The 144,179-nt window shown below is 35.3% G+C and overlaps 4 protein-coding genes and 1 long non-coding RNA gene across 6 annotated transcripts in view; 3 read left to right on the plus strand and 2 right to left on the minus strand.

Annotated features, from left to right (window-relative positions):
* LOC114403422 (uricase-2 isozyme 2) overlaps positions 1-1,841 on the plus strand; it is a 4,939-nt gene extending 3,098 nt beyond the window's left edge. For both annotated transcript variants that reach the window (XM_028366385.1, XM_028366386.1), the window contains 4 exons: positions 177-268; positions 501-674; positions 833-923; positions 1,489-1,841. In XM_028366385.1, coding sequence (XP_028222186.1) covers positions 177-268; positions 501-674; positions 833-923; positions 1,489-1,572 — 441 coding nt within the window. In that variant the 3' untranslated portion in view covers positions 1,573-1,841. The remainder of the gene's footprint in view (positions 1-176; positions 269-500; positions 675-832; positions 924-1,488) is intronic.
* Positions 1,842-5,850: 4,009 nt separating this feature from the next.
* LOC114402994 (probable L-type lectin-domain containing receptor kinase S.5) lies at positions 5,851-8,348 on the plus strand. The gene is made up of 2 exons (XM_028365705.1): positions 5,851-6,598; positions 7,055-8,348. Exons 1-2 carry the CDS (start codon positions 5,926-5,928, stop codon positions 7,891-7,893), a joined length of 1,512 nt encoding a protein of 503 aa, XP_028221506.1. The 5' UTR covers positions 5,851-5,925; the 3' UTR covers positions 7,894-8,348.
* Positions 8,349-12,936: 4,588 nt separating this feature from the next.
* On the plus strand, positions 12,937-63,014 carry LOC114403212 (exocyst complex component EXO70A1-like). Its single transcript, XM_028366022.1, has 12 exons — positions 12,937-13,320; positions 13,993-14,088; positions 15,107-15,312; positions 29,752-30,012; positions 31,769-31,907; positions 31,983-32,195; positions 36,928-37,133; positions 42,833-43,024; positions 43,115-43,214; positions 60,961-61,073; positions 61,160-61,306; positions 62,269-63,014. Exons 1-12 carry the CDS (start codon positions 13,159-13,161, stop codon positions 62,384-62,386), a joined length of 1,953 nt encoding a protein of 650 aa, XP_028221823.1. The 5' UTR covers positions 12,937-13,158; the 3' UTR covers positions 62,387-63,014.
* Positions 63,015-94,869: 31,855 nt separating this feature from the next.
* On the minus strand, positions 94,870-98,304 carry LOC114402515 (protein SMAX1-LIKE 3-like). Its single transcript, XM_028365119.1, has 3 exons — positions 96,688-98,304; positions 96,352-96,583; positions 94,870-96,242 (listed from the first exon to the last, which is right to left on the minus strand). Exons 1-3 carry the CDS (start codon positions 97,884-97,886, stop codon positions 95,103-95,105), a joined length of 2,571 nt encoding a protein of 856 aa, XP_028220920.1. The 5' UTR covers positions 97,887-98,304; the 3' UTR covers positions 94,870-95,102.
* Positions 98,305-142,109: 43,805 nt separating this feature from the next.
* Positions 142,110-144,179, minus strand: part of LOC114401710 — a 4,115-nt gene continuing 2,045 nt past the window's right edge. The window contains exons 2-4 of the long non-coding RNA XR_003664337.1: positions 143,587-143,736; positions 142,825-142,989; positions 142,110-142,282 (exon numbers count right to left, since the gene is read on the minus strand). This is a non-coding gene — a long non-coding RNA (uncharacterized LOC114401710). The remainder of the gene's footprint in view (positions 142,283-142,824; positions 142,990-143,586; positions 143,737-144,179) is intronic.

A 144,179-nucleotide genomic window follows, 5' to 3' on the forward strand; every position in this document is an offset into this window, starting at 1 on the left:
AACTTGTCCAGATGGTAGACAAAATAAAACTGTTTGGGTTATGGAACTTGTAAAATTTGCATGAGCATATAGATTCATACACAGCATTTATTAGAGAGCTGGTTTTCTGCATACTTAGAAATTACAAGTTGATGTTCAAGTTTATTTATTTATTTATTTTTGTGACATGGGAGCAGTCCGGTTTTGTGAATTTCATAAGAGACAAGTACACAGCACTTCCTGATACCCGTGAAAGGATGCTGGCAACAGAAGTAACCGCACTGTGGAGGTAACTTCTGTCCCCATATAATTTAAAATGGTCCCTTAATCTTATGGAAGCCAGTCCTGTTGGCATAATTATGGTCAATTTCATTACAATTTCTAGAAAATTTTCTTGTCATTTATTAATTGTAAAATGAAAGAGTTCATATAGCATCATGGAGGTAAGGAATTCAAGACTGAAAAGTTTTCTCATTGATCATTACACCGGTATTCTTTAACCTGGATGTGGTTGTTTGTAGGTATTCGTATGAATCACAGTATAGCCTCCCTCAGAAGCCACTTTACTTTACAGAAAAGTATCAGGAAGTGAAAAAAGTTCTGGCTGACACTTTTTTTGGCCCACCAAATGGGGGAGTCTATAGCCCATCTGTTCAAAACACACTCTACCTGATGGCAAAGGCCACACTGAACAGGTTTCTCACTGTCTAACTCACTGCATGTGTACAAATCTATCTACCTCTCTATTGTCTCTGCATTTCACAGCCACTTTTAGTTTTCCCCCTAAATAACCACAAGTTTAATGCATGTGTGATAATCATAGAGGGAGTGACTATTGATTTTTATGCTTCAGATTTCCTGACATAGCTTATGTCAGTCTAAAGATGCCAAATCTTCATTTCTTACCTGTCAATATCTCAAACAAGGATGGTCCTATTGTGAAGGTATTGATTCTTTTTCCTGAAAATCTTGCAGAAGTTAGTGGACCCCATTATGAAGTCTTAATTGATGTTCATTGTTCACCATTTGACTGTCCTTAGAGCATTTCCAATAATGAACACAATTAGAGATTTTAACTCCTTTTTAATGGGTCTTACCATGTTACATCAGTTTTAAGTAAGATTATAGCAACTTTTTATGCCAATTATGAAATTGTTTAAGAACTTAAATTAGGACTAATAATTTATTCCATATTTTTATATTTCTTTAAAATGGGTTGTAGAGGTTACCTCAATTATTTTTTAATGGTTTACAATCGGTTCTCATATAAGAATAGTTCTTACAAGTAGCATCCACATCATCTTCTTCCAATGTTGAACCTAGTTAAAAGCAGATTCTTAACTTTAAGAACCCACCTAAGAGCTACCATTGGAGATGCAATTATGTTGAAACTTGAAAGTATAAGTTGTTCAAACGATTATCACATCAATCACCTAATGTGTTCTAAATTTTAGAGTTTACCTTTTCTTCAATATCTTACAGCTGTTAATGATACTGATGCTTATGCAGTTTGAGGATGATGTGTACTTGCCAACGGATGAGCCTCATGGGTCAATTCAAGCTAGCTTGAGCCGCCTTTGGTCAAAGCTGTAGAAACTGCAGAAGCTATGGTGCTCATCCCTTCTGTGGTGGATTGCCAGTGCAGCCTAAAATACCGAACCTGGCCTTAGAGATAGTGCTTTCCATTAATGTGTCTTGTAATTCTGGTTTTTGTCATCGTTGTATTTGTTTCGTGGAGAACTATTATGCATGAATAACTTCCAGGAGGGATATTCTGCAAGTTACACCAATGTTAAGTTTTTGATGCCCTAAATTCCAATAAATTCCAATAAATTCCTAGTGTCCTTATTATGGAAACTGAATTATGTCTTACTATGACGTTGATGCAATGCTTTTTTATGGTCATACTCATACATTATAGTCAAGATTTATAAACCCAGAGTTGTCACCAAACTGGTAAAGACGTGGTTTATGGTTTAATAACCAGTGATCATAATTTGATATATATTTTTAACGCCACTCTTTTTCTAGCACTTTTTGTAATTGATAGAAATTTATTTAAAATCATTAATTTTTGGGTCACTTTTAAATCAGGGAGAAAAGTCTTTAAATGAAGAGTGAAATCTATCAAAATTAATGATTTAATAAATTTTTACTAATAGTAAAGAGTGTTAGAGAAAATGTTGTCAACTTTTCTCTAAATTTATTTAAAATCATTAATTTTTGTGAGTGTCACTTTTAAATCACAGAGAAAAGTCCTTAAATGAAAAGTGAAAATTTTTATTAATAGTAAAGAGTGTTAGAAAAAATGTTGTCAACATTTCTCTTATTTTGAAATTTATATAATATACGAAGTAATAAATTTAATTATGTTTCATGTCCTATATTTAAGAATAAGATAAAGAAAATAATGATAGAAAGGTCCAATAATAACACAAGAAAGAAGGTGACCATTATATTGCATAATTTTTTAGAGTTTTATATTGAATAATGAATGAAATATCTAATCTTATATAAAACCTAAATTGAATCATCCCGTTTATTGTTTAGAGGTACACCTTATGTGTGGATTTGACTAGAAATATTTTGTTTGAATTAAATTGTTTTTATAAAATTTTATTCACATGAGTTTATTATGAACATAACTGTTTTTGATAAAGTTAGTTGATGAACTAGCTTGCAATTTATAAGCAGATAAAATTGACCACCTTGAAAGTTTATAGATTAACTTTTGAATTAAAATATTTGATATTGTTAGAGTAGCTGATGTTGATAAATGTAAAATGATATAAGAGAATATATTAATACAACTTTTATATGCATTCTGTTTTTGTTTTGTAAATAAAAAATATTTTTAGGTAATTATAGTTTCAGTTCTTTTTATGAATTTTAAACTATTTAACTTTTTTAAATATAAAATATTTTATTAAAAAATTCAAAATAGTAAAAAAGTGTATTGAAAAAAATTAGAGAGGGCAATATAAAAATTGTTACTTGTTTTATTAATTTTGTAGCTCATTTTTTCTCTCAATAATATACTTTGGTTTCTTTTCTCTAATTTATATTTTTTTTCTCTCTATTTTCTAACATATCTTTGTTTTCCCCTTGATTTCCATAGGTAAAACAACATGTAATAATTAATAACTAAGAATGAGAGAAGCCTAAGTGATTCAAAGAGTTTGTTAGTTTGAATTGTTCTTTGTACAATTAATATGAAAAAGAACGAAGCATAAATTAATAAGAGTTAATGAGAGAGATTAGAAATTAATAATAATTAGTTAAAATTGTAAAAATAATCAAAAGTTAAGAATATCATAAATAATTTGACAACGCATGAAATTGAAGTTTGAAAAGAAATTACTAGTGGTCTGTTTCCGATGAATAATGCAAGATTAAGAATTTAATATAGAATGATAAGTATATGGAAGGGCATTATATAATACAAAAAGACAATAATTAAAATATTGGAATTGACTCGTAATTTTGTTGATTTAACAAAATAGTATACTAATGGAAGAGGTGGGGTGTCAACTCTCGAACTTGTATTTCAATATAATGTATTCCAATAAATAGATAAATACACTTTAATTTGAATAGTAAGTCTTATTTGAAATAATATGATGTACTAAAAAAAGAGTGATAAAAAAATAGTAAGTGTTAATAAGGAAAATTAAATTATTATATAATGCTGGATGATCTAGTTTCGACTCATTTTTATGTTATATGTTATTAATTCTTTTAAATTAAAATCTGTGATTGTGGTACACAAAGATTGATTAGAATCAAGAGACCATAAAATAAAGTCACCATGTATTTTCTCGTTAATGGAAGTGGAAGTGTATTGATGTAAGATTACTCTTGTTTATTTCCCCCTTAAAATCGCGTTTTCTTCCTTCAACGTGATTCTAAAGTCACCCATAGTACATAAATAGTACAGAAAAGTAGCTAATCGGACCTCTTGTTTGGTGCTATTGTTTGGGTTGAAAAACAATTAAGGGTCAAATTTTAAACATCGAAAAAGACAAAACAGGTGTAAATTCCCAAGTAATATTATGCTCCTTGTCCTTTCTCATATTTGCATGAACCATTGTCCCATATGAGACCCCTCTTGACCAACCTAACAAATAAAATTAACAAGAAGCATAAATTTTGTCCACAAGTCAACTTGTGTGTCAAGTAAAACTCAGAGTGCTACTCTGGCATTGCCCATATTTATCTACATGCACAAGTCAACAATGTTTTCCCTTCTTAGCAACAACACAACACAACATTCAAATCGCAAAAAAACTTAACACCCCACAATATATTTATATATCTCTAGCTACATGCACACCAAACATGGACTAAGTAAAAAACTCTTCTAATTAAGTTCAAGGTCTTTAACATTTCACAATACAACAACCATGTTCGTCATCATTCTTTTGTTGCTCTCTAACTTGCTGATCCAAACTCAAAGTGGCGCAAGCACTGTGGTAATTGACCCCAACACTTTCTCCTTTGTTACTTTCACTCCTGAGAGTTGCACCAATGGTGAGTTGCTTTGCATGGGTTCAGCCACTGCTGGAAATGGGTACTTGAGTCTCACTCCAGAGCCACAACAAAGTGGCAATTCGAGTTCGTTATTGTCTAACACAACAAACAATGTTGGAAGGGTTTTATACCCTCTTCCTGTGAATGTTTGGCCAGCAATTATCTCCACCACATTCACTGTTAGGATCACTCCTTTTTCAGAAAATTCAACCGGCTCTGGGGATGGAATGGCACTAGTGTTTGCACAAGATAACAGGCCCTCACCAAATGCTAGCTATGGCTCATATCTTGGAATGTTTGATCAGTCTACACAAGGTAAACATACTATATTGATTTATTGTATGAAATACGTTGTTTCAAAGTTTTCTGTTTCTGGCCACATATCACCCTATGTATATTGGATAAGTCAGAAAAAGAAAAAATTATCAGAATCTTAATGGGTGATGCAAGTAACACCCATTTGATGTGGCCACACATCATACCACTCAGAATAGGAGAGGAGTTCCATAGAAAACACTCATATTGATTAGAATTGATAAAGATCATGAATATGTTACAATGATATTCTATTTATAGGGAAGTAACTAACTGATTAACCAACCCACTAACTAACTAACAACTTCTAAGAAAAGATGATTAACTAATATCTGTAACAAATATAAACCCACTTTTAGGTTGGTATTTAAATCCTCTAAAATAAGGGACACGATTTAAAAGAATTTTTTACTGGTTTTGTCTAAAAAAATAGAAGAGTTGGAAAAGAAGTTGATGGTATATCGGCATGCATGTTTTTATTGTTTTATTATATAAAAAGGAAACGAGGTAAAAATTGTGCAAGCTTTTGGGTTTTTTTCATGGTGTGTAACACTATTTGTGGATTTTGAATGTGAGTTGTATAAATATTGCAACTGCACACATATGCTCATATGATCAAACAAGTAAGAGCATCCCGAAACCAACTAAAAGCATAGCGTAAGCTTTTTTTGTCTTTTTCCAAATCCAAAATTTCAACTAGAAATTAACTAGTGATTACTCATGACCAAAAATAAGATTTGTTTTAATATTTTGCATTGGTTTCAATTCGTTTAATACTTCAGCAAGATGCATACTATCCCTATGATTCTGTGAATGATACTTAGGTTGTCATGTGACCCTTTAGTGCATGTTTATTTTATTGTTGCAAAGACTTTTGGGGCAAAATGAGATTTGCAAAAGCATCCGGACCCTTCCTCTTGCAAAACTGAGTTTGTGGACCATTAGATTTTCCTTGGGATTCTTGCACCGCATTTTAAATAGAAATCCAAACATATCCTTATTTCATTAATTTTGCTGGAAAGAAAACAAAACATTTTAGTCTAAAGTCTAAACTGAAAATGATGTTGTGTAGGAGGGGGTTTTCAACAAATAGCTGTGGAGATGGACACTTTCATGAATGAATTTGATCTAGATGGAAACCACATTGGGATAGTCACAACAAGCATCACAAATCCACTTGCATCTGAGAGTCTCAATAGCTCTGGCATTGACCTCAAAAGTGGAAGAGACATTGAGGTCAAAATTGACTATGATGGATGGAGTAAAATGATTTTTGTCTCTGTGGGATACTCTGAAAGCCAATTGAAGAGTGTCCTTAACCATTCAATTAACCTACCAGACATAGTTCCAAGCTCCATTTATGTAGGTTTCACAGCCTCCACAGGCAACACTTTTCCCGAAAGCCACCAAGTCCTCAATTGGGTATTCACATCAGTGCCACTGCCTATTCTTTCAGCTGAACACACTAAAGTTGGCACCATCAAGACCATATTGGTAGTTGTCGCGGTATGCTTATTTCCTTTCATTTGGATAGCTGCTTCTTTGAGGAGAAGATATACGAGGGCTAAAAAGAAAGGGGATATAGAAAGCCTATCAAAGAAGGCTGCAGATATCGCCGAGGTGTTCACTTACAAGCAACTATCAAGGGCTACATGCAACTTCAGCCAGGAAAATCTTTTGGGAAGAGGTGCATTTGGTAGTGTTTATAAAGGTATCATATTAGACTCTGGAAAAACTGTAGCAGTAAAGAAGATTTCAGCAACTTCTAAGCAAGGTATGTTTTGGTAAATACCATACCTCAATAAAGGATACTAATAACTGCAAGAGATAATGTGTCATTATTTAACATAGGCAAGTATGAGTAAGAAGTCCCAAATTGACTAGGAATTGGCTAGTTGAGCAACATACAATTGAGAAGGACCTACAAACCTAATGTCTATAGTCCTTAAGATTTTAGGTTGAAAGTGGTGTCTAGTTCACTTGTGTGGCTGGCTCGTGGTTCATTGATAGGCATCTCCCTTTGAATGGAACATACAAAGGGAACAAGTGACTTGAATCCATTTTGGCATTGTAGTCAAATACTATATGCATGGATATTGATTCCATGATTTTGAACCTACTTAAAGTAGTTGCACCTTATTTGTTACACCTTCCATAATCTCCCTATGATTTTGGTTTTCTTCTATTCTTGACCATTTTTTTTTCCTTGTTTCTTTGGTTGTGTACACAGGTGAAAGAGAATTCTTAGCTGAAATATGTACCATAGGGCGTCTTAGGCACAAAAACTTAGTGAAGCTCCAGGGGTGGTGCAGTGAAGGCAATAATCTTCTCTTGGTTTATGACTACATGCAAAATGGAAGCCTTGATCACTTTATAGGCAAGGGCAGTCTGAACTGGCAAACCAGGCACAAGATATTGACAGGATTGGCATCAGCACTACTTTACCTTCATGAAGAGTGTGGAAACCCTTTTGTTCACAGAGATGTTAAGCCTAACAATGTCATGCTGGACTCTAATCACGATGCTCATTTGGGAGATTTTGGGTTAGCAAGATTACTCAAAAATGAAGGTTCAGTGACTACAAATCTAAATGGAACTCTAGGATATTTGGCTCCTGAACTAAGCTTTACAGGGAGAGCTACACCTGAATCAGATGTGTATAGCTTTGGCATGGTAGTTCTTGAGGTCACATGCGGGAAAAGGTTAAACTGGCTTAAGCAAGGGAACAGTTTTGTAGATTCTGTGTGGAATTTGCATTCTCAAAATGCATTGCTGGAGTGCGTTGACCAAAGACTAGAGAACAAATTTGATGAGGAAGAAGCTAAAAGGGCATTGATGGTTGGATTGGCATGTATGCATCCTGATTCCTTGTTCAGGCCAAGGATGAGAAAAGTGGTGAACATTTTTCAGAACCCAAATGAACCTTTAATGGAATTACCAGGAGTGAGGCCAACTGGAGTTTATGTATCAGTTTCTTCTAGTACATCAGCCTCCAACTCTAGCTCTAGAGGTGAGTTACAGATCCAATCATCCACAAAATCATCAGATGGAAAATTCAATTATGTGTGAAGTATGATCAGCAGTAACATCATTTGCAACTGCATGCCAGAGGTCATTGTCTATGATTATTTACCAGCAAGGTTTTTGGAATCTTTGCAACCGTAGTTGCGGCTGCATTTGTCCACAATTGTCCAGATTATCAAAGATCACGATGAAACCACAACCTTGACTGTTACTGCAATTCACCACCAATTAGTGAATTGGGGAAGATAATTATCTTTTTTATTTTCTAAATTCAATTTCAATACATTGACTATTCTATTAAAGACAAAACAAGATTCTTTGGAAAGAGTTATAAGTAGGAACATTATTTTCATAGGAACAAATTTGGATTGTTTATAATCTGTATTTGCTGTGCCATTGACATCCATGTCTATGTATGAGGCGTCTTGAGTTTGAGTTTTTACTTGATGTATAAAGTTGATACAGTTTTGACTTAATTACTTTTAGAGCTCAAAATTTCACTAAAATCTAATGTTATCCCATTTCATTCTGATTCAATTTTATTTACATCCTAGCTTTTCTCTTCCTATATGCTTATATGATTTTATACATTGCGCTCGGGTAACACAAGATAAAGGAGTTGCAGTACAAAGTAAGTCAGAATTTAGATACATATGGTGTGTCAATTTTCTCTTGCAACATTATGCTTTGAATAAACCTATAAAGCTATAAATGGTGACGCTCACGCAGAGACGTGTCCTCAAGTTACAACCTTGTCTGTAACTTGTAAACAAGAAATAAGAAAATAGCAAAATGATAAATTAACAAAGGAAATAGAAGATCAAGGTAATGATAAAACATCAAATCAAATAAATGTAGAAGCATGTTTGGTACTTGACACTGAACGAAGCCATAAATTGTCATTGCTTGCTTTGTGGGTCAGGGTTGTATCTTCGTATTTTACTTGGATGAAGCATTTTGGTGACATTGAACAAGGCTATAAATCGTCATTCCTTGCTTTGTGAGTCAGAGACTCAGGGTAGTGTTTTCATATATTACTTCGATGAGCATTTTGCAGGTGTTATTTTGAAGAAATAATAGCTTATTTTTGTCAGTTAATTTTAGAATTCTTTTTGGAAATTAAGTGATCTATGTCTCTAAATTCAAGCATTACCAAATACTAATAAACTAGTACTAAATGTGTCAAATATGTATAAAGTAATTTGTGTCAATGCTTACCTTCAAGCCTTAATAAGATGCTGGTCCCATGGTAAGAAGCCTATTCATAGCATAGAAAGTTTGGTCAGTGTATAGATATCAAATCTTTTAATCAATGACTTCTACCACATGAAGCAGTTTCAGAATTGTAATAATGAAGTTAACTCCTCAACAGCCGCCAGTGTGATAAATAATTCTTTCAAAGATGCTTCCGGTTTGATAGATTAGGAATCACCAGCTTAAAATGATACATTTAGGTTGCCTATTGATCAGTTCTAGTTCTTCATAACAAGAAAATTATGCAGCATATTAAACCTTAACATACACTAGTTTGTAACTTAGGCATTAGGGTAACACTTCTCTCTAGTGTATCGGTTCCAATTTTTTTATGTTTAATTAGAACATGACAAAAAAAGTAGTCATTTAAATAATACAAAGTACAAATTATGGCAACAAATGACTGATACGAAGCAAGTTATGTGACAGCTGATACTACTTCCCACAAATTAAACCACTAGTTTCAAAAGATAACTGGCCTTGCAGCCAAAACTGACATAACCGACTTACCTAAATTAACAACTAGGGAGAATTTTTTACCTTGAAAGCATGGTATCCCTGTAATTGAAAAAGTCACGAGATTAATCTATGAAGGAAGTAGAGCACCAGATAAGGGTGCCGTGCAACTCCTCTTTTCACAATTGCTATAAAACTTTTTTAAAAATCTTAATTAAATACTATAAAACTTTTTTTTATATAAAAATAGAATTATTTTAAAATCCTAACTGAATACACCCTTAATATTTGAAATTTTGGTCTAAAACTGATTAAAAAATAAAATATTTTACAAAGATAGGATATAATGTACATGCATTATACTTTATAAAATATATAGAAATACAAATTTTAATTGTTCCTCGTATAATATTATTATTAAATTGTATGTGATCAGACGGTAAAATAATTGTAACTTTTATACAATTTAAACTAACATTCAGCTTTCGAATCAATAGGTGCAAGGTTGTTTCAATCTAATGAGTGTGATTTAATTTAAGTTTTGAGTAAACAATGATTTATAAAAAAAATGTCTTAATAGAAAGATTTTCTGCTGTAAAAAAGAATAGAAAGATTTTCTTATTATCAGGATGCATTAACTAATTCGATTGAAGTTATATGATTAGTTTGATAGTTAAAAGAAGAATGAGAAAAAAAAGAGGCAGTGGATTTGAGAATGAGAGAGGAAGAAGATGCGACTCAAATCTTTCCACAAACATTCTAATAAAACTAATTAATACATAAATATTTATTAATAATCTTTTTTAAGCAATGATCGATTAGAAAGATAAATTATTAGGGTTTTATAGAGGAATTTACAAATATTGTTTTAAAATATTCTCTCTGTTGGTAAGTTGAATTTTTTTTTCATAATTATGTTATGTATCACCATAATCTTTTTTCCGACAATTATGTCATCTTAATCTATATTTATATAAAACTACCCGGTTTGACATGAAAATTAGATATCTTATAATTTATTAGATTAAAGTAATACTTTATTTGATTAAAATTATAAAATTTATTATATTTAAAAATCATGAATGGAAGAGAATAGAAGGAAAAATATTTGGTCTCAACTTCTTACTTTTAATTTTTATTATTGAAATTATCAAATTTTAAAACATTATATTATAAAGAAATCTATTAATGGAGGACTAGTTTTTTTTTATTCCTTTGTAATTATTTAAATATTTAACTTCAAATAAATAATAATTTTTAAAAATATTTACTAGTTTTACACATAAAATTGAAGTTAATTTTTTAAATTATAATAATCTTAATTGTTGTTGTAATAACAACAAACACATAATTAGTATAATTAATTTTACACCATTTTACACAAGCTATCCTTAATTGTAATTATAATAACAACAAATACAATTAATTTTATATAATTTTACCCTAACTAACTTTAAAATATGCATGCATATATACATGAGAAGACCCAAGAGAGGGGGGTTAAAGTCCCTACCCACCCCCTCTAGATTCATCCCTAAAATGGACGTCAATGATCAGTTTGGGATAATATTTTTTTTATTTATAAGAATTAAAAATTAATATTAAGATGTTTATAACAACTCATACACTTTATTTAACAAATTGAGCTACACTCTTTGGTTACGAGATAATATATTAAAGTGTTCAAAGCTAGTAGATGAGATTGTATTGTACTCTGGAGAATATTAACTCTAGTGTGTGTAATGAGTCAAGATCGATGTTCCTTTATAAAATCAAACCAATAGCCACTTTGAGATCATTATTAGTTAGACAAGTAGGATTTAATTCATGTCTTTGCCTCTGTTAGCGGTGATGGTTAACTACTAAGTTATCACAATTGTTAACATTTTTTTTCTTTTAGTTCATATAATTTAAAATATTTTGTCTTAGTAATATTTTTTTAATTTTTTTTCATCACTGTTAAGTGTCAATTGACATGTTTAATAAATAGTCATATAGTCATGACATTCATTTCAAATGATGTCACACGACACTAGGTGGTGATGACCAACATGATAATTTTTTTTTACAATTATAGATACCAAAATTAGAACTTTTAAAGGTTTAATTATCAATTTGGTACCTAAATTATTTTAAATGATTCAATTTAGTCCCTAAATATTTAAAAGGTTCAATTTGGCTTCCAAAATTTTAAAATATTGAATTTGGTTCTCAAATTTTTAAAAATGAATCAATTTGATTTCCAAATTATTTTAAATGTTTTAATTTGATTCTCAAGTTATTAAAATTTTGGGGACCAAATTGAACTATTAAAAATAATTTGGAGACTAAATTAATTATTAAGCCTCTTTTTTGTTATGTTGGACAAGACATTTAAACTAATTTTTAATTTTTTTTACTAGTTGAAAAACTTGCTTGACTATTGGATAAATGATTTTTTTAGTAGTTTCTAACGTTTTTTGAAATGTTACTTGAAGTAGTATTTTAGAAAACTTAACTTCTAATTTTAAGTTTTTTTTTTTTTATATTTTCTTCCATTTTTATCATCAATATATTTATCAATTTTTCTAATTATTCTTTTTAAATAAATCATTATTTATTATTTTTTTGTCATTTTACATTTTTTAATTACTTCAACAATTAGTTTTACCGAACACTTATAATTTAACAAATTAGTTTTTCAGCTATTAGCTTTTTAACTTATCGATAACTTTTTAGCTATTTTTGTTGAACATAACCTTAAACTATAGAAATTAAAAAAAATCTTGTAACTACATAATGAAAAGAGTAATTAAATTATTATGGTTTAAATATATTTTTACTTCTTATAAAATTATTTTATTGTTTTTAATGTTTGTAAATTATTCTTTTTTTAATTTTTAGTCCTTAAAACACATTAATTAATATTTTGAATAGTAAAAAATGATATCCAAAGTGTTATAAAAAATAAAATAAATGTAATTTAAAAGAACTAAAAATAAAAAACAATTTTACAATAATGAAAAGAAAAAAACTATTAAGCCAACCAATATTATTATTTGGTGTACCAAATAATTAATTACTTGTGTCCCAAATGTGATTCACTCTTCACATGTGTACTTATATTGACATCAATGGACACTTTATACATAAAGAGAAAATATCCCAAAATGTTTGGGTTTGTGACAGTTATGAGAGAGTTATTATAGGAATTGGTTCTTATCACAATTTTTAACAATATATATATATATATATATATATATATATATATATATATATATATATATATATATATATAAGAATTGTGCAATTAAACCAGGATAAAATATCACGTGGCATGACTAGGAAATTTAATTTATCCTAGATGGTAAATTAAAAGAAAATTCAAAAGAAGACTATAGAAGAGTACTACAAACCGACAAGCGGGGAAGGAAGCAGAAGCCATGAAAACGCTACCGAAAGTCCAAAACAGACAAAGTGCGCAAACCTGGTGACAGCACTCTTTAGAGGTGACGTGTTTGTTAGCAATTGCCACTGTGTTGTTTCGTTCGTGTTCATAGCAATAAGCTAAGCACAGCAAAGAAACCAAATCAAATCAAAAGAATAATCAGAAGAAAGAAGATGGGAATGGCGGTGGCGAGTGACGATTTGCTGAGCAAGAAAGCTGCGGCGATGAGAGCGTCTCTGGAGAGAAGCCAAGCCATCACAGACGACGTCGTCTCGATTCTCGGCTCCTTCGATCACCGCCTCTCCGCCCTCGAAGCCGCCATGCGCCCCACCCAGGTCGCTCTCTCGACTCAAAATCGGTTCTTTTGAATTGGGTCTTTGCTATTTTTTTGGAAAAACTGTGATTTTGACTGCTATGTCAAGATTTTTATACTCTTCGTGACTGCAATTGTTGCTGTATCAAAGATCGCGACGAAATTGCGACTGCAGTCATGAACAGAGACCTTATTTGTACTGCAATTTGTGGCTGCATTTGTCTGCAATTTCTTGCAATATCAAAATTGCGATAAATTGTGATTACAGTCACAAACAAAGACCTTTTTGGGGGTCTCTGCTACTGCAACTGTGGCCGCATTTGTCTGCCACTTCTTGAAATATCAAAGATTGTCATTAAAACCGCGACTGCAGCCACAAATAAAACCTTACTTGTGGTTTTGCGACCGCAATTGTGGCCACATTTGTCAGCAATTTCCTATCGTATCAAAGATCGCAACAAAATCGTTACTGCGGCCACAAACAAAGTCCTCACTTGTGGTTTTGCCACCTCAATTGTGGGCACATTTGTCTGCAATTTCCCACAGTATCAAGGATTGTGGACTTTATTTCTTGCTTAGCTTTTAAGGGACCTCTGGGTTTTTCTTTTGCTTCTTTTTCAAGGTACTCACATGTGGTGGTTGCTGAATGTGTGGTGTTTTTTTTTTTCTTTTTCTTTTGGGTTTGGTTTTGCAGATCAGAACACATTCTATTCGGAAAGCCCATGAGAATATTGATAGGACTTTGAAGTCTGCAGAGGCCATATTGGCTCACTTTGATCAATATTATCAGGTTCGTTCTTGTGGTGGTTACCATTGTTCACTGTATGAAGTTTTGTATCACTTCATGATCTTCATCACTCTAAACTGATTTTTTGTTTTTTGGAAAATTGTTCCATCCTTTGATATGGGTATAAGGCTTTAGAATTTGCTTTTATGGGCCTATATTTTGTCATGGTCATCTTCATAATGCTAATGTTTTGTTAATGAAATGCAAGTGTTTGAGAATGAAATCTGGCACTGGCATCTGTATCATGCAAGTTTCTGGAAAATATTGAAAATCCCAAGAGAAGTTAGATGAAGAGGAAGAATAAAACGGATGAACAAGGGTTCTCAATGGCCTAACACAACCCTCCTCTTTCATTTGAACTTGGGTCTGGTTATGTCAAGATTTGCTAAAAAGCATGACAGACAATTTCTGCAAATAAATATGATTATATTAAATACAGTGATACAATTTCTGATCCTGATTTTATATTACATGATACAGTGAACCTAGACAGTAATTCCAATTGTAGGTTAATAGACATTTTCGGCTTTGGTTGAAAGAAAAATTTCCAAACCCATTTTTGTTTTCTAAGTCCATCTATCTAAGATTTTATGGGGAAATGCCCTGTCCCAGATAGAGCCTGTTTTAATGCTTCGTAACAATCATAAATTAGGTGGAAAATGTCTTGAACGAAAACGAAACCATACTGATGTTAAGAAATGTTGTAGTGTTTGTTTTATTTACATTTTTTTATTATTTTGCATCTTGCTGATCATATTCTTGTTTACTTCTTTATATCATTATTTCATTATTCTTTTAGCCCTTTTTGATGTGTAAAGTACTGCCCTAGCCGTTAGGTACTATGAAATCTGTTTTTGCTTTATCTTTCTTCTGCTTTTTCTTTACCAACTTAAGGAATTTTCCTTTGATTGCCATATATGTGGTGCAGATATATCTTAAACTTATGATTTGTTTCATTGCATATATACATATATACATATGTATGTATATATGGTGGTGTTAACAATGATCTAATATACAGGCAGAAGCAAAAATAGTTAAAGGACCACATGAAGATGTGAAGAACTATCTTGAAGCAATTGATCAGCTGAGAAGAAACATTAGATTTTTTGGTAATAAGAAGGGTTTTAAGAATGATGATGATGTTGTCATCCGTGCCAACAATTTGATAAGCGAAGCTATTTCTAAGCTAGAAGATGAATTTAAGCGGCTATTATCATCTTACAGGTATGTATTCAATGTTGTTGATTTTTGACATGTTCAACCAAAACTTCAATTTCTTGCATGAACTTAATCACTATTGTTTCTCTCAGGTAAATGTCATTTCATTAGATAAATCAATCTTTAATGCAAAAATGAAGCAGCGTCCTGGTAACGGTCAGGTCCTTTAACTTCTAGCTGCTAACATATAACACACTTCTCTCATCATTATGTATTTATATATAATATGAATTTGCTTTTGAACCAAACCCAGTATCATCGTATGTTCCATATCTAGTAGGAGAAGACTATTGTTTTTGTTCTCATAGTAATCAATCGCACGTGATAGTGCTGCAATCGCGGGGTAGTGGAACGGCTCTTTGTTGCTCCTAAGACATTCGTCACGGAGCGCCTAGCTCTAGCGGCCGCCACAGCGCCATTAGCGGGGCAAATCATGGATAATCGCAGTGATTTATGGGTTTTGTAGCCGCTACTCTGTTTGCGTTGTCGACAGACAAGGCTCAACAACCTTCACTATCTCTGGCGACGTCTTCTTCAGCCTCCGTCTTGCCGTCGCTGACCTTTCACACATCTATTGTGTTGTCTTCCTCTTCCATAGGGGCGGTGCATGCTAATAGTGAAGTTTATGGGTTGGGTCTGGTTTCATTTCAGGGTGTTCTTTCTTATGTTGTTTTTCCTCTCTTGTTTGTTTTGATTTTTTTGGCCTCAAAATGAGTCCCAATACCTTTCTTTTTCTTATGTAAAACATAACATACAACTAAATAATAATAATAATAATAATAAATGTAATAGTATAATATATAATATAATGGACTAAAGAATAATAATGATAATAATAATATAATTTTTAAAAATATAAAAAAACTTGAAGCATAATATAATCAACTAAATAATAATAAATTAAATAAAGCATGATATGTTATATAATAAATTAATAAAAATATTAATAACAAAATTTCTAAATAACATAATAATAAGAAATATAAATAATAACTAAAAAAATACAAAATACTATTAAAATTACATATATTGTTACATATTTCAAACTATATACATGTAAAAAACTAGAAAAACAATATATATATATATATATATATATATATTTTTTTTTTTTTGCTTAGAAAAAATAGATATTATATTAATTGAGTACTAGAGGTACAAGCTTTACAAAGTTTACAGTTTGAGGCCACAGACAAATGGTTCCATATCAGACTTATGTAGTCATGACAAGAACCGAAAGCCTATAGATCGACATCCTTGTTTTCTGCATCTATGTACTGTACAATCACCATCTAACAGACTATCGCTGATCTAAGATTACTCGACCATTGGTTGTAGCTTGTCCCGAAGTCCCTCTCTAAACTTCGAAGCCACGACCAAAGTAGAAAGGATGTGTCGTCCATGATTTTGTTGGCATCAAATGTGTCGTTGGAGAAGAGTATCTTATTCCGTTGCTGCCAAATAGACCATGTGAGAGCCAGCCACCACCACCTCCATCTGTTGCCCCTTACTCCCTGAGCCACTCCAAAAATGTGTTCGAGAAAATGCTGTTTTGGGTTTTGCGGGAAAGGACCCATACTGTTCACCCAAGACAACGATTCCCACCAAACTCGACTGATTTTGCTACAATGAAAAAACAAGTGTCCTGTGTCCTCCTCCATGCTACTGCAAAAAAGACATCTTCTATCATTTATCTTCACTTGTTGTCTATGAAGGTTTCTTCTTGTGGGAAGTCTGTCTCTAAGTAATCTCCATGTGAAGATTAATATTTTATTTGGTACCTTTAACCTCCACAATTCTTCAAAAGCTATATCTTCTGTCCCCTCTGATAAAACCCCCCTCATGACATTGTATGCACTTTTTGTTGAGAACTGGCCACTGGGATCTGTCATCCACACCCAATCATCTGACCTTTGTGACTGAATTAGCTTGCTTTCCAAGTCTTTTAGGAATGAGACAGCCATTTCTATGTCATTATCAAACAGCGGTCTCCTCCAAGTGAACTCCCATTCCCACCCTGTATCCTTATGGACCCCCATCTGCTGAATGGTTTGGTTTTGTTGACAAGAGATGAGGTATAACCTAGGGTATTTTGCTACTAATGCTCCGTGACCTCCGATCCAGTTATCCTCCCAAAACTTAATTCTGTCACCACATCCAACCCTCCAGACTGTGCTCCTCTGTAGTGCTTCACCATTTTCCGGATGATGGGATACCATCTTTAAATCCCTCCACCATATGGATTCACTGTTAATTCTAGGTGCCTCATTTAGACCCCTCCAACCTCCGTATTTGGACTCCAATACCTTGGCCCACAGTTGTCCTTGATGCTGGAATAAGTGCCACTTCCATTTTGCTAGTAATGCAAGATTGAAAGTGTTTACATCCTTGATCTCGAGCCCCCCCTTATCCTTTGGAAGGCACACTGTGTCCATTTGACCCAGGCTATCTTGTTGTGATCTGCAACTCCTCCCCATAGGAATTTTCTCTGTACGCATACTAGCTTGTCCACCACCTTCTTGGAAACCCTGAAAAAAGAAAAGAAATATATAGGTATGGATGTTAGAACCGACTGTATGAGAGTCACTCTCCTCCCAAAAGACAGGTGTTTTTGCTTCCATCTCTCTAATTTTCTCTCACACTTATTGATTAGAGGATCCCACATCTGACACCTTCTTGGATTTGCTCCAATAGGTATGCCTAGGTAGATAAAAGGAATGACCAACAAGCTACAATTGAGATAATTTGCTGCTTCAATTTTCCACTACTCAGACATGCCGAATGCACCAAAACTGCTTTTTACAAAGTTAATTTTGAGTCCCGATACAAGTTCAAAGGTCCTCAAAATTGCTTTGATTGCTTTTACATTTCTCATGGATGCCTCCCCAAAGAATATTGTATCATCTGCATACTGGAGGATGCTGATATCGACATTGTTTGACCCTACTAGGAATTCCCTGTAAAGGTTTTTCCCAATAGCTTCTCTTACCAGCCCATTTAAAGCTTCAGTCACAATGTTAAATAGAAGCGGTGCTAATGGATCCCCTTGCCTTAGGCCTCTCTGTGGTATGAACTCATGCGAGGGGCTACCATTCACCAATATTGAGATAGAAGCAGATTTTAAGCATCCCTCCATCCATCGAATCCACTTAGAGCAGAAACCCATCCTCCTTATCATGTAAAGCAGAAAATCCCATGATACTGAGTCATACGCCTTCTCATAATCAACTTTAAAAACAATGCATGACTTATGCCCTCTCCTAGCTTCCTCAACCACCTCATTTGCAATTACCGTGCTGCGTAGCATATGCTTTCCTTCTATGAATGCGGACTGCCTTTCATCTATGATGAGAGGCATGACCTTCAATTGGTTGACCAGTAGCTTTGCCACAATCTTGTATACGCACCCTATCAGTGAGATGGGCCTGTAATCATTCAAAAGCTGTGGCTCCTGTACTTTGGGGAGAAGGGCTATAAATGAACTGCCTTTCATCTATGATGAGAGGCATGACCTTCAATTGGTTGACCAGTAGCTTTGCCACAATCTTGTATACGCACCCTATCAGTGAGATGGGTCTGTAATCATTCAAAAGCTATGGCTCCTGTACTTTGGGGAGAAGGGCTATAAATGAAGCGTTGCAGCCCCTAGGAAATTTTCCGTTAACATAGAATTCATCTAAAAACCTAAGGACATCGGGTTTAATTAGATGCAAGAATTTCTTGATGAATTTGAAATTTAGTCCATCTGGTCCTGGACTTTTCTCACTCCCGCATTCCCACACAGCACTTGTCACCTCGCCTTCCTTGAAACGCTCCAATAGCTTATCATTATGATGTCTTTCTATGGTTCGGAAGAATATACCATCCAGCCATGGTCTGTCTTGATCAGGTTCTTGAAAACGTTGCATAAAGAAAGATCTTACTGCCTCTTTGACTTTTGTTGGCTCTTCAATCCAAGATCCATCAATCATTACTCCTTTCAAACAATTATTTCTACGGCTGGCATTTATCAACAAATGAAAATATCTTGAGTTGCAGTCACCCTCTCTGATCCATCTAGATTTCGCCTTCTGTCTTAGAATAGACTCATGTGATTGAGCCGCTATCCACAGTTCTTCCTGGAGCTGTTTCCTGATCATCATCTCTTGAGGGGTTAAGTTTCTGTCACTTGTGTCGTTCTCTAGCTTGTTTAGCTTCTCCTCAATTTTCTTGTATTTTTTAAACGTGTCATCGAAATGTTCTCTATTCCAGGCCTTCAAACTTTGCTTCAATCTTTTAATTTTTTCTTTAAGCACTAACCCTCCCCAGCCACTTTGCTGATTAGAGCTCCATGACTCTTGGACAATTTTCTTGAATGAATTGTCCGAGAGCCAACAATCGAGGATCCTGAACGGTTTGGGACCCCAATCAACATATTTGGATGTAAGCATAATTGGACAGTGATAAGAGAAGTTTCTATCCAATGTGTGTTGGGTGCTTCCAGGCCATTTGGCAAGCCATTCTGGAGATACCAAGAATCTATCCAACTTGCTCCTAACAGTTCCGTTTGGTCTGAACCAGGTGAATTTTCTTCCCAACCATGACACTTCCTCTATCTACAACTCTTCAATCCATTCATTGAACTCAATAATGTTGCTTTCCCCCATCCCCCTCTGGCAAACACCAAGTCTTTCAGATGAATTTCTGATGTTGTTAAAATCGCCCAAGATGCACCATAGTCCCCCTTGGCTTTGGTTTTTCAGCTGTTTGACATTATCCCATAGAACTCTTTTATTCTGGATATCACACGGTGAATAAATGCTAATGATATGTATCTGTTCAATCTCCTGATGCCACTTTCCTACCAACATTATGAACCTAGGCCCACTGACTTTCCTTTCTAGTTTGAAAGATTTTTCACTCCAAATGCATAAAATTCCACCTGCTGAATTTATTGAAGGTTGTGCCTCCCAACTGACTTCGGAATCCCCCCACAATGCTTGACACATAGATTTGTCTATAACCTCCTTTTTCGTCTCTTGCATATTCCTTGATGTAGATTGAGAACTCATGAGGGCGAGAGAGAGAAACAGGGGGAGAGAGAGAAACAGGGTGAGAGAGAGATACACAGAGAGAGAGAGAAACACGGTGGAGAGAGAGAGAGTGAGAGAAACAGATAGTTGTGTCAAGTTGAGAGAGGACAGAAATCGTTCTAGAGAGAAGGAGCTAGAAACTAAGTACGGAAGAGTAGACGTAAGACGGAATCCAGAACAACTTGACTCGGCAAATGACGACACTCACGGTGGAGTATGGCATGAAGTAAGGAGCAAGCGAAAATGGAGACCGGTAGAAAGCAGGGATAGAGTGCACACGAACAGCTTCAAACGTCAGGACAGAACGGGGACATGGCGAAACAAATTCGATGTCACGACTTTCTATTTTTCTAGATTCCCTGCTGGAATCAAGGAGGAAGACCTCTGGAAGATTTTTCAGAAGTGGGGTAAAGTTTGGGAAGTCTTTATTCCCAAGTATAAGAACAAGGAAGGCCACAGGTTCAGATTCGTTAGATTTAAAGACGTACAAGATGAACGGAGACTGGAGCTACAGCTTGATGCCAACATATACATCGGAAGCATGAAACTTTTTGTTAATAGGCCAAGATATGACAGGGGGAGGGTGAGTCGGAATAACAAGAGTGTCACTTACTCACAGAGGGGGGAGGTAGAGGGGAAGGAGACGAAGCCTTTATATTCCGAGGATAGGAAGAGATCCTATGCGGAGGTTGTTAGAGAGGAGATGGAGGTTGTAGGAGGTCTTTACCGTAACGGAGAATCATCTAAAGGCAAGGCAAGGCCTAAGCAGAGGACGGTGGTTTTGAGCTCCCATAAGGAGACCAACGAATGGCTCCAGAAAGCTTGGGTTGGAAGGCTAAAAAACAGAGGTATGTTCGAGAGGCTGGAAGAAGAGCTTCAATGGATTTTAGATGGAGAGGTGAATCCATGCTACTGGGTCGACGACTGGATATTCCTTCCCTACCTGGATGATTCCAAGGCGGAAAGACTCATTCACGAGGAGAAGATATCGGGGTCCTCTCCAGTCACCGAGCTTCAGAAATGGAGCCCGGATATTAGACCAGATCACAGGCTGGCATGGGTCCTGATATAGGGTCTTCCGCCGACGGTGTGGGCGCCGGAAATCATGCAGAAGGTGATGGAAGATTTTGGGGAGATGGTAGAGGTGGACGGGTTTGTGGAGGATCGTAAGAGGATGGATATCGCTCGCATCCTTATTCGTACGAATAAAAGACCGCGTCTTCAGGAGGTGGTGCTGGCCACCATTGACGGCGTCGCCTACCACCTGGACGTCATTGAAGAGATGCCTGGTTTATGCGCGCTGAGGAAACATCACTGGAGCGAAGCAGATTTCCCGTCGTCCCCTTTCTCGACACCACCAAACACTCCGATATTGGCAGACGACAGCCCCCCAGCTACTCCAGACAGTGGTTCCGACTACCGTGAGGGTGAGTCGTCCAGACAATGGGGCAAACACCGGATGCTTTCCGGTAGCTCTGACCAATGGATAAAACCCAAAGGTCAGAACCACCCTGTTCGGTCCGTCATCGTCAACGCTGATGTGGACCAATCACACGAGTATCGTCATCAGAGAAGAGCAGAAGAAGGCCTTGGAGCAGTGCACGAACCCAGTAACGTTCATTTTACCCAACAAGGCAAAGATTTAAATGCCTTTGTTGAAAGTAAAAAGAAGAATAGCATGCAAAAGGAAAAAAGGAAAGCCAGAGTCAAACAAGATGGTTTAGACCAGCACAGAGACCTTTCTGTGATAACCAATGGAAACAGATCTACTTGCAAAGAAACGGGAAAGTTGGAGGCTTTTATGTCTGAGGCTATGTCCTCCTGCATCAGAGAAGAAAACGTAAAGGAGGCACCTTTAGTTAACACATACAACGAGCTTTTAGAATCCAACGAGCCTGAAGATGTTTTGGGCCCCAAGGTTATGGGCCCATCTGAATCTGTCACAAAGGTATATGTTAGAAGAAAAGTGGTGCTGGCTAGTAGGGGACAGGCCCAATATCCTAAGAGTCCAACTGTGAACTCAGCAACGGGCTTACAACCTGTTGGCATACCTTCTGATCAAGAAGACGAAGTGGAGAGGCAATATGCCCTATTAAAAGACCTGGGAGTGACCCATGGGGGTGATGTTTCGAAGGTCCAGCAGTTTATGAAGGACATGGACACCAGAGATAACACAATGGCAGTCGAGATGGGCATTAAAAACCAGCAGTTATGATCATCCTTTCTTATAATTCAAGAGGTTTGGGGAGGGGAATCAAATGGGCAGCCATTAGAAGGACCATTATAAAGAATAAAGTGGACATAGCTTGCTTTCAAGAAACCAAAAAAGAAAGCTTTGATAAAGGGACTTGTCAGGCAATTTGGGGGGACTCATCATCGTCTTGGGAGTATGTTCCCTCTATTCAGGCCTCAGGGGGACTGCTCTGTCTTTGGAACAATTCTGTTTTCGAGGTGGATACTAGAGTAAAAGGCAGTAATTATTTATTGCTGGAAGGGAGGTGTGTGGATATTAATCAAAGGATGGTTGTGGTAAACATTTATGCCCCTTGTGATCTTGCTGGGAAGAGGCTCCTGTGGGATGATTTGAAACAGCTGAGGGCATCTAAACCTCCTGGTATTTGGTGCTTCATGGGGGATTTCAATAGTATTAGAAACCAAGATGAGAGATTCAGCTTATCCCAAAGTCGTGCTGATCCCTTGAGTATTTCAGAATTCAACACTTGGATAGCTGAAATGGAATTGCAGGAAATTAAGTGTGTTGGCAGTACTTATACCTGGATAAGACCAAATGCAAGGGTCAAGAGCAGACTTGACCGTTTTTTGGTATCAGATCAGTGGCTACTTTCTTGGCCTGATAGCTCTCATTATACCCTCCCAAGGGATTTCTCCGATCATTGCCCTATAATCTTGCAAACTAAGAAAGTGGACTGGGGTCCTAAGCCGTTTCGGGTAGCAGACTGGTGGCTCCATCAAAAAGGGTATCAAAGATTGGTTAGAGAGGCTTGGAGAGCTGATCAACAACCTGGATGGGGGGGAATTCTGCTTAAGAACAAACTGAGAATGCTAAAATTGTCAATCAAACAGTGGAGTAAGGAGTATGGTAATATCAGCTCTAAGGAGATTCACAGAATTCAGCAAAAGTTAAACGATGTAGAAGATATAGCATCTACCAGACCTCTGTCAGAGGAAGAGATCAAGGTTAGGCATTCCCTCCAACAGCAGCTGTGGGAAGTTTCCACTGCTTATGAATCTCTATTGCGGCAAAAATCTAGATCAAGATGGCTTCAAGAGGGGGACAACAACACAGCATATTTCCATAAGGTTATAAATTCCAGGAGAAACTATAATTCTATTCAAGGAATTCTCATATAAGGAAGGTGGGTTCAGCAACCAGAAGAAGTGAAAGCTGAAGCTGTGAAATTTTTCCTGATGAGATTTTCTGAACAAAACTGCTCTAGGCCAGCCCTTGATGGAGTACAATTTCCATCTCCTTCTCATAGTCAGAGACAGGAATTAATTCTTCCTTTCAAAGATGAGGAATTAAAGGAAGCTGTGTGGAGTTGTGGTGGAGAAAAATGCCCTGGGCCCGACGGTTTTAATTTTAATTTTATTAAACACTTCTGGGGAGTGCTGAAACCCGAGTTTAGAAGATTTGTGGATGAGTTTCATGTCCATGGATGCTTCCCTAGAGGCAGCAATGCCTCTTTCCTAGCTTTAATCCCCAAAATAAACCACCCACAGTCCTTCAATGACTATAGACCAATCTCTTTGATTGGATGCATGTACAAGGTGATTGCTAAGCTACTAGCAAACAGGTTGAGGAATGTCATACCTGCCTTAATTGATGAAAGACAAACAGCTTTCATTAAAGATAGGCATATACTTCATGGCATCTTGGTTCTTAATGAGGTGATTGAGGAAGCTGTTAGGAGTAAAAAGCCAGCCATGATCTTCAAGGTGGACTTTGAAAAGGCTTATGACACAGTTTCATGGTCTTTCTTGGATTATATGCTACATAGAATGGGTTTTTGTCTCAAATGGAGAAAATGGATCTCAGCTTGTCTCCACTCAGCAACCATATCTGTTTTGGTTAATGGCAGCCCTACAAAGGAGTTTTGTCCATCTAGAGGGCTGAGACAAGGGGATCCTCTAGCCCCTCTACTCTTTAATATAGTTGGGGAAGGCATTACTGGCCTTATGAGGGAAGCAGTTCGGAAACAGCTGTACAAAAGCTACAGGGTGGGGAAGCAAAAAGAACCCACAAACATTCTGCAGTATGCAGATGACACTGTTTTTGTGGGTGAAGCTAATTGGGATAATGTTGTGGTATTGAAGGCTTTGCTGAGAGGTTTCGAAATGGTATCAGGCTTGAAGATTAATTATGCCAAGAGCCAGGTTGGAGTTCTAGGGGGAGATGTTAATTGGATCAATGCAGCAGCACAAACCTTGAATTGCAGACAATTAGAAACCCCTTTCAGCTACTTGGGTATTCCTATAGGGGTTAAATCATCAAGCAGTATAGTATGGGAGCCTTTAATTAAAAAATGTGAGGCTAAGCTGTCTAAATGGGCCCAGAAAAACATATCCATGGGAGGGAAGATCACTCTAATCAAATCAGTTCTTAATGCTCTGCCTATATACCTCCTGTCATTCTTCAAGATCCCTCAAAAGGTAATAAACAGATTGGTGAATTTGCAGAGGAATTTTCTGTGGGGAGGAGACCAAGATAATAAAAAAATTCCTTGGGTGAAATGGGACATCGTCTGTCTTCCCAAGTCTGAGGGGGGCCTAGGGATAAAAGACATAGCAAAATTTAATACAGCTTTGTTGGGCAAATGGATTTGGGCCTTAGCTTCTGATCATCAACAGCTTTGGGTTAGGATTATCAACTCTAAGTATGGAGGTTGGGAGGCCTTGTAGTCTGCTCGGGTCCAAGGAAGACATTCTGGTTGGTGGAGGGATCTAAGAAAGTTGTATCATCATGATGGGCAGAGCATTTTTCAGCATTGCATGAGATGGAAGGTGGGTTGTGGGGATAAAGTTTATTTCTGGAAAGACAAGTGGATAGGGGAGGATTATACTCTCCAACAGAAATACAATCAGCTGTTTCTCATCAATGAACAGCAAGCTGATCTCATTTCTATGATGGGGACTTTTGACCAAGACAGGTGGAGTTGGAATTTCAAGTGGCGGAGGAATCTGTTTGATTATGAGAGTGTTCAAGCTGTGAATTTTATGGAGGAGGTCAATTCCATGTACATTCAGAGATATGTTAAAGATGCCATATTATGGAAAGCTGACCCTAGTGGGGTGTATACCACTAAGTCTGCTTATAAATTACTGATAACTCCTTCTACACCAGCCTTGGATAGGAGAACATCACAGTTACTTTGGAATATGAAAATTCCTCCAAAAGATGCAGTTTTCACTTGGAAGCTTTTAAGAGACAGACTCCCCACTAGAGCTAATCTCTCAAGGAGAGGGGTGAACATTCAGGATACTGCTTGTCCTTTATGTGGTGATGAGCAAGAGGAGGTGGGGCATCTATTTTTCAATTGCAAGAAGATAGTAGGGCTTTGGTGGGAGTCCATGAGCTGGATTCAGGCTATGGGACCTCTCTCAGTTTCTCCAGTGGACCATTTTCTTCAGTTTTGTGATGGTTTTGGAGCAGAGAAAAATCATAGTACTTGCTGTGGATGGTGGGTTGCGTTGACAAGTACTATATGGAAGCATAGGAACTTCCTCATTTTTCAGGACAAACCTTTCGAGCCGCAGAAGGTCATGGAAGATGCTATGTTCTCAATTTGGTCTTGGTTAAAGGCTAGACAAAAAGGCTACAACATCAGTTTTAACCATTGGTCTTCCAACATCTCGAACTCCTTTGGTTAAACCTGTATGGGATAACCTTTTTAGTTGGGTTAGCTTGGGCTTTTTGGAGGGCAGCACCACTGGTGCCTTGTATTTCCTATATCCAGTACCACTTGTACTGTTCTTGCATATATTAATATATATCTATTTTTGCCTTCCAAAAAAAAAAAAACATGTCTATATGCTGTTTTTTGACCATTCTTCTAATTGCTGGCCATTTGACCCCCCTCCCTAGCCCTCTGACATTGTATGTGATAATGTTCATTGTAAACTCCTCTTGCTTCCCAATCTCTGCGCCTCATTTTCATCCCTTTCCTCCATTTCCATTATTTTGCTTACATAATTCCTTGGCATTGACCTGCAAGTGAGCCCCATTGCCTTTGCCATTTCCCATAATGCTGCTGCTTCTTGCTTGTAATTGTTGTCAATTTCTGCGTCCAACTGGTCCTTTTGTGCTGCCCTTTTTTCTGTGATGGAAATTATTTCTTCTTGGGCAGGTCCGTATTTGCCATTTTGTTCGTGCTGATGATGGGGTGAGGTTGAATTGATAAGCTGTGTATCAGTATTTGTAACTGTAATTGGGCCATCTGCACACCCCACCTGCAGTTTCTTCTTTTGAAAATATCTTTTTCGTGAGTAAACCTGGAATTTACTTGTTTGTGGGCTAGAAGGCTGTTGTTTATATGAAACATGGGGTGTGTGGATAGAAAGGCCCACGCCACCTTCAAATGCATCTTCACACTCACGTGACTGCTTCGTTTTGAATATCTCTTCCCCCACGTCATCAAGCTTCTCCTTTTCAGACTTTCCTTTTCGCTCCCACTTTCCTCCCTCGCCTCATGGGTTGATTTCTCGATGCCTTGCATGGCTCCCTTTGTGTGAAACTGAGCTTCTCTTTCTTCCTAAACAGTACAGAGGTCCACAAGATGGGTTGTGATATTACCCATCAATCTACTACCGCTGGCCCGACACATGTTAGTAGCCGTTGGGCTTATTATACCCCGTGCAATGCTTTTCTCCTTTAGCTTGCTGTAGGCCCATTGTCCAGTGGGTAATATCTCGTTTTCGAGCAACCCTGTTCCCGACGATGCTTCTATTGGTTCAAACGCCGCCACCTCAGCTTTGGGTACCGCCGCCACGTCGACATCGGGCACGGTCGCCGTTTCTCGCCGACTACTTACCGACCTGCTCGCTGTTGTTTCTTCGAACGTTGCCCCGTCGACGTCGGGTAAGAATGCCGTCGTGTTCCGACGATGTAACGGTGATGCTGTTGTTGTCTCCTTGTTTCCAATCCCCGCCGTGAACTTAGACCCATCATCCCTATCCATCCTGAATGTGCTTTTTACGCTCGGTGTTCCACCGTCACTATCTTCTGTTTCGATCTCCTCCGATTACTCATGCATACTCCGACGCCGACATTGACATCTTTTTGGGTTGCTGCCACCTTCTTCCACTATGTGCACACTGTACGTCTCCCCTTGAATGTGTACGTTAATTGTGTGCTGTATGAATGGCCTCCGCGGTGTTTTAAGAAGGACCCGTGCCCTATCCAGCCTTCGTACCAGCTCGACGTCGTCGTCCACGTCCACCATGTCCCTAATGACAACCACTATCTTGCTTATTTGTTTGGTGTCCCAGGCCAGCAGTGGTATACCCCAGCAAGTGACCCATGTCAGTCTGTACCCCGTGTGTATCTTCGGGCTCCATTTTTCCAGGGAATGGAATGGGGTGGCCCCTCCTTCTTCTTCCTCCATCATCTGCTTTACTCTTTCGTCGGTGAGGCCTATTAACAAGACCATATCATCCCCCACATACTTCGGCGATATGTCATCCTCAAAGTCCCAATACAGGTCGTTTTCTACTCTGTCAAAAATGGCCAGATTTTTTAATCTCCCTACCCAAGCCTCCTTAGCCCAATTGCTCCCTGTTTCCGTTACGTCGAGATACACCGATGACCATGATCCTTCATATCTGCGATTTGCATTGCCTGCTGGTCTGCTTGCCCCAGTTCCTTTATTATTCTCTGCCACGACCTTTGCATACGTCCCTTGATTCACACTTGGGTGTACATGCCTTGGCCGAGTTGCCTCCTCTTCTTTTTGCTCAACATGTTCCACTCGTTTTGCCTGCAGGTTTGTCCTCTGAAACCTGTTTCTCCTGAATTTTGGGGTGTTGACGTACATCTTTAGGCCACCATAGACGATGTTATCTAGCTTCCTTTCTAGATTATACACATCCTCTACCCCTTTAAATCTGGCGAACCCATACCTCGTGCCATTCCTGTTCCTGTTCTTGGAGACGAAAATCTCCCTTACATCACCAAACTTCTTGAAATGGTGCCATAAATCTTTCTCAGTAGCATCCTCTGGAAAACGAGTGAAGTAGAACAATGCAATATCTTTCCGACCCCTCCAATTATCTCGATTGTAGCTCTGTCGTTGTCCACTCCTATCTCCAGCATGATTCCGATAAGGATCCTCCCTCACTCTCTCTTTGTTTTCTCTCTCCTAGACCTCACTCTCACCCACCCACTCTCCTCTCTACTCGTTTTCTCTTGCTCTGGTTCAAATAGTCAAGCCTGTATACTTTCTATATATATATATATATACTAAACAAGAAAATCAGAATAGTGGTCATCCGCTACCACTATCCCGCTATAGCATTTTCTGGAAGTGGCCGCTCGGTGCCGCTATCCGCCGTTAACTACTATGGTTGTTGTATAATATGAATGGGGATAGGTCTTATAAATAGTACTACCTCTGGTTCTATGTATAAGAACCAATTACCTAATTCATCAAGACCAATAAAAGTGGTTAGATTAGTTAATTTATCATAAATTTCATTCCAAGACTACCCATTACATTAATGATTTAGGAGGTGGTTGTTTTTTCAAAAGATAATTTTTCAACCAATGAGTATATCTTCTTTTGTTGATAGCTCAATAAATGAACCCACTTTCATGGGAAAATGAGTGTAATCATTAATAAACCTCACAATTAATTAGGGGTAAAAAGAAAATTTAGCAATAAATTAGTTCTCTGTTTCTTATTATTAGGACCAAGAAAGTGTTGTCTTTTGTTTCTTATATAGGACTGGAGGTATTTTTAATAATATTTGAAATGTAAATATTATAAGAAATAAGAAATATGAAATGAATTCAATCCATTTTGAAGTTTAATTTGATTTTGCCTCTTGTATCATCCATCTGGTTGCTATCCTTAAAAGGGTTTGGTATTTTTGTTGTAGTAGGTCTTATGCTTTATAAATTTCAAAGGTTTATTGATTGTCCGTGATGCTCGTTGGTAACAGCTCGATGGTGTCCTTGATGATATTAGTCATAGAAGTATCTTCAAATTATATAGGAAATGGTTTACCTGTCATAGAAGCATAATGGTATTCTTGAGGAACCTTTGGTCTTCTGCATGACTAAATGGTTTAATTTTTTTTTTGGGTGAAAATTATATTTATGTTATTTTGCAACACCTCTTGATCTGTGTGATTACAGCAAACCTGTGGAACCTGAGTGCCTCTTTGGTTCTCTTCCAAACTCAATGCGACCTTCAGCAGCATCACCAGGTCGTGATGGTGATCCTAATGGAAAGAATCATTCTTCTGATTTCCATTCTGAGTTACATAAAAATAATGCTGATGCTGTTCAATACACACTTCCTGTTCTTATACCACCAAGAATTTTGCCGCTGCTCAATAATTTAACCCAGCAAATGGTTCAAGCTGGTCACCAACAACAGTTGCTCAAAGCATACAGGTAAAGCTCCTTCTCTTGACTGTTTTATTTTAAAAGGAAAAGGAAATTTCCTTGCTGTGGTCCTCTATAGATGCATATTGCATAAGTAGTCTGAACTGAAAAGTATATTTTCTTTTGAAGCTTTTTATCATGTTCAATCCTGTTAGAAGTTTAGAAAATGATTAAGGAGATTTTTTTCTATGATGTCTTGGCCTTAAGTAACTTGTGATTGATTGACAACTCAATTCTATAATATAGATATAGCAGTGGGCTAGAGGCAGTACATGTTTCAATGTGCATTCTTTTTGGCAATTTCTGGTAGGGAAGGTTTATATTCCTTTCCAGTATGATTGGTGCTTCTTTGTCAGTTTTATATCTTTCTGTGTGGTTTGGTGAGGTTGCTTGTTCTTTTGGGTGATCTACAGCTGGTTGGGTTGTGGTATTGCGACATGGAGCAGGGGAAGCTATAATCTGTTCTGTTGTGGTGCAGCTTAAAAAGAGTTGCAGGTGGTTGGTGTTATACCAATGTGTTTCAACTTAAAGGAGGCTGTGGATGTTATCAAGTCCAACATTAGATCTCTGTCTTCTTTGATTGATGGGTTATGTTATTTGTTTCTGTTTTTCCTATTATGTTTTGGGTTTTGTATGCGTTACAAAAGTTAGGAGGTTTTTGGATTTTGTTTTTTTTGTTCTGTTAGGATAAGGATAAGAGTTGTCTTTCCTTTTATTGTTCCAGTTTCCCTTGATGATCTGAGGAGTCGAGTTGAGATGTTTGTGGAGACATCTGCTTTCCTCCCTTTGTATTTATAATTGTAATTTCCTGCTGAGAATAATAAATGAATAAACTTTGTTCTTATCCATTATTTCTTAAGCAAGTGCTTTGGGAACTTATCCAAACCGTGGTAAAATTGACTGCAACAGGAGCCAATTGTGGCCTGGTATCTTTTGGAGATACTGTGGACAGCATTTCTACCAATACTCAGCAGCTGGCCTGGCATTGATATCCTGTTTTCTACAAGATCTAATTCCACTCAGTTTAGTATTCATAACGTGAATTGTAAACTAAAATTTATCTAGACTGGGCACAAACTGTGAAGCTTATAAATTATAATTATAATAGGGTAAAAAGGCAAGCTTGGACTCCTTAAAGGAACAAAAAAGAAAAGAAAAGAAAAAAGAGGAAAATTATGCAGATTTGCAACATGGTCTAGAAAATTCCATTGCTTGGTTGATTAATTCTATGGAACCAGCAATAGGTAAGCCATTTCTATTCTTTCTGACAGCTAAGTGTAGTACTGTCAGAGACCAACTCTGACTTGGAAAAAAAAAATCACTTTAGACTTGAGTATAATTCTCAGAAAATTGTCTTCTGCAGAAAAAAGTTGTAAGAATCTGTCTTTTGATACTTCCTTACTGGTGTTTCATTCAGAGTGCAGCTATTGGTAACATTCTTACTGCATTTCTGGGTTGTTTGTGTACCAATCAAAGAAGAGTTATACATAGATTGTTAATATCCTCCATTACTTTGTCAATATTTATACTTCTATTTGATGGACAAGTAGTTGTATATAATGTGTTCACAAAATTATACTTGTTCCCCTGTATATTGCATAACGATATCTGTGTAATTTTTTGTGTATGTCCACATGCTTAAGACAATTACCATCATCTATGAATTGTATGCCTCCTATTACCTGTTTGAAGCATATTAAATGTTATCATTGTAACTAATATTACTATTTATATAATTATGATTATCATCATTATTATTGTTCAGAGATACCCGTTCTAAAGTATTGGAAGAAAGCCTGCAAAAGCTTGGAGTTGAAAAACTAAGCAAAGATGACGTTCAAAAGCTACAATGGGAGGTTTTGGAAGCCAAAATTGGAAACTGGATTCATTTCATGCGTATTGCTGTAAGACCACTGTCAAATTTGTTCACATATTTTATCTTTATATTTTCATTTAAATATGCAATTGTACTTGAACAGGTCAAATTGTTGTTTGCTGCGGAATGGAAAGTTTGTGATCAGATATTTGAAGGATTTGACTCACTTGGTGATCAGTGTTTCGCTGAAGTAACTGCAAACAGTATTTTCATGCTACTTAGTTTTGGAGAAGCAATTGCTAAAAGCAAGAGATCACCTGAAAAGTTATTTGTACTTTTGGACATGTACGAAATATTGCAAGAGATACATTCAGAGGTATTAACTTTTAACATCCAAATTCATGAATCTCTCTGCTACTTTCTGTAATTCTGTCCACTGTGAAGATTTCATAAATCTTAATTGGGTTATATATATATATATATATATATATATATATATATATATATATATATATATATATATATATATATTCAATAGCCAAAGTATGATTCTCTTTAACCTTAGTATTTTTATCACAATTGATCTAAGGCAACAAATGAATTTCATAAGCATCCAGCATCATTTGCAGCTAGTTGTAGCTTTAAGCATTTGATGTCCAGCTATCAATATCATTACTGATACATTCAGATAACATCTGATACATTCTCATTAGCATTCCATGCTCAGTTATCAATAGCATTACTGACACATTCTCTTATCTTTTTTTTTCTTTACAAATTTAGTTTTGTATACTGTTGTATGAAGTTATATAAAATCCAAACACCAAGGCAACAACAGACATTAGTTCTAAATTTCATGTTACAGGGGAAGTGATTTGTTGCAAATATCAACTTGACAAATGTTGAGAGGTGAAAACTAACAAATTTGTGGTCAGAGGTCACAAGTCACAACACTTCTCCCAAAATATTCAAAGTAGCAGTTTTCCCTCTCTATAACATACTAGTCTAAACGGTTATCCAAAAAACACACGTAACACATCTATCAGAGATGTCAAGTTAGCATAAGAGTTGAGAAAGATGCAATGTTGTTAATGGCGGAAAGTCAAAATTCCGCCATAAAAATATGGCGGATGGCGTAGCGGAAAATGGCGGATGTCATGGCGGACAAAAAAAAAAAAACATATATATAAACTCATTGAAATTGAAAAAAACAAAGGATTGCATTCAAATAAACTAAAAAAGTTTCATGAGTTCATACAATAATCAAGTACCAACACCACATAAACTCATTAAAGAGTTCAAAATAAGAAAATGATAAAAACATAATGCAAAGTGCGAAGTGAGGCTCTAATCATCTTCTCCAATCCCAACATAATCATCTTCGTTGTTATCATATGGTAATGGAGCATCTCCCTCTCCCTCTTCCCCATCAGACGCCTCAAAATTGACCATGATTTCTTCTTCTTCAGATTCAACATCAATATTTTCCTCAACATCTAGATCCTCATCATTTTCTTGGACTGCTTTTTGCTTTCTTGATGAAGATCCAACAACCATTGCCTGTTTTTTAGAAGTTTGGGCAGCAGCAACACTTGTTTTTTGCTTTTTCCGCCTAGTATACATCCTACACTCTCCAACCCCCGAAGCCTGATACACAGTTGCCCAATTTAGAGCATCATCATCTTCAAATACCAAATCATTTCCAGCATCATTATCATCATCTTGATCCATCTCTCCCACGAGCCATTCATTGCATACATCAATATCATTAAGAGAAATTGGATCAATTTCATCTCTTGCATTATATCTTGGCTTCAATTGTTGGTTGTATTTGACAAACACCAAATCATGCAACCTCTTGTGCTCAAGCCTATTTCTTTTTTTGGAATGAATCTACAACATAACAAATAAATGTTGATTTCAATCTCAAATATACTCCAAATAAAACTTGATCATCAAAATTAAATAAAATTAAAAAGTATAGTTAGAGTTTTGTCACAATTACTTGCTCAAACACACTCCAATTTCTTTCACATCCTGAAGCACTGCAAGTTAAACTCAAAATCTTAATAGCTAGCTTCTGCAAATTTGGAGTTTGTGACCCAAACATTCGCCACCAATATGCTGCAATACCAATTACCAACCAAGAGCATAACTTAGAATTCTGAATTATAACACTAATACATAAAAAAAATAGTATGATAAAAGTTTCTTACTAGGAGAATGGGTTTTCCTTTGAGCCATTGCAAAGTCGGAACCAAAGTGGTCAGCACCAATCTTGTAAAGATGCAACTCGGTTAGAATTTTCTGTTGCACATCAAATTGTGGAATCAACTTCTTAATGCACTTAAACAAACCATTGGTGACCTCAAAATCAAACTCCAAGTCAGTGTTGTCATAAAAGAACTCTGGATTTAAGAAGTGGGCAGCTGCTTGCAATGGCCTATGAAGCTGACAATTCCATCTTTTATCAATGATTGCAAACACATCTTTGTACTTGCTTTCATTGTTGTTGAAAGACTTGATGATTGTTTCTTTTGCCTTGTCCATTGCTTCATAAATATAGCCCATGGCTGGTTTCCTTTCACCATCCACAAGACGAAGCACTTTCACAAGTGGAGCCATGACTTTAAGAGTGTAAACCACACTATTCCAAAAAGAAGGCATGAGCACTACCTTTGCAGCTTCTTTTCCCTTAGGCTCCTTAGATAGCTTGTTCAAGGTCCATTCATCAGAAGTAAACATCTTTCTAATATTGGCTTTCTCTTTGTGAAGTCTTTCCAAGGTTAGATAAGAAGTGGCAAATCTAGTAATAGCATGTCTCACCAATTCCCTCTTGTTTGTAAAATTTCTCAACAAACTTAAGGTACTAGAATGGGCATAGATAAACCCAACTAGATTCATTGCCCTTCTAATTGTCTTCCTTATCAAGGGAAGCTTCCCAATATCTTCAAGCATCAAATCAATACAATGAGCTGCACAAGGAGTCCAATAAATATGTTTCCTTTTCTCCTCCAACAACTTACCCGCTAAAACATAGTTGCTCCCATTATCAGTTACAACTTGAACAACATTCTCTTCTCCAACTTCCTCCACAATGGCATCAAGCAACTCAAAAAGCTTTTCACCTGTCTTTACAAAATCAGAGCCATCAATAGACTTCAAAAACATGGTACCAGCTTGAGAGTTAATCAAAAAATTAATGATGCATCTTTGTTTCCGATCAGTCCATGCATCGGACATAATAGTACAACCATACTTGACCCATTGCTCCCTATGGCCTTTCATCAAATTTTCAGTATATTCAACTTCCTTCTTCAAGAGTGGAACTCTGATGTCATGATAGCTAGGAATGGGCAAATGTGGCCCATATTGACCAATGGCTGCAACCATGTTCTCAAAGTTTTTCAATTTAATGAGGTTGAATGACAAACCTGCTTGGTACCAAAAGCGAGCAATATGTTGATGCACCTTCAATACTTCATTCTTATCCATTGACTCTCTTATGTTCATTTGCCTCAGCATCTCCATTTTTCTCCGATTGATTGCATTTTCTGGATTCTTACAAAATTTGTCCATTGGTCCTTTTTTAGTCCCACACTTTGTCTTTGCACTTGCAGCAGCATTACAAGAGTCCGCAAACTCATCTTCTTCACTTCCATCACATCCAATCGGTTCACCAAATTCAAAATCTCTTATATTTGCCATATTACCACTGCCAGAAGTACTGTAAGTGGTCCCGCTTTTTTTTGTAGCCATATATTCCTTCAACTCTTCAACTATATTTGGGGGAGTTTTCTTGCAAGCTGCAACGTTGCCCGACTTCCCAATCAGGTGTTGTTTGGCTCGGGTTATTCCTCCCTTAGTGATTTTTCCACAGAAATTACAAACAATGGTGTTTGTATCTCCTTCCACTAGTGAATGGCAATATTTCCAGCCTGGGTCTGCCTTATTTTTCCTCGTTGCACTTGCAGTAGCAGCATCGGATGATGGTTCAGCCATTTAAAAGAGGACTGAACAGAAAAAAAAAAATTGTGGTGTCAAATACGAAAAAAAAGGGACTGTTAACAGTAAAAAGGGGTGTCAAATAGCAAAAGGAAAAAAAAAGCTGTAGACAGAAAAATGGGGTGTCAAACAGCAAAAAGCCCAAAACAAATTTTTTTTAAAAAAAAGATCAAGGCTGACCCGTGTTCGTCTTCTTCGCGAGACAGAAAGAAGGGGTGTCTCGGGAGGCTGTGTTGTCGGGGCTCGCGCGAAGTTGGCCTTCGTCTTCGTGTAAGGGGTGTCGCGGGCGGCGGCGGCTGGCTGCGCGGACTGCAGGTGTCGCCTGCCGTGGCGGCGGCTGGGTGCGGCGGGGTGAGGGAGGGACGCAGAGGTGCGGCAGGGACGCAGGGGCTGTTCTGAATCACAGCTGCGTGGGTCGCTTTTAATTGAATGAATAACCGGGTAGGGTTGGGTCGGCCCAACTCCTACCGCGGACAAAAACCAAGCAAAATCCCACCATTTCCGCCACCCCGCCATAACCGCCATGGCTATGGCGGCCGCCATCCCAAACCCGCCACGCCACCGCTATTCGGTGGCGTTTTTTCGCAAATCCGCCATGGCGCCGCCATGGCCGCCATTTAACAACACTGGAAAGATGTCCCTAGAAAGTTCAGTATCAGGAGTCAGAGGCTGATAATAGGAACCAGGATCCATATTTTTCAAAATTGATCAGCATTGGACAATGATCTGAAACATAAGAACAGAGGCTGTAGCAGATACAGTTTCACCAAGGAAAGCCATGATGAACTGGTTGCCCTGCATCATATAAAATTTATACTCATATGCCTGTCTCTAATTTAATCAATCAAAGCCTATACTTTTCTCCTCGTTAAAGTGGGTCTCTTACTAGTTTTTACTCCCAACAATTTTTCAGTCAACCTGTGATAGAATTTCACATTAGCCATGGCAGTAATGATGTCACAAGTCCAAGATGTCTGATATATTGTGTTCAAGTCATGCATTATAGGTTTTTGTGGCTGTTTTGCATTTGGTTAATTAGAAAATAGGAGGCATATTTCAATGGTTGTAACTTATTATCAACTTTTGCTCTGGTTAATTTGCAGATTGAAATACTCTTTAAAGGCAGAGCTTGCACTAAAATAAGAGAAGCTGTAATGGGTTTGGCAATACAGCTTGCACAAACAGCCCAGGAGACCTTTGGAGATTTTGAAGAAGCAGTTGAGAAAGATGCTACAAAGACTGCAGTAACTGATGGAACTGTCCATCCTTTGACAAGCTATGTGATTAACTATGTGAAGTTTTTATTTGAGTAAGTTCATATGTGCTGTATTCTGCTTCAAATTCTCAACCACACCCATGAAGTTATCTCTAGCATTGTATATTGTTTTCATTGGTGAAAAAGCTGCATCTTTATTCATCTAGGATGTGTAGAATTTTAGGTTTTCTCATTTTTCTATGGGTACAGTTTCTTTGTTTAATTTCTTCTGCCAATTATCTTCACTTGTTTGTATTTATTTGTTTAGAAGCTATGCTAAAAATTAGTTACGTACTTGCGGGAGTTGGTTCATGAGTCCTAAAACTCTTGCCAGGAAACTAATATTACTTGGCTAGAGCAAAACAGAAATTTGGAGGTATAAAAAGTTGATGTGTTTTGGTAGTTTGTCCAGGTTTGGATAACATTTAGCTTGCATGTGCAAGAAAGATGATTCCTAGAATGTCTATTGTTAATAATTTATATGTATGGTCTCCCACAAAGAATAAGCAGGGAGCTGCAGAATATTGCATCAGATTTCCCAATGCCAATAAGATCAATTGTGACTGTAAAAGGGTGCTGTGCTGTAGCTTGCCTCTACTTTTACAAATTTGTTGTCTTCAACTTTGTCAGATCTTTACAAAATCATCCTGTCGATTATTCTATTGTACTAATTTGAAAATTCCAACTCTTGTTAACTGACTTTTATTTTCCATTCTATTGATGTTTCATTGAAAAAATTGGGAAGTCCCATGCATTAATTCTAAATTAAGTGAAGTTACTTATTGTAGATGATTGCGAAAATTAGGCAGAATCATGTGATTCTGATTGTACGACTATAATTAGGATTTGCTATTATTTCCTTTCTTAGTTACAACAGTTATAGGGATTTTGGTTCCTGATTTTTAGCTCTAAATTAGTGTACAAAATCAGTCTTGTAACCCTATTTATACACACCATTGCACCTTTTTCAAACAATAGAAAAATACAGTTCATTTTTCTATATGGTATCAGAGCTCGATCTGATACTTCCCTGAATCCAGTGCCGGGCCTACCATGGAATGGGAGAAAACAGAAAACGCAACCAAAGGGGAGACTAACATGCTGCTAACCTGCTCTCCTGCTCACCTGAAGGGATTGCTCTCCCTATCACAGGCCACAAACTGAATGGGCAAAACTTCATCCAATGGGAGAGGTCAGTTTGCATCTTCCTCCAAGGAAAAGGAAAGGAAAGGTATATCTCGGGTGACCCCAAACAACCAGAAAAGGGGATCCCAACCTTCAAAAATGGCAACTGGAAAACAGTTTGGTGATGTCGTGCCTTCTCAATACCATGACAAATGAAAGTGGGGAGAACTTCATGTATTATGACACCACATAGGAGATATGGGATGCAGTGAAGGAGACATACTCAAATATTGACAACACTTCTGCCATTTTTGAGATCAAGAGCCTGCTCCATGACATGCGCCAGGGAGAAAAATCAGTCACTGAATTTTTCATCACCTTGAGTAGATACTGGCAGCAATTGGATACCTACGAAGAAATAGAATGGAAGTGTCCAGATGACAAGAAGAAATACAGAGAGCTGGTGGAAAAGGACAGAATCTACAAATTTCTGTTGGGGCTTAATAGGGACCTTGATGAAGTACGTAGAAGAAAATTTATGCTAGGGAACATTGCGCCAGCCCCATACATTTAAAACACGACATTGGCAGCAAGAGGGAATCAGATACGTCCACCATAGAAGAAGAACCGCCCCTGGTGTGATCATTGCAGGAAACTAGGCCACACCAAGGAAACTTGCTGGGACATCCATGGTAAACCACCAGATGCAAAGTCATTCTGGAATAAGGAAACCAGAGGCAACACAGCTTATAACACTTCTCAAGAAGGAGAGGTAAGTTCTGATCCAAGTCCCTTTAGCAGGGAACAAATGGAAGCCCTGCAGAAACTTCTCCAACAAACCTTGTTGAGCAGAGGGAAACCTACTAGTACAGCAAAAATAACCCAGAAAGGTACTTTTTCACATGCTTTAAACACCTCCAAAGGGAAAAGGAAATCCTGGATTGTAGACTCTGGAGCTTCAGATCACATGACTGGGGACATAACTGTTTTGGACAACTATTCTCCATGTCATGATCACTCTACAGTTCGGATAGCAGATGGTACACTCTCTAAAGTTGTTGGTAAAGGTTCAGTTGTGATTTCAGAAGATATCACTCTAAATTCAGTACTTTATGTACCCAAACTTGACTGCAACTTGCTGTCCATCAGCAAATTGACAAATGATTTGAACTGTGTCACTAAATTTTCCCCTAATGTGTGTGTTTTTCAGATTTTGGGGTTGGGGAAGACAATTGGCAGTGCTGAAGTATGTAATGAGCTCTATCTCCTTCAGGTTAAAATTCCAATAAGAAACCCAAAGCTAATTCATGTGTAGTGATCCCTTTAAAAAGCGAAGTGTTGGTAATGTTGTGGCACTATAGATTAGGCCATCCAAATTTTATGTATTTGAAAATAATGTTCCCATCATTATTCAATAAAAGACTAAGAAATTTTCATTGTGAAACTTGTCAATTATCCAAGCATACCAGGAGCACTTACCCCCCACAACCTTACAAACCTTCCCAACCATTCTCGCTAATCCACAGTGATGTATGGGGACCATCCATCAAGAGCCAACAATATTACCGGCTCTAGATGGTTTGTGACGTTCATCGATGACCACACAAGAGTCACATGGGTGTTTCTTATGAAGGAAAAGTCAGAAGTAGGATGAATATTTGAAATTTTTCATACAATGGTGCAAACACAATTCCAGACCAACATTAAGGTGTTGAGAACAGATAATGGTCGTGAATACTATAATTTCATGTTGAATTCCTACCTACAGAAAAATGGAATTGTGCATCAGAGTTCATGTGTAGACATTCCAGAACAGAATGGAGTGACGGAGAGGAAAAATAGACACCTACTGGAAGTGGCGAGATCACTGATGTTGGCCACAAATGTACCAAAACAATTTTGAGGAGAAGCTGTATTGTCCGCAACCTATCTCATAACAGAATGCCTTCTAGTGTCCTTAATTTCAGCTCCCCTCACACAGTCCTTCAGACCACTTACCCAACCAGCAAAATCCTCACCTCAATTCCCTTGAAAGTGTTTGGCTGTTCAGCTTTTGTTCACAACCTAGACCCACACCGTAGTAAACTTGATCCCAAGTCCATCAAAAGCATATTCCTAGGATACTCACCTCACCAAAAGGGGTATAAGTGCTACTCTCCCACAACCAGAAAATTCTATCATACAATGGATGTTACATTTTTCGAGCATCAGCCTTACTATCCCAAAGTTGGCATTCAGGGGGAGAAGATGCCAGTTTTGACTGACATGACAGAATTCCAACTTTTAGACTCAAAAAAGGGTGAGATCATTTTTGGAGATGGCAGAAACTGCTCCTACAGAACCGGATATTGAAGAAACTATATCAGCAGTACCAACAGAAACTGCTTCTGCGGAATCAGAAGAAACTCAACCAAGGAGTCAAGACCAAAACTGGAGGGTTAACGTTAGAAAAAGGAGAAACCAGAAGGCGGTAGAGCCAATCACAGTTCCAATGCAAAGCCATAAATCTGACCAGGCTCCTGAAAATGAAATCCCTACAGGTAACTTTGTTCCCATCTTTGAATCCGTTCATACTAATACAAGTAACTTGGATATGCCTATTGCCTTGAGAAAAGGGATGAGAACCTGCACTCAACACCCCATTGAAAAATATGTCCTATGGAAAATTATCACCGGGATACAAGGCTTTTGTAGCATTGCTTGATAGCACTCACGTCCCAAGAAACATTCAGGAAGCTTTCCAACATCCTGAATGGACTGCAGTAGTGAATGAAGAGCTTCAAGCATTGGCAAAGAATAACACCTGGGAGATCACTACTCTTCCTAAAGGAAAGAGACCAGTTGGATGCAAGTGGATATTTACTATTAAGTACAATGCTGATGGTAGTATAAACTGGTAGAAAGCCAGGTTAGTGGCAAAAAGGATTCACCAAATTATATGGGGTGGACTATGAAGAAACCTTTGCACCAGTAGCTAAACTCAACTCAGTTCGAGTTATTTTGTCCTTGGCAGCAAACCTAGATTGGCCCTTGCACCAGCTGGATATCAAAAATGCCTTCCTGAACGACGAGTTGGAAGAGGAAGTGTACATTAAGATTACTCTAGGTTGTGAAGCAGTCAGCACCTCAAATAAGGTATGCAAACTCCGAAAGTCATTGTATGGTCTTAAGCAATCTTCGAGAGCTTGGTTTGAGAGGCTGACCTGAGTTGTCAAGAAAGAGGGGTTCACCCAATGTCAGTCAGATCACACAATATTTGTTAAACACTCATTATAAGGGAAGGTAACACTATTTATCGTTTATGTGGATGACATTGTAATCACGGGAGACGACCATAACCCTATCAATCACTTGAAGAGTTTTCTGACTAGAGAATTCAAGGTAAAAAATTTGGGGCAGCTTAAGTACTTAATAGGGATGGAAGTGGCTCGAACAAAGCATGAGATCTATATGTCTCAAAGGAAGTACACCCTAGATCTACTTCAAGAAACAGGGATGCTTGGGTGCAAGGCAGCCAACACCCCTATGGAACCAGCCAACCAGAATAGCTCCAAAGATGATAGTCCTCCAGCTGATAAAATCAGGTACCAAAATCTGGTTGGAAAATTAATCTACTTGACACATACTAGGCCGAACATTGGTTTTGCAGTAAGTATGGCAATTCGCCATATGTCAAATCCCACAGATGTTCATGAGAAAATTGTGAGGAGAATCCTACAATACCTCAAAGGTACCCCAGGCAGAGGTCTCTACTTCAAGAAAAACTCAGACAAGGGCATTGAAGTATATGCAGACTCGGATTGGGCAGGTTGTGCATCTGACAGGAAATCAACTACTGGTTATTGAACCTTTGTGTGGAGGAACTTGGTAACTTGGAGGAGCAAGAAGCAGTCCTTGGTAGCCAGGAGTAGGGCAGAAGCCGAACTAAGAGCCATGGCACATGACATTTGTGAAGGAATTTGGCTGAAAAGGATGTTGGAAGAAATCAGGATTCCCACCAACTCAACAATGAAGATACTCTGACAACAGAGCTGCCATAAGCATGGCCAAAAATCCAGTTCACCATGATCAAACAAAACATGTAGAGATTGATGCTTCATTAAGGAAAAAACTGACCAAGACATTATAGCTGTTACCCATGTTCCATCATGTAACCAAACAGCAGACATCCTAACTAAAGCTCTTCCAAGACGCTCATATGAGGACATCAGAACCAATCTGGGAATGATAGATATCTATCACCCAGATTGAGGGGGAGTGTAGATGATTGCGGAAATTAGACAGAATCATGCGATTCTGATTGTACAACTATAATTAGGATTTGCTATTATTTCCTTTCTTAGTTACAACAATTATAGGGATTTTGGTTCCTGATTTTTAGCTCTAAATTAGTGTACAGAATCAGTCTTGTAACCTTATTTATACACACCATTGTACCTTTTTTCAAACAATAGGAAAATACAGTTTGTTTTTCTATACTTATCAACCATTCAATTTCTCTCACTTTATGCTAGGATAATGCTTAAACCTTTTATACTTTCTCCTTTGTTCGTGTTTGTAAATTGTGCCTCTATTTATTTGAGATCTCGACATATTTAACCATACCAGAATTCAATAAATATTTGCAGCTATCGATCTACCTTACACCAACTTTTCCAAGGAATTGAAGGTGATTCTTCACAGCTAGCATCTGTGACAATGCGGATATTGCAAGCTCTCCAAACCAATTTAGATGGGAAATCAAAGCACTATAGAGACCCTGCTTTGACACATCTATTTCTCATGAACAATATTCATTATATTGTCAGATCGGTTCGGAGGTATTTCATACACATTTTGTGGTTTTAATTTCACTGAAACGTGAAGTTTCAGTTCAAATATATTTTTCTCCTAATCCTCTTCTATTTTAGGTCTGAAGCGAAGGACTTGTTGGGGGACGATTGGATACAACGACATAGGAAGATTGTGCAACAGCATGCCAATCAATACAAAAGAAATGCTTGGGCAAAGGTGGTTTTCCTATTGATTTATATGACTACTATATGGCTTGCAGCTTTCTTGGATGTTATTGAAGAGACTAGAGGTTGTGAAATGCTTGAGTGCTTAACCCACTCAACTGATCTATATTTATATAGACTTAGGGAGTAAATACAATGTGAAATTTACAAGAATATTAATGAAGTTCTATTACCTATGTACATGCATGTGAATTTTTAGATACATGAATATGTGATTAACTAGGTACATTAATAACTATTCTTTGTTGGAACAAGTATCCATACAATGTGTGTAATTCCAACACTTGGAACAAGTACGTATACATTGTGTGGAACAACTATCCATACAATGTGTGTAATTCCAACACTCCCCCTCAAGCTGGAGCATATAAGTCAAATGCTCCAAGCTTGGAACAAATATTTTGAATTCTTGGTCCCCTTAGAGATTTTGTAAAGATTTTTTTTTATTAGCAAAGATAATATATTATAAATATGAAATGGAGTTCCAGAGGTACTAGAGTACATCAATCTGAGTACCATACAAATGGTTCCAGAATCAGACAAACCTAGTCTGAGAGGGAACCATTCTATGGATACTAGTAAAATTTACATTTAGTAGTAAAAACGTTCTATCCTCTACTGATACAAAACCCTGTCTAATGCTACTAGACCAATGGTTAAAGTGGATAGTGAAAACTTTCTCAAAGTGCCTGAGCCACGTCCATAGAGTGAATATTGCATCTTCAAACAATGTTAGTGTTGAAAGTTGCATTAGAAAACACTATGCTGTTCCTAAGCTTCCAAGTGGACCATGTTAAGGCCAGCCACCAGCATTGCCACCTCTTCATCCTAACACCATCAGCCTGAACATCTATGTGTTGGAGGAAGTGTTGTTTCGGGGTGAGGGGGACAGCACCTTTTAAATTCAGCCATGACGAAGTTTCCCACCAAATAGGTTGGATTTTGTTGCAATGAAGAAATAAGTGGGCTGAATCCTCCTCATTAGTTCTGCAAAAAGGGCATAAGATTTCTGTGAGCTGCACTTGTCTTCGCTGTAAATTCTTTCTTGTGGGCAACCTATCATTAATTAACCTCCAAGCAAAAACTGTTATTCTACTTGGAACCTTTATACTCCACAATTTGTCAAAACAATCCTCCCGGCTTCCACCTGCAGATTCCTCCGTTAGCATGTTGTAGGCATTGTGTGCTGAATATTGGCCTGTTGGGTCTCCCATCCACTCCCACCTATCAGATCCTTGTTGCTGAATGATCTTATGTTGGACCTCATTTAGGAAGCTAACAGCCCTGTCAACTTCATTGTCAAACAATGGCCTTCTCCATGTGAAATTCCACTCCCATCCATTGTCGTTGTGGCTTCCCACCTGTTGTATAACCTGGTGCTGCTGTTAGGAAATCAAATACAATCTAGGAAATTTTTCCTACCCACATATCCACCTATCCTCCCAGAATTTGATTTTATCTCCGCTGCCTACCTTCCACTTCAATCTATTTTTAATAAGCTGTCCCTGTTGTGTATGATTGAGGGCCCTTTTTAAATCTCTCCACCATATTGATTGAGGTCCTGCTCTATCTGCTTCAAACAAACCTCGCCATCCTCCATATTTGAATTCCACTATTCTAGCCCATAATTCTCCGTTGTGTTGCATGAGATTCCACCCCCATTTTCCAAGCAATGCAAGGTTGAAGTTATTGACGTCCTTAATGCCCAAACCGCCCTTTTCCTTTGGTAGACATACTGATTCCCACCTGATCCATGCAATCTTGTTTTGGTCGGGTCCGCCTCCCCATAGAAATCTACGCTGCAATCTCACTAGCTTACCCAACACTGATTTAGGTACCCTGAAAAAAGAGAAGAAATTAATAGGTATTGATGTTAGCATTGACTGTATTAGTGTCACTCTCCCCCCAAAAGACAAATGTCTTTGTTTCCATTTCCATAGTTTTCTCTCGCACTTGGTAATGATAGGGTCCCACATCTGAGTTCTTCTAGGATTCGCTCCAATAGGAACACCTAGGTAGGTGAAAGGAAAAGACATCAAGCTACAGTTGAGGTAATTGGCTGCCTCAGTCTTCCATTGATCCGACACACCAAACGACCCGAAACTACTTTTGGCAAAATTAATTTTGAGGCCTGACACAAGCTCGAAAGTCCTCAAAATTGCCTTGATTGCTTTGACATTTTGCATAGTAGCCTCACCAAAGAAAATTGTGTCGTTTGCGTATTGGAGGAGACTAACCTCCACTTGATTCACGCCCACTGAGAATCCCCTGTATAGACCCTTTCGAATGGCTTGTGACATCAGACCACTTAGGGCTTCAGCAATGATGTTAAAGAGGAGCGGTGCTAAGGGATCCCCTTGCCTAAGTCCACATTAAGGGAGGAACTCCTAGGTTGGACTACCGTTTACAAGGACCGAGACAGATGTGGATTTTAGACACCCCTCTATCCAAAGTATCCATCTGGTACAAAAACTCATACGCTTAAGCATATATAGCAGGAAATCCCAAGACACCGAATCATACGCCTTCTTGTAATCAACCTTGAACACAATACATGGCTTATTTTTCCTTTTGGCTTCATCAACCACATGATTTGTGGTTACCACACTGTGCAGCATATGTCTTTCCTCTATAAATACTGATTGACTTTCATCAATGAGGTTATGCAAAACCTTTTTCAGTCTGTTAGCAAGAATCTTAGCCATTATTTTATACATGCAACCAATCAGTGAAATGGGTCTATAATCTTTCAACATGAGTGGGTCCACCACTTTGGGAATGAGAGCAATGAAGGATGCATTGGAACCCTTTGGGAAGATTCCATTTACAAAAAAATCATCCAGAAAGCAGAGGAAATCAGGTTGAAAGACGTGCCAAAATTGCTTAATAAATTTGAAATTCAATCCATTTGGGCCTGGACTTTTTTCACTCCCGCAACTTCAAACTGCCCTTTTCACCTCATCTTCCTAAAATCGACCCACTAGCATATCATTTTGGTGGTTGTGTACAGTCTTGAAGGTAATCCCATCCAATCTAGGTCTTGCAAAGTCAGGTTCTTGAAAACGCTTCAAGAAAAACGCCCTAACTGCCTCTTTAACTATTGTCGGCTCCTCAGTCCACGGCCCATTAATCATCATTCCCTTCAGACAATTTTTCCTGCGGCTTGAATTAATCAACAAGTGGAAGTATCTGGAATTACAATCACCCTCTCTAATCCACCTGGATCTCACTTTTTGTCTCAGTAAGGATTCATGTGATTGAGCTGCCACCCATAACTCTTCCTGAAGCTTTTTTCTAGACACTACTTCTTGAGGCTCTAGAGGTCTGTCAATGGTGTCCTCTTCCAATTTGTTTAAGTCTTCCTCTATCTTCTTATACTTCTTGAGCGTGTCACCAAAATGATCTCGGTTCCAGTTCTTGATGTCAGCTTTGAGTCTTTTAATTTTCTCCTTTAGTATAAATCCTCCCCAACCACTTTGCCGATTGGAAGACCAGCTTTGATGAACGGTCTCCCTGAAGGATGAATCTGTGAGCCAGCAATCAAGGATCCTAAAAGGTTTAGGTCCCCAATCGACGCATTTGGATCTAAGTAATAGAGGGCAATGATTAGAAAAATTCCTGTCTAGTGTGTATTGGGCAGTCCCCAACCATTTAGAAAACCATTCAGGGGATAACAAGAATCTATCAAGCTTGCTTTTGGCTGTACCATTTGGTCTGAACCATGTAAATTTTATGCCTACCCACGGTGCTTCCTCTACCTCCATCTCTGCAATCCAATCATTGAACTCCCTAGAGGTACTGTCTTCCATAGCTTTGTGGCATACACCCATTCTCTCTGCTGGCTGCCTAATGCTATTGAAATCACCTACCATGCACCAAAGACCCCCAGATGCGGGGCTTTTGATCTGCTTAATATTGTCCCACAACAATCTTTTATTGTGAATATCGCAAGGCGAGTAAATGTTGACAATGTGAACTCGCACGGCCTCTTGAAGCCACATTCCTATCAGCAGTAGAAATCCATTCCCAATTACCTTCCTCTCTAGCACAAAAGATTTCTCACTCCAAATGCATAAGATACCACCTGCTGTATTCAATGAGGGTTGTGCTTCCCAGTTGACTTCAGTGTCCCCCCATAAAGCTTGACATATAGACCTGTCAATTGTCTCCTTCTTTGTTTCCTGGATACACAACATATCTATGTGTTGTGTGTTGACCATCCTTCTAATTGCTGGCCACTTGACCCCCTTCCCTAACCCTCTTACATTGTAGGTGATGATATTCATGGGTTGTCCTCCTGTTCCCCAGTCTCTCGACCTCTTTGGTGTCTCTATCTTCCATTTTCATTAGCTTCTGCACATACCCCTTTTGCATAGACCCAGAAGTCACACCTAAATCCATTGCCACGTTCCAGATATGCTCTGCCTCTTTAGACGGATTGTGAGCTGAGATTTCTTCCTCAGTTGCTGGTGATGCTATTGTGGCCTCGAGAGGTTTCTTCTTTCGCCAAGTTTTCCTCGAGTAAAAGCTGAATGAGTTATGTGGGGTCAGATGATTTCGCAATGGGCTACCAAGGTATGGGGCTAGTAATTTGCTGGGAGTGTGAGTAGCAGACACCAACCCAGTATTATCCACTGTCTTCGGGTCACTTGAAGTGGAGGTTTGATGTGGTAGAGGCATTTTTGTGGTCAAGGCATTAGGTTTGACTGCACATGATTGGGCTTGGTTATTATTGCACCACTATTTTGGTGTACGATGCGTGCTGGAAACATTTGGGTCCGTAATTTCCTTCATTAAGGTTTCGGGATGTTGGGTTGGTAGTGTGGTGGGGGTGTAGATAGCAAAAAATGGCCTAACCTTATCACTCCTTTGCTGGTCACGTGGGTTATTTAAAATAAGGATCTCCTTCCCCTTGGAGACAACGGTCTCCTGCACACAACACTTCCCTCTTTCTAGCAAGGGGCTATGCCTCCCGACAGGGGTGCACATCCCCGCGAGTTGGTTATCTCCATTTTCATGCAAGGTCCACTGTCGGGCCTGTGGGTCAGGTGGCATGTACATCACGGGGTCCTTTGGGGTATCGTCTGGGCTAGAGATTCTGACTTGGTCCTGGACAAACGCAAAGTCCCTTTGGGTACAAGCTTTACCCGTTGGATAATGTTTGTTTTCAATACCGTCAGGTAAAAGCGTATGGCCGCCGATGTCCGATGAACGGCGCTCGCTGTCCGTGGTCATGCCTCCCGGCGTCGAGCACTCGCTGTCGACCGTAGGCGCTGGGGCTGCCGCCGCTACCTGCAAGTTGGTGATGTCCGATGACAGGCACGCGCTGTCTGTGGTCTTCCCTCTCGGCATCGAGCCCACACTGTTGACTGTGGGTGCTGAAACTGCCGCCACTACCTGCAAGGTAGGTGAGGTTTGCAGCGACGACGTTGTGACTGACCGCGGCGAGGCCATGTCACTCTCCTCCGAGAACACTTCCTCCGATGAACTAGCCTCCCTTCAACGCCTACAATAGGGTGGGTCTGCTAAGCTTGCGCTTTCCTCGATGATGTGCACATTGAGGATCTCCCCTTGCATGTGTACGCTGATTGTATGGTTGATTAGGGGGCTCCAAGGTGTTTTTATCAACACCTGTGCCACGTCCAGCTGCCGGAGATTCTCTACGTCGTCTTCAACATCCACCATCTCGCCTATACCTGCCGTAATCTTCTTGATGTGCTGAGTATCCCACATCGTTAGTGGAATCCCCCAGCATCGTACCTAGGTTAACCTGTGCCCTGGACGCATCCTCGGATTCCACTTCTCCATTGAGTAGAAAATGGATTCTTGTCCTTCAATCTGTTCTTCCATCAAATTTCGAGCTTGATCGTCTGTGAGTCCAAGAAGCAGGACCATGTCGTCTCCAATGTACTTTGGCGATGTGGTAGCGGCTATTTCCCACGGGAGTTCTTCTTCGACTCTGTCATACAGTGCCACGTTGTTCAATCTCCCCACCCATGCTTCCTTAAGCCACTTCTGCCCTGTTATCGGTATATCGAGATGCACCATGGATCGCGACCTATAGCAGATACCATCATCTCTGGTAAATCTGCCCCTTTGTGCCGTTGTGGAGAGGTTTCTCGTCACAGCTTCCACGTAAGATCCGCCCTTCACTCCCACATTCACTTCTGGCTTCATTCTTAGGTACCTACCTCTGTACTCCTCCTCCTTTTGCTCTCCCATTTCTCTTCCCTGAGCTGCTTGGTGTGACATTCCCAGCTTGCTTTGTGAGATGATAATCCCATGGGATTATCAATTGGTCTATAATCCCATGAGATGATACTTCCTTTGTGAGATGATAATCCCATCTTTTGACTGAGCAACTTCAATTCCAAGAAAATATTTAAGTTTGCCCAAATCCTCAATCTGAAAATGACTAAATAAATATTCCTTCAGTTGAGCAATTTTTTCCTGGTCATTTCCTGTGATGACTATATCATCTACATAGACCACCAAGTAAACACATCTACTCGATGAGGTATGACAATAAAAAATTTAATGGTCTGCTTCACCTCGTTTCATCCCAAAAGCCTGAACAACTGAGCTGAATTTTCCAAACCAAGCTCGTGGAGATTGTTTGAGTCCATAAAGAGACCTCCGAAGTTTGCAAACCAAGCTAGATTCTCCCTGAGCAACAAATCCTGATGGTTGCTTCATATAAATCTCCTCTTCTAATTCCCCGTGTAGGAATGCATTTTTAATATCCAACTAATACAATGGCCAATGACGGATGGCAGCTATGGCATGAAAAAGTCGAACAAAAGTAATTTTAGCCACAGGGGAGAAAGTATCTCCATAATCTAGGCTATAAATCAGGGTATAACCTTTGGTTACCAATCGAGCTTTGAGGCGATCAATCTGTCCATTGGCCCCAACTTTTATAGCACATAGCCATCGACAACCAACAGGTTTCTTGTCTAGGGGAAGAGGAATCAGCTCCCAAGTACCATTATCCTCCAAAGCCTGCATTTCATCAATCATGGCTTGTCGCCATCCCGGATGATCAAGTGCTTCACAAAGATTTTTAGGAAGAAAAACAGAAGATAAATACGAAGAAGAAAGACGATGATAACTTAAGAAGTTATAAATAGGATAAGGATTACGTGTAGACCGAGTACCTTTCCTAAGAGCAATGGGCAAGTCAAGATTCTCTTCGGATAGGGTTGTTTGCCGGAGTAGGACATGATTCAGCTGGTCTTTCATTACCTTCAAGTTCTGCGTCAGGAATTCGAAGATGACGTCGATATACGATGGATGATCTTTGAGTCTGCTCAAGTGGAAGATTGTCAGGAATATCTATGGTCGAATCTACAGTTGACTCTGATTCCTGCAAAGAAGGTGATGGACCTAGATAGGGAATAGGAAAAACTTCTTGAAAAGTATTGGACTCAACCATGGAGGGAGCAAAGTATGGTTTTTCTTCAAAAAAAGTTACATCTACAGAGATATAATAACGATTGTGAACAGGAGAGTAACATCGGTAACCTTGCTGTAATCTGGAATATCCAAGGAAAACACATTTGATGGCTCGAGCAGCAAGCTTATCAAGACCTGGAGACAAGTTATGAACAAAACAGGTGCATCCAAAAATACGTGGATCAATATGAAACAATGGTTCTTTAGGAAACAAAATGGAATGTGATATTTTATTTTTAATAGAGGAAGAAGGCATCCGATTTATCAAAAAACAGGCTGTCAAGACTGCATCACCCCAATGTTGGACAGGTACATTGGCATGAAGTAATAATGTCCGAACAATCTCAATAAGATGCCTATTCTTCCTTTCGGCAATGCCATTCTCTTGAGGAGTATGAGGACAAGAGGACTGATGGAGAATGGCTTGCGCTGACAAAAAAGAAATAGCAAAAGAAAAGTATTCTTTCGCATTATCACTCCTAAGGATCTTAATTGTCTTACCAAACTGAGTTTTAATTTCATTAACAAACTAGTGATGTACTACAACCAATGTATGACCTAACCGAAGAGAGAGAAATGAGTAGAGAGAGAAACACTGGGTGGGAGAGAGTTAGGACTAAAAGGAAGAGGAAACAGAGTGTTAGAGAGAACTTGAGGGAGGGTCCCCGCCTGACCTATGCCTGGAAAAGGAACGGACATGGCCAAAGCTACAAGCGAGCAAATTAGAGAGATCAGAAAGACATAACATCCTTCTATTTCACCCGTTTCCCTGAGGACGCAACTGAGAAAGATTTGTGGCACTACTTCAAAAAATTTGGCGATGTAGGAAATCTTTATTTCCAAAAAGAGAAACAAGCTTGGCAGGAAGTATGGTTTTGCAAGATTTAGAGGAGTGGAGGACATTCACAAGCTAGAAAGAAGACTAGACAACTCCATCTTTGGTGGGCTAAAGATGCACGTCAACACCCCAAAGTTTGAAAGAGCACAGGTCAGAAAGACACTTTCAGCAGCCAAAAGACGAGAATGTGTTGAGCAAATTGCTATGGAGACAAATAGTGGAAGACAACAAGGAGCGGGAATGAAGCAAGGATCGTACGCGGAGGTTGTGATGAGGAACGTTCCAAGACCACACCAGAGGAGAACATCAGCCACTGACGATCACAACACTTACAGATCACGTTCATCGGTGTATCTAGACATTTCACTGACAGGGCAAAAATGGCTTAATGAGGCATGGGTGGGGAGGCTGAAAAATCCAGCTTTGTTTGATAGGGTCAAAGACGATCTCCTCTGGGATATCGGAACCAACATATCGCCGAAATACATCGGGGACGATATGGTTCTGCTTCTCGGCCTCACCAATGACAAAGCAAAGCGAATGATTGACGTGGAAAGTGAAGGAGGGGATTCGTTGTTCTATTCACTAGAGAAGTGGAACCCGCGGATGCGTACGGGTTATAGTTGACATGGGTAAGCTGCTGGGGAATACCTTTAGCGGCCTAGGACACCACCCAAATACAGAAGATAGTGGCTTCTATCGGGGACTTGATCGACGCCGACGACGATGTTGAGGAACTCCAAAAACTGGACAGGGCCCGAGTCCTAATCAAAACACCGTGGACGTCGATAGAAGAACACACTGTCGACGTACACATCCAAGGGAAGGTATTCAGTGTACACATCACGGAGGAAAGCGCAAATCACTCAGGCGCGTGCCATTGCCTCCGAAAGAGGTATTTGAGCTCATCGGAAGAAATCTACTCAGAGGATAGTGATGCTGGAACGCCTTGGAGCGTAACGAACTTGAGAATGGAGAAGGAGCATGAGGTGCAGTCCATGACAGCGTCGGGAGTCACCATAGCGGCGACAATGGAGAAGGAGCATGAGGTGCAGTTCATGGCGGTGCCGGGAGCCACCATAGCGGCGTTAATATTCAGCCAAACATCACCATCGGAAGTAACGTCGTCGGGAACATCGCACCGTGACCGCGCTATTAACTGGAGGATCAATAACCACAAAAAACCCAATGGATAAAGCAATTATCCAGCGGTCTTTTGTGCTATCCAAGTTTAAAGTCAGCGTTGCAACTCCAACGGCTATCGCCGGGGCTGGAAACGCTACTTTTGGCACGGTCACACATGACCAGCACTACGCCATGACTAATGAAGGGGAAGCGCAGAAAAAAGTGAACATGAGACCTGCCGACAGTACAACAAAGTTGCCTGAAATAGGAAGCTATGACGTGGACAAGAGCTTTATGCCTTTGGGAAGGCAGATTTTAAATAATCCCCAGTCACGTGACCATGGGGAAGACCCTCTAATTGGACTGGGCTTTGCTGAACACCCCCCTGGAAACACCTTTCCAGCACGCTGCTAGTTCAAATATAAGCACTGCAGGCCCAAATAGCGCATGCAGAGTGTACGTTAGGAAAAGATGGTGCACAAAGCAAGATGACCCAAGTTGTCTAGCTTGTCCACTCCCTCACACAGCTACGGAATTAATAACTCCCCCACAACAACAACAACCACGCATCAATGACAATCAAACAAAAAAGCAAGAACAAGCCACTAAATGTCTCGAAAACAAAACAGCACAAGCAGTAGCGGTGGAAGCTGATTTAGTCAACAATCAGACTCAAGAGGCAGAAGTTTTATGGAAAATGGCACAAGAGTTGGGTGTCACTAGCGGGCCAATACAAAAGAGCTTTGTGGAGAAAATAATGGAGATGGAGGAAAGAGACAACAAAGAGGCAGAGAGGTTGGGAAATAGGAGTGTGACCCCATGAACATTATCACATATAATGTTAGAGGGTTAGGGAGGGGGGGTTAAATGGCCAGCAATTAGAAGGTTGGTTAATAAACAAGACATAGACATGCTCTGTATTCAGGAAACAAAAAAGGAGGCAATTGATAAACCCATGTGCCAAGCATTGTGGGGAGATGTTGATGTTACTTGGGAAGCACAACCATCAATTAATTCAGCAGGGGGAATCTTATGTATATGGAGTGAGAAAACATTTCAGCTGGAGAGGAAGGTTAGTGGGAATGGTTTCATAATGCTGACAGGGAAGCTGATCAGGGAGGCACAAGAAGTTCACCTCATCAACATTTACTCACCATGTGACTCTCAAAATAAGAGAGTGCTATAGGACAATATTAAGCAGCTGAAAAACCTAAACCCTGGGGGTTTGTGGTGCATATTGGGGGACTTCAATAATATCAGAATTCCTGCAGAAAGGATGGGTGCTTGCCAAAGGGGGCTGGGAGATAGCAGCATGAGCGAGTTCACTGAATGGATAGAAGAGTTGGAGATGGAAGAAGCGCCATGGGTGGGAAGAAAATTCACATGATTCAGACCAAATGGGAGTGCTAGGAGTAAGCTGGACAAATTTCTTATATCTCCAGAATGGCTTACTAAATGGCCTGGAACCACTCAATACACATTGGATAGGAACTTCTCAGATCATTGCCTAGTTCTGCTTTCATCCAAATGTGTAGATTAGGGTCCCAAACCATTTAGGATTCTTGAATGTTGGCTCTTGGACAACTCTTTCAAGAAAACTGTACAAGAAAGCTAGACCTCTAATCAACAAAGAGGATAAGGAGGGTATGCACCAACAAAAAAAATTAAAAGGCTAAAGGAGAGGTTGAAGGCATGGAATAGAGAACATTTTAGTGATACTTTCAAGAAATACAAGAAGATTGAGGAAGATTTAAACAAGTTGGAAGAGAAGACAATAGACAGACAATTATCTCCCCAAGAAATGTTGTCTAGGAAGCAGCTTCAGGAAGACCTGTGGGTAGTAGCTCAATCACGAGTCCCTATTAAGATAGAAGGCAAGATCTAGATGGATTAAAGAGGGTAACTGTAATTCTCGGTACTTCCATTTGATGATGAATGCGAGCCGTTGGAAAAATTGCCTAAAAGGGATGATGATTGATGGATCTTGGATTGAAGAACCAATAAGAGTTAAAGAGGCAGTCAGGTTACACTTCTTATAGCATTTCCAGGAATCTGATCATCATAGACCCCAATTGGATGGGATCTGTTTCCAGACCTTAGGCAGCCATCAAAATGAGATGTTGGTTGAACAATTTCAAGAGGATGAGGTCAGAAGAGCTGTTTGGAGTTGCGGGAGTGACAAAAGTCCAGGCCCAGATGGACTCAACTTTAAATTCGTAAAGCAATTCTGGCATATTATTAAACCTGATGTACTTCGGTTCTTGGATGAATTCTATGTCAATCGAATTTTCCCAAGGGGCTGCAATGCCTCTTTCATAGCCTTAATTCCCAAGGTGACGGGTCCACAAATGCTAAAGGAATACAGACCTATTTCACTAATAGGTTGTATATACAAGATAGTAGCTAAGATCTTGGCTAACAGACTGAAGAAGATCATGCCTCTTATCATAGATGAAAGGCAATCTGCATTTATAGAAGGAAGACATATGATACATATTGTGCTGATAGCAAACGAGGTGATTGAAGAAACTAGGAGAAGTCAAAAGCCATGCATTGTATTCAAGGTTGATTATGAGAAGGCATATGACTCAGTTTCTTGGGATTTTCTAATCTATATGATGAGAAGGATGGGTTTCTGCTCCAAATGGATACAATGGATTGAAGGGTGTCTAAAATTCGCATCTATTTCGGTCTTAGTAAATGGGAGTCCCACATCCAAGTTCCTACCTCAAAATGGACTTCGACAAGGGGATCCATTGGCACCTCTCCTATTTAATATTGTTGTTGAGGCCCTAAATGGGATGATGTCACAAGCTATGGGGAGAAACCTATTTAGGGGATTCCTAGTGGGCTTAAATAAGGTGGAAATCAACATTCTATAATATGTGGATGGCACAATATTCTTTGGTGAGACATCCATGGAGAATGTTAGAGTAATCAAGGCGATTCTGAGGACCTTTGAACTTATATCAGGCCTCAAAATTAATTTTGCAAAAAGCAGCTTTGGAGCTTTTGGCACGTCGGAACAGTGGAAATCTGAGGCAGCAAATTACCTCAATTGTAGCTTGATGTCCATTCCTTTTACCTACCTTGACATTCCTATTGGAGCAAATCCAAGAAAATGTCAGACATGGGACCCTATCATTAGCAAGTGTGAGAGAAAATTAGCGAAATGGAAGCAAAGACACCTTTCTTTCGGGGGGAGAGTGACTCTCATACAGTCGGTCTTAACATTCATTCCTATTTATTTCTTTTCTTTTTTCAGGGTCCTTAAAAAGGTGGTGGACAAATTGGTGAGACTACAGAGGAGATTCTTGTGGGGTGGTGCAGATAAGAAAAACAAGATAGCCTGGATCAAATGGGACACAGTGAGCCGTCCAAAGGAGCATGGTGGACTGGGAATCAAGGACATAACGACTTTTAATCTGGTACTACTTGGAAAATGGAAGTGGAACCTATTTCAGAACCAAGGGGAGTTGTGGGCAAGGGTGTTGGAGTCTAAATATGGGGGTTGGAGGAGTTTGAGTGAAGCACCTCCACACATCATTGAATCCACATGGTGGAGGGACTTCAGGCTGGTTTTTCAAAATCCGCAACACGGTGATGCATTGCAAAATGCAAGGTCATGGAGGGTTGGATGTGGTGACAAGACTAAGTTCTTGAAATACAATTGGCTGGGCGGCGACGGTACCCTATTAGCCAAATATTCAAGGTTATACATCATATCCTGTTAGCAGAATTAAGTTATCCAGCAGATGGGATCTCACAAAGACAGGATGAGAATGGGATTTCAGGTGGAGGAGAGCATTTTTTGAAAGTGAGATAGACATGGTTGTTTCATTCCTAGCAGATGTTGAAGGAAAGACAATTCATCCTTAGAGAACAGACCAGTGGGTGTGGACGGTAGATCCAAGCAGTCAATACTCGGTTAAAAGTACCTACAATATGTTGAGGGGATAGATAATGGAGGAGATTCAGGATAGGACTTTCGAGGAACTGTGGAAACTCAAGGTCCCAAATAAAATTTCTGTCTTTGCCTGGAGATTACTCAACGACAGACTACCGACAAAAGCAAATCTGCAAAGGCAACAAATAGAGATAAATGACAGCAACTGCCCTTTCTGTAGAAGCATGGACAAGAATGTAGGCCATCTGTTTTTTCATTGCAGCAAAATCATCCCTGTGTGGTGGGAATCATGGTCTTGGGTGAATATTGTAGGGGTTTCCCCAATGAACCCAAAACAACATTTCTTCGAACACATTCTTGGAGTGCCCGAGGGAATAAGGGCTAACAGTTGGAAGTGGTGGTGGTTAGCCCTAACATGGATCATTAGGCAGCAAAGGAACAAGGTTATCTTTTCCAATGACACCTTTGATGCCAGCAAAGTGCTAGATGATGCAGTTTTCCTGCTATGGACATGGCTCAGAAATTTGGCGAAGGGTTTTGCCACTCATTACAATCAGTGATCTAGTAACCTTAGAAGTGGATTTATTGTGTAGTGCAGGGTATAACAGTACATTCAGATCAGATATTAGTTTCATCTATGTATCCAAAATTTGGTTCACATACTTCTTTAAGTCTGCTTTGGAACCAAATACCAATTAACTTATAATGTACTTTTCAGTACCTCTGGTACTAAAGCAATATACATACTTATTTTTGTTGATAAAAAAAATTTCATTAACAAAAGAATTGAGAATGGACAAAATTTCAGATCGTTCTTTCATTAAGAAAATCCAAGTACATCGAGAAAATTCATCAATGAAAGTAATGAAATATCTATAACCCATAGACGAAACACGACTAGGACCCCATATATCAGAGTGAATAACCGAAAAAGGAGAATCAACACGACTTTCAACATGCCTAAAAGAAGAACAGACATGCTTTCCTAGTTGACATGACTTACAAAATTTTTAAGACTCGAAACTTTTATTTTTAATTTAGATAAATGTGAGTGTCCCAAACGTTCACGAAGGAGCTTTGGTGATGTGGCAGCACTGGAAACCCAAGAAAGATTAGGCTTGAGGTAGTAAAGACCATGAGATTCATGTCCTACGCCAATCGTCCGATCCATACCACATTCCTGTATGACAAAGGAGTTAGCATCAAATGTTATTGAACAATTACGAGAACGAGTAAGCTGACTAAGAGATATTATATTGAAAGAACAACCAGGTATGAGCAAAACAAAGTTTAAAGATAAAGAAGAAGTGGGTGATACATGACCAATTCCTATTGTTGCAACTCTAGAACCATCGGCTAAAGTAATGAATGAGGAATTTTAGGAGGAGAAAGGGATGAAAATAAAAAACTATTACCAGCAATGTGATCAGAAGCACCTGAATCAATTATCCATGGACTTTGATTGTTACTAGATTGGGAAATGCAGACAGTGGAGTTATGACCACTTATAGTAGATGATGTTAGAGATTCCTTGGCAGCGTTTAGCTGGAGATATTCTTCATAGTCAACCTTCGAAAAATTTATCTTAGATGTTTCAGACTTTGAAATATTCACCGATTTTTCGGGGAATCCGTGAATAGAATAACAAGTGTCTTGTGTGTGGCCCGCTCTCTTACAATAAGAACATTGAGGGCGACCTCCTCTTCCAACTCCTCTTCCTCGATTTCCACGACCACCTCGTCCCCCTCGATTAGATACCATGGCAAAAGTTTCAATACTGTCAACTGAATTTCCTCCTATTTTTGGTGAGGGGACTCGAAGGAGTCGGGTAATTAAATTCTCTAGAGAAGGAACTTCTTGGCCAGTTAAGACTTGGTCACGAATATGATCAAAATTTGGATGCATCCCACGTAGTACCAACACCATATATAGATTATCAAGTTTCCTCTTTATGTCTTCAAGTTTATCGGCTTCCAATGATAATTTTAACTCCTCCACTGCAGATTGGGCTTTCGAAACATAGGCAACCATGCCATGATCAGTTTGTTTAAGAGTGATCAATTTTTGAGCAGCATCATACAATTGTTGAATGTCATTAGCAAAATACTTTGTGCCTTTTTCCAAAAAGAATAACAAGTTTTGAAGGCTCTGAAATTTGTCAATATAGTTGGCTCAACAGATTGCCACAAGAGAGCACAAAGTTGATAATCAAGTTCCTTCCACTGCTCGCGTTTGTCTTCTGAAATCTTTTCTGAGGATTGCTCTAGATGTTCATGATAACCTTAGCCAAGAAACCAAAGTTTAGCAGAGGCTGACCATGCTAAATAATTTTTTCCATTCAATTTTTCTGAAGTGATTGTTGGTGTTCCAGAGATAGAGAAGGCAGGACCATCAGTTTTCTGAAAGTCTGAAGCCATTTCAACACTTGTCTAAGAGCTGTCTAATCGAAGAACTGATCACCTAGGAAGGAAGAAGAGAGGCCGGCGATTTTTGGTGAGGGTGGTGAGGGTGACCAAGGCGGCCTTGGATAGTGGGCAGGTCAGTGGAAGGGACTTTTGGATATTGAGGTTGCTGTTTGGACAAAGGGACAAAGACGGGACTTTAGGTTCTGTTGACCAGATGCAGAAACTTTTAAAGAACAAACAAGGTGGCTCTAGATACCATATTGAAGAGACTAGAGGTTGCGAAATGCTTGAGTGCTTAACCCACTCAGCTGATCTATATTTATATAGACTTAGGGAGTAAATACAATTTGAAATTTACAAGAATATTAATGAAGTTCTAGTACCTATGTACAAGGTACATTAATAACTATTCTTTGTTGGAACAAGTACCCATACAATGTGTGGAACAACTATCCATACAATGTGTGTAATTTCAACAAATGTTACTTCAGTTTTTTGTTAGTTATGAAGATTATTAAGAAAAACAGATGGTTATGATTGGTTAATGTTTGGTTCCATGTGAAGTGGATCTTTATAAATTTTGTTGCATAAATTCTTTTTGTTCACTTTTTGGAATTCTGATGCTATCCTTTGAATTGTGAATGTACAAGGGAAAAAGAAAAAAAAAGGCATCAAGAATTCTGCTAGCTTGATCTTCTTTATTTAACCATTATATTGTTTGAAATGTAGAAAAGCCTAAAATGATCCTCCAAATATTTGATATTACCATCTTAGTCTTCTGAAGGTTTTTAAATGCTTTTGTCGCCAATTTGTCTGTCAAAATACACATTCTGGTTACTAAATTTTTCATTTGGGATCACCATTTTTGTCCTTCATAAGAACAAATGTGGTGACGATTCAGATCTTTAAGGGACTAACTTGGTGACAAAAACTTTAGAAGAATAAAGTGATGACACTGTAATCATTGGGGAACCATTTTAGAAGTTTGCTCTTTTCAATTTTAATTAGCTTCCTGATCTTTAGAAGAATAAAGTGCTGACATTAATTAAATCATTGAACATGTGTGCTTAAAAAACTACTGAAATTTATATTTATGGTTTGGAATCTAAGAGTACCCAGCTAATTTAGGAAAGAATAAAGTAAATCACACCTTGTATAGTATCAAGAGAAGAAAAAATTAGAGAGTTCATATAAATATAAAATCAAATAATTGTTTTGTTGAAATTAGAGATAAGGTAGAAGTTCTCGTCAAAAGGGTTAAGTGTGTTAGAGGAAGTTGTAGTTTTCCATTTGCTATGTATGGATGATGCAAGTTTGTTTTCAGAAAAGAACAGAGATGGTCTCATTGACGCTTCTATCATTATATAATTCATTGAGTCTGTGCTTTGGTTTAAATTTTAAAAACAATTTGCGAAGTGTGGCTTGACCAGGTTGAGTGTTGATACTAGACTCTTTCTTCTAGCTTGTATAGCTGGTTGTTTGACCCTTGTTTGACTTCTTACTCTGGTATTACATTGTGATTCTTAAAAGTTCTAAGTGCTTGAATGAATTGAAGGATGGTTCCTTTTGTATAAGGGGCCAAAATAAGTCTCATACAAATTTGTTCATTTAGCATCCTACTTTTTTTGAAAGAAAGTCAGAGCCATTCTATTTATCTTTTCTATCAAGAGAAATGCTAGCAACATGCTCTCTGACACTCTCTTTTGAATATACTCTTTATTATTGGCTTAAATTTATTGAAAAACACAACTTTTGGTGGGTGTTCACTTAATGAGTTTCTTTCCGAATTTTGTAGTTTTTAATAAGTTTTAACTAATAATAAAGTGTATGTTTGGAAGAGTGTGTTGCTAGCACTCATCTTGAGAAGTAATTTCTTCCCTTCAGTTAAATTTTTGTTTCGACCTTTATGCACACAACTTAAAGCACAATGTCACCCCATCCTCCATTGGTTGGCAATTACTGAGAAGGTACTGTACCATTTCTGAAGTTTTATTCTTTCCATTAGCAGATTCTTCAGTCCCTCTCTATTCAGGGCCTCATCTCATCAAGTGGTGGTGGTGGTAGTACTGCTAGTGGCGATGCGGGGAGTAGTGGTGCTTCAAGAGCAATTGTTAAAGACAGGTAGCTTTTTTGTTGCTTCCTTATGGACTTTACTTCAAGTAAACCATTTGGCCTTTCTTTTCACATGTCAGTGTCTCTGTTCTCAGGTTTAAGACATTCAATACTATGTTTGAGGAACTTCATCAGAAACAATCTCAGTGGACAGTACCAGACACAGAGTTGCGTGAGTCTCTTATTCTTGCAGTTGCTGAAGTCTTGCTGCCTGCCTACAGATCATTTGTGAAACGTTTTGGGTGCGTATTCTCCTTTTAACCAACTGCTTGAATTCTAGCAACACACTCCTTGGTATTTTCTTTTTAACACACTCCAAACTATTAGCTGAAATATATTACAAAGTAGAAACTACAATATCATGAGACTCGTTACACTAGGAGTGGGACCCCCATAATTTTGTAATTGACAAAATTCCATCTAATAGTTAAGAGTGTGTTAGAGAGTGTTGCTAGTATTTTTGTAACTGTTTTATATGATTGCATCATTTACTCAATTAGGAAAATTGCACTCTGACCACCCCTGGTAAATGCCATCATTGGCCAAATTCCATCTAATAGTTAAATTACACTTCTTTTCCTTGAGAGATTAATATGTTATGTTTAAGTCCAATTTAGTGTGAACTAGCTTCTTTGGGACAATTTTTTCTCTCCTGTGATTCTAAGCATCATTGGTGATAGTTATGAACCTTTACTATTAGATACGAAGATTTTGGGTGATGTTCCAAAGTTAGACAAAGACAATAGGGGAGGTAAGGTGTTAAAAAATAGTTGCCAATGATAGTGAAAATGGCAGAGGAAAAATGTTTTTGGGAGGCTCATAGTCGTAGTTGCTCATCAGTTATCACTACTAAGGTTCATTTACATTAAAATAGTAAAAATATAAGATTTCATCCTTAAGTGACGGAGTGTAATTTTTAAGACCAGAGGGGATAACTGTAATTTGAGTATCTTTGAGAGTGTGTAGTGTATCCTAATCAGTTTATCTTTACTTTATGGGAACAAGTATCCATGTAGTGAACTAATGTGTTTTCCTCCTTGGCAAATAAAGTAAATAAATTTTCTGACAGTTTTATCTAGTTACCAATTCACTCCTTCAACACCTCAAGGGTTAATTTGTTGGCCTTGTCTTGTGGTTTTGGTACGAGCTATTATTTAGCTATATAAATTTATTAAATTATAACTGAGATCCTTGTGCTTCACAGGCCACTAGTGGAGAATGTAAAGAGTACTCAGAGGTACGTCAAATACACTGCTGAAGATCTAGAGCGAATCTTAGGTGAGTTTTTTGAAGGAAAAAACATGAATGATAACAAGCGGTAATCGGAGCCATGTTGGAGGTAGGCTAGTTTGCCTCTACATCATGGTATTTAGAGATCAATAGGATCTAGATTTTACATTTAGCACATATGGAATTTTTAATGTCTTAGTTTATCTCTTTTGAGATGCATATATATGTAATAAGGGATTGGTGCCCCATCAAACATGGTGAGGTCAAAGGTCATAAAGTTCAAAGTAGAGGAGAGGGGATAGAAGTAATCTGTTATTGTATTTATTGATAGAATAAAGAGATATGTAACAAGTGATACACAAACTATATTTATAGAAGCGATGAGCATGGGAGCTACTGGAATGGGATCTATATAAGTAAACATAATCAGAAATGCTAGCTAAGTATAGGCAGTTGCAATAAATAAGCCACCTAACAAACTAACCCATGCCAAATCCATGAGCTACTATGCAACTATGATCTTGTCACTACATGTTTGATTTCACATTTAAGGTTCTCTGACGCGCGTCAACCGGAAGCGAAAATTATAGCTTCTGCAACGTTTATTTGTATTTGATGCAGTTTCATTAGATAACGTGTATATAATGCCAATAAGTTAGGTTGGAAACTAATGGGGACTTGAACTTATTACTTGTTAGATGAAAGACGTATATTGTACTACTTCTGACTCCTTGATATTTGAATTGCCATTTATTTAATTCAAGAAATTTTATATTAAAAAAAGAAGTGTTGAGTACTGTTTCAGTATAGTGATGATAATGGGGTCAAGGTGGGTGTGGGCTTTAAGCATCTGTCCCCATTTTTATTAGCAAGTGACTGGTCGTAGTGGATATCAAACATCAAACGATATAAGTGGATATTTACTAGTTTACAAATTATAAAGAAAAAAAATATCATATAATACCATAGTATGATAAATTATTTTTGTAACATCTAACTTTTATATATAATAATTTATTTATATTAAAATAAAATTATATAATTAAAATAAATACATATAAAATTAAATATTAAATATTCATTTTAATTTATCAATTTTTATAATTAAAAAAATTAATAATTCTTCATTAATGATACATGTAAAATAGTGATTATAATATTAACTAAACAGAATAAGTTTCCTAGTATGTTATTATCATGAATTTAATTCTTATCAATTTTTTTCCACTTTATTTTACTTTTTATCATATAAGCCTCTATGTCAATAACCTATATAAGCCTTAGACAGTATCATTATATCACAATAAATTCAACATTTAACTTTGCATGGTTAATTAATGATTAAGTGACTGAAAGATTGAAATTATTTGTTCTAAAAAATACAAAGACTAGTCTTGATTTAGAAATAGAAAGATTAAAACTATAAATTTAAAATTATAGGAGAACTAAAATTATAATTTAACCAATTAAATATTATTGGCTTAACTATGTTTTTATACTGCACTTAACTATTGTTTAGTCATTTAAATTTAGGATACTTTTATCTTGGTCTTCCAGTTAAAAAAAAATAATGTTTTAATCCCCCAAAATTTTTTCATTTACAACCATGGCGTATTTCCGATGCTTGAAGCCCTCGCTGACCTGAAGTCATAGAGAAAGATTCTTCTTTAAGGATGGTGATTGGTCATACATTTTTTGTGTGAAAGGGAATAAAATTAATAAACAAAATCTGTTTTTTTAGTCTTTCTATTTCATTTTAAAGAACTAAAGAATTGTTCTTTTTAGTCCATTAAATTCACTCTCGATTACTATAATTAAGGGACTAGAAATGTTAATTTTTAATCGAGAAATAAAAACTAAAAATATTTTAACTTTAACAGATTAAAATATATATAAGTCATTATTATTTGATGTCTTTTTAATTTAGTTCACAAGGTGGCTCGTTTTACTGTTCACAGTTCACTTGTATAATTATAGACTGGGATCTTATAAGATGGGTTCACCGTGTGCTTATTGTTATCACCATCTTTTCATGAAAAATTCTCTTTTTAACTGGTCATATCCATTGTCACTGACCTTAGATCATACACTGTTTTTACACAGCATAGGGCACATCCTGCCATCAATAATTTAAAGGAAAGTTTTTAGATCTTAAACTTCTGGTTCAAAATGAAAAGGGACCAAATTAATTTGCAATTTATCCGGAAGATAAAAGTTTGATAAAAAATTATTTATCTTAAATATCAAACTTAGATATTATTTAAACAATTTAATTTATATTTTAATACATTAACCACTTGTGTATAATTACTTTGATTATTTTGAAACTTTTAGTAATAGCCATATTATAAATCCATATTCTATTTATCACTTTTAAAGAATTATTTAGTTTTTATTTATCTATCATTTTAAAACTTTGATATGACATTTATAACCTAATAAAAGAAGGAGAAAATAGTAGACCATAAATGTAAAATAACATATAAATAAAAAGATATATTAGTAAAATTATATATATATTTTTAGGCTTAAATAAGTCTTTCATACCTAAAAATAGGTTGTTTTCAAATTACTACAAAATATTTATTTCTTTCAATCAAGTACTTGAAAAAAATTTGTTTAAATTAATTACTTACCGTTTTATTGTCATGTCATCACCTTCAATGAAGTGGCAATGCCATGTCAATGATTAGACGTGATGACATGACACTCTGTTTGCCATGTCATCACTTAACAGAATGGGACTAATGACAGGTAGTAAATTAAAACAATTTTTTCAGGTACTTGATTGAAAAAAGTGAATGTTAGGTAATAATATAAAAAAGACATATTTTTTATGAAAAATATATTTAAATCATATATATTCTATCATTTGATCAATGTACGCATATAACATGTTATGTCTTCCCTCACTCTTTCTTCATATTATCTGGACCCAAAATATATATTTAATCTTGTTGTGTTCTCTTTTAGCTTTGTCTAGATATTGAATATACGCATATAAACTTTTTAATTTCACCTTTAATACTATCTTATTAATCTAGTTTAGTTGGTTAAATATGACAAATTGATAGGTGAGTTATTATAAATTTCAAGAAGTGTTTTTTTTATTCCTACCAATAAAAAAATAGGATAAAGTTTACAAATTTATTTAATCAAATAAAAGTGTTTGAGAAACCATTTTTTCTTATTGACTTATAAGATTTGCTTTTAAACATAACTCAAATTTATTATTACCATTTTTAATTTTATTTTCAATAAAGTAATAAAATTTATCATTTTATCTGAAATTAAATTATTTATTTTGATAAAATTCCTCCTTATCATTTGTTAACTAAAAAATTATTTTTCAGATTGGTTTTGATATATTTTTCATATCTAGAAAATAGGTTATTTTGGGATTATTACCTAACAATTTTTTTTGTCAAATAACTACCTGAAAAAAATTGTTTCAATTTACTAGATGTTGTTAGTCCCTTTCTGTTAAGTGATGACGTGACAAATGGATCACCACGCCATCACACTCAATCACTGACACCTCATTGTCATGTCATTGAAGGTGATGATGTGTCAGTAAGGCGTGATGATATGACATTTTGTCTGTCACATCATCACTTAACGAAATGAAACTAACGGTAGGTAGTAAATTGAAATATAAATTTTTTTCAGGTATTTAGGTGAAAAAAATGAATAGTAATATGAAAACGACCTATTTTTATAAAAAAACTTAATTAATCATTTTTAATAAAAACAAAAAAAACTATTTTTCTTAACTTTTGTTGCAATATATAATACTCCTTCTTGACTCATTTATAAGCAAAAAAAAATATTTTTATCTTGGACTCAAATATAAATAAATCTAATTAATTTCACTCTTATTTATTGATGTCAATCTTAAAACAGCCTTCATTTAATTGCATCTTTATTTTCAAGGACTCTATTTTATTTATTATATTAAGTTCTGATATAGGACATTTTAGGAATAACCATATAGTTTACTTGAAATTAGTAAAATTAAATAATTCTAATTATTTTTTTTAATTAGTGTGAAAATAATTATTATGCTTATATATAAATCCAAAGAGAGTATTAAATAACTAATAAAAAATAAAGTAGTTAATATTTTCCTCTTTTAAGTCTACTTTCTATCTAATCCTATATTATTAATTTAATTTCTAATACATTTTAGATAATCATGTTATTGGTATAAAATATTCATCAACTTTACTCAGGACTAATCTCTACTAGAAAATTTGGTTGACCACTTTTAGTGAAATTTTTTCTTTTAATTATGTTTATTTCATTCCAAAAACTCAAAATTCAAAACTTTTTCTAAGGGGGCCAAATCATTTCTACTCTAACCAATGACTTATTGGTAATTTGATTTCTAATATGAGAGAATTTTAGAAATTATTTTTCAACAGAGTGTTTGTAAGATTTTTTCTTCTTCTTGAATAAGTGTTTTTAAGAGTTATAATTATTTATTGAGTCACATGTTTCATCCTAATCTTATATATACTGACTGCTTTTCTCTATCACTCTATCTTTTTCATGTTTATTTCTAAACTAAATTTCAATATTTTTTTTTACATTATCAATTGTTAAAAATAACTTTATTTCACAATATAACTTATTTATATATAGTAAATCTAAAATATGATTTATTTGTTTAAAAATATTTATTTATCTTAGTTATTTAAGAAAATATTTATTCTATATATTATATAAACTAAAATAGTAATATATTAAAGTTTAGGAAATATAAAAGTAAATATTTGTGAATGATTTTATACTTTCTTACCATGTTTGTGCAATTGTTCGTATAGAGCTAGGTAGTTGAAGAATCCAAAACGATTCTACGATAGGACTATGCCAGATAGTGATGCCACAATTATATATTGATTATTGGGAGTTGGAGATCCAAGAAATCCCTTACTTTCATTTACAAAATTCTTGTAATCGAAAGAAGAGATCGATGGCAGAAAAAAGAAAGTGGTCTTATATGTATAAAACAACCGTTTTGGCTTTATTAATTCCCCTCCCAATCTCTTTTACTAAAGACTGCAAAAGCTCCATGTGTGGAAACTTTGTCTCCATGGCAAATTCTTATTTGCCACTATCTCCCTTCACTCAACAAGTTTGGGGCGTTGTAGCTAGTGTCGGGCAACGCATAACTACGATATATTCAAAGAAAAGTTGCATTGCCTTTTGATAAGTATGAACATTTTGAATGCTTATATGGGCTCTCTTTTTATTTTTTTAAATTTTTGAATGCTTATGAAAGCTTTAATGAACCCCCCCCCCCCCAAAAAAAAAAAAGAAGAATGAAATTAGTGGAGTCATATGCTTTTCAATTTCTCTTTTTCCTTGCGTCCCTAATGATTTTTGGATCGTGTTCTTTGAATATATATCTTCATATTTTATAGAACCTTTTGGTCATCTCGGGATGATCACTTCAATGATAAGTTGCACACTAACAACCACGTAATAAATTACTTTCTATATTTTAAAACACATAATTTTTATCTTTTATTTTAAAATAAGATATTTAGTCTCCAATTTTGTAAAATTTTGTAATTTTGATTTTTCACTCAAATTGAACGCATTGTTAAAAGATTAATATTAACTACGATATAAATTAAACAAATTATTTCATGTCACATCACTAAATTAGGTTACATTAAATTAATTTCTTATCGATCAATGCTTTTTAATTTGATGAAAGAATTAAAATTATAAATTTTAAAAAATTAGAGGAATAAATGTCTTTAATTTAAATAAAAAGATTAAAATTGCTAAATTTTTTTTAAAAAGTATCTCTATTTTAAAATAAAGGAACCAAAATTGCTTATTTTATGAAATAGGAAGACCAAAAGTACAGTTAAAATGTTTTTGTGATTAATAAACTGGAAATTTGGGAACAGGAAATTAGTCAGTTTAATTTGTTTGGAAAATGCTTTAAATATTCACTATCAATTTAGTTAATTTACCATATACAATATATATAATTTCCGTAGTTCTTGCATGTTGATAATTAGTAACTTCTGGTGAATTGATAGCATTCTAAGCTGAACTGCTACTTTATAAAATTTATTTATTTATTTATTTTTGGTAAGACAAGAAATTAATTATATTAACGAAATTAAGTAAAACAAAGTATTCTAATCCATAAAAAAAAACTTAATATAAATCAAAACATCACCTAAGATCAATTACAATCTTTAACACTTCGATATATTCTAGATGGCAAATACACTAATCTGAAAACGAGTAAAAGAAATCATGTGCCTTTGAAAAGAACTATATATGACAAAAGCTTTTATCAAGCCTAGAAGAAAAAAAGATCATGTTCTTTTGTTAAAGACTGTCGTCCCATTATGATGCAACCAAATGGACTATATATAGCTCATTGTCATAATATCAATATTTGTAAAAATAAAAATTGATCATTTTGTTTCTGAAAGTGTAAATAGATAGTAATTTAGTTTCTAAAAAATGAAAATTTTGATTTTAGTTTTTATGTATAAAAAGTGCGACAATTACATTCTGTTATTAGATTTATGAGACCATTTTATTATTAAGTTATATTGTTCATTGACTAATTTGACATTAAGTTATATTTTTGAAATCAATTTGATATTAAGAAACTAGACTATAGACATAACGTAATTATTACATTTTTTACATATTCAGAAACTAAATAAAAATTTTATTTTTAGGAACTAAATTATCATATTCAAAATTAACTTAAATTATGATTTACCTATATTTTAAAAATCAAATTTGCCTTTTTTTTTAATTTTAGTTCTTTAGAGTCTTTTTTTCTAGTTCTTTAAAGATCTACAAGTTTTAATTTTAGTCTCTAAACAATATTAATTGATGACTTAATATCGATGTTGATAGTTTATTAGCTTGTTACTTACCTCATCAAGAAATTAATTTGATAGGATAATCATATGCAATGTTTTTTTTTTTTTTTGCAAACTGTATCTTTAAAAATATCTTTAAAGGACTAAACTCAAAACAAAAATCTTTAAAGGACTCAAATAAAAAATATCTTATTTTATAGATACCAAAATCATATTTTACCTATTTTGCTCCTGTTAATTTTTTTTTAAATGACAAGTTTTTATCCTTTTCTAATTAATATTCTTATTTTTAATAAAATTGTTATGCATACATAATAATTTCATTTTTTATTTTTTTATTCACTATGATTTACCTAATAAGATTAATAATAATAATGATAATATTAAAATATATTTTTTGTCATGAAAATGTTGAAATTTCATCCCTATAAAATTTTGAATAGTTTTTTTGTCCTCCCAATGAAATCTATTAATTGTTGACAATTTCTACAGTGCCTCTAATAATTTGGGAATTTTGATATTATTAATTTTTTTAATCAATTAAATTATATGTCATCTTCTTACTAATTATTTTTTTTATTATTTTCAAATTAATTCTTCATTATTATTTTATAAATTACCACCAAACGACGATCTCAGCGGCATGAGATCATTGTTACGTGAGATTTGAGTGTGTGCGAGTTGCAGCACGTTGACGGTGGTCAAGCGCTTGGTCAAACCCTTGATGCACCTCAACTTCAGCTGCGGCAATGCGAGAAGGTGCATCCCATACTTGTAATTAATTAATGTTGTGTGTATTGGAGACACTAGTAATCTCCTTTATTTCGAATAAAGAATTGAAGACACTAGTAATTAATTAATGTTGTGTGTGTATTGGAAGAATGCATGCGTGTTCCGTGTTTTGGGAGAATATGAAAAGGGGAATTTTGTTTTGGAATGGTGAGCTTCAAATTGTTTGAAATTCGATTAAGACTACATTAATTCTTTTGTTCTTCTGAGATCTTTTTTCATCACTCACAAAGGTTCCCTTTATGTCTCTTTGCTGTAGGGGATGAGCAGCTGAAGAACACATTCCAAGTTTGGCTTTCGATTTTATTTGCTTTGCTTGATCTCAGGTGCTGGGATTGATAGCATGAAAAATAATGACTTTCCATTTCTGCTATATAGATATGCACTTCTATGTAGTTGGAATGACTTTGAAATTTCATTAGAAAATTTGTGGTAACTCAATCTTTTATATTTGGTAAAATTGTAAATTTGATCTTTCAGTTTATCTCCAATTTTAGATTTAGTTCCCACTAAATTAATTCATAAATTTTGTCCTTCAATTTTGATAGTCACAAAAGAATATAGAATGTCACGTGTCACTTTTTTATTAGATGATGATGGTCACGTGTGTCATTTTCTGATTGGTCAATAAAAACAACAATGCATTTCATCTTTCATGGAGTTGACATCCAATTAGAACATGACACTCACGGTCATCATCCAATAAGAAAGTGACATGTGACAGTCAACGTCACTTGCTAACGGTCACCGTCCAATTATGGATTGGAGACCAACATTGCATGATTTTAGAAAATAGGAAGACAAAATTTGTGAATTAATTTATTAGGGATGAAATTCGGAATGGGAGACAAATCGAGGGACTAAAAATACAATTTTGTTTTTATATTTTGTCACAATTTTTAATCTTTAAATTATTTTTTGACATTTAAATTGAAAAACATAGATTCTTAAAAATCTGAACCCATGTCCAGGTAAAAAAGTTATAAATTTTAATTTTGTGACAACCAAAAAATTATTTAAAATTTTGCAGGAACTAAATTTAAATATTTTCATATTCACAAACAAAAAAAAACATATTTTAGTCTAATAATAATAATAAGTTAAAAAAACGTAATAATAATAATAATATATTTATATAAATTAAGTAAATGTTTAATTATTATACACTCACACATACATATAAATATGTCCTTTTACATAAATGTATATATAGTTTTATTTATAGACATATTTTTTGACAGCTTATAGACATAATTTTATATGTACGTCATCATCAGTTTAATTTTATTAGTCTCTCTCACGCATATATATATATATATATATATATATATATATATATATATATATATATATATATATATATATTCAATCATATATAAATAATTAACGTTTAAAAAAATCTTTTGTATTGTTGGCGAAAATTTTAATAAACCTCAGAACATTGAAATTGAAATGAGAATTTCCACAATCTTCGGGAAAGGAAGGTCTAGGTTTCTTGTAAGGTGGGTAAGGAACATACCTTTGGGATTAACATAGTGAAAATTTAAAAGCCTAAAGATCAATTTATTTCTTTTGCTCTTTTTGGTCTCTCGAACATGATGGATCAAATAATTAAGTATTGGGTCTACGCTTCCTAGTAATGATTATTTTGCCATTTAATTCAGTATTTGCATTTTTAGCTTTAGTTTTCCAGACTCCCTTAATGGGGAAAAAAGAAGAAGAAAGAATCCTAATTCATTAATTTTTTTTACAAGTTAAAGTAACTTAAAGGATGACATTAAAAAGAAAAAAAAAGGCATGCTATTTTTTGTGTGTGGTAGATTTCTCCAAATATTTATCTTATAATAAAGGATAAATAGTTATTTTTGTCCTTGAAAATGTATAATGCTGACAAATTCACCTTTAAAAGATGAAAAAACAAAAATTAGTCTCTAAAAGTGTAAAAAGTGAGACAAATTCATCCTTCCTTTAAATTATATCCATTAATGTTAATCAATCATTCTACGTGCCATGCAAGGACGAAAATATCATAAAAGAATTACTTACATGGATAGAAGAACTAATTTGTTAGTAAGGATTTTTTTAATCCCTTCTCCTTTTGACTGTTAGACTTGCAACAACTACTTCTTCCCTCGTCTTATATATTGTTCTCCATGAATAAAGGACCGAGCTTCTTGTTCGTCCTCCCTCTTTTTCCTCTTTGGGTATTTCTTGTTTTTTTTTATCTCACCTCCATTCATTTAAGTTACTGACAAATATGCCCTTGAATTAAACAACTTATTAACATTTTCGTCCTTCAAAAAAGGATTGCTTTCTTACCCTGCACCTCATAGTACGAAATGACGACTTTGTCTTCAACGGCAGAAGAACGGTGCTCCTTCACGGTGGCTATGAAGGTTGTTGGAAGTCTCAAAAGGCGGGAAGGGGAAGGTGAAAAGAGAAGAAGTGACAAACGATAAATGACCTTGTGTTTGGATTTGATTGAAGTAGTAACAAAGACAAATTATACTAACATTCATGTCCTTATAAGTCATTGCCTCAATAACAACTAATGAATCCCATGTGAGAAATTATTTCATGACATTTACATCTCTGTATGCCAAGTAGAGGAATTCTTTAATGTTAACGAGCGAAAGTTAAGAATGTACTGAATTTGCCTTCCTTTTTATACTTTTGAGGACTAGTCTTTATATTTTCATCTTTTAGGGATAGATTTGTTAGTCCTACACACTTTCAGAAACAAAAATAACTATTTACCCTATAATAAAGCAAGCTTTGGTTGCCTATGTATCACACTCTAAGTAAAAACTTTCCCTCCCAAAACTAAATAACACTTTTTTCAATTATTTTAATAACGCCAAAAAAACAAAAGTTAACTTTACCCTTCTCCACATAGAGAAAGAAGCCAAAATTGGAATTTTTTCCTATCTACACTACTTTTCTTCAAATAATTCTCAATGTACACTAGTTTTTAATTTAATGCATGAACTACACTACCCTTTGAGAAGTTCTGTTTTCAGGACTCAACTTTCCACTTTCATTTTTTTTTAAGTTAAGAAGCTGGGTTGGGTCAACTTGACTTTTGTATTGATTTTTCTAAATGTTATTTTATTAAATTTAATTTTAAAAAATATTTTTTATTTATATTATTTAATTTTAAAACAAAAGATAACATTTTTGGTTTAATAATTTATTTATACCAAAATACATCATAAATAAATACATGAACAATAATATTTGCCTAAAGAAGAGTTGAAGATGATGGCATGTTGGGACAATTTTTTCTGTTATGGCCTTGTTGTCGACAGATTTCACATTTTTTTTTTCTAGTATCCTATTCAATTTCTTTGTCCATTTAAGTAGAAATGAGATTTGAAACCAGACGACCCTTTGCACTCCTCCTTCTCCTTGGATAAGGACCCCACTAATCTCCTTCATATTCTTGTCACATTAATTCATGTGATAGTAAACCAGTAAACCAAAGGAGTTGTCCTAGACGTGCAATATGTAAATAGCAAAAAGTTTCACAGTCTTGAAGCACATCTCCTCAACCAACAATGACACTAACAAATATCTTGTGCCTTTGAACATGAAATTGACCGAATGAAACAAATTTGTTATATGTCCCCAATGTTTTCCCTCATCGAAGCATTGTACCCGATATTTTTTGGGTAACTGATCAAGCCATTCAGCTGCACTTGGCTTATTCGCACGGATATCCCTAAGATGCCACCAGTGCATCTTCTTCGTGTATGCGTATCATCTAAATATTCAATCAATTTAATACATTACGAAATTTGAATTAAAATATAATTTAATGAAAAAAATATTAAAATTCACACCAATCTCCATGAGTGGTTTCTTCAAATGTTTGTAGTTTGAGTTATCGTGATAAAAATTTTGTTCAATGTGGCACAGACAAAATAAATGGGATGCATCCCTAACCTATAAGTTACATGGGTTGTTTTAGGAGCTTATAATCGAAGGGTGCCTATCTAAAATGAGGAGAGAAATGTTACTTTGCAGAGTGACATGACTTCTCAAATTCTTTAGGAAGAACTTCCATGCTAAGTTGTCTCCCCTTCTACTATGATGTTGGCAATCAAGAAGATATGGTTAGCACCGTCTTGTATTGTGTTGTAGCTATCAATAATGTGTAAGTATACTTCCCGTAAAGTCATGTACCATCTACTTGTACAATGGGTTTACAACTGCAAACCCATTAATGCATGGACCAAATGACCAAAAGACACGTTTAAGCATTTTGTTGTTATGTACCATTTCTCCCTATGCAAACATCGATTCTATTTGAGTAGTTAGGGGTGTTCGCGAGCCGGTTCAAACTGGTTTTGATCAAATTCAGTTTGGTTCGGTTTGGTTTGGTTTGGTTTTCATAAATTTTTTTTGAAACCCGTAATTTTCTTTGCTAACCTGTCTCTTTGTAGGATGGAGTATACTTCATGAACATTTTGATCTTTGCAATCAACATTTTGATGGAGACTATTGGGTTCATTTTGACAATGGGTTGAATGATCTGTGTTATGATGTGCTTGTCGAGTTGCCTATGATCTTGTCTGAGCATTGGTGCGAGACAAATATGTTGACTTCTGATACTTTTGATGATCTATATCTTATGCGTCTTTGAGTTGCATGCACCTAAGCTCCATGTAAGACCATTTTCATGTAATTTACACACGAAGTTTAGTCTTTTCTGGTCAAAATTATTTATGATGTTGTATTCTTTGATTGCTCAAATATATTGTGTTTTTTGGGTTTGATGTTTGTGTTTGTGGTTGCTGTGATAGGGTGATGCTATAAAATATTGTGATGGATGATAGTTTTGTTGGTGTAAGGAGGTTTGTTGGGCACAAAAAAAAAAAAGAATCATTTTGGGATAATAGTTGTGTGTATGAAGTATAAATGTCAAAGGCGTCTTGTGTTTCAAGGTTGTTGTATGAAGATAATGAACCATTAAGGTCAAGGTTATTGTACAATAATGGTTGTGGAGACGGTGGTTGTGGAGATGCTAGTTGTGGTTGTGGTTGTGGTTGAGGAATAAGCTTAGTAACAACGTACAATTCAACGAAATTCAATTCTTGATTTTGGACCATTGTTTCCAGCATGCCTCTGAGGTCATCATTGTCATGTAATTGTGCTGATGAAATAAAACATGTTTGGCCATGATGAAATGATATAGGGACATGATATAATAATTGAACAACTTTTTCAGTTGCTCGAGTAGGGAGACGTGGTTAATTTTCCAAATCAATTGTCTAACATAATAGACCTACTGACATATAAAAATATTGGGTTTGCGCATGAGTACGTCAATCCTTGAACCGAGTTTCCTCTAATCTGACTATGGTGATAAATGACAATCGATATTTCTTTACGTGGAGCCAGGGGTGGTGTTTGGGTGATGTGAGTGGGAAGGCTATGAGAGTTAGGGATAGAGATTACTTTTGTGAGCATGTTGTTGTGTGTGATGTTTTGTGAAGTGGTGGGATTATATATAGGATGAGAAAGTTTGGTAGGAGAATTTAATTAGATGGTTTGGTAAGAGGATTAGGTTTCAGAGTTTAGGATTTAGGGTAAATTATCAATGTATTAATGCGGTTGTCGCTGTGACACCTGTCACAACCTACCCTTTGGTAGGGGTGAGTAAACGGGCCAGGTCCATGGACTGGCCCACGGGGCCGCGGTCCGCGCGGGTTATAGACCAATTTTTATAAACGGTCCGTGGTTATGTCATATTTTTGGGTCTACCCCGCTTAACCCGTAGACTATGTGGGTTTAGCCTGCAAGGTCCGCAGGTTGCCCGTAGCCCGCATTAGGTTTGATTTGTGTGACCCTGACCCAATTACATTAGGTTTGATTTTCTCTTTTTCACTTTAAACTTTTCTTTTAAAATAACAGATAAAGAAATATATTAGATAAAATAAAGATTTAAAGATAAAAATAAAAGATCTAAATTAAAATATGATAAAGATAAAATAAGAAAAGTAAAAGATAATAGAAATAAAAGATTAAGATAAAAAAGATAAGTGATAACATGCTAAAAATCTTCCTTTTTGATATTTTCTCGATCTTTTTTCTCTTTTAATCTATTCTTTTCATATCTGCAAGCCATAAATAATAAAAATGTCAATTCTTATCATTTAAGTAAAAAATAATTGCTAAATAAATATTTTTAAAGATATTTCAATATATTTTTATTATAAAAAATAGCTCATATCACATTTAGCAGTTATCATTGCAGCAGGCTAAGAACACTTTTTCTCTTCACGGTTCTTCTCCACCACGCAGTCATGCATCCACGCAAGTTACATGACTCTTTCTCTTACAAGGAAAATAAAACGCGACTCACACTCACACAATCACACGACACACCTCAGCGGCACAGCCTCGACCCACCACCGCGCCACCACGCAAAATACATCTCTTCTCCCTCTAGAATTTGTTTTTATCCTATTTTTTTTTTGGGCTGGTTCATTGTTGTTGTACTCTTAAGCATCCAAATTACAACGGTGGCTTCCGAATCAACATTTAGTATTGGCTCATGGGTGCTTAACAAATATCGAACCAGGCTTCTTGCTGACAATGTACAAGCCTTGATATGTACTAGAAATTGGTTACTATGATTTGATATGCAAGGTAAATAATATGTAATAATTGTTGTCTTTTAATCACTTAACTTGACTTTATTCTAATATTTATTATTATTTTGAGTTTTAGGAAAAGAAGATGAAGATGTGAAGATGGAGAAGACTTAAGCTACTTCAAATATGTAATTATTTGTTGTTGGAGATGTTTAAATTTCAGATTTTAGATTTATTGCTTGATTTTTTTTGTTAAGATATTATTTATTTTATTGATGTAATTGAATAATTGTTGAGATTTTATTTATATTCGTATTGAACTTAATTTGATTGTATTATATTTTTATTGAAACTCTTTTAAAACTAGGCCCGCGGACCGGTCCGTTTGACCCATGGGGTTCGCGGGGCGGGGGTGGACTAATTTATGAATAATTTTCAATCATGTAATTTACATATCATGTCATGCAAAAATATTTAAAACATGAAGATAATCCATTTTATCACAAGTATGAAGAATATTGATTTTACTTAAATAAATGAATGAATATTTCATGCAAATAGGATGAAATCAATCAAGCAAATATACTCATGATTTCAAACAATCAAAAGACAAACAAATAAAGAATTGTTAGTCATCATAATCAAATTGTTTGAATAAAAATTTCAACTTTAAAGAGAAATTTTAATAAGATAAAGGTTTTGATATTACCTTTTTCAGGATTGAAGTGTCTAGATCTTCAAAGATGAGGATCATGCTTTTTCACCTTGTTTTTCATCCTTGAGAGATGTTCTCGTCACTTTCATAATCTTTGGTTAGAAGATTAATCTCCTTTTCTGAACCATCGGATGAATCATTGTCATCCCATGCAATGTATGCTTTCTTAGTTCTTCTTTCGTCAAATCTTTCTTTTCACTTTTCTCCAACCATTCTTCATTTGACGGACAGTTGGCCTTGATGTGACCAATTTGGTTGCATTTGTAGCACCTATGAACTTGAGAATCATCTTGTGATTTTCTTCCATTATTGAAATTCTGACGCTTGCCAATTCTTCTTTTCTTGATGAATTTCTGAAATTTCTTAACAAAGAAAGAAAAATCTTCTTCATCATCTGAATCTTCTTCTTCGTTTTCTTCTTGTATTGAAGATGAGGCTTTAAGGGATATGCTTTTCTTATTTTTGTCATTTTCTTCATTCTGATTGAGGCGTTGAAGTTCCATCTCGTGTTCCTGCAATTTACCAAATAAAGTGGCAAGAGACATGGAAGAAAGATCTTTGCTTTCAGAAATAGCAGTTACCTTGGGCTGCCATTCCCTACTTAAACATCTTAAGACTTTATTAATTAAATCCTCATTAGGAAAGGTTTTTCCTAAAGATGCAAGATGGTTTACTATATGTGTAAATCTTTTTTGCAAACTATGGATATTTTTATTTGGGTTTATCCTAAATAATTCATATTCATGGGTAAGGGTATTAATTCTAGACCTTTTTACATCTGTGGTTCCTTCATGGGTTAACTGGAGAGTATCCCACATATCCTTGGCATTAGTACAATTTGACACTCTAAAGTACTCATCTATCCCTAGGGCTGAAGTGATGATGTTTTTGGCTTTGAGATCATACTGGATTTTTCTCCTATCTTCTTCTGTCCACTTATCTCTAGGTTTTTGGGTTGTAGTGTTTGTGCTTACATCTACTATAGTGGGTATGTGTGGTCCTAATTCTATTGCTTCCCAAATATTTAGATCTATGGCTTCAATGAATATCTGCATGTGGGTTTTCCAATAATGGTAACCCTCACCATTGAAAATGGGTGGCCTGTGAATGGAATTTCCTTTAGGAAACAAGGGATTTGAGGAGGCCATTCTACAAGAAACCTGCTCTAATACCACTGGTTGGATCGAGTGGCCTCAGAATAATTAAGAAGGGGGGGTTGAATTAATTATTCCTAAACCTTTACCAATTAAAAAATTACTCTTTTAAGGCTTTTACTAAATTGTTAAGAGAATGAGGAGTAGAAGAGAATCTTAACAGAAAGTAAAAGCGGAAATTAAATGCACAACGAAAAGTAAAAGAGTAGGGAAGAAGGAAACAAACACACAAGAGTTTTTATACTGGTTCGGCAACAATCCGTGCCTACATCCAGTCCCTAAGCGACCTGCGGTCCTTGAGATTTCTTTCAACCTTGTAAAAATCCTTTTACAAGCAAAGATCCACAAGGGATGTACCCTCCCTTGTTCTCTTTGAACCTAGTGGATGTACCCTCCACTAGAACTGATCCACGAGAGATGTACCCTCTCTTGTTCTCAGTCAAACCCAAGTAGATGTACCCTCTACTTGTACCACAAAGGATGTACCCTCCAATGTGTTAAGACAAAGATCTCAGGCTGTTAAACCTTTAATACTTTGTGAATGGGGATACAAAAGAATTCTCAGGCGGTTAGTCCTTTGAACACTTTTGTATTAGGGAAAGGGAAGAATCAAAAGAATTCTTAGACTGTGTCGTTTTGAATTCTTTGACAAGGGAGAAGGGAGACACAAAAGAATTCAGGCGGTTAGTCCTTTATTCTTTTGGAAAAGGGAGAAGAGAGACACAAAAAGAATTCAGGCAGTTAGTCCTTGGCGAATTCTTTTTGGCAAAGGGAGAAGAGAATGAAAAGATGAATAGCACAAGTTTTCAAGGTTTGGAAAACCAGAAAACTTCATAAAGCTTTTGGTACAAAGAAGAAGAAGAAGTTTAAAGAGATTCAAGGCTTGTAAAGAATTGATTGGAAAAGTATTCAAGATGCGTGAAATGCAAAACAAAGCCTTGCTTTATAGTCTCTTCATGTTTGGTCAAGAAGACCATTTAGAAGAGTTATAACTTTTAGAAAAACTTAAAACCAATTTGAAAAAGTCAAAAACCTTTTTGGAGAGTTACATCTTTTGATTTGTTCAGAAACAGTCACTGGTAATCGATTACCAAATAAGTGTAATCGATTACACAAAGCTTTTGAGTGAAAGGATGTGACTCTTCACATTTGAATTTGAATTTCAACATTCAAGGGCACTGGTAATCGATTACCAAAACATAGTAATCGATTACAGCTTTTTGAAAATAATTGGAACGTTGTAAATTCAGTTTGAAAACTTTTTCAAACTCATTTTACTACTGGTAATCGATTACAACAATATGGTAATCGATTACCAGAGAGTAAAAACTCTTTGGTAAAATGTTTTGTAAAAAATTCATGTGCTATTCAAAGTTTCGAAAAAACTTTTTAATACTTATCTTGATTGAGTCTTCTCTTTATTCTTGAATCTTGATCTTGATTCTTGAGATCTTGAACCTTGAATCTTGACTCTTGTCTCTAGACTTTCTTCTTGAGTTCTTGAATTCTTCTTGATTCTTATCTTGAACTCTTGAATTGTTCTTGATTCACTTGAGTTGTTCTTTTGATTGATCTTTGAGCTTTTTGTCATCACCTTTGTCATCATCATTGTTATCATCAAAACACCTTTGATTCACCATGAAGCTTTGCTTCTACATTTACTCCCAAGACCTAGACTTTGAAGAATTCGTTAGGGCCTCACCTTCCTGATTCAGGTCCGACCCTTAAAACAATTTTTTTGCACGTAGACACTGCTCGGGAATTATACAATACCCACGACCTCACACTCGTGTTTCAAACACGTTTAACACATTGCACTACAATTTAACACTGGTTTCTAACTAGGAAACTTACACTTTTCCTTTAACACTGGGCATAAACACTTTTCTCAAGATAAACACCAGTCGGGTTATTGTATAATTCACAGCTCACAACACAAGTATTGTCACGTCAAGTGTTAACCACACACTTATTCACAATCAAATCTCATGTCCACAATTTAACTTCTCATAATGTCACAATCCATCATCACATGTTTACGTGTATCTCATAAATTAACACATGTTCAACTTTACACTTATACTCAATCCCAATAATAATATTATAATCTTAAAGCAACATGTTATCCCACAATTCATCACATATTCAATTTATCATTTACACACAATTTTAATCACAATTTCATGATCTCAATATTACAATTTATCATGCTCACCTAGTAAATCTTATCCAAAATAAAAAAAAATTTATACAAACATGTTTCTCATAACACGGGGAGTAAAATCCCTCAAACAATTTCACATAATCATATCATTATCAAGGAGTCAAAATCATAGGTAAGAAAATACGAAAACACTAAGAGCACTCAATTTATCAACCAATTCGTAGAGGACATCAATTGGTTCGTCAAACACAACAATATCATATTTATAATCATAAAGGAAAAATTATAATTTAATAAACATCCCAAAATAAACCTAATTTAATCCTCTAAGGATCCCTACACATGTTCATTCTAATCTCAAATGTGATAAACTCATCCCTTATCTCTAAGCGGGCTCATGTGTGTAGTCCGACAATGATAGCTATGTCTCTAGCAGTTTCCTAAGATTCCTCAAGCTTTTCCTCTGTTTGTTCGGTTAGGGTTTCCAAGAGTTAGAGAAAAGGAGAAGAGATTGTAGCCTCCATTTTATTGTCAAAGTGAGAGGGACGTTTCTCTCTTTGTGAACATTATTTCGCAAATCCCAACGGTGACGATGTGTGAAAGTGGAGTCCGAAGGTGGTGTCCATATTGCACAATGATCCAATAGTTAGCAAATTTGAGATTGTAGTTTTACTGGAATAGGTTTTTGGTCTCTACGGAAAAAGAGAAAGCTATAATACGAAGATAATTTCTCTCACCCCCAACATTCTTTCAAAAATTCCAATGATGAGAATGTTCATAAATGAGTTCCTAAGCTGGTACTCAAATTTCACGATGATCCAACAATTAATGAGTTTGAGATTTTTGTTTTACTGAGACAGGTTTGAGTGTATGCGGGAAAAAGAGAGAATTTTGGGAGGAGGAGAAGAGAAAACAAAATTGAGAGGAAGAGGAATTGTAGAGACTATCGTCAGTCTGAAAACTGACCCAACATATCTCTATTTATAGCTAGGCTACTCCCAACCTATTATTTACTCTATTTTTCTTTATTTATTGTCTTATAAAGAAATATTCTATTTTATTTTCCATCAAATGAATAAATCAAATATTTTTTTTCCTTCTAACCATTATTTTAATAAAGTTATTTCTCCTTATTTATTTAATTATAAAAACCTCACCTTTTTTCTAAAACTCTATTTTTAACTAAAAAACCTTTTAAATTTATTTTACGAAAAATGGGGTGTTATAGTTGGTGCATGTGAGTGAACAATGTGCACTTGCACATATCACAAACAAAAACATGTCCGTTGCATCATGACTCTCGACCACACTGTTCTACATCGCTCATTGAGCCCACACAAATTATTGGCATATGCATTAATGCGGTTGTCGGTGCATGTGAGTGGACAAGTGTGCACCCACGCACATCACAAACAAAAAGATGTTTGTTGCATCATGATTCTTGACTGCACTGTTCTGCATTGCTCATCGAGTCCAAAAAAATTATTGGTATTTGCATTAATACAGTTGTTGGTGCATGTGAGTGAATAGTGTGCACATGTGCACATCACATACAAAAAAGTCTATCCCTTGCATCATGAATCTTGACCACATTTTTGTACATCGCTCACCGAGCCCAAGTGGTTTAGTAAATGATCATATTATTGAAGTAAATTGAAAATAAAAACTAAAGAGCATGGGACAACGCCAAATACATAATAAAGGCTAACGAATAATTAAAAGCAATACAACAACAAAATATGTTAAATTATTCATTCTAATTTTAGGGAATTCTTCAGCTTCTACTTCATCTCTGCCCAGCTTAGGCCATTAAACTTAGAAGGTGATGATGAATTATGAACATCAACTTTAAGTTCCATACATATTACACTTGCCATATTTGCAAATGTACCAAACATGCACCAAACACCTTCTTTGTCAATAATTTGAATTGCTCTATACTCAACACGACCATTGAATTGGTATACTAGACAACGATATCAAAATGCAGTAATTATAGACATAACATCATCATCTCTAATTGATGACTGTATTGTGGTGATTATGTTTAGCAGTGTCATTGTTGGATTCAACAATATCGATTTATTCTTGTCACTTTTGAAAACTGCATTTGCACTTGAGTTGTGGATTATCTCACCATTGATATAGATGTACGCATAAATGGGTTCTGAACTCATTTTGCTTGCTCTTTCTGTTTTCTCGCACATTGTGATTTGATGCAACTATGCAAAGTCTATGGTGATAGGATGCCCATAATGTCGTAGGGACAACCGTTGAAGAAACTCATTTCGTAGTTCCCTATTCCCAGTCAACGTTTTGTACTGCATCACCTGTTCAACAAACTTTTGGCTAGACTCACGAGTCAGTCAATGCAACTAATCCTGAATGGTTGACCAATTTATTTGGTTTTAATTTAAATACACCATATTCTGCGGCATCATATTTAACTTCTTTACAAAAGTTTAATGCACTATATTCGTTTAGAGAGCAAGAACAAAGTTCTTTAGTTGTAACAACCCATAGTTAAAACCCTAAGACAAAACACCAACATCATCATCATGAGGAAGAACCAATGATACAAGAGAGAAGAAATTTGTAACCTAATCGAATTCCATTACCTTGTGCGACTGGTCATCGTCTTGGTCATTAAAGTATAAAATGTTTTGATAATGGGATCAATTATGTTTAAGTATCCTTCTAATGTAGTTTTAAAAATTATGTTAAAGTGGTCATGTCATGTTATGTTATGTTTAAGTGATCGTGTTATGCAATTTATAAAATTTATTTTCAATACATTAAAAATATCTGTGGCAAATTTATTTCATGGTTTTCATGACAAAAAAATCCAAAAAACTATATTGTGTAACAGTTTCATCAAGAATGACCTCAAATTAATAGTAAAAAATAAAAAAACTATGTTTTCAACCCTTAAAAAAATGTTTTAGTGGCCATGTTATGAAATTTATAAAATTTGTCTCCGATACATTAAAAATATTTGTGATAATTTTATTTCATATTTTTTATGTCAAAAAATAAAAAAAATATATCGTGTAACAGTTTCATCAAGAAGAACCTCAAATTAATAGTAAAAAATAAAAAATAACTAAGTTTTTGACCCATAAAACTATGTTTAAGTGGTCATGTTATACAATCTATAAAATTTATTTTTGATACATTAAAAATATATATGCCAAATTTACTTCTTAGTTTTCATGTCAAAGAATCCAAAAAATATATATTGTGTAACAGTTTGATCAATAAGGACCTAAAATTATTACTCAGACATAAAAAAAACTATGTTTTAGACCCTTAAAACCTCATATTTATAGTTTATGAACAATTCCAATAATTTTGAATTTAAAAAATTGTTTGTTATCGGACTGACCCTCATCGTATCTCGAGGCCATGTGTTGGTCAGACTCACATGTCAATTACTAGTGCATGTGACCGCACAGTGAACACCTGCGCGCAACATACAAAAACCTATGCAAACAATTCAAGTTGCTTTTTAGATTATTACTGCTCACCATACTAACCCTTATCGCATCTCGAGGCCATGTGCTGAAGAGGCTCACATGCCATTTACTAATGCATGTGACTGCATAGTGAACACATGCACGTAACCGACAAATTTTATAAATACCACTACCAACTAAAGACATTTGTATAACTTTTAAATATTCATTTGAACCCTTACCACTATGTCTCACCCAAATGCATATGTTTGTGTTTACTAAAACAGTCAAATCTGCAACACTAATGAGGGCACCACCTTCGTTAGTATCGGTGGAAAAAATTTCATGGTCAACAAGGTCATAACCATTACACAATTGGTTGAACTTGTTAAACAAAAGATAAACATTGAACCACACCAACATATCCACTTTTGATGTCTCATATTTGAGTTAGGACAACCATATATGTACACATGTTTTATTCTGGGACATGATCATGATGTTGGATACATGTTCAACATTTTTTACAACAACCCAACACTATCATTTGTGGAGTTATTTGTCATAATTTGTAACAACAATAACCCACCAAACAACTAACAAGATTCAACTGTTGGACAAGTGGCCTCAATAACTTAAGAGGGGGTGAATTAAGTTTCAAAATTTTTCCACTAACAAATTTTAATCTCCTTTTAAATAATATATGATAGGCTCAGAATGCAGAAGAAGAAACAGCAATTAAGTTAATCAATGTTCTTTAAATGTGCAAGACAAAACTAGTTGTAATAAAATAAGAGATAAGGAAAGAGAGAATTGCAAACTCGATTTATACTAGTTCGGCCACTTCCCGTGTCTACGTCCAGTCCTCGAGTAACCCACTTGATATTTTCCACTATCTTTGTAAATCCTTCAAAATCTTTGAACACACCTTGGGATCCCTCACCCTTGTGTTCAAGATTCTCACACACCTAGAGACAAACAGTTTCTTGATGACAACTGAGTTTATAAGATGTACATAATGATTTTTCTCTTATAGAGTAGATGATACAATTTGAAGTTCCTAGAAGAATTCTCAATAATTTGCAAGTATTTGGCCAAAGTTGTTTAGAGATATTTTGTCAATTAAGTTCTCTGAAAATGCTCTCTCTTTTTTTTCAAAGTAAGGACACACACACACACAGGTCCATTGTGGTTGTTTAAAATAGTTTGAAGAGATGTGCCTTTTCAAAAACTTTTTCACTGACAATTGATTACAAGATTTTGGTAATTGATTACACAATTATATTTTGAAGAGTCATGACTTTTCAAATTTTTCTCTGAAATCTCTTCGCTGGTAATCGATTACAGGATTCTAGTAATCGATTACACAAACCAAAATTCAAATAAGTTTATGCTGTTATTCCACCAGTTCAAAATTTCAAAAAGTCATGTTCACAATCTCTTTGGTAATCGATTACAGGAACCTGGTAATTGATTACCAGTTCAAAAAGATATTATTTTGAATTGATTTAACTTTGATAAAGAAATTTTGATAAAAGACTTTGATGCCAAACTATAGCAATAAAAATGGGATTCATTTAACAAATGGACTAAGTCCTTATCTTAGATTTTCTTGATCTTATTTGTTGACTTGAATCAATCTGTGCTCATCAAATAAAATTTTTGGCATCATCAAAACCTGCAAGATATACATTCACATTCTCCTCCTTTTTTTGATGATGACAACCATGTTTAGGTAAGGAGTAAAGAGAGAAATAATAATATCCATTTGGGTCGTTCACTCCCCCTTGCTTTTTCAGTGATTGCTTATATGAAAATTTTTAAGACGTGATAAAAAAATTTATATATAGAAACCTTTTCAATAAAAATGGATAATAAGTCTATCTCATCTATCTCAAAAACATTTGCAATACCTGTACAAAAAATATATAATTCTCCTTACCATCTATCTCCCCTTTTTGGAAACATCAAAAACAAATTAGGAGCAAAGACAAGAAAAGCATACAACGATTATAATAAGTAAGATACCACACTATACCATACCATTCAAAGTACCATAAAACAGAATAGTAGTAAGCAATGTAACATAAACAAGTCTAAAGGACTAAAGTACTAAAATAACCTAATGCAATAAGTCTGAAATTCTAAAGTATGAAATAACCTAATGTAATTGAAACAAGTCTTAGAGTTCTAATAAGGATGATAACTAGGCTAAGAATTAGTTGGAGGAAAATATCATAGGTAATTGTATGGACTAGGAATCTAAGTCAGATTGGTCAATAATTCCTAATTCCCTTGTATGGACTAGGGATGATCCGCACATTAGTTGTTTTTGCTTTCAGGTTTTCCCATGGTGTCTTATGTTGGTATTCAATGCTTTAACATTATGTCATTGTGAGTTTGCATTGTCTACTTTGTTCCGTTGTTGTTGTTGTTGTTTGTAGTGCTTAACAATGAGAATACTTTTGAGCAGGTAATGAAAGTTTTAATTGGTTTCTTCAATTTTTTGAGCAATCATGTACTTAGTTTATTTCCTTGGTAAGTAGGAGCAATTTTTTTATTTCTTTTGAAGACTTTTTGCCAATGGTGTAAAGTATAGTTTGTAGTTTGTATATATTTCACAAAATTTTTGGGTAAAAATAAATCATATTTGTAAGTTTAAATACAACTTAAAACTAAGTTTATTTAATGTTAATTTGTATAGTGGAAGAAGAAACTTTAAGAGGAAGAGGAGACGTTGGCAAAGGATCAAGAAATTCTCAATGAAAGAGAGCAAAGGCTAATGAGAATAACATTTGTCACAACTAATGTAACAATTTGAAATAAAGATGATTTGAATAACAATTGGCTTGCAAATATAACTTTAAACGAGACAATAGATATTTGTTTCTGTGTTTATTTATCTTATTTTTGTTTATTCTGGTATCATGTATTAATTGGTCCATATCCTCTAATACAGGAATATGATTCGTTAGAATAAACTTGGATCTCAACAAGGAGTTATCTACACTGGAGGTCAAACTCGATGCTAGAGAAAAAGATGTTCTTATACCTGTTCATTTCCTTATGTATTCTTGAAAGTTATAAATATGGGTGATCGTCAATGGTCCTATATAAAATTGATTTATTATTTCCATTACTATTTTTCTTCTTTGGTCATTCAAAAGTTAGCACAATGGTTGAGTGTGTGCTTTTGAATGTGTTATGGCTTCTCAATTCGTAATAACACTTGACAATTTTTTATTTTATAATCTCTATGTGAATTTTATAGAGCATTTGACAATTATGCAATTTAAACCAGGGTGAATGACCTGAAAGCATGTAGCTATCATCGCATACCATTAGTTTAACACTATCTAAAAGACTTTTTTTGTTGATTAAGCAGGTTGAAACTGGGATGAATCTTAAGGCCACAGAGTTGAGGTAAAGAGGTTGAACCTGGGATGAATCTTAAGCCTCAGATTTGAGGTTGAGATTTCTTGGGGTGATGTGTTTGAGAAACATTCATATAGTGGCTCAATTGTAACCCACAAGAGATCTTGCGAGAACCCACTATGGAAAGCCACATTTGTGAGCCAATATGTTTTTGTTTTTAGAAAAGAGAGGATAGCTTCTTAGATATTGTTGTTTGTCACAACCACTTTTGTGGGCCATGTTGTTGAATTTTTTTTATTTTATAATGACAATGCTGTATTCAATTTTATCTTTTTATTGTCCACCAAATCAATGTCATTTAAATTATGTTAATTTACTATTATTTATCTTTTAATATTTCTTTTTAGTTTTGCAAGTTGTTGCCATCTATATCATTGGCTTAGTGTTATATTTTGACAAATAACAGTTTGTATTAACCTCCTAGCACATTAGATATTCCAAAGTTTATAGCATCCTCAACTAGACTATGCACTCTGCTTCACCATATTAGTAGTTGATCATGATAGTTATGACTTTTTTTTTTGCCAAGTATAGGTATGACTAATCAGCCTAACAATTAGACTTTGTCACACTATTCAAACATGCCAATCAGATTTTAGACTCTTACAACTACATGTTTTGAATAAGGACTATGGCATATTATTTTAATCAAACATTTGCATGGAAGGCTATTCTTCTTGCTAATCATGTCTATCATATTATCATCAAGGTAATTCTATTTGTCGTTAGAAAGCCTTGGTTTTCATTTGTGGATGTCTTATTACGTGTAATGGATCTAGTGTTGTATTGGTACCAATATCTAATTGCAGTTGGTTTAGGTTTTAAATTACAAGATATAGGTTTTTTCAGTAGTTTTGGTATAGTGACCGATTATTGATTGTTAAATTATGAGTCTAAAGTGTAATTTTTGCAAATTACAACATATTTTCATCATTGATATGACTAAAATCAACTCCTGAATTATAGTTTGTCACACTATTCAAATAATTTCAATAAGCTTTTAGGCTCATACAGTTGCATGTTTGGAGTAGGTCTATGACATACCATTTTAATGAGACATCTACTATGAAGGCTCCTTTAATTGATTGCTTACTGTTCTATTCCCTCACACTCTTCGGTATTATATGCACTCATGATTCCAATCCCAGACACTTTCTAAACCACAACCATTTATTCTACTCAACTAACCACAACACCATATATAAATGTCGAATTCTAACTAAAACATGCCATATATAAATGTCCTAGATACTCATAAGCTACTATGAAGAAGTTCTTGCTATGAGTTATGAAGAATAGTTCCTTGCATAGGTATCCTTAGGGAAGATGAAGCTTAAGAACTTTACATTATCGTGGAGAAGTTGATAGGGTGTAGTTGGTGCTTATTGTGGTGCATGTTAAAGGTTTGATGACATGGAGAGCTCTTTTTAAAGGAATAAATGAGGGTAGCAAGATGCAGTTAATCGTTTTGATGATATGATTTCATTTTATGCTTTCAAAATCACTCCATTTTTGGAGCTATTCTATTTATTTGTGATAGAGTTGGGTTTATTTCAATATGATTGAATGAGGTGAGGGTGTTTGGTGAATGCAAGAAAATCTTGGAATTGACAATATTCTTTCCTTTCCCAGTTGTGTTATCTAATATATCATTCTATAATATATGATACTATTTTTTAAATATTTTAAATCAAATAAAAAAGTGTACGACTATAATCAAATATATTTTCTCTATTTGAATACTTCTACTCTTTTTGCATTTTCAAAAAGTTTAAACAATTAACTATGTTTTCTTAAAATATATTTAAACTTTTCCCGAGATTTGAAATTTTTTCATTGTGATGGGTTGAGTTTATGTTATGAATAATTGTATTTTTATGTCTTATTCAATTAAGTGACATCTAAAATTAGTTTTCAATTTAAAAGTGGAGAAAAAATATCTACAAATATATTGTTTTAAAGTAATAGTGATTTTAGTGGAGAAGGATGGGGATGAGATGAATATACCCGACCACAAATGGAGACAAGGAGGGTAATCCTCAATAAGTATAGGGATAAAGGATGAGGATGGGGTGGGAAATGACATACCCATCCCCGCCGCACCTGGTTGTCATGTATATTTACATTTATCATTTATACATTTTTTGGTGTTAAGTAATTACAAATTAAGATAAGGTTATAATATCTTTTTGGCTTTCCATTATTTTAATTTTTGGTTTTAATTTTATTGAGTGAAGAAGGCGATGGGGACATCTATTTCTGCCTTGTCTTGTTGCCATTTTTTGGTTTTAAATAGCTAAAGATTTGGATAAGATTAGAATACTTTTTAGTATTTTAATTATTTTATTTTTAATTTTTTTCTATATTAAAAAATACTTTGATCAATTCACATGTATTTATTAGATCAATTTATCATATAATACTATATCATTATATACAACACAATTTATCCTATTATTTTTTTGTTATAGCTAATATACTAACTTTTAATTCTATCTATATCTACTCTTATTTTGCGCATGGTATCATGTTTTTAAATATACAAATTTTCATCATATTTACTCTTCCTCAAAGGTTTTGATCTTATTGTTACTTCTTATTAATTAACCGCAAAAGAAATGTAATTTAGACTTATGTAAACAATGTACTCACTAAAAAATATTGATTCCATTAAACATTGATTCTTTTAATCAACAATAATGACCTTAGTAAATTGTTTATGTATTACATTGTTTATGTGCCTATAAAAGGTGTGGAAGTAGTCGAGTCACCCTAAGACAGAAGCACGATTATCATGTTAGTTAGTTAAGAAAAATCCGTATGTTGTAATAGTAAACTATGAAACATGTAATGAGAATGATCATGTTCAAGTATCCTCAAATAAACAATACACTCTTTTATCTCCAACTTTATAAAATATTATAATTTTATCTTCTCATTGATTTGTTTTTTGAAACAACCAAATAATACTTATAATTAAACTTGAAATAGAATACAATATGTATCATACTTCTTTAGTTGAATTGATGTGTCATGCTAAAATAATTGAATATTTTATTTTTTGACAAATTTTATTTCAATATTTTATTTTATTTTGTTTATGTATTACATTGTTTATGTGCCTATAAAACGTGTGGAAGTAGTCGAGTCACCCAGCAAAAGCTTGATTATCATGCTAGTTAGTTAAAAAAATTGGAACATGTAATGAGAATGATCATGTTCAAGTATCCTCTAATAAATAATACACTCTTTTATCCCCAACTTTATAAAATATTATAATCTAATATTCTCGTTGATTTTTTTTAGAAACAACCAAATAATACTTAATTATAATTATACCTTGAAATAGAATATAATATGTATCCTACTTCTGTAGTTGAATTGATGTGTCATGCTAAAATAATTGTATATTTTATTTTTTGACAAATTTTATTTCAATATTTTATTTTTTTTGTTTATGTATTACATTGTTTATGTGCCTATAAGATGTGTGGAAGTAGTCGATTTGCAGAAGCACAATTATCATGTTAGTTAGTTAAAAAAATCCATATATTGTAATAGTAAACTGTGAAACATGTAATGAAAACGATCATGTTCAAGTATCCTCCAATAAATAATATACTCTTTTATCCCCAACTATATAAAATATTATAATTTTATCTTATTGTTCCAAACAATACTTATAATTATACCTTGAAATAGAATACAATATGTATATCCTTTGAATCAATGTGTCATGCTAAAATAATTGCATATTTTATTTTTTGATAAATTTTATTTCAATATTTTATTTGTTTTGTCAAATTTTAATCCCAACTTTAATGCTGTTACATTAACTTAACTATGAAAGGTAAAATTGGTAAGTTTTTTTCCTGAAAAAAAAAGTTCAAATTAATATATCAAGAATAAAATCCATCAAAAAGTAAAAAGTTAAAGGTAAAAAGTACATTAAGGCTTTTCATTAAGAATTTAATTACAATGCACATTTAAAAGCTTTTGTATATAATTTCATGCAATCATAAATTGTTATATGATAAGATATTCAATCATAGCAGTTACATATGTATGGGGTGATGGTTAATTAATTAATAGCTCACGAAATTTTACATTGTCAGTAGTGTATGAAAATTATTTTTTTTAATAATTTTTCTTAAAATTCTCCGTCAGACAAAAAAAAAATATTTCCTTAAAATGTTGATTATATAATTTAAATATTATATATCAAATAAGATTCAAAAACGGATTGGACTAGTGCAACTATGAAATGATATTAGATTAGTTAGTATGAAAAATCAATTTTGTAAAGAACCAAAGAAAAGTCAGTTTACAATAAAGTATATTAAGAATAAGTTATATACATACTATAAAATAATTTTACATAATTATTTAATTATAAATTAGTATATATAATAAATTTATTATCTTTTATAATAATTACTCTAAAAAATATATCAATGATTAATTTTAATTGATTGATAGTATATTTTTCTCTTATACTAATAATATATAACTATTAAACTCTTAAGTATACTTTGTAAAAAAAAATTTGATTTAATTTCAAATAGAGTTCAATGTTGATATTAATATATATATATATATATATATATATATATATATATATATATATATATATATATATATATATATATATATATGAAGTTGAATTTTTAATATTATGAAACAATAAATATTATATTAGGTTTAATATGTCATATTAAAAATTAAAATAATTTTTTTAATCATGATTATACTATTAAATCTTAATTTAATTTAGTATCTTTATACCCTTAAACCACTACGTACAATTTTTAAAACTTTGAAATCTGGAGACACTCTAAAGTGAAACTTACCCCGTCATCTCAAAACAAATCATATGTTCTTGGAGGGAAAACTTTTAAACAATGAATGTTTTATCTATATTGAAAGAGAGAATTTTGAGTTTTTTTTGTTTTTTTTATGCATTCCTTTTCTTTTTACTTATGTAATGCTACGAGAGGGTACTTTTGGCAATTTTCATAAAGTATACCACTAAACACAAAAGAAAAATTGAGTACGAAAAAATCTTCCAAGGTTATTTAGGTACATCATGAACCAAGAAGGAAATAATGACTCATGCTTGAATGGTCGCTGCTTATAAATTAAAGTTCCTTAAAAAGTTGGCTGCTTAGGTTAAATAGAAGGGATTGCACCATAAAATAACTTAACTGAAATGTGCACCCAACCAGCCAATTTTGCATTCAAAATATAGTGGTTTAAATATTTTTGAGCTTATATTTTATTATTAACTTTTTAATGTATAAACAAATTTAACGACAGATATTCTTGTTACTTTCCCTCTCACTGCACAAAATCTATTTTATTTTAAATACTCCATTATATATGACTTAGTCATGCAAATAATAGCAATAACTTGGTTTTATGGTTGGTATTTAATAATTAAAGCATTTTATTTTAATTTGGAGTGAGAACGAGACTATAAGGAATCGAAGGAATAAAATAATATATGTTCACACATGAATTAAGATACTCATTCCATCCAGCATGATATATTCTTCTTAATGACGCATCTACATAATTCTGCAATTTGCTTCGTATTTGAAGTATTAGATCCTCATGCATCATCTTTAAACGATTTTAACTTTTGACTTATTGATTTGTGGAAAGTGCTTTTTAATGTACTTTGAGATGTTAGCAAGCCTTTTTCTTTGCCGAATGCTTACGCTATGAATCATTCTTTCATATACCCTAAGATGACCTTTAACCTTTTGACAAGTCTTATTTCCTTGAAAGACTTGTTTGAACTGTCCATGAGATAAAGTGACTCGAAAGAACATGGGGATGCATAGCTCATGTTGCCACTTACGTCGAGTAAAATAATCCTAGCTTAGAGGATATAATCAGCAAGACATCCAAGAGTTTTTACCAAGACATTGTGCATGAGAAATCGGATATGTTCCTAGTGTGTTTTGAGACTTGTGAAAGTTCTTGTAGTCTTCCTTATTCACTACTTTCATCAGCAAAATCTTAGACTAATTACTTAATTGTATGGATTAGTATTAATTATTATTATGAATTATTTTTAATTATGAAGAACTATATTCAATTTTCACTATATTAATTATGATCAATAGTTATATTATGACACTAAACCAACTAATTTATAGACATTGTATTGAGTTTTATTTTATGAGTGTCCCTATTGGGTTGGTCCTTGAATTTTAACAGTCTCAAGATGTCTCTATCTTCGTACTTAGTGCGTTTTTTTAATAACAAGTGAGTAAACAAATTTTGTCATCGTTAAAAGGCTTAATAATATGTTTTTTTCTTATAAAATTAATAAAATTTGAATTTTGTCTTTATAATATTTTTCGTCTTAGTAAAAATTAAAATGTGTTATATTTTAGTGTAGACTAAGTTAGGATAAGTTTGAACCTATATGTAATAGTTGGTGACTGTTATTAATTTAAAGGTTAAAAATTATTATTAATTGAAGAAAAATTATTATTAATTGCAAAAAAATTGTCACAAATTATATTTTTTCTTCTTCTACAACGTGTGACAATTTTTTTATAATTTATGATAATTTTTAATCTTCAAAATTTTCACATAGGTTTAAATTTATCTGAATATTATTCCAAATCAAAATGTGATACATTACAATTTTACAAAAACAAAAAATAAATATTTTTTTTAGGACAAAATCTAAACTTTACTAATGTTATAGGAATGAAAAATATATTTTAATTTTGTTAAAATGCAGAAACACTAATAAGGTAGAGGGTAGTTTTCTCTCACAAATTAAATCTCATTTTCATCTTTCTCTTCTGAACAATCATATAGCTTAACATGAATCGAGATACGTGTTATTGAATTATCTTTTTATTAACATACATTACGTGAGAACGTAAGAGTTTTTTTTATCATACAAACGCATGAATAATTTAAATCTATCTTAACCAAATTTGTAAAATTAAATGATTAAAACGAGGCCTTCACAGTTCACATGCCCTCTAAATATCTATATAGGAAGGAAAAGAAAAATCAATATCGGAGCTGATTGTTTGAGTTTGTGTCATGCTTAAACAACTTATGTATAATCATAAAATTAATTTGCTTGAAAAATATTGGAACTGATTGTTTAACTTTCTGTGTCACATGCTTATAAACTCCGATAGTTATATTATACTATCATATAAATTAATTTTCTTGAAAATTAAACATATAATAATACATTAATTTAATTAGAGATGTGTTTTGACGGCAATAAATTAATTTTTTATTCACACTGGTACATGATATACATGTGTGGAATATAATTGCAATAAAATGATAAATTTCATGAAAATGCATAATTTATATTAGTGTTGTTAACATATAAAACAATAGGCACACTGGCACATGAAGAAAGAAGATCAAATTACTTAACATTTATACAGATGCGTAATCTCCCAAGTGTGCCAACCCCATCAAAGCATGTAAATTACACATAAAGTTGTGTACCTATATCTAACAGTTTTTCTTTCATTCCCTCACCAAGTGTCTAACTAAGCAACACTAAATAAGTGGAAAACATATATAACAAAATTATCACCCGAAAAAGAAAAAAAAATATAGAAAACTATTTCCCTTCATATTTTAAAATTAATTTTCTTATCAACTAACTCTAGGATCTCATCAGTTTCTCCATCTAAATGCACATTTTTTTGCAAATCAACTTCAATGGCCATGTTCAGATCCAAAGAGAGGCATGAAATTTTCTCCTCTGAGTTGTTAATATTCTCTTTCATGTCTTCATCTGAAAATGGAGAAGTAGTTCTTGCAGGAGAACAAGCTCTTGACAGTACTGAACTGAAGCATTCACTACTGAAAATGACAATTGCATCCTTGAGAGGCACAGATTCACCACCAGGAAGGGTTATAGCTCCACTTTCAATTCCTTGCTTAACACCCTTTTTAGAAAAGTGATCAACTTGCTCAAAATCTTCCATAAAGAACACCCTATGAGGATTCTCATTCAGTGCTTCCCCAAATCTCTGAAGATAACTGCCACCAAACTCATCTCTTGCCCTTTTATTTTTGGACTCCTCATGAGTTAAAGAGAAACAGCTTAAACCAATGGAGACAAAGTTACTATAAGAGCCAAAAATTACTTTAGCTAGCTCTTTTGAGACCATTTCTTTTGCTTGAGAATCCACACCTAGAAAGAAAAACCAAGTTTCTTGCCTATCATCTCTCTTCACTAAGTGATTCCCTACTTTTCTCATTCCTGACCTGCAAAGAAGCACAGTGCTTGCAATCTCCTTCACTGTTTTTTTCTGTTGTGGAGCCTTTTTCTCCAATGCATCACATAGAATCTTCAGATTTTCATCATTATGGTCCTTGAACATTTGAGTGCTGTCCAAACCTTCCACTGCCTCACTTGAAGAAGCGGAATTGGGGCTAGAATTTGGATTTGATAAAAGGTCTGGCTTAGGATGGTTCCTCTCTGGCATGAACATTATCAAGTTTCCTTCATAGGAATCATTTCTAACAGTAGTCTCAGTGTATAACTCACATTCTTTAGGTACTTCTTTTCGTTCAGAAATGACTGGCCAGTTTAGGTGGCTCAGATTTAAACTAGGCTTTCTTTCATGTGAAGAGACTGAAGTAGGGGATGAAGGAGAGGATGAAATGAACAAAAATGGTTTCTCAAGATTGGACGGAAATCCATGTGCTGAACTGCAAAATGAGTTCCATTTCTTGCAAATATCCCAAAGCTTAGCATTTTCCTGGTTCAAAACAAAAAACACAGAAACATCAGTTTCAAGACTTTTATCCATAAATTAATCCATGTCTTGTTATTATTTTGAAGCAAGAGTGGTTAATTATAATAATAACCTGATCCTCCATCATGCGACTTCTCTCTGCCTTGCAATTTTTGAGCCATGTTGGCAAGCTAGTGGTGCAATCTCTCTTGCTTATAGTAAAACTACTAGCAATGCTTTTAGCTTCTTTTTCAAAATTCAATGAGCAATCTCTGCAGCAAGTTAGATACTTGCGCACTTTGGCTCGTTCTTCAAAAGATTCGTCCTTGAATGTTACCTTGCTTCTCTCCTGAACATGAAAATCACTGAAACAAAGAAAAACAAAAGCAAATTCAATATCACTAAAAAAAATACAATAATAATATTCAAAGCAGAAAATAGTACATAGAAGAATGAATTAATTACGTACCTATCAAAATTTAAAGCAAGGCTCAAGCTACCAACTGGAACTGTAAAGGGGTGAAGATCCCAAATAGTTTCAAGGGAGGGGTGACATGCTTTGCCCTTAATGTATGTTCTAAAAGTTGCTATCCCCATAAGCCACAACCTACTATTCTCCCTATTTCCACTAATCAATTTTTTAAGCTCCATCACCATATGCTCCACAGAACAGTAATAGTTTGTTCTTTGCTCACAATAACTAGACCAGAACTCAAACAACCATTTCAGATCACCCAAGTATAGAATTAACCCTCTCCCCACATGACTTTTTACTAGGTTTCTAAGCTCCACAAGCTTCCTTTCAACCTCCTCCTTGCTAATGTTCCTAAAGGAGACAAGAGGAAGACTCACAAATTGCACAAACCTCAACTCTCCTTGAACACTCCCTGTCTCTAACCTTTCCATCACTCCCCTAGCTACTCCCTCAGCACTAGCAAGACTCTCCCCAACAATGACTGTGTTTCTCCTCTTGCTCACAAGTTCACTCAAAACACTAGTTACATCATCTACATGATCACCAACATGGTCTATAGACTTGAATGATGCCCCAAATTGACCAAAAGATCTAGATGGGGACATGCTGCTGCTACCACCAAGAACTTGAAGCTTGGTGGTGGTGTTTTCCTTGGAAGCTTGGTGCTGTGAACAAACTTCCATTGAAACAGCTTGTTCAACCCTTGTTTTAACAAGGGCACTAGAGAAACCAGCTTCTCTCATGACCCTACTAATGCTAGGGTCATCAAGGATAGAGACTATGAGCTGCTCCATCTCAATCTTCAAGGCCAGAATGGGTTGCTGCTGGTTCTCAATCGAACCGCGGCGTTGGTGAGCCTGAGCACGCTTGAAGGCTGCAACCAAGGCATTGGAAAGTGAGGGAGTGGTGGAATATGGAGGACTCAGAAGAGGGCTTGGTGTGGGTGCTGGCAAACGGTTGAGGGAAACATTGAAGCAAAGTTCTAGTGCCTTGTATTGGAGAGGGTGAGAGTGGCATTGAAGGAAAACTTTGCGGAGAAGGCCTGTGGAAGTAGCAAGCATGACAGTGGCAATGTGAAGAGGGGTCACTTGAGCATGACCTCTTCTTGTGGCAAGAGTAACAGCTTGTTTAACTAGGGTTGCAGCCTCTGGTGTCAGAGCCTGTAGCTGTATGCTGCAAACTCCTGCTCTCATCTTTCCAACTTGTTGCAACTTCCACAACAATATATAATAATACCTCACAAAGAGAATTTGGAGTTTTGGTTAAACCAAACTTTTCGAAGGGATACTAGGTTTAGAAAAAATAACTTAAATGGAGATTTGGTTCAATGAGGTTCAGCCAATTTGGGTTGAAAGAATTAGTAAAATTCTATTTCTCAGATATTGGTAGTATGAGGAAGATGCAGGTATATATTTATATGTGTGTGTTAGCTTATAGCAGTGCATTTGAGTACACCAAGACTAGTGTCTGCGCCATTGATATGATGAGGGTTTTATGCCTTTCTTGTTAGTGAGGCAAATTTTGGCTTTGCATGTGAAAGTGGATTGCATGTGATGCAACTTTCTTTCTCTCTCTCTCTCTGATTTGTATGTAAAGTTATGTGGATTATCAAAAGCTGCTTCTATTCAATCTTGTGGTACTATAAAATATGTTGCAAAGCAACAAGCTAGCTTTAATCACAGTGAATGGAATAATTGCTTTTGTCGTGAATAAGCTCAAAACTTGATGATGGAAAGACAAAGAGAAAAGAGGGTGAAAAAAAGAAAAGAGAAGTGTATAAAATGAGGGTGTTTCTGCCAATAACGAGGTAGTGAGGAAAAAGAGAAGAGGACGGTCTGTCTGTTTGAATGGACAGTGAACAGTGGTTGTTTGATTGACTTTTCTTTTTGTCTAATGAGAAGATCAAGGAGAGGAATAATAATAACAATAATCCTTGAATGATTGATGGAATAATGTTTCACAAAATCAAATAAAATAACTGTTTATATGACAACATGTGAATGTGCTTGAAATGTGTCTCTCTGTATTTGTCTTGTAATTCATTCCAAAAGTTGGCTTTTTTTTCAACATTTAATATGTTCAAATCATGGTTTTCTGCTGTCTCACTATATATATATATATAGCCTTATAATATGCTGACAAAATTAATAGAAGAATGATATAGTGTATATATAGCACATGGAAATGAGCTGATATTACCTTTAAATCTAAACATAATAAAATGTAACTAAACATATTAAGAAATTAGTTAATGCTATTTTTTAATGATATCTAAATAATAATTTTTTCCTAAAGTACTATTAATTGGAATTTAATATTAAAAATAAAAATAAATAATTTGAGTTATATATAATCACAATTAATTGAAAGATAATTTTAGAATGATATCATTAAATAAAATTTAATTAGTTAAAATTTACTTATAATATTTATGTCCAAAAATATTTTTTTGTTGCTTTTATGTTTAGGTTAGAGGTAATATTTGTTTACTTGTCATGAATCATCGTTTTCGATCAGTTGGTTGATTCCTTGTGACAAATAAAGTGTCAAAATACAAGAATGACCGTACATAGATATATATATCACTGACCTCCATTCACTAGTTCTTAGTTGTTGTACTCGGTGTTTCTTGTGTAGTGTTGAGTCTCACATCATTAAATCCCTAAATTCAAGTCAACCTCATGTTACAAAAGTAACTGGTTGTGAAGCACCCAATTGTTGGTTAATTTTGAAAATCGAGATAATCCTGGATAAATCTGAAGTCGTGTATAAACACTTTCAGATTGAATCAAATTTCGGGGTTCAACCAAAATTGTTCAATCGGATAAAATCAGAAGATTATAATTCAAGAGTTTTGTTTTGGTCTTGTGAGTTTTTCACATGTTATGCTTTCTGAACCAGGATGATTATTTATAATCAAAGAACAGGTGGTTTTTGGCGGTTGAAGGAAGTTATGGAAGTTTTATCCTTTGAAAAAAAACGGTTGGCGGTTGATGGAAGTTTATCTTTTTAAAAAACTGTCTTTTCTTGAAAAATAACTTCCATGTAACTTCCAAAATTTGACTTCCATGTAACTTCCAAAATTTGCCTAAACCGAGCATCTCGTTATTACATTAAAACAAGCGTGCACTCTTATTTTAACATAATAAAGAGATCAATTACACTAAAATGTCCAACAGACCTCCCCCATTTTAGTGTAATTACCGATCAAATCACCAAAGTCATAACATACAACAAACTACTGCATAGATGAAATATCGTGACGATTGAATTTCATCTTAGCAAATTACACGTTTCAAATATTCGAATATCAGGGTGTCACTAAGGATTGAACCCTTTCTATTCATAATGAATACATGAAGATAATCTGCACAATAGTTTATAACATTACTCTTGCTCGACACTAGTTTTACTAGCCTGTGTCCCTATCCTTCATAAGCATATCAAAGCCAAGTCCCAGCTTCTTGAAGCGGCTAAACTTCATGCTTATATAGGTAGTCCTTTTCTTTCTTGCACCTGTAAATGCAATTTTTCAAAAGAACCATTGAGAAGTTATACTTCAACCTCCTTAACTTACAGAACCGAACACATTCCTTTTGGGATACTTTCGATGATGTGTTCCAATCTCTACATGTTAAGCTTTCCACATTGAATTCAGCACCTAATGTCATATTAGATGGGAATTGGGTATCTTAACATAAGAGATTTCAGATGGACTTTAATCCTAATCCCACAGTCGACCTTTTTACGAGATCTCTACTTAACCCTTTGGTTAAATGATCGGCCAAATTATGCTGAGTTCTCACAAACTCCACTGATATCACACCATGCATGATTAACTCCCGAACCATGTTGTGTCTAACACCCAAGTGTCTAGACTTCCCATTATACACTTGACTATATGCCTTAGCCAAAGTTTCCTGACTATCACACCTGATAGACATGGGAGGTATAGGTTTGGGCCACAATGGAATCTCATAGATTAGATTTCTTAGCCACTCAGCTTCTTTACCAGCTGCTGCTAAAGCTACAAATTCAGATTCCATTGTTGAATTTGTAATGCAGGTCTGTTTCTTGGATGCCCAAGAGATAGCACCTCCTCCAAGGAGGAATACCCAACCACTTGTGGATGAATAATCCTCCATATTGGTTATCCAACTTGCATCAGAGTAACCTTCAATAACCGAAGGAAATCCAGTATATGTCAAACCATAGTCAATGGTTCCCTTTAAGTACTTGAATACTCTATTCATAGCTTGCCAATGATGAGAACTGGGATTACTTGTAAACCTACTGAGTTTAGCAACAGCATAAGCTATATCAGGCCTAGTACTAATCATTGCATACATGAGTGATCCTATCGCCCTTGAGTATTCAAGTTGAGACACTGCTACACCTTTATTAGGTAATAGCTTCAGGTTAGGATCAATGGGAGTACTTACCGGAGAACAATCTTTAAAATTAAATTTCTCCAATATCTTCTCAATATAATGTGATTGAGAGATGAAAATACCATTGTTTCCACGTTTGATCTTTATTCCTAAGATCACATCCGCCTCCCCCATATCTTTCATATCAAACTTAGAAGACAAAAATGCCTTAGTTTCATCAACTTGATCTTGGTCGGTACCAAAGATCAACATGTCGTCTACATACAGACAAATGATAACTCCTTTGCCATGAGTATCAAACTTGCTGTATAGACATTTATCTGCTTGGTTTATAACAAAACCACTAGACAACACAACCTCATCAAATTTTTGATGCCATTGCTTAGGCGCTTGTTTCAAGCCATAAAGAGATTTCATCAGTTTACACACCTTATTTTCATTTCCTGGCATAACAAACCCTTCAGGTTGTTTCATGTATATCTCTTCATCCAATTCACCATTTAAGAATGCAGTTTTCACATCCATTTGGTGAATCATCAGATTGTGGATAACAGCAAGTGCTAACAACAGTCTAATAGTGGATATCCTAGCAACAGGAGCATATGTATCGAAAAAATAATACCCTCCTTTTGCCTAAAGCCTTGGATAACCAATCTGGCTTTGTACTTGTCAACAGTACCATCCACTTTCATCTTTCTCCTAAAGATCATCTTACATCCTAATGGCTTACATCCAGGAGGTAAGTCAACCAATTTCCATGTATTATTTTGCATGATGGAATCCATCTCACTTTGGATTGCTTCTTTCCAGAATACAGCATCCCTTGAAGCCATTGCTTCACTAAAAGTCTTTGGGTCTTCCTCAACATTAAGGCAATATTGATATTGAAATTCAATATCATTCCTTGACCGTTCAACCAAATAGAGTTGAAAGTCATCACCAAATGACTTAGCTTTTCTTACTCTCGTACTCTTTCTAGTTTCAGTACTAGTTAAAGGTATATCCTCAATATTAACTGAGACTTTCGACATGGAATTCATGTCCTTTGGCCTAGGTATAGATGTAAACCTTTGTTCATCAAAGATAGCATCCCGTGACTCTATAACCGAGTTCACAGCAACAGAATCATTAGATTCTAGCACATAGAATCTATATACTTTAGAATGTTCAGCATATCCAATAAATATGCAATCTATACCTCTTTCACCTATGGTTTTCCTTTTAGGTTCTGTAAGCCTGACTACAGCCCTACATCCCCAAATTTTGAGATAACTCAAATTTGGTGTCTTTTTGTGCCAAAGTTCATATGGGGTAACCTTATTCCTTTTGTTAGGAATTCGGTTCAACAAGTAACAGGCTGTCAACATAGCCTCACCCCAAAATCCTTCACTTAAACCCGAATAGGATAACATGGAATTCACCATTTCTTTCAAGGTTCTATTCTTCCTTTCGGCTACACCATTCTGTTGTGGTGTATAGGGAGCTGTAGTTTGATGTATTATTCCAGTAGATTGAAAATAAACCGGATCATAATACTCACCTCCCCTATCCGTACGAAGAGTTTTGATTAGCCCATTTTGATGAAGTTCTACCTCTTTCTTATAAATTTTAAATTTATCAAGAGCTTCATCTTTTGTATTTAATAAATATACATAACAATACCTTGATGCATCATCAATAAAAGTAACAAGATATTTTTTATGACCTAATGATGGAGTAGCATGCAAATCACACAAATCACTATGAATAAGGTCTAAGACTTTAGTCTCACTTTTAACATCCTTAAAAGGTTTCCTAGTGATCTTGGTCAACATGCAAGTTTTGCATTTTTCAATGTTCATATCAAAAGGAGGAATCATACTTGTTTTTGACATATCTTTTAATCTTTTGTAATGAACATGTCCTAATCTAGCATGCCAAATTTCTGATTTTGTCATGTTAGTTATAGAACTACACGAGGCCATACAAACAGATTCATGAACAAAAGGAACATCAATGTTTAATTTAAACATTCCATTACAACGATAACCAAATCCAACAAACGAACCATGTCTTGACAAGATGTACTTGTCACTTTCAAGTACTTGCTTGAAACCACAATTATTTAAAACCATACCAGACAATAAGTTCTTACGAATACCAGGTACAAATAAGACATTATCCAAATACAAACTTTTTCCGGAAGTAAAAACTAAATTCACACAACCTAATCCTAGGATTGGTTCAGTTGCAACATTGCCCATCTTCACAATAGAGCCATCATCGATTGGTCTAAATTCCTTGAACCAACGACGATCTTTGCACACATGGCTTGTTGCTCCCGAATCAAACCACCAAGCAACGTCATCATCCTGCACATAGAATGCATCAGATATTAGTGATACATAATTTGAATTCGTATTCGAATTAAAATTATTCACTACAATCTGACCTTGTTGCTTTTCAGGATCATTAGACCCACTTGGACCAGCCTTGTTCTTTCCTTTGAACACCCGGCAATCCCTCTTTAAATGACCAGGTTTCCCACACTTCCAACATGACAATTTTGTCTGTTTGTTTGGACCTTTGTTCTTATTTCCTTGAAATTTTCGTTTGTTACCTTTAGCATTGTAATTTTGCTTAACTGTTCCACTTTCCTCTACCATATTAACGGAAGAGGAACCTGCTACGGTTTTATTATTGACTTTGTCAATTTCCTGAGCCCTCAGCGACTCCTCAATCATGAAATGACTGCCGAGTTGAACCAGAGTCAACTCTTCCTTCATATGTTTCAAGGTATGCTTGAAGTCTTTCCAAGAAGAAGGCAGTTTATCAATTATAGATGAAACTGCAATGGATTCATCCATTTTCAAATCATGTTGAGTAAACTGACCCAAAATCCGCAGCAGTTCATTATATTGCTCCATAACAGGCCTCGAATCAATCATTTTGTAATTAAAGAAATTACTAACTAAGAATTTGTTACTTGAGGCATCTTCTGCCATATACTTGGATTCAAGAGAGTCCCATAATTCCTTAGCAGACTCAACATTTTGATAAATATCAAAGAGAGAGTCAGACATACCGTTCAGAATGTGTCCACGACAAATGTAATCGTCGTTCTCCCATTTCGAACGCTTCCTTGTTTGATCCAGAGTTTCGCCTTCCATATACACCGGCATCGGTGTACTCAGCACATACACCACATTCAATGTTGTCAAGAGAAAGTGCATCTTCTTCTGCCATCTTCTGAAATCCTGCCCTTCAAACTTGTCCAACTTTGCAAACTTGCTTGTCATCTTCGAACTATCGTTCGTCATCTCGAAAGATTTGATTCAATCTTTTGTTGGTTAATTTTGAAAATCGAGATAATCCTGGATAAATCTGAAGTCGTGTATAAACACTTTCAGATTGAATCAAATTTCGGGGTTCAACCAAAATTGTTCAATCGGATAAAATCAGAAGATTATAATTCAAGAGTTTTGTTTTGGTCTTGTGAGTTTTTCACATGTTATGCTTTCTGAACCAGGATGATTATTTATAATCAAAGAACAGGTGGTTTTTGGCGGTTGAAGGAAGTTATGGAAGTTTTATCCTTTGAAAAAAAACGGTTGGCGGTTGATGGAAGTTTATCTTTTTAAAAAACTGTCTTTTCTTGAAAAATAACTTCCATGTAACTTCCAAAATTTGACTTCCATGTAACTTCCAAAATTTGCCTAAACCGAGCATCTCGTTATTACATTAAAACAAGCGTGCACTCTTATTTTAACATAATAAAGAGATCAATTACACTAAAATGTCCAACACCAATGACATATGCTAATTAAGCTCAAGATCAAGGTAAGTTTACTAAAAAAAATTCTTGTGCCTTTTAATAGCCTTTTTAATTTAATAACCTTTTAATTAAAACTTGCATGTGTCTTTTTATTAATTGTGAAGTGTCCTGTGGAGACGTATGCTCAAGTGTTCAAGCTCACTAGGAATAAAAAAAGATGTGATTTTAATGTTGTTTAATTATTCATAAATATTGGGTTAATTCCAGGTGCAAAAATGAGTTATGCTTTAATCTTCACTAACAACTAATTTTGAGAAATACAATTCACTTAGTCATGAATATACAATTTACTTAGTGATTAATATTGGTTAATTATAGGCGCAGCTATTTAGTTCCCAACATTCCTCAGAATTGAGAAATTAGGAAGAGACTCACAATGAGAGACACCATTGTTTTCTATATGGTTTCTAAGAATTTTTTGATCCACAAAAGGAAGCCTTAGAGCTTTGTCCGCCCTTCAATTTAAGTACCTAGATGGGGAATTCTTGTGTTTTCCATGTTTAACTCAGTTTATAGCTATCCTATAGTAACTATTTCCTCTTTCCTTATTCTATGTTCTTTATGTTATAACTATCGAATATTTTCCCATGTTTTCTTGCATATTCACATTTGGGGTTGGGGATGAAGTAGGTCTGGCGGTGGATGAAGTGACAGGGGTTGTGTATTTTACAAAGCATGGAGAGACACCATGCTTTCTATAAGACTTCTGAGCATTTTCTGATCCACTTACAAAGAAAGGCTCGGAGGTTTATAATTAGAAAACTTAATGTTAAATAGGGACAGCTTGATAATCGTGTTCCTCTCCAAGTTTATGATGTGGATTCGGACGTGATGGTTGAACTGGTCTTTACAAAAAGGGGCAGATCTTATATATGTCTTTAATGGGAACTGGAATAATGGGTTTGCCCGTGGATGAAGTGACATGGTGATGTATTTCACAAAGCATGGAGAGACACCGTGGTTTTCTATATGGCTTCTGAGCATTTTGGCTGATCCACGTACAAAAAGAAGGCTCAAAAGTTTATAAATAGAAAACTTAATCTCACGTAGGATCGGCTCCAAAATAGGATTCTACTCCAAGTTTATGATGTGGATTCGGAAGTGATGGTTGAACTGGTCTTCACAAAAAAGGCAGATATGTCTTCACTGGGACTGAGATAAATGGATTTGCCCGTCACAGGAGACTAACTCAAGGTGATGAAGTAGGTCAGACCGCGGATGAAGTGACAAGGGTGGTGTATTTCATAGATCATGGATAGACACCATAGTTTTCTATATTGGTTTGTGAAAAAGTATCCCGTGGAGACATACGCTCAAGTGTTCAAGCTCACTAGGAATAAAAAAAAAGCGTGGTTTTAATGTTGTTTAATCAGTCATAAATATTGGTTAGTCACAGGTGCAACTGAGTTATGCTTTAATCCTTTTCACCAACAACTATTCTTGAGAAATAGAATTCATTTATTCATTATTATACAATTCACTTAGTGATTAATATTAGATGGAACTATGGATTTTGTGAGTGCCCCTAATGGGTTTGGTCCTTGAATTTTAAACGTCTCGAGATGTCTCTATCTCCACTTAGTGAGTAATTTTTTTATTTCATTCTTAATAACAAGTGAACAAATAATTTTTTTCATCGTTAAAACGCACTAATACTCATAAGGTAGATGCTAGTTTTCTCGCAAAAACTAAATCTCCTTTTCATTGAACAATCATAGAGCTTAGCATGAATCTAGATACGCTGGACTGCAAAAACCGGTTCAGAAAAAACCGAACCGAATTGATTTTCAAACTAGTAACCAATTTGATTTTTAATCCAAATTTGCGAACAGGTCTTCAAACTGGTGGTCTGAAACCGAATTAGTTTTAAAAAATCAGTTTTGAACTGTAAATCAGCCGACATGATATAATGCTTTCCATGCTGCTTCCCATAATATTGTTTTGTTGAAATCCTCTATGATAATTGACATGAATTTTTTCAAAATATTCTCAAATTTTGATTTTTGTATTGGAAAAAAATCAGAATGAAACATGGCAAGTATCTGCAAACCCTTCACTGCAAATCAGTACCAAGAACCAAAAAGAAATCAGTAATGTGAAGATATAATAATAAACTCACAAGATCAAGATTCAAATAAGTGGGCTCAGGAAAAAAAAATACAAGGACTAAAAACTAATCATTTCAAATTTTAGAGGGATGAAAAACAGAAAAAATGTTTAGAGACTAAAACCAAAATTCATTCATTTTATAGGGACCAAACACATTCAACCCATAAATACATAATGTTGAAGATACATTCTGATAGATAGTTGCTTAGGAGAAGTACCATTGAACAAATATGATTAAAATTCAGGAAAATAAAGCTAAGTATTTAAAAAATGTTATAATCAAATAAAAAGAGCATGCACCTTCAATGTATGTATCCGGATCAAGAGGACATCTAACAGAACTTACTGCTAAGACTAAACCAAAGGCATTAAACAATGGGGTTGAAAAACGATGAAGCATAGTGCAACATGTTTCATGCTCAAAAACATATTGCAGAGTTGATTCATTAGACCCAACAATTAACTCCCTGCATCCTGCAAGTAGTTCAATGCAGGCATAAAGAACCTGAACTTGACTCTAAAAGGGGGGAATATCACCGTTTGGAAACCTAACAAAAAAATCCCAAATTATTCATCATTCTAGAGAAAAGACTTTCAAACACAACATTACAAGAAGAAATGGTAGTCTTGGCAGTAATATACAGAATACGACCAATAGCATGTAGTTTCTTCTTTTCTTGCATAGGAATAACATCATAAGTCTCATAAGAGGCAATGGTGCTGACACTATTAGAAAATATACTTTCAACATCGATTATTTACGGTATTCTACATTGGTTTTAAAACCGATGTTGAATGTATTATTGTTAACATCGGTTTTTCAAAACCAATGTTAACATAAAAATGATAACATCGATTTTCTAAATATCTGATGTTATATACAAAGAACTACAACAAAATAAGTGTATGCATGATGAACATTGATATCGGTTTTTTTTTTTTATAAAAATCGATGTTAATGTAATATATTAACATCGGTTTTCTAGCAAAACCGATGTTAATATATTACATTAACATCGGTTTTTATAGAAAACCAATGTTAACGTTCATCATGCATACACTTATTTTGATGTAGTTCTTTGTATATAACATCGGTTATTTATAAATAACCGATGTTAACCTTTGTACATTAACATCGGTTATTTATAAATAACCGGTGTTAATGTACAAAGGTTAACATCGGTTATCGGTTATTTATAAATAATCGATGTTAACCTTTGTACATTAACATCGGTTATTTATAAATAACCGATGTTAAGATGCATGTTGACATCGGTTTTTGTAAATAACTGATGTTGTTTACTATATTAACATCGGTTATTTATAAATAACCGATGTTAACCTTTGTACATTAACATCGGTTATTTATAAATAACCGATGTTAATGTACAAAGGTTAACATCGGTTATCGGTTATTTATAAATAATCGATGTTAACCTTTGTACATTAACATCGGTTATTTATAAATAACCGATGTTAAGATGCATGTTGACATCGGTTTTTGTAAATAACTGATGTTGTTTACTATATTAACATCGGTTTTTGTTAATAACCGATGTTGTTTTCAAGATTTTTTTTATATAAACTTTTTGTTTTTACAATAAACCCAAAATTGTACCTATAAAATGTAATTTCAGACCCAATTCACAGCAAATAAACATTTTATTCTGCTTTCAAGCAGTTTTAACCACAATAAACATTGAATAATTGATTTATCATAAACATCGATCAACAAATGAATTCAATGTTCAAATTACATAGGAAATGTCCAACCAAAGTAAACTAAGTTAAACTTAATGTCCCTAAATCCTAGCTCTAATATGTAACTCGAAGATAGTACTGTGCCCACTGGATCCGCAACGCCTTTAATCTCTCTGGCTCCAATGGTCTAGGATCGTTAAAATACTGCATGACGAAATAAATGATAATAAGTTAATAATGTAATACAAATTATAAAAAAATCGAATTTGTTTGAAATAAACATACCGCTTCCCAATTATTCCTGAAACTTCCTAAAATGATGATGGACATCTAGTGCATGACATAATAGTCGCACTCAGTACTTCCTTTTTGTCTATTACACTAAATACATAATAAATTTGGATATAAATTAAACAATTGGTGTACAGACACATAAAAAGTATATATAAGTGGAAGTTTTATGTAAATGACGTACCTTGACGACGATCCACCTAGCAGGAGCCTTTGATTTAGGCTGTGGAGCATCATCAAGACCCTTTAAAGCACTGTTCTAGGCGAGTAACAATTAAAAAGTGGTGTTGCTGAGGTATTTGAATGCAAATGCATTGAAAATAATATTGACCTGTTAATTATCCCCTTAAGGTAGTTGTTTGGCCTATTATGCAATGAACAAAACTAGACAACTAGGTGTTCCTTGGGCACAATGACCACCATCTGCCAGTGTCCACTGCAGTGGGGATGAATATGAGTTAGTATATTAGTAAACATTAATTAAATTCAGCTATTTTGTGTGACTTACCCATTCAGGTAGGCTCCAAGATAGACATCGTGTTTTGAACTTTGCATCCAACTCTTTATGTAACTTTCAGTCTCAAACTGCGATTGCCCAGACCTCAGAATGGGCTGTGGCTCGAGGAATCCATAAATATCAGAATTCCCCACTTGCATACTTGTTTCAGTCAGATGCCTGTTTATGTTAAGTCAAAGTTAAATATTTATGAATTTTATGAAATAACTTAGGTAATTAAAAGTAATCTAAAATGACTTACAGAATCCACAGTTGTAACACTGATATGCTGAGACATTGACCACCGTGTGCGATTTTGGAGAGGTTTTTGTGCTTTATGTAGAGCGGGAAGTCTAGATTAAAGACCCCAAACACAGTGGCATCCCATATAACCTGGTAAGGCCTCAAGAAAAGCTCTGGGATGGTCAATCTCATCAGATAAAGCAGATCATCGACCTCTGGATTTGGCTTTTGAGGTGGTTTTGTCGGAGACACGGCTACCTGTTCATGAAACAAAGTTAAATGGCCTAATTTGAGGCACGCTGAATGAATTAATTCTAAAAGAAGAAACTTATAGTAAGAGTAAAGTGCCTGTTGTGATAAAGACTTGACAAGATGTGTCAGCCAAGCAAGGAAGGTGTAAATTGCCTGCCCCACTAAGGAAACCTCATCAGTGGGTACAGGAACTGGAGCATCTACATCTTTAACCTCCTCCACACCCACCTTTACTTGGCCAGGCAACAAAGGAGTGTTATGAACAACAGTGGATCCCTCATAAAATCTCCCCAAGGCAACCAGGTGGGCAGGATTTGCTTCGATGTACAAACCGTAGCACCTATCTGAGTCACCTGTCTCAAGATCGTTTCCTGAGGGATCAACACAACTCCCCTTTGTGCTTACTCGAGGACCTGAGGGACCAACCAGAGGCTCTGGAGGCAGTGCAAGTCCCTGAGATTGCATCTGGGACTGAATCTAGGACTGCATCTGGTTGAACGATGCCATGAGCTGCCGCGTCACTTTTTCTGTGATCAACTCCTCTAGTTGGTCCCTGATTTGCTGGGTGAGTTGCTGCAATTCTTTAGAAGGTAGGGAGGAAGAGCTGCGGGACGTCCGTGGAGCCGATCCGAAGTATTTCTTGATGGTGATACCGGCTCCAGCAGCACAGATACGTCTAGGGTGCTCTGGACGTCCAATAGTAGCGGTGAGAACATCCTGACGTCCATGGGGTATGAAGGATCCCTGTGTCACCTGCTCCTCAAAGGAATCTTGCACATAAAACACACAGTTGTACATGACATTCACAAAATATTGAAATATAATTCTAATGGTTAGTTCAAAATGACTTACGATCTTCTCAACAATTTCCTCTGTGGCCTCAGTCGTCATCTCCCCTGTTTTCTTCATGTGGGCCATCTTCCACTTCACGTGGCATCTGATTGGGGATGGAGGGTCGATGACGCTATCAACGCTTCCTGACTGTGCATCTTCCTCCAGCTTCTTCTTGGTTTTCTCAACCAAGAGCTTCTGCTCCAAATATTCATAACCCCCATGAGATAAAATGTGGGGGGCAGTGTTCTGTTTCTGGATGGCCTGTGCCTTTTTCTGCACATCCTGCAAAAATAAAACAATAATCTTTCAAATTGCTAAAGTGAAGTATAACAAGTTAATGTTTTTTGAAAAACAACTTAAATGGCAAGGAACATACCTCCCAAGAAGGGTCTTTGCGAGTCTGGCAAAAATGGGCCCATTTTTCCTTGCTTATGCCGTATTTCTCACAGACAGTGTCGTCCACACCATCCTAATTGGCTGCAAGGGCCCATTTCCTCGTGAGGTCTGATTTAAACTGCCTCCATCTCTCGTCGACAGTCTGAAGCAACTTCTTTATCGTCCTACTGTCAGAAGCCTTTGGGATTTCAAATTCTGCCTGACAATAACAAATAAGGTTTATTTGTTACAATAATGTATTTTTTGGCTATTAATTAAACAACATCAAATAAGAAAAGAAAAATACCTGAATATCCTTCCAAATCAAGTCCTTCTGAGAAGTAGGGACCTCCTTCCAGTTCTCATATGTGACGTCCCCCTTATCACACGCCACAATCCCCAAATATGTTCTTAATTTCTTCCCGTGGGGACCTTCGGCCTTGTCGGTAGTAGGATCAACGTGGACCACTGGTTTATCAGCACCAGGTGGTCTGGTAGACAAGGATCGTAGACATGAGGCTTTGCGTGTCTGCTTCACGGCAGACGGCGAAGCTGATGCGTCTGAAGAAGAAGGAGGAGGAAGAGGAGGAGGAGAAGGAGGAGGAGAAGGAGAAGGATGAGGAGGAGGAGGTGAGGCAGTGGAGAAGCCATGATCCTTTATACATCATGAAAATGTAAATTTCGATTACAGACAAATATCGACATCAACAGCTGTTTATGCAACTAAATTGGAAATCTGGGTTTTGGGGTGCTTATGCTTTATTATTGTAGTTGGGTATGTGTCTTCTTTTGTGAATATGTTAGAGGCTTGACATATTCATTTTATCTGTGATTCATTGTTATCTGAGGCTTTTGGATTGGAGAGGAACGGTCTCTCGCTCTGTGTGTGTATGTGTCTCTCTCTCTTTCTTTGTGTCTGTGTCTGTGTGTTTACTTACATTTTTATTAAAAGAAAAACTCAACTAATAATTGGGAGAAGTACACGTCTTTGCCTACTTCAATATATTTTGTGATGATTTAGGAGTAAAGAACCATATTATGCTCCTCGCTATAATGAAATGACAAAGAAAGAACATATCAATTCTTTAAATAACAAGATGCATGATGTTAGGGGTCAAGTAGTCTAAAGGCCCAATTTAAGCAACGACAAATGGGTGCTACAAATCAATTCTGTCAACTAAGATTTGGCAAGAATATACTACAAAGGATGGAAAGGGAAAACAGTGAAGGTGACTCATAATTCACAGGAAAAAGTGCATTAGGATTTTGTGGATGTCATGTTGGGCTTTGTTGGTGGCAAGGAATATGAATACCGTATATGACAAGGGTTTATTCGTTTGAATAAAAAGAAATGACATGAATGTGATTTGAGATGAAAGTTTTCATTAAAGTAGAGAATAAAAGTGTGGATCCCACCTCATTTTATTGTTCATTCATCTTGTTTTCCGCTCTTTCAAACTTAAAAGGTAGGTTGTGTGACTCGGTCCCTTTAAAACTCTAATTGCTTAAAATTATTCTAATTTTTTTGTAAAATTAGTCCTCTAGTTGTTAAATAATGTTCGAACACGACTCAATCATAGTTTTGTCAAACATGTCATTTGTAGATGAAAATCATTGTACAAGCGCAGACTATAATTAAATCTTTTAACGAAAATTGCAAAATAGACCACAACATTCTATTTTAGCCTTCTCTCATTCAATCAGCTTGGCCTCCAGGATATTTTAATGGACGAATAGAAAGCAGAAATTGGTAATTCATACCTAGCAACAAAAAATATGGTGACTAATATAAAATTGCAACTACCTAACTAAAAAGGTGAGCAACTCAATTAGCTTGCTCCTACCAAAAACTTAAAACCAAATTTTGGATAAGAATTTAATCTATGTTTACACATTTAATCTATGGAAAATCAAAGAACAATATGTCAATAAGATTTGTGTTGAGTAACCTGATTGCAAAAGCATTGTGGACAGCAAGGTCAATGTCTGGAGCTAACAAGAAGATGATTGAGGCACTAGCTGCTACGAAGAAGGAAGAGTATCTGAAGAATCCGGAGCTTGGTTGGATTTTTAAACTATACAAATCAGAAAAGGTCGAATAATCAGAAATTAATAAATTCTCTGTAACTTTTGGTTCAAAACATTCACAACAATTATTTTTCTTTCTTTCTTATAGTGCTAAAGTTCAAACAGTAGACAGGTTTCAGTTACACTGCACAAACCAATTGAACAAACGGAATAATTGCGTAAAGCAAGTTTGATACATATATATTACACTGACCTGCAACAATTTAAGAGCTACCAACCATTACGATTGTTTTTGAACAACCAAAAGAATATATTAATACATTGGATATGGAACAAGCAGTGGCCATTTCTCTAATTACATTGTTTCTTTCTTCTCTAATTTTTGCTTCAAAATAGGTACATTAAAAATACTTTTTTCATTCTATTAGTTAGACACAAAAGATAAGTGTCACTCTTTATAGTTCATAGCAAACCATTTAAAAGCTATTTTCCAAAGTTTTAATTATCTTTTTAATTAATAGTTGTTAGGTTGTTAGTGATAGAGATTCGAACATGTAATCTTGAAGGTGTGTGCCTCAAGATGCAAGAAATGTCTCAAGATGCAAGAAATGATTTCAAGAAAAAAGAAATGTTACAATATCCAACAAAACTGAAACTTTTTGAGCCAAGATGTTATGATGGAGCAAGAGAAGCTGTTGTGAGATTTATGAAGAGGCTGTGTCTATTTGTTGTGAGCGATGATCTGAAAGTGAGGCAATTGACAACTACTTCTAGCATTCAGTATATGCAAGTACGGGGGAATGTCAAGTTTGATGATTTGAAGGAACATATGGTGGAAATCAGGAAGTCACATGAGGTAATAATATTAGCAATCTACTCTTGACAACTTGTTCTTTAGCACCACCACAATATTTGTTTTAAGAATATTTGATTCATATTAATAGATTTAGTCTGCATTTGTCTTAATTTGGTCAATATTTCTCCCTCTCCCAGGAATCCTATTATTGTCATAACCCTACCTGATTTTTGTGTTAAATACACTCAATACTTTGACTATCCCAGCCCACTGTAATATAGGAGTGGTGAATTATGCCTGATTTCACTCCCTCTTTAGTAAACCACCCATAAATAACAAGACAAAGTTATAAATAAATTTTGCAACAGCTAAACATATAATTTTAAACAATCAGAGAAAGTGTAGTTGTCACTTACTTGCTTTGGTGAGCTCTCTTTCTCCAGAAAACAATTGATGAGATCCACTGAATACAAAAACATGAAATGGCATAAGTTCCATTTTCAAAGCTTTCATCAAATATATGCATGTTTTCAATAATGCAATTAGTAAACCGATCACACAAACCAATCATACAATAACCAATCACATATGATTGGTTTGTGTACACTCTATTTAGTTTCAATGTTTTATTCTAAATAGAAATCTAGTATTGATTTGCTTCATTTTATGGACTGATATTAAATGTGGATTAAATATTAATCAATCTGAATAATGTGTATGACTTATGTAAATGAATCTAGCAAAATCAAATATATAAATAGAAAATTACATTAGACGATGTTAATTAATTCTCCTTTATCATGATCATTACGATTAGCATGAACGTCGTCAGCTTCTTCTTCTTGGACAATGTTAGGAGTGATTTGTGTGGTCAAAGGACTAACATAGGTGTCCATGTATGAATCATCATCTTCTACATTAACTCCAATTGTTTTGCCCTAGAGAACCACGCACCACCTTTCATCATAAGGGTCTTGCACGTAAAATACTTGTCTAGCTTGTTCTGCCATGATGAAAGGGTCATTGTGGTAACAGAGTTTCTTTAGGTCTACCAATGTAAATCCTATATCATTGGTGTACACACCGGTGTTGCTGTCAACCCATTTACATTTGAAAATACATACAGTAAATTTCACACAGTTAAGCTCCCCAATTTCATCAATGAACCCAAAGTAAGGGATGGAAGCTACATAGGGATTGGCGTCATGCATACTTGCAAAGTGTTGAGATTCAGCCCTTAGGGTGACCCCGCTGTTCTGCATTGTACTTTTGTCGTCTTGTGCTTTTGTGTAAAATGAATACTTGTTTATGTCGCATCCTTGCCAAGTTATAACATTTCTTTTAGGCCCATCTGCTAGTTTTCTTAATGTTTCTGAAGCATTTTCATCTGCAAAGATTGTATCTTTAAACCAAGCACAAAAAGTCTTGTTATGCTTTTTCAACACCCAATTCTTTGACATTTTTGGATTATTCTGTTTGACTAAAGCTTCATGCTTAAGTATGTATGGCAAAACTTCATTACTGTTGTTCAAGACATACAAGTGAGCTTGTAATAAATCTTCTAGACTTGGAGTGATCACATGTAGTCCTTTTGAACCCTTACCACCCACTCTGTCATCATGCCGAGACTCAAGAAGGCCAACAGGTTTAGCCTTCTCAATGTATTCTGAACAAAATTCAATGGCTTCTTCTGCAATGTACCTCTCAACAATAGATGCTTCTGGATGATATAGATTCTTTGTATACCCTTTTAAGATCTTCATGTATCGCTCAAACGGGTACATCCACCGCAAATAAACAGGACCACAACATTTGATTTGTGTGACCAGATGCATAATCAAGTGAATCATGATGTCAAAGAAAGCAGGGGGAAAATACATCTCTAACTGGCACAGTATAATTGCGGCCTCATTTTCCAACTCATCAAACTTGACAGGATCAACGACTTTGCTACATATGGCATGGAAGAAAAAGCACAAGCGAGTTATGGCTAACCTGACTTTGTTTGGCAAGATGTCTCGTATAACCACGGCTAACAATTGTTGCATGAGCATGTGGTAATCGTGAGACTTTAACCCTACAAGCTTAAGCTCCTTCAACTGAACAAGGCTCTTAATATTTGAAGAGTATCCTTGTGGAACCTTCACCTGACGAAGACACTGACAAAAACTTATCTTCTCCTTTTTGGACAAAGTATGACAAGCTGGGGGCAAGTAAATTTTCTTCCCATCAGACCTTGGATGCAACTGTGATCGAATCCCTATATAAGCTAGATCTTGACAGGTATTCAAGCCATCCTTCATCTTGGCTTGAATGTTAAGGAGCATCCCAATCACATTGTCACAAACATTTTTCTCCACATGCATAACATCAATACAATGTCTAACATCTAGATCAGACCAGTACGAAAGATCAAAGAAAATGGACCTCTTCTTCCATATGCAACTCTTACTTTTATCCTTCTTTTGGGTCTTTCCAAATACAGTATTTAGGTGTTGAACCCGCTGGTATACTTGCTAACCAGTCAACGATTTCAGTGCAATATTGTGCTCTTGACTTCCATTAAAAGCTTTTTTCAATCGTCTATAAGGATGATTGGGTGTTAGAAAATGGCGATGCCTACTGTAGACTGTTTTTCTTCCATGTTTTAGTTGTATGTAGCTTGTGTTTTCTTCACAAATGGGGCATGCATGATGACCCTTAACACTGTAACCGCTGAGATTCCCATATGCTGGAAAGTCATTAATGGTACAAAAAAGCATTGCACACATTTCAAACATCTCATTGCGAAACGCATGAAACACTAAAACCCTTCTCGTCCCACAACTTTCTCAAGTCTTCAACCAACGAACTTAGATAAACATCAATGTCATTTCCTGGCTGTCTTGGGCCCGATATCATCATAGACAACATCATGTATTTTCGCTTCATGCACAACCAAGGAGGAAAATTGTAAATTACTAGCAGAACTGGCCATGAACTGTGTTGAGTGCTTAAGGTGCCATATGGATTCTTTCCATCACTGGCTAGTCCAAGTCTAAGATTTCGTGGCTCTTTCCCGAAATTTAGATACAAACCATCAATCTTCTTCCACTGCGAGCAATCATCCAGATGACGGACCATTCCATCATAAATCCTTCCATTTGCTTGCCATGTAAGGTCTTTTGCATCGTCCTCATTAGCAAAAAGATGCTTAAACCTTGGAATGATTGGAAGATACCACAAAACCTTTGTTGGAGGGCCCTTCTTTGAGTTTTCATCAGAACTGCTTTCCTCTTCATCCTTCACTTTGTACCGTGAAGTCCCACAGATAGGGCATTTGGACATTTCTTGGAATTCATGCCTGTACAATATGCAATTGTTGGGGCAAGCATGAATCTTCTAATACTCCATACCTATCGAACACAGTATCTTTTTCGCCTTATAGTAATTTTTAGGCAGCGTGTTGTCCTCTAGAAGCAGATTGTGCACTACCTCAAGCAGTGAGGTAAAACTTTTGTCACTTCACCCATACCTGGCCTTCACATTAACCAGATTTAACACTACAGACAACAGAGTTAAGGAATTCTTGCACCCTATATACAAAGGCTTCTTTGAATCACTCTGCAATCCTTCATACACATGGGCGTGTGCTTGCTAAAAAGACTCTTGTCCAAGGTCACGAATCATGTCCTCCAAGCATCTCCCATTTATACATCAAACGATTTAGCTTGGGACCCACTCTGCATGTCTTTCACTTCACCATGCCATATCCACGTCGTGTAATTCTTCTTAATCCCATCACACAATAGATGCTCCCGTATGTCGTCTAGTAGTTGTCATCTTCCGTTCAAATAGTTGATGCAAGGACAATAATATTTTCCTTCTTCATTCGGTCGACCTCTTTCTGAAGCAAATTGCAAGAACTGCTCGACACCATCCTCATATTCTGGGCTCATGCGACTTTCATTCATCCAACTTCAATCCATCTAAGCAATTCCATGCATGAAAATCTCACTTTTATATTTATAGGTGTGGCCCTATCACATTTAGTAAGACTGTCTTTTATGTTATCTTCATACGTCAGGGTTAACATTATTTTGAAAAATTTGACTAAATTTCGGCAGCATTTCGCATTGGTCTCCAAGTACACGACATTACATCGGTGGAAGTAATTTCCTGATAATCAAGTATGCACTCAGAGAACAACTTGAAATGCATTGTACCGAAATTTCATCAAATTAATCAAAATAATAATAACCTTAACAAATGAATCTAACATGAAAATACCAGTCTCCTCAAACTGTCCAAATGGACAATTCAAGACTAAATACAATGACTAATGCAAACTGTCCGCAAGAATCATTGCATTCAGTCTCAAACGGGAATCTAAGGTTCACTCAGCATGAGGAACAATTGTTTATAGAGAAAATTACATTGATGAGGTACAACAACATAAAAAATCTAAATTTCGATTACAGAAAAATATTGACATCAACAGTTGTTTGTATAACATATAAAATTCATGACATACAAGGACATCAACAGTTGTGTGTGTGTGTGTGTGTGTGTGTGTGTGTGTGTGTGTCTGCGTGTGTGGGGGGTCATTCGAGGGTACCAAAGGATCATCATATTCTAAACATCATCACCCACACGATGCACTCCTATATTGAAGAGTTACTAAACCAATTAGGCCAAAACAAGCATTATAATCAATTTGCAGTAGCATGAATTGACCTTCTTTGGAGGACACTACAATTCTCCCATCTATTATGCAACTACCAACGGATAACACTCAGATTCTCAAAAGCTAAGTTAACAACGATTCAATCACACTCCAACTATAAACACTTCCATCCATGCTCATGAGCAATTTCAATTGCTGGCATAGAGAGATTCCCAGAGAGAGAAACAGCTGCTACAATCTCTGAATTGATATGGTTTACAGAAAAAGTCATATCCTATCAAATCAATTCTAATAGGTAACCCTAATGGGCTGATTCTGCTCGTTGTAAGAGTTATAGTTATTTATTCATTATTAGTTAACTTTCTAACAAAATGTGGCAGAGATAGGCTACTAAATAGATTGGAAGAGAAGACTAGATTTTCCCTTATAGTAAGAGATTGGTCCTAGGGAATGCTCTTGGAACCTCAAAATACTGAGAATATACCAGAATGTTGTTGCTGGTGCTACAAAACCCTAAATAGATTGAGAGACTATTGAAGATCAGCAATGGCAAGTAATGACTAATTAAGGTTGCAATCTTTAATGTTGGAAGTTCTGAATGAATTCTAGTTTACGTACACACACAATTTTAGTATATGAAGCACTTGGTTCCTTTGTGCTATGGTCGTTGGACAACATTGTTGCAGACCTTGCCAGCCATCAAGGAGTTGTTAAGGGATATAAGAAGGCAGTCCAACAATCATCATCGAAATCTCAGGTACCCTTTCAAATCATAACATTATATTTGGTGTAGTCCTTTTAAAGGTGTTGCATATAATATTTTAAATCAAACACCAGTATGCAACATTTTAAATCAAACACCAGTATATAAGATTTTAAATCAAACACCAGTATGTATATACTAGTTCCTACATACGTACCTGGAGTTGCTATAACCCTAAAGAGCTTCAACAGCAATGCGAATTAAAAGTAGTATATGATAACCTGAAAAAAAACCATAGTCCAAGTGATACGTTTCAAATTGAAATCTAGTTATATAGATGATAAGGACAACCTTGCAATATACTATGTGGTCAGTTATCCAATGCCTAATCAACTCTTATATAAGAAACTTTTATTTTTTTAACTACAAAACTGCAATTGGTGGAAAATGTAATTTATTCTGCAAACTTTTAGGGTACGATTGTGTTAAAAACAGTTTTGGAACTTCTTAAATTTATAAAATTATTAAGTTTATTATTTGTATGGTTATTATTAACTGTATTTATCTTTCCTTGCATAGAAACTGCACCTTAAAGCTTGAAACTAAAGTTTAGTTTGTGATTGTTATTGTTGATTGATCGTACAATTTTCCAGAAAAGGAGAAGGGAAGGGCATTGTTTGATTGTGTGCTTTGTCATTCCTGCAAGCTTGTTTGGCTTGATTACCTGTTCAAAAACAGATATTTTAATGTATGATTATGAGGACAGTGATTTTGGAGGCGTGCTTAGTTCAAATTTTTGTTTTTGAAATCTTTATTGAAGCTGTTCAAAAACATATATTTTAATGTTTGATTTTGTGTTTATCTTGAAGCTATTTTTGTTCTCCCTCAGTTGCGGGTCGTGCAAAACACTAAGGTCTCAAAGATATACATTTCGGCCTTTTACCTTTTCTTTATTATCTTTTGAATGTTTTAAATGGTGATTATGATGTGGTTATTATATATTCTTTTGCTAGTTAGTCTTCACTCTTCATAAATACAATTATCATTCAACTTTGCCTGTTAGTCTTTCTAAACAAAGTTGGATTTAATTTTTAAATTCAACTTTTAGATTGTTGAACCATTCACAGCACACTATGTTTTTGCTCTTGGTGTTTTTGGTTCTTGATTTGTACACATTAGGTCCTCCAGGTTTGTCAAAATTTGAACTCCTCTAAGTTTTTATCACCTAATTATGGAAATACGTATACAAATTTATTGTAATATCCCATAGATGTTTGGTATGGAGAATTTCATATTTAAAACATTGGGTCTGCCGCTTGAATGTTTCTGTATGACACTTCTGCTTGAAACTAATTTACCACACGATGATAGGATTCTGATGGTTCCTAAGGAGAGTTGTGGCATACGAATTTTGGCTTGCCAGTTATATCTTTTGACCTTGTCAACCATTAATATCCAATGATAGATAGGCCTATGATATACTTTGGCCTAGTTTTGATTGCCTTTTTGATGCAATCATACCCCGCAAGGGGATTGGATAAAAGACTCCAAGTAGATTAGGCCAGAGATCCAAGGGAAGGCCCTAGGGTTCTCATGAGCCTTAGGGTAGATTTCGAGCCCATGGGCCAAGTATGAGCCCATTTATCTTTGTAAATATTAGAATAGGTTTTTCCTTCGTTTGGGCCTTGTATTTTGGCCATTCTAGTAGTATAGGGTTTTATCCTTGTATTTCGAGGCATTTTGAGTAGTCTTTGTAGTAGGGACTTTTTTTGTTTTTTCATGTATTTTGTCATGGGGGTGAGCTTAGCTATTATAGGGGGTGTGTAGCTAAGCTCTAGCTTCTCATCTCAAGGAGGTGAGCTTAACTATTAGAAAGGTGTGTGTAGCTAAGCTCTAGCTTCTTTAGGAATCTTCTAAAGGAAGCTTCTCAAGGAGGTGAGCTTAGTTATGAGAGGGGTGTGTGTAGCTAAGCTCTAGCTTCCCAAGGAAGTTTTCTCAAAGAAGTTTCTCAAGGAAGTTTTCTCAAGAAAGCTTCTCAAGGAAGCTACCTAGTCTATAAATAGAAGCATGTGTAACACTTGTTGTAACTTTGATGAATGAGAGTCTTGTGAGACACAACTCAAAGTTCAACTTCTCTCCCTTTTTCTTCCTTAAATTTCGTGCTCCCCCCTCTCTCTTTCTCTCCCTCTTTCTTTTCCTCCATCGAAGCATCCTCTCCAAGCTTCTTATCCAAGGCTCATCTTGGTGGTGAAGCTTCTTCTTCCATGGCTTATTCCCTAGTGGATGGCGCCTCCTCTCACCTTTTCTCCTTTGTCTTCCGCTGCATCTCCATGGTGGAAAACCACCATTAAAGGACCTCATTGAAACTCAAAGATCCAGCCTCCATAGAAGCCCCACAAGCAAGCTTCCATCAAGTGGTAATCAGAGCACAAGAGCTTCAAGTAGGTGCTCCTTAAACCTCCATTAATTTTTTTTGCTTTACCTTCTCTTCCATTTTTGTTTCTTCATTTTTATGCATGTATCTCCTCACATGTCTTGTGATAAATGTTGTTAACATGATTCTTTAGAGTTTCCACTGATTAAACATGCTATAGAAGCTAGATTTGATTTTCTATGGTTCAAATTTCTTGTTCTTGTTCTTGAACCATGAATTGTGTTGACTTTAGGTTCCTTTGAGTTTTGTCTTGTTATTTTTTGTGGCTGAAACCTAAACCATAAAATTCTTACAAAAATATTAAAGTAGAAGAAAACCTCAAAAATCTAGAGTGACTTGTTCACCTATTGTAGTTTTGTCATAGAAGTCATGTCTAGTCATGAAACTTGTCACAAGATTTCTTATGTTGTTCTGAATTTTATTTTCTTGTTTCTTTGTCTAACTCATTTGTTCATGAGTGTATGAAATTATTTTAGCCTATTATTTGATTTGAGTCAAATCTTTCATGTTAATTAGTCCTTAACATGTTCATGCAAAATTCTTAGAGAGTCTTTCATTGTGAACTTTTTCTTGAACTTTTAGGTTTCTTTATGATTGTGTCTATTGTGAATTTGAGTTTTGGTGATTGAATTGCTGGCTGAAATGTTGATCCTAAGTGAATATTGAACTCCTAAAACTGTGGTAAACAATACTAGAGAGTTCAACATACATATGAAGGTTGAAAGTAAGCCCAAGACAATCAATATACCATGCTTAAAATAAAAAAAATCGCTGGTGCTGGCAGCTTGGACATACAAACTTGTAAAAATTACTGAGAATTGGTTACTTCGAATTTTGAGCTGAAATTTTTACTGAATTTTCTAGACATCTGGAAAAAAGTTATACAAAAAGAACCAAGTGATTTGGATAAAAGTAAAAAATACTAAAAATCACACAATTTGGCAGAAAAATCAGTATCCAGGAAAATATAAAGTGAAAGGGAAGTGTGCTTGTTGTTTTGGCTCAAAATTTATTCTATAATTGGTGCCTATGTTATACCAATCTTAGTTCCGAAATTTCAATTAAAAATTACTGTGAAAACAAGTGCCAAAGCTAGAGGTTTGTTGAGTCTTTTTTTTATATAGTTTTTTTACTCTACTCTAGAGCCATTCTAAGTTTCTCTTTGAGTCCTAATTTGCTTCTATGTCCTTTTCATTGTTTTAATTGTTGAGTAATCCTTGAAAAAATTGTCTTATTAAAACTCCATTGGTTTAGATTTCATTTCATTTTTTATGGTCTTTGGTTATTGCTTGTCTCTTTGTTTCCTTGTTTGTGGGTTGCCATATAGGGAATTGGAAGGAGGATTGGTGTCATCCCTTGAAGAATTTGAGTCAAGAAGAAATGGGACAACCACCTTAAGAGATATTGGACTAAGAAGCACTCCAAATTGAGTGAATCACCAAAGAGAGAACAACCACCAAAATTGAGGACTGTTTTGTAATTTTGTAATTTGCAATTTACTTACCTTCATTGCTTTCAAGTTTTGTAACAAAAAGGCCTTTCATTGGAAGTGTGATGGGAGCCTCCAATAGGTTACCAAACTTCCATTTGTGTGTAATAATTTTAGGCAATTTTTCCTTAGGATAGTGAGTGTTTTGTTGGGAACCTTGAATGTGGTCATCCAAACACTCTTAGGATTTGCCTAGTTTACTTGCTTACTTTCATAGCTTATTTCCTTTACCTTCCATTCTCAAACCGACTAGATAGTTTTCCTTTTACCAATTAGTTTTTTACCTTATCTTTCACACCTCTTTTAGTGTTTTTTTTGGCTAGTTTCAACCATAGTTTCTTTTACCTTTTGTTTTCAAACCTCCAACAAGAAAGAACCACAACTTAGGAACCAACATGAGTCATCATTCATCTAGTGTTAATGGCAAGGGTACTAGTCATAAAGACCCTTTATCTAGAATCTTAGATGAGTTGAGTTCCCTCAAGTTATGGAAAGAAAAACAACAGAGAAAAGAAAAAGGAAAAAAAAGAGTGGAAGAAATAAGTCAAGATGAAAGAAAGAAAATAAGAGAGGAAGAAAGAAGAAAAATAATGAAAGAAATGAAAAGAGAAAAATATGCCTCCTATAGTAGTCATAACTCTTGCAAGAGCCTAAGTGAAGAACTTCATGACTATTACGAAGGAAGGCATAGGTCACATCTTAGACCTCACTCCCATAGGAGAGAAAAGGAAAGAAAGCCTCAAGAGGCTAACATTAACCTCCCATACTTCCATAGGAAGGACAATGTAGAGGCTAACTAAGATTGGGAAATAAGGGTAGAGCAACAACTTGAAAAGAAGTCTACGTCAAAATCTTATGGCTCTCACTCTTATCCAAAGAAAGACCAAGGTCAAGGCATCTTAGGGGTGACACCTTCTAAGCCCAAAGATGATAAGGGGAAGACAATAGAAAAGCAATCCCCTAAGGCTAGTATGCAAGAGAAAACTAGCTCTATAAAGTGCTTTAAATGTCTTGGAAGAGGACACATTACTTCTCAATGCCCCACCACAAAAACCATGATTATGAGGGGCCAAGACATTTATAGTAGTCAAGATAAGGCTACTACTTCACCTTCCTCTAGTGAAAGTGAAGAAGCAAAAGGGGAAGAATCTAGTGAAGAAATCTACTCCCAAGAAGAAGGACAACCATTAGTGGTTAAAGAGAAGTGTAAGGAGGTAAGTGTTTCCTCCAAGAGGTTAGCTAAGAAGGAAACTCATTTTACAATAAAGATAAACATTAAAGAAACTTTCCCTCTTAGACAACCTCCACATTTTCTCTTTTGTAAAAAGACACTTGCTAGCATTGCCACACCTCTTGGGCTTGAGTTTATTCCTCAAGTAAAGAAGTTGTTGGATGAGGGTTTGGTTCGCAAGAGCTTAAATCCTTGTGCTTTGTTGGTGCCCAAAATAGGTATTATTAGGCACCAAGTCCTTAAAATAGGTGGTATGATGAATGTTTTGAGTGATGCAACCCTCTTTTGTAAAATCACTCGTGCACCTAACATCTTCATGGTGTGTGTACATAGGGACCCATTAGGTAGGTTTGTTCTTATTTTTAGTCTCAATACAAACTTAGGTACTCATATGGGACACCTTAGGTTTGTCATACTTTTTGGTAGGAATAATCAATATGAAAATACAAAAAAAGGTATGTTTTATTGTGTTACTTTTCTTAATTTTTCAAATAGTGATCAAAGGGTTCCCATGAACCCTAAGAGAATAAAGGTCATTCCTGAGTGGCCCACTCCACCAAGTATAAGAAAAATTTGGGGCTTCCATGACTTAACAAACTTTTACAAAAGGTTTGTCCCATATTTTTCTATACTTGTAGCACCACTCATTGAGTTGGTGAGGAACCATGTTCCTTCATGGGAAAATGCCCAGGAAATGGATTTTCAGACCTTACCTTACTTCAACATACCAAACACCACTAATACATATGTTTTTGTTCTTTTTACAGGTGTTCACGGAAGGAGCCCATAGTATGAAGAACCTCAGGATTTGAGGTCAAATCCTTTCCAAGGTGGAGGGAATGATGCAATCCTACCCCGCAAGGGCATCAGATAAAAGACTCCAAGTAGATTAGGCCAGAGATCCAAGGGAAGGCCCTAGGGTTCTCATGAGCCTTAGGGTAGATTTCGAGCCCATGGGCTAAGTATGAGCCCATTTATCTTTGTAAATTTTAGAATAGGTTTTTCCTTTGTTTGGGCCTTGTATTTTGGCCATTCTAGTAGTATAGGGTTTTAGCCTTGTATTTCGAGGCATTTTGAGTAGTCCTTGTAGTAGGGACTTTTTTTGTTTTTTCATGTATTTTGTCATGGGGGTGAGCTTAGCTATTATAGGGGGTGTGTAGCTAAGGTCTAGCTTCTCATCTCAAGGAGGTGAGCTTAGCTATTAGAAAGGTGTGTGTAGCTAAGCTCTAGCTTCTTTAGGAATCTTCTCAAGGAGGCTTCTCAAGGAGGTGAGCTTAGTTATGAGAGGGGTGTGTGTAGCTAAGCTCTAGCTTCCGAAGGAAGTTTTCTCAAAGAAGTTTCTCAAGGAAGTTTTCTCAAGAAAGCTTCTCAAGGAAGCTACCTAGTCTATAAATAGAAGCATGTGTAACACTTGTTGTAACTTTGATGAATGAGAGTCTTGTGAGACACAACTCAAAGTTCAACTTCTCTCCCTTTTTCTTCCTTAAATTTCGTGCTCCCCCCTCTCTCTTTCTCTCCCTCTTTCTTTTCCTCCATTGAAGCATCCTCTCCAAGCTTCTTATCCAAGGCTCATCTTGGTGGTGAAGCTTCTTCTTCCATGGCTTATTCCCTAGTGGATGGCACCTCCTCTCACCTCTTCTCCTTTGTCTTCCGCTGCATCTCCATGGTGGAAAACCACCATTAAAGGACCTCATTAAAGCTCAAAGATCCAGCCTGCATAGAAGCCCCACAAGCAAGCTTCCATCACTTTTACCTTATGTTAGCCTTTCAATAGTAAAACTCTATAGGCCAAGAATGTGGAGCTCTATTATGTTGGTAGGTGTTTTCTTTTGATGTTGTGGATTTTGATGGTGGAGAAATTCGGGCAACTTGCTTCAATGTTGTGGCTGATCAGTTCTACAATGTTATTGAAGCTAGTAAGGTATATCTAATTTCCAGGGGAAGCATAAAGCCAATTCAGAAGAATTTTAATCACCTTCACAATGATCAAGCGCTGACCCTTGATGTGGCATCAATTATACAACCATTCCTTGATGATAATGACTCAATTACATCACAAACATTTAATTATCGCCCCATTAGTGAAATTGAAAGTTTGGAAAACAACAACATTATGGATGTGATTGGTGTGGTGACTTCTATTAGGCCTACAACATCAATCATGACAAAAAAATGGCACTGAAGTTTAGAAGAGAACTCTCCAGTTGAAAGACATGTCTGGCCGAAGTGTTGAGTTAACTCTATGGGGAAATTTTTGCATTGTAGAAGGACAAAGGTTGAAAACTATTTGTCATGTTGGGGAATTTCCAGTTTTGGCTACAAAAGCTGCCAGATTAAATGATTTCAGTGGGAAGTCTGTCAGGACTATAGCCACTAGTCAGCTATATGTGGAGGCTGATTTTCCTGAGGTTTGTACACTGAAAAGATTGTTTGAAAATGAAGGGAAGAGTGTCCCAACTCTTTCTATTTCCAGAGAAATGTCTAATCTAGGTAAGACTGATGTGCGGAAGACTATATCTCAAATTAAAGATGAGAAGTTAGGGACTTTAGAGAAGCCTGATTGGATATCTGTCTTTGTAGCTGTTTCACACATTAAGGTTGATAACTTCTGTTACCTCGGGTGCCCTCTCAAGATAAGGGATAGACAATGTAACAAAAAAGTTACTAATAACGCAGATGGGACATGGCATTGTGAAAGATGTAATCAGTCTATTGACACATGTGACTTTAGGTGCTTACTGTCAATGCAGATAGAGGATCACACTAGCATAACATGGAATTGGATAAGTGTTCCTAGAGTTAAAAACTTAAAATCTTGGTTCTTTTCCTTGCCTAACCAATTGAAGACATCCACTTATTTATTTAAATTGTCCAAGCTTGATTAAATCTGTATGTATAACGAATTCTTATTAATGGATTTCAATTTTAGGTAAGGTCTATAAGGGTACCATGACAAATAATCTGAATGTTGCAATCAAGCATATAATCAATGATGATGGAAATGTGGACACTTTTGTCAGACAAATTACAAGCTTATCTCATGGCAGACACCCTAATATCAGCAGTTGCAAACAATCACAGTTTACTTGGTGCCAACTTAAAGTGGAATTAAACAAGGAATATACTTAAAGTGCATAAAAAGTTAAATAATGCTCAAAATAGGCAATCCTAGCTTAAATCTTGCCCTTTCCTTGATGTCACCCAAAGTCGGCAAGTACAGCTTATAAAATTCCTCTCTAAATGCAACCACAAACCTAAATAAAGTTTAGAAACCAGCAAGAATAAGACAATTAAAATATGTGATTTGTATAAATTTAAGGGACAACAAGATACATCTACTATATTATAGTATTTTCACTTTTAAAGGACTAAAGACAAATTATTGACCATAATTGATATATTACCATTTGTATATCACTAACTCCCTCTTACTTAGTTTGTCTCTCAACTTGCAATTACAACTTCATTGCAACTCAGCATTTGTGTAGGCTTTAAATACCTGATACAGTTAACAATTGTATGATGAATCAAGCTTAAACTTCTAAGTTCTAACAACACGATGCAATGACGCAAATTTCATGATTCATATGCCTTATAACTAGTCAAACACGATTTGGAATACTACTATATATCAATTGTACTGTACACTTAAATTTCTATAAATAGCACACACATTGTTTCCTTATCTGCACAAACAAACTAAATCTAACATAGTTTTACTCGGAGGAACAAGAGAATTTCAAAGAGTGAGAGATGGAGAACTTCCCTGTAATCAACTTGTAGAATATCAATGGTGAGGAGAGAAAGACTATTTTGGACCAAATATAACATGCTTGTCATAACTGGAGATTTTTTGAGGTAACCCACAACCACAAACTTCTTTACAAAACCTTTGTCATACTCACTCAAATTTATTTATATCTATACATTTGCACCTAAAATTTTCTTAATCTTGTTCGTTTTAATTATGTTAACAGTGATGGTTTCCTTTAGGTTTCGAAAACCATAATACTTCACTAGTTTTTAAGTTAAACAGAGAATTATATGGGCTTAAGAAAGCACCAAGATAATGGTTTGACAGACTTAAAACCATTCTTCTGCATCTTGGCTTCTTTGCAAGCAAATGTGATCCATCTCTCTTTATCTTCAAAGATGATTCTCATATCATTTATGTTTTTGTGTATGTTGATGACATCATAATAATTGCTAGTTCTGCAACCTTAGTCCAACAGTTTACAACCAAGTTTCATTTTGATTTCTCTTAAACAACTTGGAAAGCTAGATTACTTCTTGGGTATTGAAGTCAATTCTATGGTTGATGGTTCTATTCTTGTAACTAAAAGATGGTGAAATCCACTAGATCCTTTGGTCATGATTGTTTGCAACATGAATCGGTTTGAATCCCCTTTTTGGCAACGCATGAAAAATTCTTGATTGCTTCATATTAGACCACCCCATCCTTAGAAGCAGTGAATGAAATCCCTTGCTATGTAAATTACCTACAATATGTCTTTGATGAAGACAAAACTTACTAGGGTTTCAGTCCATTTTTTTGCAGGAACAAATTGCAACCTCAGAGAAATCTTATTGTTAGTTAGTGAAGACATATGAATAGTTTTTATATATCATCGCTTTGGCGTAGAAATTTTCTGTTTATTATATGTCTGAACCCAACACTTGAGAGTCTATCTAAATTCAGTCTAAACATAGGTTATCACTTTTAGGATGTGTAATATTATTGTTTGATATTTTCTCTTTATGTCCAAAGTTTGAGAGAGGACTTATGCTCAAAGGAAAGGAGTGGAAGCTGTTCTGGACAGACCATAAAAAGGCAAAGGGGTTTTGACCTAGAAAGGCTTGCTAAGAGAGACATTTTTTAATGCGGCTGTGATGAACATGAGGCAGGACTTAGCTCCAACACTGCACTAGAGAGATGCAAAATAAGCAGAAACAATGATGATGGTTATGATGAAGACATGGAAGTGGATTTGACTCTAAGCATAGGAGGAGGAAGCCAAGTTAATAATAACAAGAATAGTAGTAGTAAGAAACCTTATCTGCTTCCATTAGGGTGCTCAGACTCACCCAATGGGAAAACTAGGGACCTAAATTCTTCTGTCTCTTTCCAATCAGATAGGGTGAGAGATTTCAGTGACCCCACCACCCCTATGAGAAGCTCAAGTGTGACATTTGATCAAGAGAGAAAGGGGCCACATTGGCTTTCTCAAGGTTTAAAGCTTAAATAGGAGAGAGTTTTAACTTGTTTGATTGTATTATGTTGTATCCTTCCTCCTCTCTCAACTATACATGTACCACTGAATTTTTATGGTTCATGTGTTCAGATTCCTAGACTAGATTTTCTTTTTTACTTTATTCCAATAAATGGATAACTTATACTCCCATTTCTGAGTGTCCCTTTCTGTAAATAGGTAGACAAAGTTTAATGTGCTTCTTAGTTCTTAAGTTACTTTCTTGTCCTACATATTATTTTCAAACCTAAATGCTATTTATTGTAAAAGCAGAACCTAGTACTACTTGGCACTATATGTGAAATTAAGTATACAAGGAGTGGCCTTTGTCATAAGACTATATCAAATCAAAATGGTTAAGGTTCCCTTTTGGCCCAAATTCTTGCTTTCAAAATGATGTTATTCTGAACCTTATTTTGGAAATAAAAATAAATGCACCACCACCAAGTAGGATAAGAGAATCAAATGGCAAGTGGCAACTTCTCAAAAATGGATATCAACATCATTCAGTATCCAAAACACTAATGAATCGATTATATCGTACGATTCATGAACAAAATCAATGAAAAACTTAAAAATAAATTATTCAGTACCCAAAACACCAAAACATTTGTTAACTAATACTTAAATTTCACATGTCATTAAGGAAATAGTAAACTCCAACATAAGGTATTATATTGTATTATGAGGCATTGTCATTATAGTCCTGTTTGCACAGTCAACTAATGCAGGTACTGAACTAAACTATGGGCTTTATGTGTTCTTTTTTTCTCTGTTACAAAATTTCTCATACAAAAAACCAACAACTATCATATTTGAGCATGTAGAAGCTCTTGTTCATGGTCATAAGTATGATATTTGGGAATCCAGACCCTATAATAGAGACATACCTTTAGCCAATTGGTTCAACACTTGTTGTACAAGAGAAGTATGTTGCAAGTCCTTTGGCAGATAATCCAACAGTGGATCAGATTACAAAGTGGAATGAAACATAACCTACAAATTTAAACGCAAGACCTTGTGAATGCAAATAACTGATTAGAAAAGTTGAAATTGATGAAAGCATGCAAATAACTTTCCAAGTCTCAAAAGGCTTATTGTACTTACAGAATTGACTCTTTGTGCCTCAGATTTCCAATCTTCACCACTCCTCCCCAACAACAGGACACTTAAACCTCAACCAAATTTGGTTAGGCTTGGCACCTCCTTCTACTGGTCAAGCATGTACTTTGACACTAAAGCTTTTGTTCGCAGCTGCACTATTTGTCAACAAAACCAATACCTGCCACACCAGAAGCTGGGTTACTTCACCAAAGCTTTTGTTTTTTGACCCAAAGTACACAAAGCCCTTTGTGTTCTCCTAACTCATTGAAATCCCCAAAACCATCCATTGTGCCTAACACCTCTGAAACCCTTCTGCCCACATCTCCATCATTACATTCCCTTTCCCACTATCAAATAAATCTTATGGTTAGGAAAACAACTAACATATATAACCACCAGCCCCTGCCTCACTATCAAAACATTGAATGAAAAAGGAACTGAATCTACGACACCCCAGGATAGTAGACCAACTGCAAATAATTTTCTAATAGATTCAAAAGAACAGAAAATGTGAAACGAGCAAAGCAAAAGAACAAATAGGTCAAACTACTTCCGATCAACAAGGTAACAGAGATCCGTACCCCAACCAAAAAAACAAAGTCCAACGACAACAATGTCCTTATAAAAAGCAAAGAAAACATAGTCTAAATGCAACGAAAAAGAATGAAGACATGAAGCTGACCTCGAGTTGCAGCCATAGGCAACTCAGAGTGGGACTAAGAAAGAAGAGTCACGACCAGTTGTAGTTGACAATAATGTGGTTGCAGTGACGATAGGGTTTTAGTGGCAGTCGTAGCTGACAACAATGTGGTTGCAGTCACCAGCAATTTGCGGCAGTCGGTGCTCAGGCAGAAGGAGAAAGGAGAAAGTATGATAGGGTTTTAGCACACGGGAGGATGAAGTAATTCAGGTTTTTAATTTATCAACAGCACGACATCGGTTTTTTAAAAATAATTGATGTTGACCTAATGTAGTTAACATCGGTTTTCAAAAAACCGATGTTAATCGCAGGTACTTAACGTCGGGTTTAAAAAAAATGATATTAACATCAGTTAGTTAACATCGATTTTGTCAAAACTGATGTTAACTAGCTCGACTTATTTACAAAAATGCCACCGCGCTTTTGTTAACATCGGTTTTTTAAAAAACCGATGTTAATCTTGCGATGTTAATTCTATATTTTCTACTAGTGTGAAAATAGTGTTGACATCCTCATCATCAATTATCAAGCTAACTAATAAACTACTATTTTGCAAAAATAAGCTGTTGAAGTAGGAACAAAGCTTCTAGCACAAATTCATTCTCTGGGAAGCCAATACCATCTATAGGTGCTATAATAAAAGAAAAATATGGCTCCCTCAAATAAGTAGATAGGGTGTCTTTTAATGAAGACCAAATAGCCCTGACATATTTTGCAATTCTCCCTGCCCCATACTTGGAAGAGCACACTCTAAGATATTTTAAAGAATCAATATGAATGCATAGAAAACCAACAAACAAAAAAATATGAATAATTAAGTTAAAAAAAAGGTGTTTACACAGATATTTAGCATCAAATATATAATAATAATAATCTATTAATACCAACCTCCCTCTAGTAAGAGAACAACGATATGGATCAAGAACTCTTCCTCAGGCACTAAAGACAGACTTAGAGGCCACAGTAGAGACAGGTATAGCAAGCACATCTCTTGTAATGCTTGCAAGAGTTGGGAATCTACTCGAGTTCATCTTCCACCAATTCAAAACATCCAAATCTAGCCGACTATTGTGACACCTTCTACCCCTCCCCCCCCCCCCCCCCCCCACACACATATATATGCTAATAATAAAAGGAATAAAAATGCGGAATTAATTAATAGTTTTTAAAAACATTTAAATAAAAGAATTTCAAAAGGGTAAAATGCTCACATTCGCTTTAATATTGTCAAATAAAACTTATAAAAATACATATTTGGCTCGGAGCAAAGCCGTCAAAGTTTACAAAAGAAATTTTGTTAAATGAGTGAGATAAAATAAAATAAAATAACACCATGTACTTAAAATAAAAACTCATCCCTAATGTCATATCCTATCAGTGCATTGCGTCCCAGCGTCCTCTAGCACAATGTTCTTTAATGTCATCTGCTGCCACAAACACAAAGTTCGAGATCATCACAGGATCCAAACACAAATAGCACACAAGGAGTTGTAGAAGCAAAGACTTTGATGTTTTGATGATGCCATGTGATCATGTGCTTCTTAAGTTTAATTCAAGAGGATAATTCGCTTCTCAAGTTTAATTCAAGACAAGAATCCAAGAAACTCAAGATACATCATCAAGAAAATCTCTAGAGATTTAGGAAGGGAATTCCAAGTTGAAACAACAAGAGGTTTGGCCAACGAATTTAAGCTAAAATATTTTTACAAGAGATTTACTCTCTGGTAATTGATTACCAGAGGATGTAATCGATTACCAGTGGCCAAAACACTTCCTGAAATGCTTTTAAAAATGATTTTGAATATTTTTTAAAGCATGTAATCGATTACATAAGGATTGTAATCGATTACCAGCAGCTGAAAATATTTACAACAGTCATTAGAAATTTGAATTCAAATCCTATAATGTGTAATCGATTACACATGGATGGTAATCGATTACCAGCAGTTACAGAATGTTTTAATTCAAATTTTAAAGCATGTAATCGATTACCCAAGTCTTGTAATCGATTACCAGAGGAGCTTTTCAGAAAATATTTTCCAAGAGTCACATCTGTCCAAAAGGTTTTTGAATGGCCATCAAAGGTCTATTTATATGTGACTTGGAACACGAATTTGCTCAGAGTTTTTCAGAACAAAAAGGTCTTATCCTCTCAAAAGCAAAATTATCTTATCCTCTTAAAAATTCCTTGGCCAATACACTTGCATTTCAATAAGGAATTATTTTGAGTGCTCCATTGTTCAATCTATCTCTTTCAAGAGAGATTTCTTCTTCTCTTCATCTTATTTCTGAAAAGGGATTAAGAGACCGAGGGTCTCTTCTTTTAAAGCAATCTGAACACAAAGGAAGGGTTGTCCTTGTGTGGTTCAAAACTTGTAAAGGGTTTTTGCAAGATAGTGGAACTCTCAAGCGGGTTGCTTGGGGACTGGACGTAGGCACAAGGGTGTGGCCGAACCAGTATAAATCTGAGTTTGCATTTTCTCTTCCCTTAAACTCTTTTATTTATTATTGCTTATTGCTTCTATTTAGTAAGTTTAATTTGCATAATTATTTAGGAATTCATTTTGAAAGGAATCTTGGGATTTGGGTTAAAATCAAAATAGAATTTTTAATTAGGAAAAAGTTTGTGATATCTTAATTCAACCCCCCCCCCCCCCTTCTTAAGATATCTAAGGCCACTTGTCTAACAAGTGGTATCATAGCTTCATTCTTGTATAAAGTTTTGAAGCTTCAAGAATAATGGCCTCATCAAACTATTTATTTCCTGAAGGGAATTCAATAAATAGGCCTCCTATTTTCAATGGAGTGGGTTACCATTACTGGAAAACCCGTATGCAAATTTTTATAGAGGCAATAGATTTAAATGTCTGGGATGCAATAGAAGTAGGGCCTTATATTCCCACCATGGTTGCTAGAAATACAACAATAGAAAATCCTAGGGAAGATTAGAGTGAGGAAGAAAGAAGACTAGTACAATATAACTTAAAAGCCAAAAACATAATTACATCTGCCCTAGGAATGGATGAATACTTTAGGGTATCAAACTATAAAAGTGCAAAGGATATGTTGGATATCCTACAAGTAACACATGAAGGCACAACAGATGTTAAAAGATCTAGGATAAACACATTAAATCATGAATATGAACTATTTAGGATGAATGCAAATGAAAGTATACAAGACATGCAAAAGAGGTTCACACACATAGTAAATCATCTTGCATCTTTAGGGAAAATTTTTCCAAATGAAGATCTCATAAATAAAGTATTGAGATGTTTAAGTAGAGAATGACAACCTAAGGTAATAGCCATTATTGAATCACGAGATTTATCAAACATGTCTCTTGCTACACTATTTGGAAAGTTACAGGAACACGAAATGGAACTGTTGAGATTAAATCAACATGAAGAAAAAGAAGGGAATTGCTCTTAAAGCTTCATCTTCAATCCAAGAAGAAAGTGATAAGGAAGACTTAATTGATTTGAATGAAGATGATGATCTTAGCCTTTTTGTTAAAAGGTTCAATAAGTTCCTGAGAATCAGAGGAAATCAAAGGAGACCAAACTTTAAACCTAAAAGAAGGACAGAAGATTCATCCTCTACTCCAAAATGCTTTGAATGCAATCAACCTGGACATCTGAGGGTTGATTGCCCGATCTTCAAGAAAAGAATGGAGAAATCTGAAAAAAAAATTTAGTGAAAAGAAGATGAAGAAGGCCTACATCACATGGGATGACAATGATATGGAATCATCTGAGGATTCAGAAAATGAAGAGATAAACCTGTGTCTAATGACTAAAAGTTATGAAAGCAATGAAGAGGTAACATTTTCAAATAACAACTTATCCATTTCTTTTGATGAATTACAAGATGCATTTGCTGATTTGCATAGAGAATCAATCAAACTTGCAAAGTTAGTTTCATCTTCTAAGAAAACAATTTCAGATTTAGAAAATGAAATTTCAAAATTAAATAAATTAAATCATCTTAAAACTGAAGTTTCAATTGATAAAGTTTTTGTCTCTACTATTTCTGATGAAAAAGTAATATCTGATTCATGTAAATGTTGTAGCAAGTATGAAAAAGAAATTAAAGATTTGAAAAACTCGCTAAATTTTCTATTGGTAAAAATAACCTAGATGTCATATTAGGAAAACAAAGATGTGTCTTTGATAAGGAAAGAATAGGATATAAACCTAAAAAACAACAAAAATTTTACAAAAATTTCTTTGCTTCCACACAAAAATATAATTCTCCTTTCATCACTTGTTTTTATTGTGGCAGAAAAGGGCATGACACATCTACATGTTATTTTAAGAAAAATTGAAACAATATCAAAATGATATGGGTCCCAAAAGGATCTTTAGTTAACACTAACACACAAGGACCCAATAAAGTATGGGTACCTAAGTCACAAACTTGATCATGTAGGTATCTTTGAAGAAGAAATGGTACATAGATAGCGGTTGTTCTAAACATATGACGGGTGATGCATCAAAGTTCTCACATATCTCTCCCAAGAAAAGCGGGCATGTAACTTATGGTGATAACAACAAAGGTAGAATTCTTGGAGTAGGAAAAATAGGTACGAATAAACTCAATTGAAAATGGTCTACTTGTTGAACTCCTTAAGCACAACTTGCTTAGTGTTAGTCAACTATGTGATAAAGGCTATCTAGTATCATTTGATTCTCAAAAATGTCTCATAGAACATAAACATGATACTAATATAAAGCATATTGGGTATAGAGTCAACAATGTTTATATAGACTTAAGCCATAAACTAGATAATAATCAATGTTTTCTTAGCAAAGATGATGATCCATGGCTATGGCATAAACGAATTGCTCACATAAACATGGAACACTTAAATAAATTAATTTCAAAAGATTTAGTTGTCGGTTTGCCTAAATTGAAATTTGAAATAGACTATGTGATGCATGTCAAAAGGGAAAACAAACTAGAGTTTCATTCAAATCCAAAAACATTGTTTTAACTACTCAACCCTTACAATTGTTACATATGGATTTGTTTGGTCCTTCTAGAATTATGAGTTTTGGTGGAAGCTATTATGCACTTGTCATTGTTGATATTATTCTAGATATACTTGGACACTATTTATTACTCATAAGAATACTTGGATACCCGCATCACTCAGTTTGAAGATGATGTGAGTTATCTTCGTCGGTGCTTTGACCTTCCACCACCTTCCTAGAGTTCGATTATTATTATCTTTTATTTTAAGCCGTGTATTTGGCTACGTTTTTAAGTCTTTATTCTCTGAACTTTAGTTATATTTCAGTATTTGGCACTTAGTATCATATGAATGGATTCTATTTGGTTTTGACTTAAGAATAATTATGTGAACTTTAGTTATATTTGATTATTATTCTTCTGCCTTATGTTGCTTACCACGTGCTTTGGCTTTTTGATGTTGCCACAGGGGGAGAGAAACGGGGTTTAGAAACTTAGAAATTAGAAGCTTAGAAATCAAGAGATCATAAATTCCAAAACATAGGGGGAGTATGGAATGAGTGAATGTTATATCTTGAATATATTCTATCTTGTATCTTGATTTCAGGAATTAAATTGTCATCATCAAAAAGGGGGAGATTGTAGAAGCAAAGACTTTGATGTTTTGATGGTTCCATGTGATCATGTGCTTCTCAAGTTTAATTCAAGAGGATCATGCACTTCTCAAGTTTAATTCAAGACAAGAATCCAAGAAATTCAAGATACATCATCAAGAAAATCTCTAGAGATTTAGGAAGGGAATTCCAAGTTGAAACAACAAGAGGTTTGGCCAATGAATTTAAGCTAAAATATTTTTACAAGAGATTTACTCTTTGGTAATCGATTACCAGAGGATGTAATCGATTACCAGTGGCCAAAACACTTCCTGAAACGCTTTTAATAATGATTTTGAATATTTTTTAAAGCATGTAATCAATTACATGAGGATTGTAATTGATTACCAGCAGCTGAAAATATTTACAACAATCATTAAAAATTTGAAGTCAAATCTTACAATGTGTAATCGATTACAAATGGATGGTAATCGATTACCAGCAGTTACAGAACGTTTTAATTCAAATTTTAAAGTCTGTAATCGATTACACAAGTCTTGTAATCGATTACCAGAGGAGCTTTTCAGAAAATATTTTCCAAGAGTCACATCTGTCCAAAAGGTTTTTGAATGGCCATCAAAGGTCTATTTATATGTGACTTGGAATGCGAATTTGCTCAAAGTTTTTCAGAACAAAAAGGTCTTATCCTCTCAAAAGCAAAATTATCTTATCCTCTTAAAAATTCCTTGGCCAATATACTTGCATTTCAATAAGGAATTATTTTGAGTGCTCCATTGTTCAATCTATCTCTTTCAAGAGAGATTTCTTCTTCTCTTCATCTTATTTCTGAAAAGGATTAAGAGACCGAGGGTCTCTTCTTGTAAAGCAATCTGAATACAAAGGAAGGGTTGTCCTTGTATGGTTCAAAACTTGTAAAGGGCTTTTGCAAGATAGTGGAACTCTCAAGCGAGTTGCTTGGGGACTGGACGTAGGTACAAGGGTGTGGCCGAACCAGTATAAATCTGAGTTTGCATTTTCTCTTCCCTTAAACTCTTTTATTTATTATTGCTTATTGCTTCTATTTAGTAATTTTAATTTGCATAATTATTTAGGAATTCATTTTGAAAGGAATCTTGGGATTTGGGTTAAAATCAAAATAGAATTTTTAATTAGGAAAAAGTTTGTGATATCTTAATTCACCCCCCCCTTCTTAAGATATCTGAGGCCACTTGTCTAACAGGAGTTAGTTATCATATTTCTAAAAAAATACAAATAAACAAAGAAGTAATCCAAATAAATTATATAAGTATTTATAACATAGCTCAACTTAATACAACTCACGTCACTTCATCACTTTATCATTTAAAATTCATTTTTCAATCACCAATCACATTACATGTGAATCACACACTTGGATCAAGAAGTAATAATACCAATCAATTTCATAATAAACAATTAGCAAGCGTTATGCAACAATTATACTAAGCCTCAAGCCTATATGCAAGGTGATACATATTAGTGAAAAACCACCCTGGGCGCTTAGGAGTACATAACAAGGCACACTGGGTATGTCAGGTCACTCTGTTTTGCGAGAATGTTCCAACCATATGGGATCAACATAAGCTTAAAAGAGCACTCAAACCGAGTACCTTTACCCCTAAGACCTAGACTTTGAAGAATCCTTTAAGGCCTCATATTCCTGATTCAAGTCCAACCCCTAAAACAATTTTTGCACGTAGACACTGCTTATGAATTATACAATACACACGACTTCACACTTGTGTTTCAAACACGTTCAACACATTGCGTTACAATTTAATACTGGTTCCTAACTAGGAATCCTACACTTTCCCTTTAACACTGCGCATAAATACTTTTCTCAAGGTAAACACTGGTCGAGTTATTGTATAATTCACAACTCACAACACAAGTATTGTCACATCAAGTGTTAACCACATACTTTTTCACAACCAAATCTCATGTCCATAATTTAACATCTCATAATGTCACAATCCACCATCACATGTTTACGTATATCTCACAAATTAACAGATTCAACTTTGAACTTATACTCAATCTCAATAACAATGTTATAATCTCAAAGCAGCGTGTTATTTCACAATTCATCATATATTTAATTTATCACTTATACACAATTTCAATCACAATTTTACGAGCCCAATATATTTATTTATCATGTTAAATATTATCCAAAACACAAACAAATCATACAAAAATGTTTCTCACAACACGGGGAGTAAAAGCCCTCAAACAATTTACATAATCATACAGAAAGAATTACAATACAATAAAAATCCCAAAATAAATCCCAATTTGATCCCCTAAGGATTCCTACACATGTTCATTCTAACCCCAATTGCGATAAACTCATCTCTTACATCTAAGCAGGCTCATGTGTGTAGTCCGAAAATGATAACGATATCTCTAGCAGTTCCCTAAGATTTCTCAAGCTTTTCCTCTGTTTGTTTTGTTAGGGTTTTCAAGCGTTAGAGAGAAGGAGAAGAGATTGTAGCCTCCATTTTACTATCAACGTGTGAGACTAATTTCTCTCTACAAAAATGTTATTTCACAAATCCCAACGGGGAGAATATACAAAACTGGATTCCAAAGCCAATGTCCAAGTTTCATGACAATCCAACAGTTGACAAGTCTGGAATCGTAGTTTTACTCGGACAGGTTTTGGGTGCCTGCTAGAAAAGGAAATGCTTAGTGCGAGGGACATTTCTTTTACCACAGACATTATCTTAACAATCCCAACGGTGAGTCTATGTAGAAATAAGTTCCAAAACTTTGGTTTATATTTCACGATGATCCAAAGGTTAATGAGTCCGGGATCATCATTTTACTGAGACAGGTTGGAGTGTATGCGGTAAAAAGAGAGGGTTTTGGGAGGAGAAGAAAAAACGAAATTGAGAGGAAGAAGAAGCGTAGAGACTATCGTCACTCTGAAAACTGACCTAACATGTCTCTATTTATAGATAGGGTACTCTCAGCCTATTATTTATTCTATTTTTCTTTATTTATTATTTTATAAATAAATACTATTTTATTTCCTATCAAATGAATAAATCAAATATCCTTTGTATTTTCCTTCAAACCATTATTTTAATAAAGTTATTTCTCCTTATTTATTTAATTATAAAAACCTCACAATTTTTCTAAAACTCTATTTATTTTTAAATATTTTTTTAAATTTATTTTACGAAAAAATCGGGTGTTACAACTATCTCTAGCATCCTCCAAGTATATATCTAATTCAGATGTACTAGATCTAGTTGATTGGAAATATCGACTATAGCCATAAGGATCATTCTCAATCCTTGCACTAGGTTGAGCTTAAGCCTCCTGTGAGCTAACTTCAAACTCATCACCACAACTACTATACTCCAAAAAGTGATCTCAAGCTAGATTCCACTTTATACCTCAACTTACAAGTCAATTCACCCCATTCACCATCAAAACGTTCAGCAATAAGCCAATTTGTGAATTTTAATTTGTAACTTGGGTGCAACACAAGAGAGATAATCAATAGCGTGTTTATATGATTAGGATTGCCCCAATAATTACCATATTTTTCCTTCATGCATACAGCCATCATTCTCACTCATATTCACACCCCTGGAAGTAGACATTTCCATGATTTTCATTCCAATCCCAAAGGCCTCAAACATATATGTAGTGTTTGTCACATAAGATGAACCAAAAATGTGTAACGTAGCATCATAGAAAATCTCCAAGAATGGAAAGATTGAATGCACAAATTCTCAATCACTATATGTAGGAGCCATGCCCATGAATTTTTTGTCTCTCAATTCGAACTCCTCAAATGCCTTATGATGCTTTAAAATGGCTTGCAACATCAAGTAAGGAGAATTCCATCTAGTTTCTACGTCTAAGTGACCAAGGCCTTTATATTCAATGTTTACATGCGCAACACATTCATTGAATTTAGACAATCTAGAAGGGGAGGATTTTACATACTTGACAACAACACGAACCCTATAATAGCTGCAATATCCTCTTTGAAACTTTCTTGCACAATTAAATTAATAATATGTGCACAACATCGCATATGAAGATAATTTCCATTCAACACCAAATGATTCCAAGTCATTAGCCTCTTTTGCAGATATTCAATTACTTTATCATTTAAGGTGTCATTGTCAACCGTCAATGAAAGAACACAGGTTAGCCCCCAACTACTTAAGAAACTCTCAACCATCCTAGCCAAATTCTTTCTTGTGTGACTTTTGACTTGACAAAAGTTTACCACTTTCGTTTACAACATCCAGTCATTGTCAATGAAATGTGTCGTCAAACTCATATAAGTCAGATTTTGCGACGAAGTCCATGTGTTTGTAGTAAGGCAAACCCTTTGACAATGTTGAGAAAAAAAGCTCTTCAATTTTACTTTTTCACTACTCCAAAGACTAAGAACATCTCATGCCAAGATAGTGTGTGAGATGACAACAAGAAAGGGTGTAATGGTTGTTGAAGAAGAATTTGATTTTTGCATCTTGCTCGTGATGTATGATTTCTTCTTGCATGTGTCTAAATGAGTGTGCATGATAGTTGTTCCACTACTATATTTGATCAAAGCACCACAGTAACCATTTAGATAGGGATAAAGGATTGGGGTTTGACAATTTATCAAAGTGATCTCATGCAATAGATTGATTTTTACGCCCTACAAAGCGAGGCGGTAACATTTCTCCTGTTGTGCTAGAGGCCAAGATGTCAATGTCATCATGGTCATCCATCTAGTGATTTTGCATTTAAAAAGAACATAAGTATATAAATCTTAGCTGAAAACAATGTTAAAGTTACTTATCTTAACTTAAGAAGAACAATTGATATAGAATTATAATAAAAACAAGCTTAAGAAGATATTCAAGTTCAAAGTGAATACAATCATACCTTAATTATAGTGAAAACTAGCTCAGTTGAAAAAACAAAAGAAAAATGTTAAAGTCTTGCCTCAAAATGCAAAACTAGGCCTTGGAGTAGGGTGCTACCTAATCAAAGGGGGAACTTATGTTGGCTTAGCCATTTTGGTCCTAGTCACAGTGCGCTCTATAAATGGTTCAACTCACTGCTGCAAAAAAGACATTTAACGACAGTTAATAGAGACATTTAACAACAATTTATAATTGTCGTTATATCAAAAGTTGTTGAAAGTTGCAATCTTTAATGACGGTTATAGAACAACCGTCGTAAAAAAGTTAAACTTTTTAAGACGGTTGTTAACTAATAACCGTCTTAAAAAGTCCTTAGTGGACTAAGTACTTTCTAAGATGATTCAGATAAAAACCGCCTTAGAAGCTCTTCTTGCCCCTTGTGGCAATCACATGCACCTAATTCATCAATAATCAAAATCTATATTCAGTATTAACAATTCAAGAGCATGGATAACTTGTTTCATAATTGTATTACATGGTAGTAAATTTCAAATATATCAAACCAACTTTGTTTATGGACATAGCAAAGATGGTAAGTTGTTGCTATTTGGAAGTATCAACATGAGTAATTAATTTTTTTAGCTTTTTTCTAATAGTAATAATATCCAAGTCCTCTTGATTGTAACTACCATATATGTGCAAATGAAACAAAAAGCACCATCATGTATGGACTACTTACTTCTCTTTCTTCCTTCCACTGCATCTCTGCATCCTCCTCTAGCATGAACTTGCCCCGCGTCATTTCACTTCCAATCCAACCACATGTGGCTATCGTTATTCCAACCTCATCTTTCAACTCAAATCTCAGTGTCTCATAGAAGTTCACTAATGTTGCCTTCACAACCTTGAATACAAAGAATAGAACGACAAAGTTAAATAAATAAAAAGAGGAAGTGCTTAGATCGGACTAGATGCAAGTTGATCAAGTAAGTTCAAAATGCTATAAAATAGACTAATATTTGGTTAATTGAACATAAGTTTCATTAAACCTGTAAATGGTATCATTAGCGTCAATTGCTTGCTTCTTAGAATCCACTTAACAAATTAACCTATTTTTAAACTAAACAGGCTAATTATGCTGAAAAAAGTGTCTGATATCTGAAACCTCAGAAATCTGAACTAAATTATTGTTATGAAGAACACATAGAATGTTAATGTATATATACCTACAACATGTAAACTCATCCTTGGCATAGGTAACCAACTTTCAACTGATGCATTGATAAATAATGAATTTAATTTCTATATTAAAAGTTTCAAATTCAGTATCAACCATTAGATATCATGATGACTTACAAGATAATTATTATTAAAGTCAAACAATTTATGATGAATGATAGCATAAAAAATCTTTTAGACTGAGTGTAGGAACTATAAGCAAAACAAAAACAATATAATGCTTGCTGAGAAAAAAAAAAGTATAATGCCATAGAATACTTACATTTCCTGAAAATCAAGTGCTGAAATTTTCCATTTCTTATAGAAATCAAGCTAATGATTATAGCAGATAATGCCAAAAGAGCATCAACTGTCATTAAAGCAACAACTAATGTGACTATACTTGTTGAACTCCTCCTCTCTGAATCTTTAGCTATAAAATGGAAGTTAAATTAGAGAAACTTAACAAAGGTTAAAAGGAGATATCTTTAACTGAATACAAAGAGGGACACATGTTTTGGTGGCTTGTCTTTGTGTGTGCATAGAATGTCGCAAACATAAGGTATATACTATATATATACCATCTAAGATCAAACCAGTTTGCATTGATCATCATCTCAGTTAAGTGGTACATATAAAATCAGAGAACCTATAACAATTTGAAGATTGATAATAATAATAATAATAATAATAATAATAATAATAATAATAATAATAATTTACCTTTTAGAAACAAAAAAATTAAGCTTACAACAAAAAAATTAAATCACTGACATTCCTTATTAAAAGTATATGGCTTGTGCTTGCAAAATAAATGGTCCTCATTTTATGAGACCTGCATATCAACGTGTAACTGGCAAACTAACAGCTACAATC

This window comes from Glycine soja, chromosome 20 (genome assembly GCF_004193775.1).
Source record: "Glycine soja cultivar W05 chromosome 20, ASM419377v2, whole genome shotgun sequence".
Classification (NCBI taxonomy): Eukaryota; Viridiplantae; Streptophyta; class Magnoliopsida; order Fabales; family Fabaceae; genus Glycine; species Glycine soja.

Bases quoted from the DNA above. Each gene is read 5' to 3' on its own strand.
- LOC114403212 (XM_028366022.1), top strand. From the start codon at position 13,159: ATGGGAATGGCGGTGGCGAGTGACGATTTGCTGAGCAAGAAAGCTGCG. The intron at 43,215-60,960 runs GTGGTTTTCCTA...TTCCATTAGCAG, and splicing joins AAAGAAATGCTTGGGCAAAG to ATTCTTCAGTCCCTCTCTAT. The intron at 61,074-61,159 runs GTAGCTTTTTTG...CTCTGTTCTCAG, and splicing joins AGAGCAATTGTTAAAGACAG to GTTTAAGACATTCAATACTA.
- LOC114402515 (XM_028365119.1), bottom strand. From the start codon at position 97,886: ATGAGAGCAGGAGTTTGCAGCATACAGCTACAGGCTCTGACACCAGAG. The intron at 96,584-96,687 runs GTACGTAATTAA...TCTTTGTTTCAG, and splicing joins CTTGCTTTAAATTTTGATAG to TGATTTTCATGTTCAGGAGA. The intron at 96,243-96,351 runs GTTATTATTATA...GTTTTGAACCAG, and splicing joins GTCGCATGATGGAGGATCAG to GAAAATGCTAAGCTTTGGGA.
- LOC114402994 (XM_028365705.1), top strand. From the start codon at position 5,926: ATGGACACTTTCATGAATGAATTTGATCTAGATGGAAACCACATTGGG. The intron at 6,599-7,054 runs GTATGTTTTGGT...TTGTGTACACAG, and splicing joins TTCAGCAACTTCTAAGCAAG to GTGAAAGAGAATTCTTAGCT.